This window comes from Urocampus carinirostris, chromosome 3 (genome assembly GCF_059441175.1).
Source record: "Urocampus carinirostris isolate Australia breed hairy pipefish chromosome 3, RoL_Ucar_1.0, whole genome shotgun sequence".
In the NCBI taxonomy this organism is placed as follows: domain Eukaryota; kingdom Metazoa; phylum Chordata; class Actinopteri; order Syngnathiformes; family Syngnathidae; genus Urocampus; species Urocampus carinirostris.
In genome coordinates, this window is record NC_142351.1 from 44,049,535 (window position 1) to 44,159,636 (window position 110,102).

Genomic DNA, 110,102 nt, shown 5'->3' on the forward strand with positions numbered 1-110,102 from the left:
ATTAACCTGACATGCATGTTTTGGAGAATGTGGGGGGAAACCGGAGTGCCCGGAGGAAACCCACGCAAGCACGGGGAGAACATGCAAACTCCACACAGGAAGGTTCAATCTCATGACCTCAGAACAGCTGGGCTGCCGTGCTGCCCCAGCAAAGTTCCCATATTCCTGAAAACATTTTCATTTAAAAAGAAACCATTTATAAGCAGAAAGACTTTTAAATCCTTATCAATCTTTTATATTACTTTTTGCATGCCATGCGTGTCGTTTTCTAGTCTGCATAAGTTTATCTGATTTAAAGAAGCTTTTATTGAAATGAATTGAAGTTTTGTATTTTTATTTTTACTTTTACACGTGCACAGTTGACGAGCACTACAAGAGAATAAATCATAGTGGAGGAAAACCCCCTCAATAATTGTTAAGAATCAAATCTTATATCTCCAAATCGTAATCTTATTCGGAGTCTCCAAAAAGACCCCCAGCCCAAATAAGACACACTTTTTATGTCATTATTTACTAGTCGAGAGTAGTTTTTTTCTACCATGGGGCCCCTAAGTTAAAATGAGTTTGTCACCCCTATTTTAAGTTTTTAAACAGCAAAACCGCTAGTCTAGGTCCTCAGAAAGCCAGTGATTTGATTCTTGAAGCTATAACTTAAACTTGATTAGAAAGTGTCTTTTCGGCGTCAACTAGTTTTGCTCCACGCCCGTTAAAGTGCGAGTTATGTTGCCTGCTGTCATCAACTCTGGCAGAGATGGAATAGGACAGGAGGAAGGAGGTGCAAGGGGATATTCCTAATCTGCCAATGACATGAAATTCAAGACGGTGCCACGTGATGCATGCACACTTCTTCATCTGTTGCTAGTAGTACTCAAGACACAGTTTAAGATCTACATAATATGTTAGTAGACATATTATAGACATCCATTTATGCTTAAAAATAATTTAAGGCCCACTGCACTACCTTGGAGCATCGTGTGGTTACATTTACAAGCTTGCGTCTAGGCCCAAAGATCACCCACTCGCAAACTCTGCAGACAAAGGTAAGAACAATCAATTTAACTACAATCTCGCTTTATTCCCACTCTGTATCACAGCATGGAAGTCAAACTCAGTTTGGCTCAAGGGCCAGATCAGTAAAAGAATGTCAACTCCAAGTTGTTAGCTTTGTTTTTCAGGATTATGCATTATAATTCAGCATATATTAGTAAAATACTATGCATATTGCAGTCACGGAAGACAAGGGATTTTTTTTTATTCACAAACAAAAAAGATTTTTATGTTTGACATTGAATATGTTTACTGGTTTATGTTAACAATAGAGTAATTGCAGTTTTACAACTGAACCAACTCAGCACACTACACAAAGCGGCCAGAGAACGAATTTGGTTTGCATTTATTTGAAAAAATAAAAGTCACAACTTTTGATGGAAATGACTCAGAGACTCGCTTCTTATTTGATATACTGTACTCAGAAATTTATGGCAGGCCGGTTAATATTAACCAACTGGCCAGATATGGTCCACGGGGCCACATGTTTGACATGCTTGTATATTGGCCTCTTAAATGCTGGAAGAAGAACAAGGTGTTAGTTTCTAGCCACAATTGACCTATAAGAACAGTGTGTAATATTTAGTGCCTGCTAGAGGTACAAAAAACGTTCTGCCAGTAAAAAAAAAAAAAACGTGGATTTGAATACTATGGGCAAAAATACATCAACTACTATACCATTGTTATTCTTAATTTAAAAAAATCATAGGTTTGAGAAATTTGTATTTTTTTTACACTGTGGAATCCCCACTTAAGTTTGTCCGGCATCTTGCTGCCATGCTGTTCCGTGTCTCACTGGCCGTTTTATGTACCTGACAACAGAGTGCAATCTAGTGGTCAAATATTACACATTGGGGAATTCCTAAGGCATAAAGACCATCGTTTTTTTATTGTTAAATTGGCTGTCCGTAATTTGAAAATGTATGACTCTCTACCTCCATCTCTTGGCTTAATGTCATGATTGAGGCCTCGGTCGGATCAATAAAGAGTATGTGCATATCTCAGGCGCACTCAAATAAACTCTAGTTTTTTTCATGTTTTCGCGGGGTTCGCCTTGGCGTTTTTGCTCTGTTTTGGAAACGGGCCTTTTCTTACTTTTTCAATTTTCTTGCTTCGCTGACAAAAAACTGCCAGGACTAGCATAAAATCACTCTCAACATCGGTTGCAGCCTGGTCATCCATTACCTCATGCTGAGGTTTTTGAGTTTTTCCTTGCCCTCAAGTAGATTTTAGTTCAGGGGATGGTGTGAGAAAAGTCTGTGGTCTGTGCAGCCCTTTGAGACTCCTTGTGATTAGGGCTAAACAAATAAACGTGACTTGACTTGACTACTTTCAAGGTTATAAGGATACGTCAAATGACGAACCTCACCTTTAAAAAGCATATAGGCACATTTTGTGTCCTTCACAATCCCCCTGGGCATACCGTAAACACACTTTTGTTCTGCATTTTGGCTAAATGTGTTGACCAAATAAGTAATGTATGTTTCTATTAGTTATGAAAATAAATGAGGATAGGACTATTCACATTTTCTGTATTTGCTATATTGTGCCAGACTGTTTAATAAATAAATAAATTAAAAACACTTCTAAGTACTCTAAACTTGTATTGTATTGCTACTAAGTTGTGTTACTTGTTGAATTAAAAATTTACGAATATTCGAGCATTATTTAAATTGTGTTTGAGTCGCTATTTGAGTGAGGTGAACGTTTTTTTTCCGTGTTATGAGTACTGTGTTGCTTTTGAAAGTACTGTTGCGTGCAGATCAAATGCAGTTACACAGCCTATCCGCATGGGGGAAAGCTTTCGGTTCATAACGCTTATGCTCTTGTTTTTAGCCAATCACAGGTCGACTAGTTTCGCAGTGGTCTCCATAGGAGCGAAATTATGGGCTGTATGCGTGACTGGTTCCGGTGTGCGATCGAAGGAAAATTTTTCTTAACACGTTTGTTAGTTATTCAATTCGGTTTTTTTGTGTATGCAGACGTAGTGGACACAGTTAAACTTAGACGTTCTTGCAGACGTTCGAGAATATATCGGACGTTTGATTCATTTGCTTATATTTGCCATATCGTTTGCTAATACTGTATGATTTTAGAGATGGAGCGAAATTGTGCGTGTTTTGTTGGTGGAGTTTGCATATTCTGTTTCTCCCATATTCTCCGGGCGTGTTCATTAGGTAAATACATAATTGGAATTTTCCATAAGTGTGTATTTTGTTTTGTTTGTTTGTTTGTTTTTTAGTTTGGAAGCTTGATTGTCTCGTCACCTGCGTTTGACACATGAACTTGCAGCATTCAGGTCCGCATATACCTAAAGTTTTTTTTCCACCATCATTCTCTGAAGGGTATTGACTTTATGCAGCAGTTATGTGCGGTGAGGTTTGTGCACTGTGAGGCTAAGTCAAATGTACAAATTAATAGACCTATATCTTATTTATTATTTGATTGGAAGCGCAATGAAGCAATATATTGGAATAACTGTTGCGTAAAAAACGTGTATTGTCTTACCTTAAAGGTGGGCTCCATCTTTTGAGGTGTTTTGAGAAAACTTGAAAGTTAAATAGATTCTCTTTTATGTATTTACAATACGCAATTGAGTTTAAAGAGCCCTTATGCTTTTTTTCCCACCACATGTATCTGCATCTATCCTACTTTGAGCAAAGCTGTAGGGGGGCCTAACACATTAGGGAGCAGGTTTTCCTTGTACTTTCTTTGTTAATATGTGTTAATGAAGCATGAATATGGTGAAAATAAGAAGAGGCCTGCTTCAAGTACAGTCCAAACGCCAACCCAAGCCCCACGAAAAATGAAGAAAGACGAGTCTATTTGACTGTGTCTAAGTCTTTAAGGGCTGTATGTACTACATATTACCATTACACTATCCCCTGATCAAAACCTACGAAATGCACGTACTTGCATGAGCATTATGGAGGAGCTCGGCAGAGGTTGAAATGTTAATACACGCAAGAGGTGGCAGCAAGCAGAAGTTACAAAAACAACATTTTGTCCAGCTCTTTTAACATAGAAATTAAGTCTATGTGTTGCTTCTTTTGAATAATAGCACTACTCCATTTTGGAAAAAAAAAATTCATTGCAATGAGAAAAAAATACTGGGTGGCTTGACTTGCTATTAGCTCGCGGATACCGTAGATAATTTTATTATTTGTGGCTAAGGAATGTGCCAAATCAGAATCCTTGGTCCTACTATTGCCCCCTGCTATGAGGCAAGAGAATTGCATGCCTCACTCTGCATCTCCAGACATTGCACGGAGCGTTACTTGATCGACATTCAGAATATTTATATTAATTTTCAAAGACCAACAAAACTTAATTTGGAACATTCATTCATGCAACAATTAAAAGAAAATACAATATTCACAAATAAATATCCATAATTAATATCCATAAAACCCAAGAACCATAAAAAAAAAACTAATGTCAACATTAAAATTATTAAGTGCGGACATGGTGCCATTAAAATACATAGATACCCTGCAGTTTAACATAGATAATCACTAGCTCTGAGCTGCCCTTTGTCCTCCTTATTTGTTTTAGTTATTTTCTTATTAATATAGATGTGTATTGTGTGTGTACGTGTATAAATGTATGTGTTAATGTATTTATGTGCATGAATTTATGTGTATATATATATATATATATATATATATATATATATATATATATATATATATATATATACATATAGTAGTTTGTGTGCGTATACATGTATTATTTTTTCTTTTCTTATTCTAGGTCCTTTTTTCACCCGGAATGGTGTGAATGTGTGGGAAAAGTTATACTTACAAAATGTTTATCAATGAACACTCCTATGTTTACCATCTCCCTCAATTTTCTGTACCACCAGTTTTGAGAATATGTAAATAAAAATATTTTTAAAAAAATTCAGCAGCCTTTTGAAAAGGTTAAGTAAATGAAATCAAATTAAACGTAGTTACAAAATGTAAAATAATATTTATTTAAAAATTCAGCAATTTTAAAAATGAAAATCCCCAAATTGTGTAGTTAGGTGAGAAAGAACTTTAAAATTAAATAAAAATAACATCCATCCATCCATTATCTGCACTACTCAGTAGGGTCGCGGGGGTGCTGGAGCCCATCCCAGCTTTCTTCGGGCAGTGAGCAGGGGACACCCTGAACTGGTTGCCAGCCAGTCGCAGGGCATACAGGGACAGACAATTCGCCCGCTCATTCACACCTAGGGACAGTTTGGACAGTCCAATTAACCTGACATGCATGTTTTTGGAAGGTGGGAGGCAACCGGAGTGCCCAGAGGAAACCTATGCAAGTACCAGGAGAACATGCAAACTTCACACAAGAGGTTTGATCTCATGACTACAGAACTGTGCAGAACGTGCTAACCACCGTGCTGCCCATAAACATAACAATTTAATATAATTTTAATTGTATGTAATATTTCCATGATGATATTTGAGGCCCTTACTCACTTGCCTCTTCTGACTGCATTTCACTGCTACATAGAGTGCTGAAGAAAATTCTGTTTTGTTTATTTTTTATCCTCAAAATATTGAAAAAAAAAGCATAGATGGTTGCTTGGATTTTTTCTTCTGCGTGATTGCGAATGTTTGTTTCCCCTATTTAAACATCTGCAATTGTTGCCATCACTTATTAGTAGTTGGCAGTCGCTTGGAAATAAGAAAAGATGCATTTTTATTTGTATAAAAGAGCCTGAACACACATCTTTTGTAATGCTTTATTAAAAATCTGTTATGTTCTTAGGCTAAACCAGTTCTTGGACAACCAGTAAAGACATCATGCCCGGCGAAGACAAGGCATCGCAACAAACTCGCCAGCGGAAAAAGAACAAAAAGTCTCGCACGAAAGGAAAGATCCCGGCCACAAGTCCAAAAGCGGGACAGACTGCTAACTTGGATGGACATCATGAGTTCACCTTACCGCCTATCATTCAGCCGCCTCTTAAAAAGCCGTCAGAAGTCAGGACCAAAGTAGAACCAGCCAAAGGCGAAGAGGAGACATTTCGAGCGATATGTCTGCAGGTACTTTTCCCTTACCTGTTGGCTGGAATGGGAATGGTGATGGCTGGGATGGTGCTGGATAACATACAGGTGAGTTCATTTCAAACATTGAATACCTTCTACTCCAGGCGGTTGCATGTGCTTGGTGTTTTCTTTATTCATAGTATGAAAATAGTGAAAGGAATAAAATGAATGTTACAAATATGACCCAAATGCCAACCCAAACCCCAGAAATTATGAAAAAGGAAGCGTTCATTCGAGTGTGTCTAAGAGAGAGACAGAGGCTGCAATGTTGATTTTAGACAGAAAGAGGCCTCGGCAATAGTAATATTTTGAACATCCGAACATCACCTTTAATGTTGTCCAGCTTTTCTCAAAAAGGCAGTCTTGTAATTGGTGATGACAGTAAATCTGCAAACAAATCCATTTCTCCTTCTTTGGCTTTTGTGGGTTGACAAAAACACAATATTTGTGCTTGAGCAGCTTGCTACAGATAGTCTGCTAGCTCCGGCTAGTCCACTCAATCACTAACCAATTCTTCTTTGTTCTCTTCAAGTCAACGGTTGTTGGCACCATCACTTTGGTGCATTACTCCCTATTAGCCAATCATACTTTGTGGAAAAAAGTAGAAGGCCCTGGTGTCGCCAACCCTTAACCTGATTGATTAAAACTTTTTTGACACTTATTTCATGATACAGGTCCTGCAGGCCTGATTCTGAAGATCTCCAGGTAGAATTCGGACCTTGGCAAAAAGGAAAGGCTGGAGTGTGTTGAGTTAAATGCCTAAATCCAAGAATGATTTTATAAGTATTCAATGACTAAATATAATTTAAATCCAGTTGCGGGGGAACAACGCCTTCAGCCCCATACTGAACAAGTGATGTGTCATTCACAAACGAACAGGCTCTTATGAGCCGTCTCTTGGGAGTGAAATTTATTTGTGAGAACTCGGGTGGGAGAGACGCTGTTTTCCCGTCTGGCCCCAGTCGCACGGCCATTATCAGGATCAGACGGAGGTCCGCGCACCACTGCCGCTGTCGTCCCATTGCGCCAGACAGCACCAATGCGCCAAGTTACAGACGTCAGCCGGGCAACCCCTTTCTCCCGTCGCGGTTGCTGCCTCTGCTCTCCTTGCATCACGGGAGCCCCTCTGAGCCCCCATCCCTCACCCCCGCACCTGACTCTTGCAACGAAATCTAAGTTAAAAATAACTATATGACACATCTGGTGGATAATTAAAAAAATAATAAAAACAAGCAAGCTTACCTCTAGGCTGACAGTCGCGAATGCATGCTTGCTTCAACAGTGTTATTTCCCTGTTTAACTCTTGGCGCGAACACTTTGGTAGATTACCCTAGCCACTAAGTTAGTCACAGATTGTGAAACCGGTGACGTTGCTCAAAACCCGCTGACTTCCGCCCAAATGCCAACTCGAAATCTGATTGTCTCCACAAACTGTTCTTTATGGAACAGAGCCTGCAACTCTAAAGGCCTCAGGATAGATATCTGAGCCTAGCAACAAGTACAGATGCTCCTTTACTTACGACCATTCGACTGAGTTAAAGCAGTAGATAGGAACCTTTTTTTTTTTTCGGGATGAGGAAAATAGCCGGACATTGCTATCAGTTAGATTTTGTATTCTGTGCACCTTTTTTGAATACAGAACATTACTGTAGGGCTACTTTCCACTGACGTGTGACGCTGTGAGAGGTCACCCAGCATCCGCTCTTACCTGCTTGTAATCCCATCGCTGCCACCAATGTAGCGTGTCAAAAAGCATGTAATAGATTGCTCCTTATTCATGATAAAATATTCAGAAGGTCTTGCGGTCTCTGTGGAGAGCGACAACCATCAGCACCCGTCCATTGTAAACACACCAAACTCTCTCCAAAACTAAACTCTCGCACCAACTCTCTCGACATTCGTCGCCCTACTGACATAATTCATGCGCACTTTAAATTGTACGCCTACACTATCTCTAGCGCAAACTCTGACATTTTTATTGTTTAATATCTCGTGCATCCATTCGATATGGTTGGTGTAAAGCTTAAAGAAGAGGCGAGTCGTTTCTTATGAACTGAAAGAGGAATAAGAAAGCTTGATGCGGTTGCAAAAATGGTCGGAAAGCTATTTTTCGGCCACTGTTTACCACGGAGGAGGACCTCTCGAAGCGCGTTTCCCATAAGTAAGTAAAACCAAACTTTATTTATCTTTCTAGAGCATATTATTTTAAGAAATGTTTATTTTTTAGTACAAAATAATTCAGGTTACTTATACAAGCCCACCACGGTTCTAATCTCATATACCAAGTATTTATGACTTTAAAAGATAATGTTCTGTTATTGATCAGGGCTCTTTTTTGACCAATCTGAATGAGAGTCGTCAAAGTACAGTTCTAGAAGACTAAGGCCCAATCCCATTCCTCTCACTTGGCCCTGAGAACCCTCCAGTGAGGTCCCTCCATAGGGAAGTCCCCTCAGTGAGAGGAGTGCAAGTGAACATTGTCGCCTAAGAAATTGGACGGCACTTGCAAGGTTCCACCCCAGTCCAGGAGATGGCGGTAATATTAATTGGCTGTAGACCTGACTGACGTATTGGCCTACGTCACATGTAAAAAACTCGAGTCTCAACCTGTGGTGTGGAAGTTGTAAAGTCCGTGCAAGGTTGAAAATGCCCGCTACAGCTGTGTTATTACCGATCGCCTGAAAGCTCATCACCTTTTCCGTCTCTCCAATCACCGGAGGAGAAATGCGCTAAACTGAAGATTCGTCTTTATAAGGTACGTACACTCAATTAAAAAAATGACCCGTTCGGTCAAATACAGTCAGGGTTAACGACAACCCACCTTCACATAATACCCTATGTTTGTGTAGACATAAATGACAACCTACTTATTAGTATCTTAATGCTATTTTATTACATATAATAGGGGTTTTTAACGTGTGACACGATGAAAAGTAAACAAGAACAGTCCACCTGACCCTTAAGCTGTCATAATATCGTCACCAAACCTTCCTTGCAGGACCCAAACACCTTTGTTCATAAGGAATTTAATCCAAAATAGTTGTCATTGGATATTAAAAAATGTCACAATCACATGTATTGGGAACACCTGTGCTCAGGTTTTGGCACCAACAGCCAGGACATCTGATTGGCGCACCCTGTACATTTAAATCCCCAGCTTCCGGTAACACTTTGTCCGATTGTACTCATGCTACCTGTTGCCTTCAGCTCAGTAAGCCCGTACCTCTGACTCTTTGCCTGCTCCCTGTTCTCTTCTGATTGATGTCCGTTGCCGACCCGTTTCTGTAAATCTGCCCTGCCCGTCTGACTCCTGAACTCTTTTCCGAACACTACCATTACGCCTGTCCGCGACCATTCCCGCCAAGCCTTCACCCGCCTGTCAAGTTCCGTCAATCCGCCAACCAAAAGATCGAAGAATCCCACCTTGTCATTTCCTTCCTTTCAATAAAACCAACAAACGAGCGCAAATGATCTCCGTCTTCCTTTCGTCCTGTCTGACAGAACAATCGGACCAAAAACATGAGATCAGCGCGCGTTCCTCCGAAGGAAGAATCCAGCAACGCGGAGTCTCCCACCGTCCTACAGCGGCTACAATGGGCCGAGAGCGCCGTACAGAAATCTGCAAGTGACGTCGCCACGCTGCTTCGACAAGCCCAACAGCAACAAGGTCTTCTGCAACAGCAACAACACCTCTTACTACAGAACCACCAGCAAGTAGCGAGCCTGTCTGAGCAGCTGTCAAAATTACTGACGTCACCATTTCCGCATTCCGTCAACCCGTCTCCGAGCCCACAAACAACCCCGCCGAGTCTTCCTTTGCCTACCTCACATGTCTCCGAAGCAGCAGAACACCATGTGGGCGCACCCGAAAAGTTTTGCGGCGACCCTACCCAAGTCCGTGCCTTCCTCGTAAACTGTCGACTCATTTTTTATCTCCAACCCCGAAATTTTCGATCCGAGGGAACCAAGGTAGCGTTCGTCATTAACCACATGACTGGGAGAGCTCGACTTTGGGGTACCGCTGAGTTTGAACGAGGATCGGTGGCATGTTCCTCGTTTGCACTATTCTCCCAGGAGATCCTGAAAGTATTCGATACTGGGTCTGCCTCGTCTGACTCATCCCGCTCCCTGCTTAACATTCGCCAAGAAAAACGTTCGTTCGCCGATTACTCCATTGAATTCAGAACACTCGCTAGCCAGAGTAATTGGAATGAGGAAGCGTTAGTGGACGCTTATCTCCACAGTTTGGCCGATTACTTGAAGGACGAATTGGTGTCCCATACCCACCCTCGACGAAGCCATTGCACTGACGGCGCGAATTGACCGTCAGGTCCAAGCACGGCGACAGGAGAGGGTAAGAACAATACGACTCCCGACAAATTCGCCCAAAGAGCCAAGTAGGTTCCAAACGCCCCGATCCCCGATGACAGTTACTCACGAAGCCATGGAGATTAATCGGGCAGCGCTATCGGCCGAAGAGGTAGTTGGGGGGGTGGGTTGTTGTGAGGGTCAAACAGAGTTCCCGAATGTTTGATCTTACATTACACAGTCCAGCGTTCCTCCGAATCGCTCAGTCCACAATTGAAGGGATTTGGGAGTACAGTCAATAAGCATGCCCGATTAAAGTCGCCGTCGACGATAAAGCTCCGTTGGGGCATTTAGCAGCGGGCAGGAGATATAGCGCTATGCTAACGTTAGCACCTGGCGAAACTGTTAGCGGTGGAAAGTATACAGCAAACACAAAGACCACAGTTAACTTTCCCAGTACATAGCTAGAACTCCATATCGAGTGAGCATTGTGTATCAATGGTTCCGCTATTATTGTAGCGCGTAGTCTCCAACCCCTGTTTTTACCGGAGTCTTCGTCTCGTTCGAGCCGGTGATGTAATGCGGCGTCGGGAAAGCCAAGACTCCGTGATGGCAAAAAAAAAAAGTCCTCCAATTCCGGACGTTGTTGGTGGCGATCCGCAGCTCAAATCACTCATTGTGGACGGATGGATCTGGCGTTGGTTGAACATGCTTGGGAGCGCTGGTCTGTGTGGTCGCCTTCTTAGCTTAGCTCAGCCTTTTCTCTGTCGTTGTCATTGTCGGCAGGCGGCAAATCTTCCAGGGAGATCCGGTGGTCTCTGTATATCCCTCGGGATGTAGTGCATATTATTGTAAGTACGAAGGGAGTCGAAGGGAAAATAAGAGGGATCAGGGGACACTGAAAAACAAAAGACGAACTGGAGCTCGAGCCGCAGCGTCTAGTAGACGCGCCGCCATCTTGAAATAGTGTAGAGAACTCCGTCTTCGTTAAGGCTGAGAAGTGTGAGTTCCACGCCAAAACCGTGTCATTCCTGGGGTATATCATCGCGGAGTGGAGATGGATCCTGCGAAAGTGTCTGCAGTCACCTCCTGGCCTGTCCCCACGGATCGCAAGAAGCTCCAGCAGTTCTTGGGTTTCGCCAATTTTTACCGACGATTTATTCGGAACTATAGCACGGTAGCGGGTCCCCTGACGGCTCTCACTAGCCCCAAGGAAACTTTCAGATAGTCTCCTGCGGCCGACAAAGCATTCTCTGCCCTCAAGGCTCGATTTTCGACGGAGCCCATCCTCCAAGTACCTGACCCGGGGCGTCAGCTAGTTGTTAAAGTGGATGCCTAGGACATTGGTGTTGGGGCTGTTCTCTCCCAAATGTCAGCCGAGGATCAAAAGATGCACCCCTGTGCATTCTTTTCACGTCGCTTAACCCCCGCCGAACGCAATTATGACGTGGGGGATCGTGAGCTGCTAGCTATAAAATTGGCCCTTGAGGAATGGCGCCACTGGCTGGAGGGGGTGCCAGTTCTGTTCCTAGTTTGGACTGACCACAAGAATCTTGAATACATCCGTTCTGCTAAACGTTTGAACCCGAGACAATCCCGCTGGTCACTCTTCTTCACCCGTTTCAACTTCACCCTTTCCTACCGCCCCGGGTCCCGCAATGTCAAGCCAGATGCCCTCTCTCGCCAGTTTCAAAAGGAGGACAATCATTCCCAGGGTCCAGCTGCCATCCTTCCTGTGTCCCGGTTACTGGCCACTCTCACCTGGGACATCGAGAACCGCGTCAGGGAGGCCCTCCAAGACCAAGCAGGCCCCAGTACTTGTCCAGAGGGGCGGCTATTCGTCCCGGAAGCCCTACGGTCGGAGGTCCTTCAATGGGGGCACGACTCTCGCCTTTCCTGTCACCCGGGTGGTACCCGCACCAGCAACTTCCTGGCCCGACGTTTCTGGTGGCCCTCATTGGCCAAGCACGTCCAGGGGTATGTCGGGGCTTGCCAAACCTGTGCCCGGCAGAAGACTTCGAATCGGCCCCCTGCCGGATTGCTTCAACCTTTACCAGTCCCCAGCCGTCCTTGGTCCCACATCTCCTTGGACTTCGTTACTGGGTTGACAACCATTTTGACGATTGTGGACCGTTTCAGCAAAATGGTCCACTTTGTGGCCTTGCCCAAACTTCCGTCCGCCAAGGAGACGGCGCAGGCGGTCCAGCTGCATGTCTTCCGCCTACATGGAATCCCAAAAGACATTGTTTCAGACCGAGGTCCTCAGTTTGCCTCAGGATTTTGGAAAGAGTTCTGCCGTCTCCTGGGGGCCTCGGTCAGTCTCTCGTCCGGGGGTTCCATCCGCAATCTAATGGACAGTCTGAACGCCTCAATCAGGAACTGGAGACTGCTCTCCGCTGTCTGGTTTCCCGTGAGCCTCTTTCCTGGGCGCAACAGCTGTTATGGGTGGGATACGCCCACAACTCCCTTGTCTGCTCCTCCACTGGCATTTCTCCCTTCCAGTGCGTCTATGGCTACCAGCCACCCTTGTTCCCCAACCAAGAGGAAGAGGTTTCTTGTCCGTCGGCTCTTGCAAATGCCCGTCGCTGGCGTCGCACTTGGGCTCAGGCACGGGCTGCTCGTCTTCGGGCCGTCCAAAGTTATTCAAAGGGGGCTAACCGAAGAAGAATTCCAGCCCCAACATACCAGGTGGGCCAACAAGTATGGTTGTCCACCAAGGACCTTCCACTCCGGGTGGAGTCCAAGAAGTTGGCCCCCCGATTCCTGGGACCGTTTCCGGTGGACAGAATTATTAGTCGTCGGCAGTCCGCCTGCTCCTGCCCAGCACCATGAGGGTTCACCGACGTTTCATGTTTCCCGCATTAAGCCTGTCCGCCAGAGTCCTCTGGTACCTGAAGTCACTCCCCCCCAGCCCCTCGCTTCCTGGATAGTGACCCTATTTACACTGTGCGACGTCTGCTCCGCTCTCGTCGTAGAGGACGTGGTCTCCAATATCTTGTGGACAGGGAGGGATACGGGCCGGAGGAACGATCCTGGATCCCCACCCGGCAGATCTCGGATCGCTCGCTCATCTCCGAGTTCCACCGCCAGTATCCAGATCAACCTGCTCCTCGCCGAGGTCGTCTTAGAGGTGTCCGGCCAACGACTACATCTCCGCTGGGTCCATCATCGACTACGCCTGAAGACGACGATGGAGCATCGGTCCGCTCAGAGGAGTTCTAACTGGCCAGCCTGTCGGATTATACTTTTGCCTGTCGGAATATACTTTTGCCTGTTGGATTACTCTTGCCTGTAGGATTAATTTTTTTTTTCTTTTCTTTTTCTGGGGACTTCGGGAGCCGTCCCTTGAGGGGGGGGGGTGTTCTGTCACAATCACATGTATTGGGAACACCTGTGCTCAGGTTTTGGCGCCAACATCCAGGACAGCTGATTGGCGCACCCTGTACTTTTAAATCCCCAGATTCCGGTAACACTTTGTCCGATTGTACTCATGCTAGCTGTTGCCTTCAGCTCAGTAAGCGTTTTAGGTTTGATATCACGCCAAATGTTTTACCACATAAAACCACATAAAACACTCTTTGCCTGCTCCCTGTTCTCTTCTGATTGATCTCCGTTGCCGACCCGTTTCTGTAAATCTGCCCTGCCCGTCTGACTCCTGAACTCTTTTCCGAACACTACGATTACGCCTGTCCGCGACCATTCCCGCCAAGCCTTCACCCGCCTGTCAAGTTCCGTCAATCCGCCAACCAAGGGATTGAAGAATCCCACCTTGTCATTTCCTTTCTTTCAATAAAACCAAGAAACGAGCGCAAGTGATCTCAGTCTTCCTTTCGTCCTGTCTGACAAAAAATAGATAATTTCTACATTTTTTTCATGATGCATACATCACAGTAAAAGCTGTCTTTTTCTTTTATATGCCAACATTTATGTCTAAATTGTTTATCTTTCCTATTGTGTTCCAGAGTGGCCGTCCCATAAGCGTGGACAGGCTGGATAGGAATGTTCCTATCATTTCCTTATGGTTTGATGTGGAGCAAGAAGGCCATGTGGGCCCTGCAAGAGCTGCTGAAGAGGGAACAGGACCACGGCAGGAGGTCCTGATCTATGTGTACTGGCTGGCCCTCGGTCTGTCCTACCGTGTGGTGTCATGAGTCTTTCGTGTTCCCAGGTTTACAGTACACAGAATTGTCCACCGGGTTGCACAGTTCATATGGAAGAAATTGCCCAAAGCCATGTTTCAGGCTGTTGAAGACAGACCCACATTTGCATCCTGTGCTTTTTTGCATTATGTTTGCATAGACGGGGACATCCTAGACCCAGATACGGATGTATCAGAGGACAATATGGACCTGCAGCTGCCAATTCCAGAACTTCCTGACCCCATTGAAACTGCTGGAAATGCCTGAAGAGATCGACTCGCCTCACTGATGTAACAAAGCGCAAGCCCCGCATTATATAGTTAGGTCAACTTGAAAAAAGTTTGTTCCTCTTTTATTTTCGATCTCTATTAGATATTACTGCAGCAGTCACTATTTGTCCTGAGTTTCACACAAGTTGATGTACATACTTTACCTGTGCGCCATGTGTATTTGGTATATTGTTTATCTAAGTAGAACTCCTATAGATTAAATGTCTTTATTTTGAAGGAACACCTTGTTGGTTTATTTCATAATGATGTAGAAGACAGTGGACTATGTGATAGTTATGTTTCATCTGTATTTCCACGTGAAATACGGAGACATTACTCGTGATATAACGAATGCACTTTGAGCTCACATGAAAGCATCATATTGTAAATAAAACAGGACACCCGAAATCGTGTACAGTAAACAAGCGCATATATCAAGAACGTTATTGTGACTCTGCTGCTTTAGCGACCATGTAGATGTAAAGGCAAGACTCGTTGAAGATAAAAACAGGGAGAGGCTGAACCGTGATTTTCTGCACATTTATCCTACTCTACGGTTTAGAGTGTGAAGAGTTTTTTGCGGCTCCCTTGTTAAATTTGTGCACTGTGTAAAGTAGCGATTTTGCAATGTTCATGTTTTAACGCGAAAATACGATTTTCTATTGCATTTATGTCTAACCAAGATATCTCAAGATATTTTGTTGCAAATACATGCGTAGTTGTGGAAAAAGACTTACCGTATTTTCCGCACTATAAGGCGCACCTCATCTCATCTCATTAGCTACACCGCTTATCCTCAGTAGGGTCGCGGAGTATAAGGCGCACCTAAAAGCCTTTATTTTTTTCAAAAGCTGACCATGCGCCTTATAATACAGTGCGCCTTACTTATGGATCAATTTTAAAATTGCAAAGTTTTCCAACTAACTTGCAGCCGCCGACTAGATTTTCCCCCGAACGCCAAGTAGTACGCGGTGTATACTGGGATTTATTTACCGGCGTTTCATTGGCTAACCAATGTGTCAATCATCATTTGAATCGATCACTATTGGCTAAAGTTATTCGGAGGTCAAGGGGCGGATCCTTTTTAATATTTACAGGCTGGCATTGGCTTAAACGGCAAAACAAAGCCTGCAATTGGCCGAAAAAGATGAATGTGTATAGCACGTGGCTGACGGCATAGAGAAAGCATTTTTTTCTATTCTGTATTTGTAAATATTTTATTCTCCTGGATTTACTACCCTCACGGATATAAGAGGACATTGGCTGCACATTATTATGAACACAACGACTTCGGTGAGCTACTCCGGGTTTTATATTGTCCCTGTATCTTGTTTCAGACTGAACTCGATGTTTCTGTGATAAGCTATGCAGATAATGGATGGAATGAAGTGTCTATTTTTAAATTAAACTCAATTCCAAGTGTTTATTGTCATATGCACAGTAAAGTTGCGAGCGAAAAAGAAAATAGATACTAAGGAATGGTTGGCATTTCTTGAATCCCAAGACTTTAACCTTCCGAATGATGGAATGATGCATTTGAGTGACATCGTACGGACACCGCATCCGCACGTGTTCTCGACGCGTATTTGCTTCTTTGCAAGCTTTGGGAATGTTAAGGGGGTAATCAGTTTGACTGAATCATCTGGCTGTTTTGTCGACGTTCCCATTGTAGGGCCTTATAATCCGGTGCATCTTATGTATGTCAAAAATAGGACCAAAAACAATTTTTTCGGGGTGCGCCCTATAACCCGGTGCGCCTTATAGTGCGGAAAATACGGTACATCTGTGCGGTTCCTTTTCACCCATGTTTGTTGATATTGAGAATTCGCAAAGTCTTCTGGGAAGTCATTTCGTTCCAAGTCAGGTCCCGACCTCCTTCCATCTGAAATGGTTATTTTGTGGGTTGAAGGGCACTTCTTCCTCGGTCTCAGAGTATTGGGACACATCCCATTTTCACGTGCCCGGGCAAATAGCGAGGGAAATTGAAAAGAATGGGACGCAGCCTAAATTTATTTTAGCAGAGGCTTCTGCTCTTTGAGTAGATGTTTATGACATACAGTACAATTCAGTTTTTGTATAATTTTTCAAGAGCCAGTTTTTCTCTTCTTTTAAATTGCTGAGATTGATGAGTTGATATTTTTCTCATTCCCTTCCCCCCTTAACTGATTAACACATTTTATCCACAATGGTTCACACTTTTTTTTCCACCATCATTGTCCTTCTGTGACTGATAATGAGTTTGGCTTAATCTACTTCCGGGAGATTTAAAAGTACACAGTGTCTGAACAAAAAAAACGCATAATTACTTTGGAGCTTTAGAATCGTTACAACCTACCAATATTTTTGTTCCTACAATTGCCTTAACATGATAACTATTCTAACTGTATTTAAATATAATAACGGTCTATATAAAGATATATAGGGCTGCACGGCAGCGCAGTGCTTAGCGCGTGTGCGGCACAGTTCTGAGGTCATGAGATCGAACCTCCTGTGTGGAGTTTGCATGTTCTCCCCATTGCTTGCGTGGGTTTTCCTCCAGACACTCCAATTTAAAAATATATGTAACTTGTTCACGACAACTTGTATTCAATCGCTTATAAATGATGTTGACTTCCGGACGCTATTACCTATTTTTCATGTTGATGTGTGTTCATTCTCCTTATGCTGCGGTTTTTGAGTTTTTCTTTTTCCTCATGTAGGCTTTAGATCAGGGAATAGTGTAATGGTAATATGTAGTCTGTACCGCCTTTCGAGACTTTTTGTGATTGAGGGCTATACAAACAAACACGACTTGAACTTGACTAACAATCACTGTCTTTTTCTGAGCTCGCCTCACATGTTGTGTTCATGAGATTCACCATTTTGTTGTGTTACCTCAATGACGACACAGCTCTAAAGCAAAAAAAGACAGATGGGTCAACTTTGAGAGTGAGACTTTAAGTCTCCAAGGCATGAAATATTATATAGCATATTTGCAAAATTGTCGGCAGGCACACTATACGTTATTTGCTTAATTGAAGAAAAATATATTCACATACTCAAAAGGAGTCGGGTTGTGTGGAAGACCCGCGTCAATAAAAGCAGCAATGTGAGTGTTTGCCAGTAAACTCGTCATTTCCTTCCTGGATGAGCATGATGTGAAATAGGGAGTACCCACCCCTCCTTGGTGCAACGTCATAGCAGAGTGGAGTGAAGAGCAATTCTTCGCGTGCCAAATAATGTGCATCGGGAGAAGGAATATGGGAGCCTCTCAGACACCAGCTGCTTCATTGTGTTACTGGATCTTTTGGATCGTTTATTAACAGCTCTGACTTGTTTGGGTTTTTGAAAGACATGCTGGATGGACAGCAGCAGGGACGCTGGTTTTTGACTCAAACGACGTATTGGAGTCATTCATCAAGCTGTCACAATTTATATATTTTGTCAGTGATTTGGCAGTGGATGTGCTAAAGCGGTCAATATTACATCTGATGGGATATGAATGAGGACTAAAGACTGCATTGAAATCAGTCCTTTTAGTCTTTTAAAGCAGTGTTGATTGAGATTGAGGAACTTTTCTTCGGGCAAGAATGGTTGATTACAACTGTTTAGAAGATATTTTGATCTGATTGTACATTTAGACAAGTGAAAGAAATAATAGGGAGATCAGGAGCAGCACCAGAGGCTATCGCTGATAAATGGCTTACTTTACTGCTGACTCACTACTTGATAAAGGAGGCAACACGTTATTGAATGATAGATAGAAAGTAACCTGAAGTGTGGATCTAAATTAAAAACCTTCAAATTACAATATTTTACTCACTTCAACACTTCAATCAAATGGTCAAGGGTTGAAAAAAACAACCTAAGACTTAAATATTTGTTAAAAATGAATGTAATTAAAATGAATACGTATTCTGTCCCCAAGAAGTAGCAGTGATTTTATTAAAACCAGAAATGATCCATTAAACATGCTTTTAATCATTTATTTATTGCATTGTTTTATCCAACAAAGGAAACAATTATCAATCAAATGCCCAATCCATTCTTTAGTAAAACTTGCTCTATTGTTTTTCTTTTTGACTGGAGTTAAGGTAAAGGATCCTTCCTTATGATTATTCATGTGATACTTTTTTGAGTGACAAGATCCTTGATGCTGATCACTTTTTACTTTGGAACTGAATCAATGGATTATGATTTCTTTCTATCCTTGTCTTAACTCACAACTTAACATTTTAAAAGATGGCACGACTATATTGAACTTAGATAACCCTTTTAGTCAACATGGCGGTGACTCATCTCGAGCTGGAGCTTTGCTACCAGGGGAATAAGTTACGTGGTGTGACATGGAAGCTCACACACTCGGAACATGGTTTTCTACCTGAGAGCTCGTGGCTCATCGCGCTGCAGGTCTTGGTGCCATTCATGGTCTCAGGACTGGGACTGGTCTTCGCTGGCTTCGTCATGGACCTTATACAAGTACGCAAATGTGTTTGATAAAATATAGGTTGGATTTGATTTTAAAAAGGACAAGTGTAGCATATACAGTGCACTATTTTTGAGAACAACTGACTTAAAACAAATCATAGATCATAGACTTTTTTTTTTTAATTTTTACAGTTTTTTTTACATTTTATACTCTGGGTCCGTACAAGTGCTTCAAATCCCTATATCCTAATGTGTATTCAAGAGTTGAAAAGTGCTGGAATTTTGAATTAAGTACTTAAAACTGTTGCCTTTTTTCTCAACAAGTCTGCTTAGAAATAAAGCCACGGCTCTTCAGTGGTTTTGCTTTGCCATTACATTTCTACCTCCATCTTGATTCACGGCAACTGGTATTAGTTTGCATGGCACTATCCTATGAAACGTCATTTAATTATGGGCCATGCAAAATAAATTAATAATAATAACAATAAATAAATAAAAAAGGTTCGACACTACTTGGCGAATTTTCACTTTTCGGGGGTGGTTCTGGTCCGAACCCATTAACCGCAAAAACTGAGGAATCTCTGTATTCTGTATTCTCTGTATGTATAATCCAGATTTGTTCTTTTCATGGTATTGAAGAAATTGGAAAATTGGCTTTTAAAGTTCTTAAAAATTGCTTGAATTTGGCTATGACAAATGTGTACGAGGCTATATTAAAAAAAATATCTTTGTGTATGAGGTGTAGGGTGGTCCTTAGATATCGGAAGAATTTCCAAAATTAATGTTTCATCGAGCAAAGGCCTGAATATGGTGTGCAACCATGAGAAAACATATGTTGTGAAGTGGTGATACTGTGTTTTTACCGTAAATTCCGGACTATGAGGCCGCACCTGATTATATGCCGCACCCAGTACATTTTCAAGGGGGGGGGGGGGGGGGGGGGGAGATGTGCGTACATTAGCCGCACCTTCCTATATGCCACATGTGTCCACTTTGAAGCATGAGATATTTACAAAGAAAGACGGTATGCAGAGTTTTAATAATATTCGGTTCCTAACCCCTTAACTTTCAAACGGCCCGTCGGTGGGCTGCTGGATTTTTGATAAACAAATACGTTTCTGTATGATGTCACCAGTCACTGAAATATGTCATGCCACACAACATTGGAAAGATATGATACGATTTAACAATATACTCATTAGAGAAACATCACGATCAGTCTGAAAGAAGATGGTTTGCAGGTACCTCCGCTGTCCTTAAGGGGCACCCTGGTGCCTGCACGTACCACATTGAATAGATACTCTGTTGGATCCCTCTGACAATGTTGACAAAAAACGTGCCCTTCAGATAATTGAGCTGTTAGCTTTGCTTGCATTCGTTTTGCAGTTTGAATATGCTTGCAAAAGTATTACTTACCTCCTCCCTAGTAAATAATGCACCTGTTTTGCAGATGTTTTCATTTTTAATTTCATAGTGCAGCTTTCATTACTCAATTCCCCTGTCCCACTTCACTTGGCACCTGTCCCGTTCTTCGTGTATCTATTTAAAGGAGAAAAACCCCATGAACCTGCCAAGACTAGTTTTCGGAAAGATATTTTAACATTGTGTGCACTCATTGAAGGAGTGGTGCCAAAATATGTTCACAGGGTGCATACATACAGTGCATCCCGAAAGTATTAACAGCGCTTCACTTTTTCCACATTTTTTTAATGTTACAGCCTTATTCCAAATTGTATTAATTTAATCTCTTATCTCAAAATTCTACACAAAATACTCCATTATGACAATGTGAAGTTTTTTTTTTTTTTACTTTCTTTGAATTTATTAAAAATAGAAAACTAAGAAATCACATTTACATAAGTATTCACAGCCTTTGCTTAATACTTTGTTGATCCACCTTTGGCAGCAAATACAGCCTCAAGTCTTTTTGAATATGATCCCACAAGTTTAGCACACCTATCTTTAGGCAGTTTTGCCCATTCTTCTTTGCAATAAGTCTCAAGCTCAATCAGGTTGGATGGGAGAAGTTTGTGCACAGCCATTTTCAGATCTCTCCAGAGATGTTTGATCGGATTCAAGTCTGGACTCTGGCTGGGCCACTCCAGGAAATTCACGGAGTGGTTCTGAAGCCAATCTTTTGAGATCTTGGCTGTGTGCTTTGGGTCGTTGTCCTGCTGAAAAATGAACCTTCGCCCCAGCCTGAGGTCAAGAGCGTTCTGGAGCAGGTTTTCATCCAGGATATCACTATATATTGCTGAATTCATTTCTCCTTCTATCCTGACTAGTCTGCCAGTTCCTGCTGCTGAAAAACATCCCCACAGCATGATGCTGCCACCACCATGCTTCACTGTAGGGATGGTATTGGCCTGGTGATGAGCGGTGCCTGGTTTCCTCCAAACATGGCGCCTGGCATTCACACCAAAGAGTTCAATCTTTGTCTCATCAGACCAGAGAATTTTGTTTCTCATGGTCTGAGAGTCATTCAGGTGCTTTTTGGCAAATTCCAGACGGGCTTCCATGTTCCTTTTACTAAGGAGTGGCTTTCGTCTGGCCACTCTACCATACAGGCCTGATTGGTGGATTGCTGCAGAGATGGTTGTCCTTCTGGAAGGCTCTCCTCTCTCCACAGAGGAACGCTGGAGCTCTGACAGAGTGACCATCGGGTTCTTGGTCACCTCCCTGACTAAGGCCCTTCTTCCCCGATCGCTCAGTTTAGAAGGCCAGCCAGCTCTAGGAAGAGTCCTGGTGGTTCTAAATGTCTTCCATTTACGAATAATGGAGGCCACTGTGCTCATTGGGACCTTCAAAGCAGCAGCAATTTTTCTGTATCCTTCCCCAGATTTGTGCCTCAAGACAATCCTGTCTCGCAGGTCTACAGACAGTTCTTTTGACTTCATGCTTGGTGTTTATGCTCTGACATGCACACTCAACCGTGGGACCTTATATAGATAGGTGTGGGCCTTTCCAAATCATGTCCAATCAACTGAATTTACTGCAGGTGGACTTCAATTAAGCTGTAGAAAGATCTCAAGGATGATCAGTGGAAAAAAGATGCACCTGAGCTCAATTTTGAGCTTCATGGCAAAGGCTGTGAATACTTATGTAAATGTGATTTCTTAGTTTTCTATTTTTAATAAATTCAAAAAAAGTAAAAGAAAAAAAACGTGTTCACATTGTCATAATGGAGTATTTTGTGTAGAATTTTGAGATAAGAGATTAAATTAATACAATTTGGAATGAGGCTGTAACATAACAAAATGTGGAAAAAGTGAAGCGCTGTGAATACTTTCCGGATGCACTGTATGTGTAGTTCACAAAAACGATTGTTGCTCATCCACCTATAATGACTAACAATGTACATTTTCTGGTATTTGTTTTAGCACTGGGATGTATTCAAGGTCATCACAGAAGTGTTTATCCTTGTACCTGCTCTGGTTGGGCTGAAGGGAAACTTGGAGATGACACTGGCGGCCCGCCTCTCCACAGCGGTGAGATATTTAGTCTTCCGTTAGTGTGTGGTCAGAATGCTCCCTTTTGCAGTGCAGACTTCCCATCTAGCAAAGTACTTATGAATCCTTCCTAAATGACACTTAATCACATAATTTTGTTGAAAAGCTTTAGCCTTTTCCTCACAAAAATATTTAATTCCTTTATTCTCTTAATAAAGTCAGTTTGTTGCAAATAAAACAATCTATTTACCCCTTTTATTTTATATTTAATATTTTTGGGGAAAACTAAACATTCCTGTTCCTATATGGGAGTGTTTGGTTCCTTGTATTGTCATTCTGTGTAACAATGTACACAGAACGAAATGTCGATTGCACCTGACCCGTTGTAGCGAGCCGATGCAGCCGCAGCCAACAGAGGGCGCCGCCGACCACTTTTTAAGTCTTAGGAATGACTCGGCCGGGGCGCGAACCACCGACCTCCTTGGTGGTGTTATGTCCATTTTTTATTTTGTTTTATTTTTTTAAATCTAATGTATTAGTTACTGATTGTATGTGTGTCCGTGTATTCCGTTATATTTAATGTTTTATACCGTACTTTGAGTTGCATTTTGGTGTCTGATAAGTTCTAAGCAAATTCATTTTTGTTTGACTGGGGGTTGGGGTTTTTAAGGGTTATTGTTCTATCTTCGTTATTCATTATCCATTATCCGTTATCGGTCAGTTCATATTACGCTACAAAGCCTAGGAGCCGGGACACTTACTCTCAGCCAAAAGGCCAAGCTAAGGTCCTAGCCCTAAAGCCTTGCTGCGATCATTGCGAATGCACCGTTCCCGGAGGTACTGCAATAATTCAGAACCATATAAACAATGTGAGGTTTGAACAACCACCTACACTAGGTTATAACAGTGTTTGAAACTTTGCTTTATCTCCGGGTCCCTATCTCGTAAAGTCAAGATTGCTTGCAAATATGAAACTAGTCCATGCAACAGCTTAATATTGCAATGATTGGTTATTAAAAGTCACACCTTCATAGAAGCAGATATTTGACTGCATTTTCCTAAAGATATAAAGTCTGATGCAATTATTATTTTTGTGCCTACAATTATTTTTCTGTAATGCACTGAAATTGCTAATTTTCCAGCTTAATGTTGGTTTGTTGTCTTGTCATACTTAAAGGCCAACACCGGACAGATGGACGACCCGAAAAAGCAATGGACCATGGTGTGTTGCAATCTTGCACTGATACAGGTAAAGTATTCTTTTATTGGTCCTTGACAATTAGCAAAATTAAATGAGCTGATTTTCTTGGGCAGAGTTGAAACTATGTGCCTCTAAGTAAATAGCCTAACTCTAGGGTCTACAACAAGCGGATCTTAAGCGCTTCATAGTGGCTCCCTGGCGCTTTTTCAATGAATGTTTAATAATGGAAAATTATATGGTTTCTGTAAAAAGACACAAATACACATGAATATAGATATATATAAATTTTATATATGTTTTATATATGTATATAAAGCGTTTATTTTTTTGCGACATTTAGTCCCATATGGCTCTTTCAACCAGTGGCATGCTGTGACTTTTACACTTGGGCCTTTACTGCAGTCTGAATTAGTGATGTGTCGTTCACGAGTGAACCCGCATGTTTTTTCCAGGGATTCTGGGTTTTTTGGATTTAAAATTGTTAAGCTTAAGAAAAAGCTTAAAATTGTTTTGTATTCAAGGTTTTTTTTTTTGCACGTCTTTAAATATTTCTTTCTTGCGTTTTTCATTCAATGTTTTTACATAACAAACATAAAGTTTATTTTTGTATGACATTGTTTATCTGTTGTTGCACTAAAAAAATTTTGATGGTTGTGTGTTTTTCAGGCATTCTGAGTTTACATAAAATTGCTTAGTAAAAAAAATTCAAAGTTTAAATGCGTTACACAACACAGCAACATCTTGTGGTAGAGTGAAAAAAAATGCGACTATAATTTTGTTGAATAACGGGGGTTTTTTTTTCTCAATTTTTAATTCACTTTTCACATAATGTTACATTGTTATTGGTAATATACAGATTAAAAGGACCGCCCAAAACCTGTGGTTTTTTTAATTCTTTCTTTTTTTCCTTTTATATTTGTCTTCTTTTGTTCATTTTTACTTTATTTCCTCCTTTTTCAAGTCATTTAGTGAATAATGTCACATAATAGATGGTATTTAATGGATTTAAGCAGTGGTTCCCAAAGTGGGCGGTACCGAAGTCGAAGTTTGAACGATTTGTACACAACACGTTAGGGCTGAACAAGTTAACAAAGTCGATTCGATTGTACGTAGTGCGTTTTTTTTCAAGGTTTTGTATTGAGTGATGGAGTTTTGGCCAACCACAATTGTTACTGTTCGAGTTTCAAAAGCGTCAACCAATCAGAGGCAAGTTATTATAATAGCACAAGCCAATGAACGCAAGCACCACACTAAGCACTTTGCTAGTGATTACCTGGGGAGCCAAGGGGGCGCCTGCCTGCAAAAGTTTGGGAACCATTGGATTAAAGCAACAAAAATGAGGTGTTTGAGAGCCAAAAAAGCTGGCTCTTTTTAGTGAACCAAGACGAAACAACAGCTCCAACAACAGTTTGAAAGATTAGTATTTATACCCTTACATTTTTGACTCGATTTTGTCCATTTCAAGTAGCCAAAATGTCTTTCTACTAAATTGGTAATGTTTTAACCATGCATGTCAAGTGATTGTACACTTTCTGCAGGTTCAAGCAACTGTGGTGGGCTTCCTTGCAGCTGTTGCTGCTGTATTTTTAGGAGCCATTTCCAGAGGAGGCATTGAACCTAATCAGGCAGCTGTTTTGTGCGCAAGTAGCATCGTCACCGCATTTGTGGCTGCTCTTTCCTTAGGTCAGTGACCAAGACTTGCCTTTTTTTCTGCATAATCAATTTTGCCAACCAATTCCCGGATACCAGCAATGTTGAGTGTCCTGAAAGGCGCTTCAAATCAAATCCATTATTGTTATCATTACGATTGTTGTTTTGATTCCGATTTAGAACTTTGTTCGGTGTACTAAACCTGTGGCCGCCAGCAATCACAGGGCTGTGAGTCGTTTGGTACTGTGCTGCACAGAATGAAATAAAAGTTGCCTTTTTTAGGAAGAAATAGGTGCTTCATTTTTTGCTTGCACCATATATAATGTGCAGTACTTCTACCCATAAAATAAGTCTAGGTGAACATGATGCATGAGGTTTTACGACAGTATATTACCGCATTAGAGCGATCGATTAGTCGAAATTTATCGCTGACCACATCTGCTCAACATTGGATACAACGGGACTCCGACCTGGATTGTATTGGTGAGCGTGCCAAGTCCTATCCACTAAACCACTAGGGATGCATATGACATAGGAAAAGGCATTTGATTTTGTTGTATACGTTGTATTCAACAACATGGTACTGTGAGTAAAAATAGCATGATTATGAGATGAAATCTTATTCCTTTTCTTTTGACATCTACATCCCAAGTGGTCTAGTGACTTCACAGGTGATTTAGGCGTATTTCTATCACGAATATTATAATTGGGCCAGGCTGTAAAAATATTGTCTGACATCGTGGTACAGAAAAGGTTGTGGCCGACCGTACAAAACGACAGATAATGTTCATCTTATCTATCTTAACTTTTTCTGAATGGATTAAGTGCATATAAATAAAGACTCACGGGTCTACTTTCATCCAAAGAGTGAATTATGTATGATTTTTAGTATGCCATAGCGTATTCATTTGCTCAATGTTTCTCTCATTTTTTCTTCCTCACAGGCTTGTTGATGGTTGGTGTGATCATCGGGTCCAGAAAGGTGGGAATCAACCCTGACAATGTGGCCACCCCTATAGCTGCTAGTTTAGGAGATTTGATCACCCTTTCCCTGCTGGCTAGCATTAGCAGCACTCTTTATGAACACATCGGTGAGTAAATCTAAACACTGAGGTTCTCGCATGTTGCAAACGCTAATGCAGTGAAAAAAAATGCCACGGTACAGACACATAAATTGGATAATTTCCAAAAGCGCTAACCTCCCAGCCGCCCTATGGTTAACAAATGATTTCTAAGTTGGCAAATTTTTGCCTACTCTTCTTTGCAAAATTGTTTCAAATTTGGAGGGTTTTCTTGTACAAGCTGCCAATTTGAGGTCACACCAAAGCATCTCAAATGGATTTAATTACAAACTTTGACTTAGCCCCTCCAGAACTTTTTTTTGGGCCAATATCCTCATGTCTTTCAGATTGAATTTCTTCCTATGTTCCTTCTCGGAGTCTTTGTTTGGAAAAGTTGGTACAGTATACTTGTGATCCCAAAATCAAAGAAGAAATCTGCATGGTTGATAGCATTCTCCATTCATGCCCCGATGCTGTGCAATGCGCTGCCCTCTCAGATTCGATCTGCAACCTCAGTGGAAGTGTTTGGAAATAGGTTTAAAATACACTTATATATAATAGCTTATAAATTATTTTGACCTTGCATCCTCCACATGACTTTATTTGACTTGACTTGACCAGTCAGCGGTGGACTTGCTGGTATGTTTCAGATCGCGCTTGTTTTTGAGGGCACGAACTGAGGGCCGGATGTTCTTTTTCAGGATCTTCTGCTGAACACCAGAATTATTTTTTCTGTCAACCTTATGAAGTTGTCCTGGTCCTAAGACAGCAAACACATCATACTGCCACCACAATGTTTTAATGTTGGCATCATGTTCTTTCTGTCAAATTCTGTGCCATTTTCACACCAGATGGAACAGGCTTCACACTTTCCAAAAAGTTCCAATTTTGACTCGCCAGTCCACAGAATGTTTGTCCAAAAGTCTTGAGGATAATCAAGATTCTTTTTGGCAAATGTTAGACAACTCTGTGTTCTTTTGTTACAGCAGTACTTTTTATCTGGGAACTCTCCCATGGATGGCCAGTGTATTTCTTTACAGTGGAGTCATAAACACTGGCCCTAACCAAGGCCAGTGAGGCCTGCAGTTCTCTGGATGTTTTCTGAGGTTATTTTGTAATCCCCTTGATGAATGTTGTTCCACTCTTGGCATAATTTTTGTTGGTCAACCACTCCCGGGAAGGGTTGCCACTGTTCCCAGTTTTCTCGAGTTTTCGATAATGGCTCTGACCGTTGTTCGTTGGAGCCCCACAGCCTTGGAATTGGCTTTGTGAACGTTTTTGGACTGATGGATTGGAATCACTTTGTTTTCTGATTTCTTCTAGAATATCTTGCATCGTGGCATGTCAATTGTGTTCTTAAGACTTGTAGCCTACCACACTTTGTCTAACAGATTCAAATTAAGTGATTTCTTGATTTAACACAGGTTGTGGCAAACAGTTTTGGGTGTGGCATTTGGAATTGAACCCGGCTTTCCCAAAACTGTGGTTAGTCTCAGGTACTTTGTGATTTAACAAGCGGAACAATTAATTTTTCACATAGGGCCATATAGGCCTAAATGTTTTGTCCCTTAATAAATTGAATCAACATTTCATAACTGAATTTTGTGTTTTCCTTGTGTTGTCTCTTTGTGATACAAAAATCGTCTTGATGATCTGAAAATTTGCTTAGTGATAAATATGCAAAAAACAAATAATTCAGGAAGGGGGAAAATGCTTTTTCATAGCACTATAAGCAGAAATGGTGCTTTGATGCCTATCAGAGTTGATGGCCCAGGTGAGAAGACTCTTATAATGTTGATGGCTTTGCTACGGTATCAAAAGCTAGTAATGTCCTTCAGATTGGGTGGAGAACGATCGTCTGGGCTGTGTTGATTACTTTTTGTTTGTTTTTCCTGTCCGCTGCCGTGCTCCCTGTATGTTATCATGTGAAAGAATCAAATATTTGATCACAGCTTTTCTTTGGTTCACAGATATATGGTACCTGTCCCCCCTGGTGTGTGTGGTTTTCCTGTCTTTAATCCCACTCTGGGTTGCGGTGGCCCGCCGGAACCCTCAGAGTAGGGAAGTTCTTAGCTCAGGGTGGCAGCCTGTTTTGGTTGCCATGTGTATTAGCAGGTATGCACAATGAATCCTACTCTCACTGTTCATTTTTAATAATTGACTTCATATTGTTTCTGTCAAATAAAATGTTCTCTCTTTTTTTTTTGCAGCCTTGGAGGGGTGATTCTGGACAAGACAGTCACTAATCCCAGTTTTGAGGGCATGGCTGTTTTTACTCCGGTTATAAACGGTAAGTGGCGAACTTAATTATAGGACCATTATTTTTATTATTTGTTACATTGGCATGTAATTTGTAATGAAATTGCACTATTGGGTTAACCATTTAGGAATAATTACAACTCGGACAAGGAAATAATAGTATACACTGACTTTCTGACATATCTTGGATGTGTTTTTAGTTTTCGCGAAGGCTCTACCTTTCTGCTGTGTTTTGGTGAATTATAATACTATATAACTTTGATGTGCTAATTATTTGTTAATTCTGACTGTTTTAGGAGTTGGTGGAAATTTAGTGGCCATTCAGGCCAGCAGGCTGTCAACTTACCTCCACCTCTGGAGCATCCCAGGCGTTTTACCCTACAAGATGAGGCAGCATTGGCCCAATCCTTTCGTGACATTCCTTTCCTCAGGTATCACCATCATGATGTTGTAGCATGCCTAAAGTATCTACCTGTAAACCAAAGTAGTTGACTTTGGAGTTAAACAAAATATATATGTTCAAAACTATGACCGATATTGTAGTGACATCTGGAAATGCAGTGTGATGTAATTGTCTGGTGAGGCACAGTCAGATTTGGAAATCAATGGACCAGAATCTTCATTTAATTATTAGGGGAAGAAAGCAATATATTCCGTGGTATTCCCCCCAAAACACAGAAAAGCATCTCTGCGTTAACATACCTTGCTTGTTGCTAGCTGTCTGTTTAGACCCATAATTTCTCTTTCCAAATATGCAGACCAGTACAATTTGTATCTCTAGGCTGTAGATCAACCTAACTTATCATTGACATCTTTTTCGGCCAGTTGCAGGCTTTGCTCCCCCTGCTTTAGCCTGCACAAGCCTGTAAATGCTAAAAAAGGACCCGCCTCCCTTACCTCTGAAAAACTTTAGCCAATAGTGACCGATTCAAATGAAGATTGACACATTGGTTAGGAAATGAAACACTGGTATGGATATTCCAGGAGGCACCGAGCACTACTTCTTCGGGGGAAAATCGAGTTGGCGGCTGCAATATTGTTCCATATTTAAGGTGCATTGTCATCTTTTGAAAAAATTGAAGGCTTTTAGGTGCGCCTTATCGGGCGGAAAATACGGTATTTGTAATTTTATAATTTCTTGGTGACAGGCGAGGTACTGCCTCCAATGAGTGCCCATCACTGCTACCAGGGCAGGGTTCTTTTTTTTTTTTACTATTTGTTTAAGCTGACTACTGTAGTTATTCAATTCACTTAGACCTTTTCTCCTGTTTACTTATTTTCCATAGAGTAAGGAGTAAGTAGTTGAAGGAAGAACTTTGAAAGTTTGAGTTAGTGGGAATAACCCGAAAGAGTGAATTGAGCATGAACAAAATGTATTTCTTAAGAAGAAACTTAATACTTAAAAATAATAAGATAAGTCTCAGTCAGACCAGTTCAAGAACGACAATATATACAGTGCTGTGAAAAAGTAATTACCCTCTACCAGAATTCTGTGTTTTTTGCATATTTATCACTCACAAAAGTTTCAGATCATCAAACCAGTTTTAATGTCACACAGAGACAGCCCAAGGAAAAACAATATGGAGTGTTGAAATGATGATTCCATTCATTAAGGCACCAAAAAATCCAGGCTTATATCTGTCCCAATGTGAAAAATGAATTGCCCCCCTTGTTAAATAACAAAGTAACTGTGACAACCACAGTTTTGGGAAAGCTGAGTTCAATTCCACAGGCCTCACCCAATATTGATTACCACCACTTGTTTTGAAACCCCCAAAAATCACTTAAATTGAATCTGGTAGTAAAAGTGAAGTAGGTGACAAAATCTCAAGAACACAATTGACATTCCACAATTCAAAGAAATTCTAGAAGAAGAAAAAAAAAAAAAAGTAAGTGAAGTCTATCAGTCCACAAAAGGTCACAAAGCCACTTCAAAGGTTGTAGGCCTCCAGCAAACCACTGTCGGAGCTATTTTCCATAGATGGGGGAAACTAGAAAAAATGGAAAACTCTCCCAGGAGTGGTCGACCAACTAAGATTACTCCAAGAATGCAATGTCGGTTGATCAAGGAGGTTACAAAAGAACTTCGGAAAACATCAAGACACTACAGGCCTCGCTGGCCTCAGTTGAGGTCAGTGTTTATGACTCCTATAAGAAAGTTACTGGCTAAAAATGGCTTCCATAGGAAAGTTCCCAGTCAAAAAAACACTTTTGTCACAAAAGAACACAAAATGGTCTCTCACATTTGCCAAAAACATCTTGTTTATCCTCAAGGCTTAGGAGAAACTCTCAGAGTCAAAAAATTTACTTTTTGGAAGGTGCGCAGCCCGTTACATCTGTTGTAAAAATGGCCCAGCATTTGAAAAAAAGCACATAATGCCAACGGTAAAGCATGATGATGGTCTGAGGCTGCTTTGTTACCTCAGCATCAGGACAACTTCATGTGGTTGTCGGAATACTGAATTCTAGTGTTTACTAGAAGATACTGAAGGAGAACGTCTGGCCATCAGATTCAGATTCAGATCTACTTTATTGTCATTCTACTACACGTGTATACAGAACGAAATGTCGATCAGTTTTTGCCCTTAAACTCAAGCGCTCTTGGATCATGCCGAAGGACATTGATCAGGAACACACCAGCAAGTCAACCTCAAAGACTCCAAAAAAGTAAAATGAAGGCAATTACTTTTTCACATAATTTTTTATAAGTTGTGCCTTGATTAATTGATTTAATAATTCAAAACTGCATATTGTATTTTATTAGGTTGTCTCTGTGCTACTAGTCAAGTCAAGTCATGTTTATTTGTATAGCCCTTAATCACAAAGAGTCCCAAAGGGCTGCACAGATCAAATACTATTGCAGACTACGGACTATTATGACACCATCCCCTCATATAAAACCTACATGAGGGCAAATAATACACATATTATCAACATAAAATATAGGTTATTCATAAACTATAGATTGGAAGTGTGTTTTAAGCTTAGATTTAAACATTTCCACTGAGGTTGCAGATCAATTCTCAGAGGGAAGAGCATTCCACAGCACTGGGGCCCGAATGGAGAACGCTCTCGAACCCGCGGATCTCTCCTTGGCTCTTGGGATCATTAATAGACCAGCATTTTCAGAGCGAAGGCTCCAGACCGGAACATAGGGCGAAATTAAATCTGAAAGAGATGAGGGAACAAGTCCATGCATGATTTTGTATAATACCAACAGAACCTTAAAATCACATCTTAAGCTAACAGGGAGCCAATGCAGGTTAGCTAAAATCGGGGTAATGTGATCAAACTTTCTTGTCTTAGTTTTAAGCCTCGCTGCAGCATTTTGTACGAGCTGAAGGCTCTTGATTTTGGACTTCGGGAGACCGGAGAGTAGTGCATTACAGTAATCGAGACGGCAGGTCACAACCGCATGAATTATAATCTCTGCATCCAACTGAGACAGTTTAGGGCGAATTTCAGCAATATTGCAAAGATGGACAAAAGCTGTTCTAGTAATATTCTTAACGTGTGTTTGAAAGGACAGATCGGAGTCAAAAATGACACCTAAATTTTTGACCGAGTCACTCTGGGTGATATTATATTTGTCAATATTCAGAGACGTTTTTGAGAACAAGTCACGGCATTTAGATGGGCCAATAAATAGCATTTCGGTCTTTTCAGAGTTAAGGCGCAAGAAGTTGAGTGACATCCATTCTTTTGTCTCAGTGAGGCAGGCCTCCAAATTTCCACAGTTTAGTGTGGCAGATTCCTCCATCGGAAGATATAGTTGAGTGTCATCTGCATATCAATGGAAACTGATATTACTTGCGAATAATATCACCTAATGGAAGCATGTAAACGCTGAAAAGAAGGGGGCCTAGTACTGAACCCTGCGGAACACCACAGGTAACACTAAAGGGCTCTGATGTAATTTCAGCATATTTAACACAGTGCGTCCTATCTGAGAGGTAGGATCTGAACCATAAGAGGACGGTTCCTGAAAGACCAATCCATTTTTTCCAACCGTTCTAGTAAGATATCATGGTCCACATTACATATACACTAAAATACAATTAATCCCTTGACACCTTCATCTTTCTTAAAAATAGCCTTGAATATGTTGGTCCGGGCAAGGTCCAACCGATTATTTCACATAACTGGACTCATCATGCTGCCTAACTTGTAGTGTGTGTTCTCTCAAATCTCACAGGTTTGAACTCCAAATCAGCCCGAGTGCTACTGATGCTGGTCGTGCCCGGTCATCTGGTCTTCCTCTACGCGGTCTTTCTATTACAGGGAGATGAGGTGGCAATCTCTTTCGCCTTTGCTACTTGCTACCTGTGTGCTGCTCTCCTGCAGGTACGTATACACAGCATCATTTTACAACACAGTCGCAGAGTTAATTCTTGCTCTAATTTTTTGTACCATATTTATTAGTGTCTTATGGTTTACTTAGCTGATTATCTTTTTATCTTCAGGTGGCTATCTTACTGTATGCAGCTGACTTGATTGTGCGTCTGATGTGGCGACGTTCCCTAGACCCGGACAACTTTTCCATCCCATACCTGACAGCACTGGGAGACTTACTGGGAACGGGCTTTCTGGCCTTGTGCTACCATGTGTCCTTGGTTCACAGTGAGGAGCTGTGATCTGAGCCAGCTTTATTTTTGGTTTCCCACTGTTAACTCCATACACACATAAAGACAGTATAGTAAGGAATGTGTATCGGACCTAAATGAATGACATGACCGTTCAACAAATATGTCATCTGTGCAGTATGTCCATCTTGGTCATTATAAATACCGTATTATCCACACTATACAGCGCACCGGATTATAAGGTGCGTTTAGGTGAGACTACAGTAAGAGCCTAGCGTGTTTACGGCATAACATAGTGCATACAATAGTGCAATTAGTAATCAGTAGATTAGTATCGCTGAAGAAAAACGCAAAATATTGTTTGCAACTGGAAACAAACCTGGATCTGATATTACCACTTGATCAACAGTGGTGCACATGACATGCGTAAAGGCTTTAGACTCACGCTGTAGGAAACACTAATTTGCATAGTGCATTCTGATTCGGGTTCAACAGTTTCTCCACCTCACACGTGTGTCAATATTCGGTTTAATACGTCTGTGAACGTATGTATATGTGTTTGTCTGTTTGTGTGCCTGTCAACCCAAGAAAAGGGGGGTAGGAGTTTAAATATGACCACCATCTTTCTCAGGCAGTGAGGTAGCTAACCCTAGCTGTGGAAAAATGCCCCAAAAAAGCTAATTCGGCACTTTTGGTTTTGTTGACTCAGCATTTTTTCACAGAAAGACATTCCAATCTCCTAGACCAGAACAACCTTGATCAACACCATCTTTTACTGGCAGTCAGGTATTTCCAAGGAAAGCTGACGTGGCATTCTACTCTCTCAGTCCAGAAAAGTAAAATGCTACCCAAAAATGGTTTCTCATCTTAACGGGGTGGCTCCAATGGCACACAGCCATTCTAGTTGAGTGTCTTTCACCATATTATTGACACACAGGTGAAGATCTAGAGAGACTGTATAAATTTTCTAAGTGCAGAATGCGAATCAGTGTTTCTAACACAATGAGTAAGTGTGATAATGCATTAAGCTCTAATGGCTTTTTGTATGTCATCTGTACCACTTGAGGTCTAGTATTGAAGTCTAGGTACCCCACTGACACAACCTGGATTCAATTCCCATTGCACACAACATTTGGCGATTAAAGGTACCGACAGATTAATCATTGCTTGTTAAAATACTGGATGTATTTCTAATCTTATCCACTGTATTCTTCAATAAATATATAAAGTAGACTGGGTTATGAGGAGCTCTTCCAGTTTTCTAGTAAATTTGGGATTTTTAGGTGCGCCTTATAGTCCGGAAAAGTCGATCTTTTTTTTTTTCAGCACATCTTTCTATCATAGACACGGTCCCTGACTGTATTTTGACGCATAGTTTTGTTATGAAATAACAAATATTCATCAAGCCATCCACCTCTGCTTTGACAAATGAGTCAGGGGTACTGCTGGGGGTTTTTCTGCTCTACACGTCTGCTGAATCATGTATGTGTGAATGCATGACACCACGTAGATTTTGTACTTTCTGTATTTTCTGGTTTATTTTTTCTTTTCAGTCATGTTGCAAAAAACATCACATCACCGAAAGAACAAATCTGAAAAGAAAAAAAGGACGACAGGTTAAAGCCAAAGTCCCCAAAATAACTTTGGACGCTTCTTCAATCAATCATTTGAACAAATTAATATTTGTTAATCTATTAAAAACGGATCACATTATTTAATCACGATATATACAGTATTTAACATTTTCTGGAAAGTTTTTATTTTTACATCATTCTCCTCCTAACACTCAAACAAATTCCCAAAGGGATAAAAGAGAGTGAAGAGGAAAAAAGAAATCCGGAACAGTGTGAGACTCCACAAGAATAATGATTGTAGTAAGCCAACCAGGTACATGTGAATATTTGTTAGGAACTCATTTGAGAATGTAGCTATTTTTTTTATAAATTTAAAATAGTTTAAAAGAAAGGATGAATGATGTTCTTTTTGTAAACTCTGCTTTTAACATGTGTTCCTTTGTGTGTTCACCGCATTGCGCTTTGACTTGCGTGTTGACACTGGATTGAAAATAACAGTCGAGAAAGGTGTTAATTAAAATGTGTTTTGTTGAGTCTGCAATACCTTGTCATGCAAAAACAGCAAGTAGACAAGTTTAAAGTGTTTCTCAAAAAAGGATGAGGTTTAAACATGTATAGATCCCTCAAAATCATTCTAGTCTCTAGATTATACATACACTTAATTTATATTTCAGAAAAGAACTATGAAGTCATATCTTTCTCAGGGTTTCTACCAGATATCCATCGTAAAAATTCCGTAATTGAGGTAAAAGTAGACATACATTTTGACATAATGTTGTTTATGCTTAAAAAGTGGTTTAGCTAAATTCTAATCAACTTCCCAAAAAGCAAGCGCTTATTTTCCCACTTAAAATCGCTTCTGACATATGTTTCCAAATGCTTTGTCCTTTATATCAAACAAATAGCAAAGAAGCAAATGTGCATTATTGTGGTTATAGATGATTTGACAACCATGATTACTGTCTTTTTTATTTCTTTGTGATATTTATTACAAAATATGTTATTGAACAAAGTATTTATTCGCCAATAGCCTTTTGTGAAAAACGGGAAATGTATAGTAAAGGCCCTGTAGTACAAACTGATAAATTGTATGAACATCATGTTCTCTAGTGTAAAAAAATACTGTTTGCAGCTATAAGACAAAACCCTCTACTGTCATTCCTTTGGGAAATGTTATGCCACTGTACTCTTATTGTAACTACGTAAACACATGACCACATGTATGGCACACATTTATCATTAAAGCGATAATGTGTAGCATTTAAGGCCTCGTAGTGGTACAAAATAACTCCCGTAAGTACAAAAGGCTGAAATGATCATACCAATTTTAATTTTTATAAATATGCATAGGGTCAAGAAAATTGTATTTCTTTTACATAGTGGAATCCATACAAAGTAGTCGCCGCCATATTGGTCAACGATCTTGCTGATATGCATTTGACAATACAGTGTCATCTAGTGGTCGAATATTACACCATGTACACCTTAAAAGGCCTTTCATTACAATTTGTATGGTACATTGTCAACTTGTGATGCATGCATGAGAAATTGAGAGAAACAACAACACATGAACTGTCCAGTTTACATTTGCAATGGTATTGCAATAATTTGATTTTTTTTTCTCTGTCACGCTCACTTCCAGGCTTAAATTGTTTTCACTTTTACTACAGTTATGTGTCGCTAGTTTTTTTTACATAAGAAAAAACATTTGGTACGGATTGGCATTTCTTTTGCACTTACCCTGAAAAGACAGGTGGACTTTATTGGATGACCGTAGCACAGGGAAACAACGGTTTGACAAATAAAGTCCAGTTAAATTATTTGATTGGCTTTCCCTTTCTTTATCGTAGCTGTTTACCAGTACTTCAATAATCCTTATCTATCCAGTATGTAACCGCGGTGCACCTGTCCCACCAAAGATTCACATTCACGCTGGACTGGATGATGAGGTTTTTATTACAGTTTCTGCAGATGAAATGAGTCACAACATTAGCTTCTGCTGGCTTTGATCTCGTTGGCAGCTCGCTCTGTAGACTGCCCAAAGCATATCAAAGAGCTTTCTTTTCAATTTACATAAAATACATTTTAGAATATCACAATACATTTTTACATCAATTTTAACAAGATACTTTTAATAAGAGATCGTATAGTGGTTTTTTAACGTTTGCAATGAATTCAACATATTTTTCTTTAGTCTGAATTTTAACCAACATCATCCTTCTTATATATTTGAGAAAATAGAAATAATAACAATAATGAGTATAAAAACGGATACAATTTACCTGCAGATGAAATGAGTCACAACATTAGCTTCTCTGCTGGCTTTGATCTCTACAAGGGGAATTCACATTTTAGCACAACAGAAACAAAACGAAAATAAATCCAAACCGCTTGACAACATCAATCACATTACTGTGCATGTTGAGAGATTTGTCAGCTGTGGTTATAATGTTTAAAATTAACTTCTATTGTGGAGCACAGGTGGCACTGTTGGACTCATCATTGCAGGACACTTACCAAAAACTATACACATATTTCAGCAGGAATTTCAATAAGACAAAAGTTATTATTACACCTGTTACATATGGTTGGATTCTATCTATCTACCTTGATCATATCCCTCAAGAGGGTTGACCGACAGCAAGATAAACACATACAATAACAACAAAAATAAAAAAATAATAATAAAAAAGGGGAAAAAAATTGCAAAAACACATACAAACATTTTTGGACAACTCTTATTATAAACAACCGCTCTTGCCCCACTCTTATCCCTATGCGGCCCAAGAAACTTTTTCTGGCCATTGAAACAAAGCAATAGATAATAGAAAGGTATGTAAACACACACCGCTGTGCAGGAGTTCAAATACAAAAAGAGGAAGATGCAGCCATTGTTCCATCAGCACGAAAGAAAGACATTTTGGCAAAATTTCATGAAGTCTCAGAATTTGTAGGAAGAAATCACCTGGAAAAAATTGGTTGGGCTGTTCCACATTATAATGACGTATAATGACGTCTGCCTCGCGCATTTCCAAAAAGCCGGCGAAAGAAGACGTCATTGGATCCTTTTTTCAAGAAACGCCAGGAAAAAAACATTACTTAGGTGCAGTAAATAAAGAGGCCAGTTAAAAGGCAAATTGCCGTATTTTCCGCACTATAAGGCGCACCTAAAAGCCTTTTTTTTTTTTTTTTTTTTCAAAAGCTGACCATGCGCCTTATAATACAGTGCGCCTTATTTATGGATCAATATTAAGTCGCAAAGTCTTGCAACTAATGCAGCAGCCGCCGACTAGATTTTCCCCCGAACGCCAAGTAGTCCGCGGTGTATGCTGGGATTTATTTACCGGCATTTCATTGGCTAACCAATGTGTCAATCATCATTTGAATCGATCACTATTGGCTAAAGTTATTCGGAGGTAAAGGGGGCGGATCCTTTTTATCATTTACAGGCTGGCATAGGCTAAAGCGGCAAAACAAAGCCTGCAATTGGCCAAAAAAGATGAATGTGAATAGCACGTTGGGTTGACGGCATAGAGAAAGCATTTTTTACTATTCTGTATTTGTAAATATTTTATTCTACTGGATTTACTACACTCACGGATATGAGAGGACCATGGTTGCACATTATTATTGAACACAACGACTTCGGTGAGCTACTCCGGCTATATATTTTCCCTGTATCTTGTTTCAGACTGAACTCGATGTTTCTGTGATAAGCGGTGCAGAAAATGGATGGAATGGAGTGTCTATTTTTAAATTAAACTCAATTCCAAGTGTTTATTGTCATATGCAGAGTAAAGTTGCGAGCGAAAAAGAAAATAGAAACTAAGGAATGGTTGGCATTTCTTGAATCCCAAGACTTTAACCTTCCGAATGATATTTGGAACGATGCATTTGAGTGACATCGTACGGACACCGCATCCGCACGTGTTTTTGACACGTATTCGCTTCTTTGCAAGCTTTCGGAAGGTTAAGGGGGTAATAACTTTGACTAAACTATCTGACTGTTTTGTCGACGTTCCTATTGTAGCACCTTATAATCCGGTGCGCCTTATGTATGTCAAATATAGGACCAAAAACAATTTTTTGGGGGGTTCGCCCTATAACCCGGTGCGCCTTATAGTGCGGAAAATACGGTAATATTTTTACTATTGCCGATTCTTTGTTTGCCTTTTTTAATTATGTGCCTCTCATTTTATGTCTAATGCGTGGTAATCTAATTTTACAATTTATTTGTTTCATGTTCGGATCCTCTTTTATGATTTGTTAAAAAATATCATACCTTTGTAGGGCTTGGTATAGATAAAGTGTTTTACAATCAAAAGGCATCTTTACTTACAAATGTTTCAGGTTACAAAGCTACACCCAGAACGAAGTCAATTCGTAATTAGAGTTACCACCGTATTTATTTATTTACTTTCATTTTCCTTTTTTTTTTTTTTTTTTTGCCCTCAACTTTTGTACGACGGTCCCTTGTCTGCGGGCACCTGCGAGCTAAACGCGGGGACGCTCCATCCGCAATTGCGCATGCGCCTGTGCCACAGCCCAGCGTGGCGGTTTTCACGCGAGTACCCACAGACACTCTTGTACTTGGCATGAACCCTACGCAATGGATTGAGCCTCAAACCTTGTGTGATTCTTGTCCTCAATTTAAATCTTCAATGGCTGCAGAGCGACATTCATATTTTTGTGTCAGTCCCACGAAGACGTAGATGGCCGGCGTTTAAGGCTCTCACGATAACAGGTAAAGTGTTTTCCACTCGTTACACGCCAATCTGGGCATATACTGTCGTAGGCACACAATCCCGCTAAAGTCCTTTCCTCGCGAAATATACTTATTTTCTATTGCCCTTCTAAACGTAATGTGTGCATTCGTTTTGCCTTATACGGCTCTAAGTGTCCCCTTGCCAAAATCAATGGTGTAAAATTACTTTTTGGCTGCACTGAAACTGTCATTGATTGTCTGGAAGCGCATCGTCCCTTTTTAAAAATACTCTCATTTTATTATCATGAATATAGCCTTGGTGTGTTTTTTTTCCTATTATTATTATTATAATACTCTGTTGTTGATTTGAAAGAACGACTCTTAGTTGACCCATTTTGATAAATAGAATATCCTTACCAAAACAGAAATACCTAGAAAAGTATTTTGCTTAAAACTGCCTATAGATACATTTCTACCAATAGCAGGGCTAGCACAGAAACCAATATCTGGATATGAGGTGTCGGTTCTGATCTCAATTCTGCGTATTGGTATGCTCTTTCCCATCTAAAATATTGTTATATGAATTCATGGAGGTACACAAACAATATATCTGACCCCATCAATCCATTATCTGCACCGCTTATCCTCAGTAGGGTCCCGGGGGTGCTGGAGCCCATCTCAGCTATCTTCGGGCACTGGGCAGGGGACACCCTAAACTGGTTGCCAGCCAGTCGCAGGGCACACAGAGACTGATAACTCACTCACTCATTCACACCGAGGGGCAATTTGGACCGGCCAGTTAACCTGACATGCATGTTTTTGGAATGTGGGAGGAAATCGAAGTGCCTGGAGGAAACCCATGTAAGGACTGGGAGAATATGCAAACCCCACACAGGAAGGCTGGTGGCTGGATTTGATCCTATGACCTCAGAACTGTGCCACGGACGCACTAACCACACAGCAAATTAAAACCAGCAAATTTAAAATGAACCAATGGAAGTGAATCAATTTTAAACTATGGGGAATTAAGTGGTAAGCGTTACATCGTCTTTTATCAACATTATATCATCAAAAGCAGTGATTTTCAATGAGACTGTCTCTGCACTCTATAGTGCCGCGACACTTTTGGTTAGCGGGCCGCAAGAAATTGCCCAATTCATCCCTGCAAAAGTTAAGATCATTTAAGTTATCTTTGCCCTCATCCAATGATCACCTGAGTAACTGAGTACTGTAATTAATCCCTATCAATAGATGGCAGACGACTACTTTTTTTTTCTTTTTTATTACAAATCATCTCCTCATGAGATAATTCAGTAAATTTAATAACTTTTTGTTTGATGAAGCTGTTAAAGATATCACTGCAAAAGTAAGAAAATACATCAAATAAAGTAAAGATCTTGTACATATTTTGCTGATGTTAATGATCATTTTTACTTTAAAAAAAATTGAACTTCATAAAGAAAATGTTCATTTGTGAATAATTTGTGCTCATTTTGAGTATATATTTTTTATTTTTCTGGAAAATATAAGAAATATGTAGTAAAAAAAGCAGGTTAGAATATAGTCAAATCCAAATTCAAAGCAGTGACAGTGACCAATAAAAAACCTATATAAAAGAAACTTTTATCAATCTAGTAACAGGATCATAGAAGTTTAAAAAAAAAAAGAAAAGAAAATTGACAGATTAATTTTTAAACATATTCAAGGGAGGGTGTGCCTCGAGATTTTTTTAATGAAAGAAAGTGCTTGGACTCCAAAAAGGTTGCGGAACACTGTTCTAAGGAATTTCCCCAATAACAGGACTCGCACAGTAACCAATGTCTGGGAATTAGGGCCAAGTTTTGTCTTAGGTCTGCATATTCATTGATGTGTACATGACAAACAAAAATATTGTTTATGTATTCATGGAGGCTCACAAACAACACATCTGAATGAGCAAAAAAAAAAAACAATGTGAGTGAATCAATTCAATTTTTTTCCATTTTAAACTATTTTTAATCATCTTCTTAGGAAAAATTCAAATACATAGTTGAATGTGCTGGACATATGAATGGAGGTATTTTAGTGAGAGTATTTTATTCACATTTATTTAACAATAATTATCATTGTTATTATTGCTGTCAATGCTGGCAAATAGATATACTGGTTGTTGCTAAACTCAAAAACAGGGGTCTCTAACGTGGAGCCCGAGGGCATTAAATAAACCCCTAGGAGCACAGAGTAGCCTGCGGACAGGTTTGTAAAGTATGTCACCAGTGATGGGTTTTTGCAATTTTCTCGTACCGTATTTTCCGCACTATAAGGCGCACCTAAAAGCCTTTATTTTTTTTAAAAGCTGACCATGTGCCTTGTAATACAGTGCGCCTTATTTATGGATCAATATTAAGTCGCAAAGTCTTGCAACTAATGCAGCAGCCGCCGACTAGATTTTCCCCCGAACGCCAAGTAGTCCGCGGTGTATGCTGGGATTTATTTACCGGCGTTTCATTGGCTAACCAATGTGTCAATCATCATTTGAATCGATCACTATTTGCTAAAGTTATTCGAAAGTAAAGGGGGCGGATCCTTTTTATCATTTACTGGCTGGCATAGGCTAAAGCGGCAAAACAAAGCCTGCAATTGGCCGAAAAAGATGTGTCAATCATCAGTTGAATCAATCACTATTGGCTAAAGTTATTCGGAGGTAAAGGGACGGATCCTTTTTATCATTTACAGGCTGGCATCGGCTAAAGCGGCAAAACAAAGCCTGCAATTGGCCGAAAAAGATGAATGTGAATAGCATGTCTGGTTGTCTACGGCATAGAGGAAACATAACTAACAACGTTTTACCATTCTGTATTTGTAAATATTTGACCCTCCTGGATTTACTACACTCACGGATATAAGAGGATCATGGTTGCACATTATTATTGAACACAACGACTTCGGTGAGCTACTCCGGCTATATATTTTCCCTGTATCTTGTTTCAGACTGAACTTGATGTTTCTGTGATAAGCGGTGCAGATAATGGATGGAATGGAGTGTCCATTTTTAAATTAAACTCAATTCCAAGTGTTTATTGTCATATGCACAGTAAAGTTGCGAGCTAAAAAGAAAATAGAAACTAAGGAATGGTTGGCATTTCTTGAATCCCAAGACTTTAACCTTCCGAATGATATTTGGAACGATGCGTTTGAGTGACATCGTACGGCCACCGCATCCGCAGATGTCTACGACACGTATTTGCTTCTTTGCAAGCTTTGGGAATGTTAAGGGGGTAATAAGTTTGACTGTTTTGTCGACGTTCCCATTGTAGCGCCTTATAATCCGGTGCGTCTTGTGTATGTCAAATATAGGACCAAAAACTATTTTTTCGGGGTGTGCCCTATAGCCCGGTGCGCCTTGTAGTGCGGAAAATACGGTACATTTGATTTCTAACTGACATGCTGTTTTAGTGGTTCACTTACAATAATTACAACCTGGTAATAACATAGTGACAACATAGTAAAAACAGGTTGTTATTTTAGAAATGTATATCAAAATTTGCTCCAATTTAAACAAAAGTAGCTCGCAGGTTCAAAAAGGTTAGTGACTTCTGTTTTACAGATTGTTAACAAATCTGTTTGACTCATAATTTAGAATAAAATGCTTCTTTTAAGAGAAATCTTAACTTAGTAGAGTGGTCATTGGAGGTGGGCAGATTGATTCAAATATGGATATTATCGATACTAAGCAAGCACTTGAATCGGATTGATACTCGTGTCCAGGGATCAATACTTCACCCCGCTACCAATTTCCTCAAAGCGCCACTTTTCTTTGTAGATAGCGCAGCCCTTCTCTCTCTCGGCCACTCTCTAAATTTATTGCTGATTGTGTGGCTGACAGTTACACTTTGAGCAACTCTCCCTACCTTGCCTGCTTCTGCATATTGTCTCCCAAGCAAAAGAGAGGGCCAAATTGAAACTCCCACCCTGACCAGAAACTGAAAATGAAAGAGGCAAACAGGAAGCGCAGCATGGTGTGGATTTTTTTTTTTTCCAACGACAAAAAAGGACAGTGCCAGGTGTTATTTGTGTGGTATGCTACTGTAGCAGATTTCCAGAAACCTGAAAAGAGTTGACCCTTCAGACAGAAACGAGGTGCGACCAAAAATGCAATCATCTAATGTATGTCACTGTTCCTAAACAAAAACCTGTAAATCCTTTGTCACTATGGCAACAGAGCCAAATGGGCTTGTGTGTTACATTGCTGATTTTTTGGGATTGATTTTCTTGACTTTTGCACGAAAACAGTTATTGCATTAGAAGTATTTTATTTTTCAGACTATTGAATGTTGTTACACTATTTGCACTTTCTGACTTTATTTTCTGATGGTACTCTCTCGGCTATCGTTCTAAAACAATTGTGATATAAGTAATTCTATTTTTATTATACTATTAAAGTTTGAATTCTAGTTATTTCATGAAAAATAAAACATTGTTAGTGCTGAAAACCTTTCTGCTTTTTAACATTTTTAGTGCCTAAAATATTCTGCTTTTTATCTTAAATATAATTCAACTCATGAGCGGAGGGTTATTCAATTTCCATTACATTTCCTAGCAAAAAGTATCCGTATCAGATCGGATTGAATCAATACTAAATTCTCAGTATCGCGCACCCCTAGTTGTCGCGCATTTTGAAGCTATTTGTACTAAATCGAACTTTATTTTATTTTAGCCTCATGATATCAAATGCATGTTATGACGCTGAAATGTCAGTCATGCATCATGCACGTTTGTGTTGTTCTGAGCAGAGCGAGGGGCTGGCGGTAAATGAGAGGCCGTCATCATTTTCATCATCATGCCCCTGGGGAAGTATGGGATGCGGGAGGAGTGGAAGCAGGAGGGCGAGCAAAGCATCAGGATGGACTTCCTGTTGCCCACTGGAATCTACATCACATTCCCAGTGTCTCGCAACGAAACCATCCGAAACATCAAGAAGGTAGGGGATTTATAAACGGTAAAGTATACAGCGGTACCACTACATACAAACTTAATTTGTTAAAGAATCGTCTGAACTCGAATTGCCCGCGTAACAAGCAACTTTTTTCCTAATAAAATTAATTGGCCTGTTCCCGACCTCCCACAAGGATCAAAAGAACCCAAAACACATGTTCTTGGTCACTAAAAAACATCAAATTAGTCATTAAACATTAAATAAATACAGTAATAAGATGAATAAGATGATATTAACAAAATAAATTGCGAGTTTATTATGAGTCGCCGTAGTGCTTGGTGTGGAGTTGCGGGAAAAGTACCGGCGCATGACTTATAATGCACTTACTGTACGCTTAAAATTAAAGTGACTGTAACTTCAAATGAACGTGAACACAAAATAATTTTACTGGACTATTCTATTTTGTCTGTTTTCGCTTTCATTCATCACTGTATTTTGCTGTTTTAGCGGGATTCAGATTTTTTTAAACTTATCTAGGGAGATTTGTCTACTCAAAATGTTATAGAAGTGTCATTAAAGAGAGCTGTCAGACGACTAGTTACCAATTTTTTCTGGATGTTTTTTATTTTTTCGAAACGAAAGTCTCAACTTCCTCCCATTCCTTTGGAGACGCAAGCTTCTCTGTTTCGTCCTCCTATTTGTTGCTTTTTTGAATCAGGAATAGAACCTCCCACGGAAATTATTGCAGCAAAGCGCAGCTTAATTTCTTCTGCGTCTTTGTGATTGCACTCGCTGCTTCACAATTGTACTCCTTTGGCTTGGTTACTCATTCTTGCTTTGTTCTATTCTCATTATTCTCCTTTTTTCTCAGACACCTTGCCGTTTCCTTTTCCGGAACTCGTGGCTAAGGTCACAAGTATTCATATACAGTGGAACCTCGGGTTTTGAACGCCTCTCAGTTCGAACAAATCTGTTCTCGACCAAAAATTTCGAGAAATTCTTGCTTCGCTTTTTGTTCAAAAAATCGGAGTTCGAAGGCCGGTACGCTAGGGGCGACGCTGAGCGGCGTACGAGTGTAGATTGCCCCCACCCCTCGTGAAGAACTGTTGTCACTGCAACGCGCACTCCTTTTCTGTTTTCGTTTTTCAAAAGCGGTGAAGGGAGTGTTTTAACCCCTAATTATGCCTCGGAAGAAGGTTGGTGCAAGCAGCAAAGTTGCTACAGGTGAAAAAAGAGGAGTAGTGCGTACAGCTATTGCATTTAAGAAAGAAATTATAGCAAAATATGAAGAAGGTGTGCGAGTTTCCCTTCTTTCAGGAATACAGCATGGCTTCTGCCGACCGGTAAGAAATCCTATTCATAATTCTTTTCTTTATCCTTTAACCGCTCACCACTTGTTGTGGAGACCCGGGTGCTAAATGACGTGTAAGCGACCTGTTTTTTTTTTTTTTTTACACGTTCATGTTAGCGTAATATTTCGTACGGAAGATTACGCGAACGTATGATTAGCCTGGGTTAGCTTTACGTTAAATATTCAAGATAAACATTCAAGGTGTTGGAACGGATTAAAACAATTTTACATTACTTTTAATGGGAAAAAACGGCTTCGGTGATCGTACAAATCAGTTTTCGTACAAAGAAATGGAACGGATTATGGTCGAGAACCGAGGTTCCTCTGTATAGGATATGCTAAAAATGCGATTGAATAGACGTGATCAAAACAAACTTCCTCTGGAATACAGGTACTCTACAGGTATAACCAAGGGTGCAGAATCAGGTGCCTCATGCTAGGAGGCGCTATCGCAAATTGGACCGAGGTAATGCTGACATTAAGCTTTCACAAAAGGTGAGCAGTCTCTATTGGTAGCCTGTGGGACTGCTCACGAACGGAATTTTCCTTTGTGAAGCGAGCTTATTTTTGTTTAAAAAAAAAAAAAGCAATTGATATATCAAAATTTTTGTGTGTAGAGATGCTTATATAAAAATGTACAACTGTATGGCACAATGTCCGAAAAGTCTAGGAAAAAAATCGAAGTCACCTACTCATCTCAAGAATAAACATCAAATTTGGACATTCGAGAAGACAGATTTCTCCTTGGCTGCTTAACTGCCAATCTTCTTATGAATGCGAAAGTGTTGTTTCCATGCCAACCACTCCTCCTCCTCAACCAATATGATTTAGCTGTGTTTTGTTGTGATATTCTTGGAAGCTTTTTAAATAATTAGGAAACGACATTCTAGAGTTCTTTTAAGTTTCAGGGGTTTCAGGGTCGAAAAGGTACTTATTGAAAGTTTTCTTTTCGCTCTGTGTTTGAGTTAGTATTTGTCAAACATGGAAGTCAACCTGATTGTTTATTTTCATCTGCATTTTTTAACATTGCCTCAGCGTTGTTATTGTTTTAAATTAATTTAATTGATCAGTCCAAGAAATCATTGTCTATTACACTAAATATGAAATTAAAGTTATACAATTGGTTTCAGAAAATCTTAACACTCAATGGTTTGTTTCCTCTTATACAGTATTTTAATCACAATGCCTCCCTGTCCATCTTCCAACTCGGACTTAAAACTCACCTTTTCAAACTTGCCTATGCATCGTTAACTGCTTCACATATACCCCCCCCCCCCCTTTTTTTTTTTTTTATTCTGGATTAGTTTTTATTTTTGTATTAATTGTTAGTTTTTATTTTTGTTTTTATTGATATCACTGGTTTATATTCTGTGTACAGCGACCTTGGGTGGCTTTGAAATGAAATGTATTTTTATTATTTATTATTATTATTGTTGTTATTTTATGTTTTTCATTATAGTAATGTTACAGAGTTTAAAGTAAATTTATGTTACAAGGGAGTATCAGTCATCTGTCCCAGGCTTTTAACTTCTAATAGTTAACGTGATTTGAACCCATATGGCAGCAGTGAGAGCGCTGAGTTATTACCCTTGGACTACCAGGGATATTGATGACATTTGAAAAGGCATAAGGTTTTATTTCATTATCACAGAGTCTTTAGTAATGAGACAAGTGTTAATGTTGCCAATTTCACATTTTACAGTGACAATACAATACTCACAATTCTTAGATTATAAGAGAAGAATAACATAGAATGTATTATCTTTGTTACATGAAATGCACGAAATTAATATCTGTCTTTGGTACAGTGACTATAAGTAATGTGATAATTAGATAATATCTACTGCCTTTTCACAAATCATCTATACCACTCGTGGTGCAGTGCTCTGATAACTGAGCTGTACACAGTCCTTGTACCTTTTTTCTGGGAATAGCCCAAAGAGTGTTATTTGGTTATTATTTATTTTATAAATAGTGTTATTATGATATATGTTTTTTTACTTTTGTTCTTTGAAGAATCCAGAGAGGGTTATTTGATTGTCGCTTTCACAGTCTTTTTCACATTTCGGCACTCCTGCAATCGTCACACTTCAGTTTCTGTTACAAACTGACCCCATCCCCTCATCAGAAAGGGAAAAAGTATGGGGAAAGCGCTTGAGGACTCCTGCTCTAATTGATAATTTAGTTTTCAATGAACCTAACACTAGATTGTCCATAATTAGGGATTATGAAATGAGAATGTATGAAGTTTTATGTAAAAATTGTCATATGAATTTATGTGGTTGTTGTTTTTTTACACACTCCCCAGATGGTTTGGGAACATGCCAAAGGAGAGGCACTGTCCATGGCCCTGGGACATCCAGATGCCTACGTCTTCACTTGCGTCAAGCAGACGGGCGAAAGAGAAGAACTGGAGGAGGAGTCCAGGCGTATAAGTGACGTGCAGCCCTTTATGGGCATTTTGAGACTGGTGGCCAGGGAGGGGGATCGTGTTGAGAAACTCACCAACAGCCAAATCAGCTTTTTGATCGGCAAAGGTCAGAAAAATTCCCATACAGTTCTGAACCTGATTTTCTTCAAAGGATCTATATCAGACATGTCAAACTGGGGGGGGCTGGATCGAGACAATGTTCCCAAATGGGCTGGATCAGCAAAAAAAATGTCAATGCCAAATATTTAGCTTTGTAAGTCTATGCTTCATCATTCAGCTTAAATTTGGAGCATACTGAAATGGGGTATTTGATGAGCACAACACATTTACTTATAAATAATTGGGGAGAAAAAGGATTTTGTTCAAATTGAATGTTGATAAATTGTTTATTTTAACAATTGAATAAATGCATCTTTACATCGGAACCAACTCACCACACAAAACAAACTCGTTGGGTGGTATTAATAAAAATACACTCACATCGATTGTTAAACTGCTTTCAGATTTTGCAGTAAACGGGCAATAAGGTCAAACACAACTACCAGGCTGGGACTACTGAAGCTGATAAAATACTGCACAATATTATCTTTAATGTTAAACCATCTATCCATCCATCCATTATCCGCATCGCTTATCCTCAGTAGAGTCGCGAGGGTGCTGGAGCACATCCCTGCTGTCTTCGGGCAGTGGGCAGGGGACCGCCTGTACTGGTTGCCAGACAGTCGCAGGGCACACAGAGACAGACAACTCACTCGCCCTTTCACGCTTGGGGAATGTTTTTGGAATGTGGGAGGAAACCGGAGTGCCCCCAGTAAACCCACCCAAGCACGGGGAGAACATGCAAACTCCACACAGGAAGGTTCCATCTCATGACCTCAGAACTGTGCCGCGGACGCGCTAACCACTGCGCTGCCGTGCTGCCCAACCTTAAACCAGATAAATCTTATTTTTAATGATCCGTGCAAACAAATGTCGTGCCATCACACCCTTTTCCCTCTCATTGCACTCCTGCATCTTTTTGCCTTTACAAGTGCAACAATATTAGGTGACAAATCCTGAGTAGAAGCACATTTAACTACCGTAAATTCCGGACTAAAGAGTGCACCTGATTATAAGCCGCACCCATCACATTTTAGGGGGTTTACCGATTTTGTCGATACACAAGCCGCACCTGTATATAAGCCGCATGCACCCACATAAAAAAAACACGAAATTAATCCAAGCCAAGTCCCGCGATTGAAACTAAAATGTCCTTCTTTGAAGCACACGGTCCAAAAATCACAGCGGCCAAAATGAACGTAAAATGATATAGGTACTTACAATTTGTTGCAGACCTGCAGATTCTGGGTGCCCGTTGATAGTAATCCAAGGAAAAAAAGTGTATATTTCCAAAGGTAAGGGTGGGAAAAATATATATCCATTATTGTCCGCCATGTCCACAAAAATACATTACAAAAATATACAGTTGCAAATACATATTATACATATTTACAAAGAAAGACGGTACATCGAGAGAGTTTTCAAAGCTTTAATAATAATAATATAACTTTCATCCTAAACCGTGCCTTTGGGAGGTAGCCTCACGCTACTAACAACACGCTCACATACCTGCATATTAGTCTGTAAAGGAAATAAATGCCGCATTTGTTAGAATCACGCATCGGCCCGGTATTGCAGTACCTCCGGGAACGATGCATTCGCAATGATCGCAGCAAGGCTTTAAGGCTAGGACCTTAGCTTGGCCTTTTGACTGAGAGTAAGAGTCCTAGGCTTTGTAGCGTATTATGAACTGACCTATAACGGATAATGGATAATTAATAAAGAAAATAGAACAATAACCCTTAAAAATGTTTTATTATTGTTCATCAAAGAGAACACCTGTTCATAAAGATAAGTAGTCCCAAACATGGATAGAACCTTTCGCTGGACGTTAGCTCTATTACAACTCTACTGCCCTCTAGCAGTGAGAAGGAGCATTAGTTATGCATTTACTAAAGAAAACATAACCTTTGATAGAAATGAGATACAGACTTGCTTCTTTTTTGACTTGCTCAAAAATTTATGGCAGAATGGATTAAATCAGGGGTGCCACACGATAGAACAAACATTCTGTCGGGGGCCGGACTAGTAGATTAAAGAGAAAGAAAAAGAGATAAAGAAATAAGAGAAAGAGGGAGGGAAAAGGAGAGAGGCGGGACAAAGAAAGAAAACGAGTGTGAGAGCGTGAGAAACAAAAGATAAAAGGTTGTGAGAGAGGGGGGAAAGAAAGGTAGAGGAAGAAACCAATCCAAAGAGAAATAGAAAGACAGAAGGAGAGAAAAGAGAAAAGAAAGCGCAAAGAGTATGAAGCGAGACAGAGAAAAGAGAGAAAAGGAAAAAAGGAAGTTACAGCAAAAGAGGTTAAAAGATACAGATAGAAAGAGACAGAGAGCAACAAAGGAAGAGAAAAAGAGAGACACTGAGAGTGAAAGAGTTAGAGACAGAGTGGGAGAAAAGGGGTGGAAAAGAAAGAGAGAGAGAGAGAAATAAATAAATACAAGTAGTGTCTTTGTGAGAGGCACCTGGCTTTGGCAACATCAAGTTGACATATTTCAATCTGCAGCTTGTTTTTCTCTTGCGCTTCTCCGAGTGTTGTCTCGCGGGCCGGATTTAATCCCTTAGCGGGTCTGATCTGCCCCTCGGGTCGCCTGTTTGACACATGTGGATTACATCATCCCGCTGTATGTTTGTCACGCCTTATACGTATGCTTAAGACTTGTGGTTCTCTTTGGAGAAAAGTAAAGTAAAGCTCACAATGGCGATGCTCAAGGAGAATATGCTCTCACCAATTATGCCCACACACTACAAATAGCCCTGCATTATGACATCACTTGCTATCCTAACAAGCTGCCTCTTAAAGGCCCACATTTGACCCACATTTTCTAATTAGACTTGATTGGGATTCAAGATTTGACATTGGTATTTCTATTAGACTTGTTCCAGACCGGGGTGGCCAAATTACGGCCCGAGGCCACTTGCAGTCAAACTTTTAGAATCACAAATCAAGTCCTCAATGTATGCGTCCAAATCGAACAGCAGAAGAAGTTATCCATCAAAAAAGCAACACTTGTCTCTCCGTATCAGATTTGTCAATGTCAGGTCGCTGGAGTTTCCTTTAATCCACAAGGAACGATTAAAAGCAAATACAGTTTGGTACATTACTGCAGAAACCTCCATGAACAAAAAGACAGACACTCTCCACCACAAAAATCCTGCTTTTTTCTTGAAATAATTAAATAATGGGAAACATTTAAAAAAGTAATTATAAGCACATTAGATTTGAGAACAGAATGTGAGATATAAATAACACTGTGAGCAGAAGTAACAACAGCATATGTATCATCGTATATGCATCAGAGGATAATAAAATTTATATTTTCGAGTTAGTTCTGTCAAAGAATGAACTGCTGAGTGTGTTGATGGTGCCCCCCATTGGCTGGCATTCGTCTCAGAGCTGACCTTCCTTATCAGGCTGTATAGTTTGCCACTGTCAGCAAATGAGGCATTGCTGCCCCAGAAGACAACTCAAAAGAACATACTGTATAACTGCTTGTTTTTTTTTTGTTTTTAATTGTAATTGTTATTCAGCAACACTGGGGTAGTCGATGCCCTTCCTGTTTTCCATATCTTCCTCCCCCAAAACTGCAGATTTAAAGGGAATCCCAAATTCATAAACATGGTATATTTCAAGATAATGCAAATTGACATCGGCATGTCCAGTCTTTGTTATCCTGATCTGTGACGTCATCTGGGGAACACCAGCACCCTAGTGAGCCAGTCGCCATATTGTTTTATGTGTGAATTAGTCGAAGTAGATAGGGGAGGCTTCACTTTAATACTATTTACAAAATAATTAGTTGCCAGCTCCCGTCTTCCAAATAACGCACATTATTCATTAGAGTTTGAAAATCAAGGCCAAGTGCTTTGCATTTTTCTGAAATGTGCAAAATGGATTAAATATGTGATACAAAAATCGATTATAATGTCACTCGGGTAAGGAGCAAAAAAATTCTTGAGCCCCCCGGCGCATGAAATATTTGGCCACATATTTGCATAATAGAGGGAGTTAATACTGTACCAATCCAAAAATTCAGTTTGGGAATACCTCTAATGAACCGGGGTCCCTGCAGCAAATTTGCTGAGGCCAAAAGATAGGACTCGTCAGGCGGCGTCTCTTCCTACATTCGACTTAATAGTATTTGCGGTGTTCTTTCAGGCCTTCATGAGTTTGAGGCCCAGAAGAACCTCGAAGTGAGCGAGTTTCGGACCAATATCCGAAAGTTCTGCGAGGAATGGGCTCAGCAGCGACATGCGTCACCATGGCAACTGTGGATGGCGTACATGTTCCCCTGTGACCTGGAACCGTGCTGCTCTCTGTCCTTATGCGGTAAATCGCATAACGCCAAAATAATTATCAACGTCAAGTTTGAGGCATGTGATGTGAGTTCATATTGAAAACTGTCTCTGTATAAATGTGAGAAAGGGTGAGCAGTCGCCAGTGTTTGGTGTAACGCGTTACAAAGGAACGCTTGCCTAGAACGCAATTACGTGTTATTGATAACATTTTGTAAATCAATTGTCGTTAAAACATGGTGCATTATTACACTACTTTTTAAAAGCAGAACATGAATTACAATGCATTCTGTTTATTGATGGTTCCTTCTTCGCTAATGAAGCAATACAGGGCTCTTATTCTACCAACAATACAAAGCTGGTAAGGCTGTGATGTTACCTACAAAATACAACAGAATATAGTTACGGTGGTGTTGTTTCAAGCATCAAAGCCGTATTTACAATTACATAATAAAATACTGAAATCACGGGGTCAGTTTATATGCAAATATTTGATAGTGTGTCACCAGTAGCAGATGATAGGCAGTAGGCAGAAAGGTGACACGGCTTATACAGGAACAAATAAAGCATTTGGGAAAATGTATGTTTATGGTTAAAAGAGTGCTGAGTTTTGGCCTTTTTTATTGTAAAATTGTTTTGCAATACACCATGTCTGGAGAAAAAAAGGAAACATTACAAGAAATCAGAAAGGAAATATTCAAATGGTTTGAAGACAAAAGGATAAATGGATATGGAGTGTCTTAACCATTGGTTTGCAAGTTCTCACTTTTTTCACAAGCCAAGGAATACATAGGTTGGTGTTCAAGATTTCATCTATTTTTTTCTGTCAGTAATCTTTGGGATAACACAATTACTTTTAAATTAACAAACTATTAACTGTAACTCTTTTCAGTAACGCACCCAACACTGGAAGTTGCCCATCCTTCACCACAAAGTCCGCTTTACTAAATCTCTGTTAGGAATGAGATTTAAACGTGATTTTTTGCTAGGAAAGCTTTATGGTGCAGCAAGAACCACAGGATCTGCCGCTATCTCTGATGAGTAGCGCCCTGAAGAAGAGGGCCACCGTTTTTCGCTCGCTGAGGCAAAAGCCCGAAGATTACACTTTACAAGTCAATGGCCGATGGGAATTCATCTATGGCAGGAACCCGCTGTGCCAGTTTAAAGTAAGTTGAGCATAATATATTAAAACAAAAGTCCGCTTTTTTGTGGCATTTTCCACATCTAGGGCAACCGACCAGACTGTCTGTAAATAGAGGATGGTGATATCTAAACTCCTTCCCCCTTTTCTTGGATGGACACACGCACCGGAAAACAGATTAACAAATACACAAACATACAACCAGATATACATACTTTCATCCCAAACAAAAACATTATCACTTTGCTTGCGGGTGATAATCACAGCCCAGGAGTTTGAAATTGAATATGATGTTGCCGGTGAAACGTTCCAGGTTTTGGTTGGCAGCACAATCCAGATGTGCTACCTGCAGGCCTGATTCATTTCAGTCCTGCTAGCAGCAATGTAGGAAACGACTGCATCTATTCAAACCCTAACAAGATTTGGACTGCATTAATCCAAACAGCAAACATCCTGTCAAACATTATCTAACCTGCACTTAAGTTGAAATCATTTAACAAAAAAAGAATAGTTAAGAAAAAAAACAGGTCATCATTTTTCTGTTTCTGTCTTCACAAACACTGCCTTAACTCTTAAAATTATTAATCAAAAACATTTTTTTATCTTCGATTGTCATCCAACAGTTGGTTTGGTCCACGTGTGTTTTTAAGGGTAGATTTGACAGTTAGTTCCTTGTTATGTGCTTTCATGAAATATGTGGTGTGACCTGTCACACGTGATCCAATTCATTTCCTCTTTGTTTTTTACTGCTCTACAGCAATCTTGGTTGCCTACACTACAAAATGTCCAGTGAGATGATAAAAGAAAAAAAAGGAATGGTCTTCTTCCACCTGCTGAATATTTAGCTTTTTGTAGATGTACGTTTTCCTCATTTGACAATTTCTATGAAAATTAATATGTGAATAACATGTAATAAAATTGTATTTTTTCATATAAGCTTTCTTATTTTATAACTCATTGAAAGAACACTTTTGGATGATTCTAAAATGTTTCTGTAAAAAATATATTTCATTTTTTTCACGGTTACTGGGGACCAGAACCACGCGCGAAAAGTGAAAATCTGAAAAGTAGTCAGTTTTTTTAGAGAGAGTGAGAAGAGAGAGGGAGTAAGAAAGAGAGGCACAGAACACATTGAACCCAGTACGTATTTTGTATTACTTGATGTCTTTTTTCTGGGTGGTCAAAGCGGCATGAGCGAAACACACACTCTTCTCAACAAGATGTAGGGGAACGCAGGGAAGGTGTCCGGTCAAAATAAATTATGAAAGACAATATGATATGAATTGGCCAATCGGCTTTGGAGATCTCAAGATGAGAGGTGCTGGCGGATCGGTTTCTCTGGTGTTGTCAAAACTTCTCGTATAGGGTGTACAGATAAAACATGTTCTATTGTGTTCCCTCCCGACCTAAAACCTGCCTGTTCTTCGCCTAGGATGTTTTCAGCCTTTGGTTTAATTCTGTTCGGTCGGATCTCTAGCATAACTTTACTTGAATGACTAACTTTCCTTTCTTCTGTAGCATAATTACTAGCGATTTTGTCCATGCAGATGGCCACTGTTTGCCAGATTGTTCTGCAAATCTTTGTCAAGATGTTTATAGTTTGCTCACCACCATTTAGTATGAGTTTAGATGGGATGTTGTCGATTCCTGGAGACTTTCCATTCTTCAGTGAGTTAATTGCCGCCTTTACTTCTTCTCTAAGGATAGGGAAGTCGTCAGTTTCTGCTGTGCCGGAATTATTAAGGACCTCAGGGTTTCCCTGTGTCTGGTGGTTGTAGAGTTCGGAGCAGTATTTCGTCCTTCTATTCATGATCTCTTTTTTCTTCAGTTAGCTTATTTCCTGTCTCATCTGAATACTGCTAACTTTTGCCTGTTTTGTTAGTGTGAGGCACTTCTGCGTTGTGTTTTTATTTGTAGATTTATCGTATCTACTGTATTTTGTTTAATGTCGTTTACTCTCAGTCTGAGGTCGTCATCTCGAAGGTAGGTTTGACCCTTGGAGTTTTTTATGAAGGTGGATTTTCACTCTTTCCAGCTAGTTCTGGTCCAAATTAACTGTGATAATTTAAGGGGTTACTGTATTTATTTAGTCTGTGCAGACAGGAAAAGTTTTAATGTAAGAAAAATTTGTTTTGCCCCCTTCTCAAGGTTTCTTATTCTCCTCAGGCTGAGGTTTTGAGATGGTGTAATAAGTCTGTAGTCCATGCAGCCCTTTGGGACCTCCAGTGACTAAGGGCTATACAATAAATAGGACTTGACTTTTCGTGAATTAACACTCCACTTCATGTAAAAATAACAGATTATATTGTCTGTTCTTTTGCATTAGTATATTTTCTCCTGTCTGAGGAGTGGGCAAAATCCTCATCTCACTATGGTGCACTACTCCACCATCAGCAAGTATCAAGAGGAGAACGAGCAGATGTGCAATCGGGTGTGCAAGAGTCGCTCCATGTCCAGACCGCCGCCTCTCCCTGTCAAGAAGGTAAGAGGTCAACGGATATTTGCTTTCCCTTAAAAACGTTTCTCAGAGTCTTCCGGTCATCAAATTTTTTACCCTGGGACATTGCAGACTTTGGCACACTTGAAACGAGCAGAGCCGTCTTTTAACGAAGTAAGGGGTGGGAAAAGTATTATCCAGATATAATCAAATGTAATATGAGTTTCATTAATGCATTGCAATTTTCCAAAATAGGATTATTTAGTTTTTGTGGTTTTTAAATCAATCAATCTTTGATATATTTGTGCTCTAAAATCATATCCTCCCTGGTTTTGGCCACAATGGCTTAGTTACTTTATCATTATTATTATCTATGGAAATCTCTGTCCCAAAAGTATGGAATGAAAATAATTTTTAAAAAGTTCCATCATCCGTTTTTCGAGATGCATTTTATTGGCTAAAAGGCGCTGAAAAAATTGGGAAAGAAATTCTTATGACATGGGAGCATTTCTATAGAATTGTGGCGCACTGTTTTTGGCGCGAGTGGTTGAAAAGCGTCAATGCATTTCATTTTCAGCTGTCATACGATCAACGATAGCTGCCCAGTCTGCCAATTAAATACATTTGTATGTTTTGATTTTTTGATTGGCGAATGAGGAGTTATCAATTACAGGAAGCTCAGACACACGAAAAACTCTTCTCTGACAACTGATTGGCTGTGTCATAAGGATTCTAAGGAATTGATATCTGATAAAAACAATTCCAATGCAGTTCAATCCACAGCCACAGCGGTAAAATCAGTCAACCAAATTACACTAAAGTGCATAACAATATCAACCAAATATTAATTTATTGCTTCTAATAAACATTCTTTTTGTTTGTGGATTATTACTGCTCATTCCCAAAATCGCATGGAAGCTTTTAATGAGTATACAGTACATGTACAAAGTGGCATACAGTTATTTTCTTGCTCATGCAGCAGAACTCTTCCCCTTTGTGGTCCATCCATGAACCTTTCTTCATCCACTTGCTGCAAGGCAGTCGAGTCAATGCAGATGAAAGAATGAAGGTAGGTGTACAAATGAATGAAGTTCCAAACAGTTTCACTTCTCTCATTAGTCACTTTGGTATACACAGGTTTTTCACAAAAATAGGATTCTGGCCGGCTGCCAAGGTTTAATTGGTCCCGCCAGAGTCACATAAACTTGTGATATTCATTTTTTAAATAATATTTCCAAATATATAAATACAAAGTTAATCAAAATTACTATTGGATTTCTAAATATATAAAAAATTGGAAATGCCATGGTGTGTATTTGTGCTACGTATCTCTGAGTCAGAGGGAATCTTGGTCAGTTAGCCACTGCACCATGCTAAAGTGACTCTTTCATTTGGTTGTTGCGGTGTTTGTCTCGTGCCACCTGAACTGTGGTTAGAAGACTGGGTAAAATGTGACGTTGAAGAGCGTAGCGTTGTTCCCGAAGGTAAACGTTTTCAACCTGCCCAGCACCTCGTTGCTCTGCCATCAATTTCAATCAAGCGTAAAAATGCGGCGCTGCTGTGGCAAAAAATCTGAAAAATTCGCTTTGAGCAGGAAAACATTTTGGTGGACACGGGCTCTACCTGTAGCTCATAAGTTGCACATTACAATAAACTCTAAACCATCAAAGAAGAACCGGTAACCTGTCATAGCAGCAATTACAAAAGCAGTGGTACTTATATTCAATACCGTAATTTACCTAATCACCGTAATGAATAATACATTTAATTACATTTAAAACACATATGATTTGGTGTTTCCTCCGCGATTAAAATAGTACAGCATTGGCATCGGAACAACACTATTTTTAGTTTAATAAGATGATGATATGTCTACCCACCAGATTCTCACAAAAAATGAACAATGTATACGGCAATGTTATGGGAGCGTGTTTTGGGGGATACATTGTTTTAGACCACACGCTTCCCATACTTCATTGTCGCGGTTGGTTAAAGTTTCAAAACAGGAAGTGGGAAGGGCCTACTCTCGACCTGTTATGTTGATGCTTCATTCAGGGTTGTTGATTCTGAAAACACTGCCCGCCTCTTCTTTGTGTCTGCTGTTGACACATTTAGGGAGTGCTTGTATTTTTTTTTTTATGACATCTATTACTCTTCAACAATACTGCATGTCCTGTCTTTCCCAGCCATGAAACAAATAGGGAATCCTGTTAATGAGTGACTGTGTGCCATCATATTTTGTGTTAACTATGTTACTATTTAAGTTTCTCTGTCTCTCATAAGTGCACTCCCAGCTGCTGCTTTATGACTCACGGTAAATGTTTCCTGTCCCATAATGATCAGTCATGTCACTTGTTGGCAGGCAGATGCTACAAATCATAGCTCCAGGGTAGAATATGCACTCGTATATTTAGTCAATGCAGACATGAACTATCTGCAGACATGAACTATCTAGATTTAGTAAAGGGCAAGACATGAATGGTCACACAATATTGGATTTGGACTCAGTGGCCATTTTTTGAAAGGAAATGCAAAGTGTACAACCTTTGACTCATAGTCTGAGTGACACCGGATATACTTAATCATCTCGTCTTATGCTGTCACACAAGCTGTATTTCATGCTTTCGTTCCCTAACGGTGGTGGGTAAGGTGCTTCATAAAAGTAGTTTCTTGTTTTTGAAAGTGTTCAGGCTTCCAAGATTCCCCTCAATTAAATTGAATTGTCTTTATTTTCATTGAAATCAACGTTGTGAAAAATTGTATGCAACAGAATTTGATATGGCACTCCAGGGTAAACATATAATAAAGATTTTAAAGAGATAGAAAAATAAAAGTATTTCATTAAAAAAAGGCAGAAAAATATATTTATAATGTAGTGCTTACAGACTGGCCAAAGTTATAATAATAGCAATAAAGAGGTGCAATCACATTTAGCAGCAACAAACAAAAAACAAAAGAAGTCTCAAGATATGTATATTCACAGTTTCGTGCGACAACATTTAGCAGTAACAAAAAAAAGAAAAGAAAAAAAACTACCGTAAATTCCGGACTATAATCCGCTACTTTTTTCCCAAATGTTCAGCCCTGCGGCTTATTCAGTGAAGCGGCTTATTTAAGTAATTTTTCTAACGATCACCAGCGGCACTCGAGTACAGAAGGTAAAATCTAGACCGGTGCACGGTGGAATTGTGCGCCGAGGTAAACTGCATCCTCTTGGTTTGTGATCGAATTGTCCGTATGACAGAGGATAGTGGTGCGTGTCAAATGACAGAGGATAGAGGTTTGTTTCAGATATCATGAAGACGCCCTTGGAGACGTCAATGATGACGCGAAAGACAAGGACAGTTTGCCGTGAATTTCATAATTGCGGCACAGCTTTCTTTAAACATCTACGCTTCGAGCCCTGCGAGCGTGTTATGGGTAGCGTGGTGGTACCTTTCACAGGCACGGTTCGGGATGAAAGTTATATTATTATTATTAAAGCTTTGAAAACTCTCTCGGTGTACCGTCTTTCTTCGTAAATATGTGTAACCATGTATAATATGTATTTGCAACTGTATATTTTTGTCATGTATTTATTTGTATTTATTTTGGACACTTGTTCTGATAAGTCTTGCACTGACCAATTAAAAAGAAGGGGCGTAACAGACGCGGGGAGTAATGGGAAGTAGGGACCAGTAAGGTGAGTGTTTGTGGACACCGCAGACAAAGGTGCATATATATTTTTCCCACCCTTACCTTTGGAAATATACACTTTTTTTTCCTTGGATTACATTCAACGGGTACCTGGACTTTGCAGGTCTGCATTAAATGATAACAACCGGTATCATTTTCCGTTCCATCAGCTGATTATGAGAAACTAAATATGTTGGCATGTGATGGGAAGTTGTGTGTCGCTCCTTAGCTTGGCCTAGATGGAATATGAGCTTGCTCTGTCCACTCCACGCATCGGCCCGGTATTGCAGTACCTCCGGGAACGGTGCATTCGCAATGATCGCAGCAAGGCTTTAGGGCTAGGACCTTAGCTTGGCCTTTTGGCTGAGAGTAAGTGTCCCGGCTCCTAGGCTTTGTAGCGTATTATGAACTGACCGATAACGGATAATGGATAATGAATAACGAAGATAGATCAATAACCCTTAAAAACCCCAAAAACCCCCTTGTAGCGTATTATGAACTGATCGATATCGGATAATGGATAATGAATAACGAAGATAGAACAATAACCCTTAAAAACCCCAAAACCCCCCGTCAGGTCAGGACCTGGGATCGGCCCCTCCGCCGAATATAAGCGTTGCAACAGAGAAACATCAAATCTGTACAAGTTCTCACCTTTTAAACTGCTCAGTTAATAAGGACTTCTGTTCTCAATGTGGATACATGCGGCTAATATACCGGTGCGGCTTGTGAATGTAATAAATCCGTTTTCCTCCCTAAATGTGGGGGGTGCGGCTTATAATCAGGTGCGCCTTATAGTCCGGAATTTACTGTAAATATTTCGCAAGATATGTTTTCACGGTTTTTGTGCATTACGTTGAAGGTGGTGGTGGCCTTAGGGAAGAAGCTGCCTCTCAGCCTGTTTGTCCTTGTTTTGCGGGACCTGTAGCGCCTACCAGAGGGAAGCAGTATAAAGAGGTGGTGGCCGAGGTGGGAAGTGTCTTATAATGATGTTGATAGCTCTGCAACGATATTGCAAACCGGGTTTAGACTGGACAGGGAGCAGCCAATGATCTCTTGGGTGTGGATTACTCTTTGTATATTTTTCTGTCCGGTGCCGTGCTCCCAGCATACCACACTTTAATGCCATATGCCAGAATGCTCTAAATGGCTTCCTACAGAATCTGAAGACAAAAAATCCACACATTTTTTTTTTCCATTTGTTTTGTTATTTGCTTATTTTATTTGTTTGTTTATGTCTTATATAAACCCAAATGACTTTCTATAGTTAGTTTACAAAGTCACAAAACTATCAATGAATGTTTTTGGTCTTTTTAAAAATATATATTTTCTTCATGTAAAACTGTCATTCGAAGTTCTTTATATTTTCAAAAAAGAAAGTGTGGAGAGTTTTGTCTTTTGCAAATATATTTTGTACTATAAAAACACACAAGAAATAAAGGCTCTGAGACACAGTAACACAGTAAAAAACACAGCAGTACAACGAGTGAAACCACACTAACAGGACAGGTTAAAACACACTAGTAAGTTACTGAGACTACACAGTGAAAAATATGCAGCAACACAAGTAACACGGCGCTCATATGAAAAGAAGAAATGCACACTTTGGTCGCATCTGTGTATTAGCTGCAGAGTTGAAATTGTGTGACAAAAGTTGTGACTTATTGTCCGGAAATTACGGTAGTTCGGTTGAAAGGGCCAACTTGTCTCTCATCCAATATTGCACCTTAAATGGCTGTAATAAGAACAGGTCTCAAATAGGAAAACAAAGCAAAAAGAGTGAATTGGTGTAAAAGTTTGGTTTTTAAAATATCGGTGCTAATGCTTTTTATATATCACCGAAAGTGGGGGTCTCAACATTTTTCAAGCCGAGAGATATTTTTGTTACTAATTAGCGCAAGGGGCACCCAGATTGATGTATGGTTTTTAAATAACAACTTATCATGTCTTTTACAATAATGTTACTATGTAATTATCAGGTTAATTATTGAAAGTAGGGTTACTGTAAATGGACTCAGTCAACCACAAGAAAATTATTTTACTAGAAAATCACAATGATCCAGCACTAGTGTGCTATTTTCAGAATAGGTCTGCGGGCACCTCAGCTGTCCTTGTGGGGCACCCGTAGGCACCAGGATGGAGACCTCAGACCTAGAAAGGACACGGCATGGAAAAAAGAATGTTTGATATACAAAATAATAACCCAGCAAAAACATCATAAAAGTAACAATCCAAATTGCAACAAAATGCTTTCACAGCATTGTTTTATTTTTCCCCACCAGCTTGTGGTTGAGGCTGGCCTCTTCCATGGCAATGAGCTTCTCTGTAAGTTGGTGACCAGCTCAGAAGTGGCAGCCGGCTCTGAGCCGTCATGGGACCAAAAGATTGAATTTGATATCAACGTGGCCGACCTGCCCCGCATGAGTCGCCTTTGCTTTGCCCTCTATGCTATCTTCGACAAAGCAAAAAAGCCCAGAGGAGCAAAAAAGAAGAATAAGAAAGCGGTGAGTATATTTGATTTAGAGGTATTATCTTAGGGCTGAAAGTTGAGTGGGGTCAGGCATTAAATGTCAGTCATTAAATCGGGCTCGGGCTGGGCTTCTCTCTTACTGCCTTTTTTATTTTCTAATCCACTTGTCATGTCTTCTGTGTTTCCTTTTCTTTTTGGAGGATTCATGCAGCAACATGCATGTTAGTCTGCCCCCCGGTACTCTGTGTCCGACTCTCTCGTCGGAGCTTGCGTGCCTTGGCCAAAATCACACTATATTCCTGCTCTTGTGTCTTCACAGATAAAATATAAAAATTCGAGTTTGCTTCAGGCTAAGTCCCTCAAATCCGGTTAATTTGTCTGGCCTGCCTGGGCCAGGGCTTAAAGACCTGCAGGCTGGGTCGGCTGGAATTTTTATGGCTGATTTTACCTCTAATTTGAATGATATTGAATACAATTTCTATTGTAATTGTCCATATTGTGCCTAGTCATTGTTAGACCTATGAGTGTGTGTATCAAGTTATGCTAGTGTGTCCAAATGGCTGTCAGCATTTCACGCTCCATCCACTTAAGCCTTTTTGTCTTGGCAACACTCTAAGGAAGTTGGCAATTTCTTTCAATGATTACTATAAATTTATCTTAGCACTATTTTGCTTATGTGGCACCTCTGCCTTCTGCCTTGTTTAAAAGGTAGTTCATTTATTTTTCTGGTAGTTGGTAAAACATTTCAGAGATTGTCTTTGTCCAGCTATATGCAGGGCCTTCGGAAAGTATTGGCCCCTAGAACTTTTTGACATATTGCCATATTTTAGGCTTCAAACTTATATATTAAAAAAACTCAAAATATTTTCGGATAAACAACACCATGTGAGCTACGATCATGAAAAAACATATTCATACAACATTTTATATTGTGCTAAAAAATAAAAAAGCCAATGCAAAAATATTGACCAGCTTTAAATTAATACTTTGCACAACCTTCTTTTGCTGCAATCACGGCCGCAATTCTTTTTGCATAAGTCTTCATAAGTTTTGCACATCTTTAAACAGAAATACTTGCCTATGCCTCCTCACAAAACAGTTCAAGTTCCTTGAGGTTTGATGGGTGATCATTTGTGCACAACATTTTTCAGATCTTTCCAAAAGTGCTCTACATGGCTTCGCGTTGGCCATTCAAAAACTTTTTATGTTGGTAGTTTTAAACCATTTTACTGTAGATTCTTCTTTCTATCAAGGGTCGTTGTACTGTTGAATGGAGAACCTGTGCCCTTATATAGGGTCTCCTGCATACTCCAATAGATTTCACCCTTGATTTAGCCCCATCCGTCTTCCCAACCCCAAAGCATGACACTTATACCACAATCTTTGACAGTGGGGATGGCGTTTTCAGGGTGATGTGCAGTGTTACTCCTACGCCAAACGTAACGCTTTGCATTCAGACCAAAAAGGTCAATTTTTGTCTGATCTGATCAGAGCATCTTCTTCCTCACATTTTCTGTGTCTCCAATATGTCTTGTAAACCCCAACCGGGCCTTTTTATGGTTTACTTTCAGAAATGGCTTTCGTCTTGCCACCCTTCCATAAAGTGCAGATTTATGCAAAGTATGACCAATAGTTGTCTTATGCAAACATTATCTGACCTAAGCTGTGTATGCCTGTAGGTCTCCCAAATAATGCACCTCTTGGTTGCTTCTCTGATTAGATTTCTCCTTGTTTGCGTCAAAAGGTTTGAGGAGCAGCCAGGTCTTGTTAGGTTTGCAGTGGTTTTCTGCCCTCCTGATTTTGATAGTATTGCTTGTCAAGTCAAGTAACATTTATTAGTACAGTATAGCCCTTAATCACAAAATGTCTCGAAGGTTAAAATTACACCATGACCTGATCTTAAACCAACATGCAATGCTCTTGCTAAGCTGTAAAACTGTCCAATCAAATCGTATTGTTTTTCGTACTTGTGAGTCACACAAGTATTTAAAAAAAATGTCTGCAATATTTTTTTTTAATTAAGCAATGGTAAATATGAAACATTGCTATCTGAAACATAACGTATACAAGGGATCCGCAACCTTTTCTGAACCACGGACCGGTTTTATGTCTTACTATATTCTTACGGCTCGGCTCACTAATATTGGTAAGAAAGACAATAAATAATAGTAATAATAAGCCCAAATCAACCGTATAATCTATCCATTAGATAACTAGATGACATAGGTAAAAGACATTTGATTTTTTTATCATCGGTACACTATTTTTTTTCTAATAGTACCATGTTGTACAATGTTATCTTGGCTGAACTCATTCGCATATACTCTATTACAAAAACTTACAACGTGGCACCAAGAGTAAAAATAGTGAGATAATGAGATCAAATCTTTTATCTCTTTTGTAGTCATATACATTCCTAGTAACCTAGTGGTTAGGATTCGCCACTCTCACCATGTTGCATCCAATACGACCCAATGAGATCAGCAATATTTGTTGACTGATCAATCATTGCTCAGTTACAGTTATATTTCTCCGTATAATGCTTTTTTGGGGGGTAAAAAACGCCTGTATACACAAATGAATACATTGTATGCAAAAAATAATGTATTTTAGATAAATATACTAATAAAGATAATGTATAATATTTATTTAAGTATTGTATGTTATAGTAGTGGCTAGTGGCAATATTATGTATATTTTTGTTTTCTAATTTTCATTTGTGGGAAATAGTGCTGTTTTCCTTGTTTGATTTTGAATACTTCTTCACTGGAAGGAAAAAATGAAATAGGGTTAGGAATTTTGAAGCTTTGGTTTCAGCGTACTCCTTTTGAAGACATGTTTACGTATTTTAAAATTGTATTGTGTAGCTGATCTTTTTGCAAATAGTTATTAGTTAATGTTACTTTTTGTTAATTAATCATTGATATTTCTGTTTTTGAGTTGTGCCTAAATAAAAAGCCTCAAACACATTAAGGCCCGGTACTGCTTCGCAGCCCGGTGGTTGCTGAACACTGACTCATACTACAAGGTCCTATTACAAAGTAATGTTTTCCGCTGGTCTCATTAAAATCATACAGCACAAAATACTTTTTAAATTCAGAACAATCCGACAATTACCTGAGTTTTTTCCTCGTGCAAACTGAGGTCGTAGTATTGGGTACAAACCTCGTTAATTTGGTACAGAAAGTAGATGTGTGGCCTCACTTTTGCCTTCTAAAACACTTCTCTTCTGTTGCTTGGAAGAGAAGTCTGAGACACATAAACCAGAAAAAGCAGCGGAAATGAAGCTAATTCAGGACTTTGTTCATGGTGAATTAAAGTAATATATTTTAAAAATGTCTTTTTCTAGGATTGTCCAATTGCCTGGGTGAATACGATGGTGTTTGACTACAAGGACCAACTAAAGACTGACGAGGTTCTTTTGTCAATGTGGCCATCTGTTCCTGGTATTTACAGCAATTGATTGAATGAATGAATGAATTGAACAAATGAATTGAATTAATGAAACTTTTATTTCGAACATGACAAAACAAAAACAAAACAACAAATCGAGAAAAAAAAACACAAACAATGAACTGCAATATCATGCCATCCAATCATGCTAAAAATAGTGCCTCACATTTCAGAAGCAACTAAGACTAATGAATGATCAACGGCGTTGGTACGGGTGTTTGAAATCCTTGGATGATTGTATTTTAATGTTGTGTTTTCAAGGATTGGAAAATGCTTGAATTTTGGGTAAATTGCTTGAAACTGTTGCTCTGTTTCAAAACAGTTCTGCTTAAAAATGACACAGACACTGCTCTCTGGTGGCTTCACTTGAGCATTGGATTTCTTTCCTTTTCAAGAAGTCTCAAAGGGCTGTACAGACTATTATCACACATTCCCCTGATCTAAAACCTACATGAGGGCAAGGAAAAACTCAAAACCTCAACTTTGCACATGAGCTAATCCTTCTTCCAGGAGGGCCAGACTACAATGGATGTTGCAAGAAACATAGTTTTCGATAAATTGAATAATATAGTTGATTTCCGGCAGCTGTCATTAGTTTGCATGGCATTTTCCCAAAAGAACAGGTGCATGCTTCACCTAAACAGGCCACTATGAAATATGTGCAAGGATTTCGTATAAATTATAGACATTTACTATGGGCCATGCAAAAGATGAAGGTAGTGTTTCCCAGTGGTAAATTGTATTAAGAGGAACTTCCTGCAACTGAAAATGTAAGCTACATTTTACCGTCATTTTACCCAGAATTGATATCATCTCAAAAAAAATTTCAGACGTATTGATCAAATCCACAAATATATTTGCGATTTACTCAAGATCTCAAAACATATGGCTTGAAAAATGCACACACAAGATTAAACATCACATGTGTAAATTGAAGATATATGTGTGGTTTTGCAGAATACATGATTCCCCCCCTAGATTTCTTCTTTTGGTAGTACTTGAGGAATTGAAAAGTTGTCTTTGAAAATCCTTGAAAAGTTCCTTGATTTGGCCATAAAACGGTTGTACAGACCCGGGATCAATATTGTATGGATAGCTGGTCAGCTGGAATAGGGTACACCTACGCATTGACATCACTTAGGCCAATCTGTTACACTCTGTTTTTTCAAACTGTTGCCAATTCAGTCAATAATTCAAGCACTAAAAAACATGAAAGTAATGGGAATTGTGTTTTTTTTTTAATCTTTTTATCAAGTCGATTTGTATGGAACACAAAAAGATGTGAATTTGAATAAGTATCTGAATGAAAATACACTAATAATACAATGAACATAAGAAAATGCAACTTAAATTAGATATAAAGCCTAAGAGGAAAAATATTTGGAAGGTACCACACAAGCTTAAAGGGTTAAGAGGAAGATGTTTACATAGCAATACAGACACATGCTATTGATTTAAAGGGACATTGTGTATTATTTAGCGCCTCCTTTTAGTCAAATAATATTGATTTGAATAATGGGCAAAAAAGAAACTATCATATAAAAATGCATTTTTTTAACACTAGTAGATAAAAAAATTTGTATTTATTTTACATTAGTAGAGGCTTGCCTTGAGGGAGCTGACATACCCGTCCACCATCTTGCTGCTAAAAGTACCCCCCCAAACCTTGTGAAAGGCTGGACGGGAAATGAAAACAAATATATTGCATTTTGGTCACCTTTAGTCTCTGTAGTTTGTACTCATCCTTGTGATCTGTAGCACTCGTTTCCGGTTGCACTACACAATACAGCGACATCTCATGGTCAAATATTTCATAGAGTCCCTTTTAAAATCGAGGTATTGCCATCATCAGCATTGCTGGCATCACTCTGCAATTTATGTACCTGGAGGTGTAACATGCAAGGGAGCACTTGAGTAGTCTAAATTTAGTTTCATAGCTGGATATTCACCGTCTACAGTTCCGCCGGGTAATTGCAACTTTCCTGGGAAAACAAAACAATTTACACCTTCACAATGCATGATAAAGTCTGGGCAACGCCGACACCCAAATTAGGAAAACATGCAGACCCCTATAAAAACCCAAATATCTTATTGTGAACAGTCAAGCAGTCAGATTTATTACAAAGGAAATCATACTGAATAGAGTGCATTCAATTATTAATTAATTATAATTTCTTAGATAGATAGATACTTTATTCATCCCCGCAGGGAAATTCACATTTCAAGCAGCATCCCTACAATAATAAAGCAAAAGGAATACAATATACAAATACCAATGTGACGTGCTAATACCCACTGTAGCGTGTTGTATAAAGTATTTAAATAGTGCTACATAAAATACACACTGCAATAAAAGTATGGTAATATGCAATCTAGGGGGTGTGGTTTAATGTGGGCCTTTACTCTGCCGAGTGGAGTTAAAGAGCTTCATGGGATGAGGAAGAAAAGATCTCTTCAGTCTGTCCGTGGTACAAGACTGTTACAGCAGTCTGTCGCTGAAGCTGCTCTTCTGTCTGGAGATAATGCTGTGTAGTGGATGTGATGGATTGACCGCAGCTTTTTCAGTGCCCGTCTCTCAGCTACTGTTGTCAGGCTGTCGAGCTCTGTGCCCACAACAGAGCTCGCTTAACTAAACTCTGGAATTGCAACTTTTTTGCTAATTCATTTTATGGCTTTTTTGCACTTGTCTAATCTTTTGTTCCTTTCGGTTGGAAATAATTCACAAAGCAAACACACTAAAAAAATCCCTTTTGGCATTTGTTTTACAGATGACAAAAGTGGTTTGTTGAACCCGATGGGAACAGTTGAGAAGAACCCCAATGTTGACAGTGCTGCTGGGCTTCTCATTCGCTTTCCAAACATCAGGCCCCACGCTCTTTACTATCCTCCGCTGAACAAGGTGCACATTCAAAATGACAAAGAATACACATTCAATTAAAATGATCACAAGTTTAAACAAGTCTACCCTGCAGATCATTTCCTCTGGGACAAATGGTGAGGCAGCTGTCACAACAAACGAAGAGGTTAACATTACCGTTTTTTTCATACTTGGTCACATCCGTAGTGTAAAAAAATGGTTACATCTTTGGTTTTTATCCCCCCTTTTTTTAACTCTCTGCAGAACATGAAGCTGAAAGAAATTATGGAGAACAAAAACACAGAATTCTTTGAGGACGAAAAGGAATTGATGTGGAAACTGCGCACAGAAGTCAGAGACCGTTATCCCGAAAGTCTTTCCAAGCTTCTCCTTATTACCAAGTGGAATAAGCGGGAGGATGTCATCCAGGTACCAGGAATTTTTTATTTATTTTTTGCTGTCCTTCATGAGAGCGGACTTGCCGACTTACTGCCTGAGAGTGAGTGAGTGAGAGAGATTGAATAAACCCAGCACTATTGTAAATTAGGTTTTGAGAAAGAAACCCAGTACAAATTTTAAATTGGTCTGTTATTGTGGGGGATCTTTTAATTAAATATTTTAATTCCTCACCTTATTTTAAAATTATTATTATTATTCTTGAAAAGGAATGAACCAGTGAAAACTGAAGCGCGAAGTAGCAAGGAGTCCATGCATTTAACTTTTTTGGATACACTCTCTGACAAACTATTGTAATGATAAAACATATATATGAATGTAAGAATTGCCTTTAGAAAGGAAATCACAAATATATTCACTATTCTGATTGTACAACAGTATTGGATATAGGGTAAGATCTTAAACCCGAGCCTGGCCTAAAATGTCAATCATAATGTTTGGGTCGGGCTGGGCTCATCTCTCGCTGACTTTTCAGAAATATAAATATACATTTATAAAAATTAATACCAAAATAACGTGTACATACTAACTTAAAAAAACGCATAATAAACTTTTGCGGTGTCAATTCGTAGAACTGCTTTTCTGTCTCTATTATCCACCCGCCATTGTTCTTCTTTGTCTCTCTGCCGCTCTCACTCTCTCAAAGTGCCGCGCTTGATTCTTAAAGACATACACTTACTGTATTTTCTGGACTTTTAAGGTGTAAATTTTAATTTTAATCTGCAGAATATGATTTTCATTTCTGTGCCATTTTTGTCTAGGCTATTCTCAGTTAAATTACCGGCATTGTTGAATTTATTATCACAGGCCTAGAGCGCCTTCTGGCGGTTTAATGTGAAAATAACATGTGAAATGATATAATAATGTGTTAACAATTCCACACATAGATTTAGTGTGGAAATAACATGTAATGTGATATAATAATGTGAATAATTTCACACATAAGTTGCACCTGAGTACAAGTAGCAACCCTGTCCAAAATCTGGGGGGGAAAAATCGGACTTACAGTCCGGAAAATACGGTACATATAATGTGAGACAGATGTATCGGATTATTTTTTGTGATAGATGGTGAGTCTTCTGAAGACCTGGCCGGAGCTTCCCGCCATCTCTGCCTTGGAGCTTTTAGACTACAGTTTTCCAGAACCGGCAGTTCGATCTTTTACCATCAGGTGCCTACGGAAGCTCAGGTAGTCACACTGGTGCTTTCATAAATGCAGCAAACGACCATTTGTACAAAGCATTTTCTTGATCACAGTGACGACGAGCTACATCAGTATTTAATCCAGTTGGTCCAGGTCCTTAAATACGAGTCGTATTTAGACTGTGACCTTACGACGTTCCTGCTCGAGAGAGCCTCATTCAACCGGAGGATAGGGCACTTTCTGTTTTGGCATCTCAGGTGAGGCATGGAATTGCATCTGATGGGAACATAATCCTCTCGAATTTCGTGTTTTGATGAATGAACAGTGTGTCTTAAATTTAGGTCTGAGATCCACGTGCCATCTGTCAGCTTAAGGTTTGGCCTGATTCTTGAGGCCTATTGTAGGGGTAACATCCACCACATCAAACTCTTAAGCAAACAGGTACAACACTTATTGTATACTGTACAAAAACAGTAAAGACATTTATTAATCAATGACTACGATGAACCAATAACCTTACTGTACTTTTGTCACAAAATATGAAGCAGCATCTATGATAAAAAGTTTAGCCTGTATTCCATTTGTTGAATTCTTGCACGACGCAGATGCCCATTTCAGCACGCTTGGGAGAGGTGGGCGAAAGCACTGCGCGATTGCCTGGACGTGCGCACATGGAATCAGTTGTCATGCAAAGCGTAACCCTGACGTCACATACAATGTATAAGAGAGTGATCAGAACCAAGGGGAGAAAAAAAATCAAGTCTGCTCTTCATTGCGCATTTAAGCCGACAAAAAATAATTGTCCACCTATTATAATCTTGCATGAATCATCGTAATATTTACTCACAGCAACACAGACTATGTGGAATGAAAACAAAGATAAACAAATTTATTTCCCATTGAACCAACACTATCATTTTTGCATCTTTCTTAGTTATTTAATATTAGTGTTTATTATTATACGGAGCAGTTCAGGATTTTGCAGACATCATGTGTTCTACACATGGTTTTACTCTGTAATAGAAACTGTCACAATATAGTTTTATTAGCAAAAAAAGATGCCAGAGTATCAGTTCCTATTGTCTTTCTACACTCTGTATGTACTTTACTCACATGGCGGTAAACTCTCACTATCAGCATTTGAGTGAGAAGGGCAGAGCAGAACTTTGTAAATCTCGGTAATCAATAGAAAGTGATCTTCCCTGATGAACTTTTTTTTTTGTTTAAATGTGTGTTTATTATCAATCTAAAATAACATGTGCTCTCAGTGACCAAGACTATTCGATTAGAACCGAAATGGGCAAGACGATATCGGTCGAACAACAAAATAAGTAAAAAATGAATAAATCACTGGATAAAAATTCTTCTATGGCGTACAATGAACAGAAAATGTATATAACACAAGAAAAACAGCTGAAGGGAAGTGGTGGGAGTACAGTTTGAGCACAGTACAGATGAACTGGTCCCAGTGTGAGTCCGCCTTTAGTTTGCCTCTGGTGATTTTCCAATTTTTTTCAATGTCTCCTTCAAAATGCATAACTTTCTACCTTTTCAGCTAAATGATGTAATTCCAGATACTTTGCACCACTAGACCAGTAGAACATGTCATGATTGTTAAGAAAATAATTTTTATGATATCGTATCAATAACTTCAAAAGACTGAGAAAGCAGATATCCTCATTGTAAGCATTCAAATGTTGTTTTTAACACAGAAAGAGGCCCAAGACAAAATGAAGGTCCTCAGTGACTTTGTCAAATCAGGTTCGCAGAAGATGAATGTGGAGGACCTGAAGCTCTTCATCACACAGGAATCGGACACTTTGTCCAACCTATTATCACCACTCAACCCCAGCATCATTCTTGCTGAAATCTGGTGAGATGCACACACACACAAACGTGTTTTGACAAAGGGCCTGTAACTGCTGTTGTCACTTGCACAACTTTCCACTAATATTCATGTTAAATAAATGTGATAACGCTCTTTCAATATTTTTGATAAGACTATGAGACACACTTAATGACTATAGTGTGTCCATTGAGTGTTATGACACATGAATCTCATATGTCCAGTGGCCATATTGTTTTACATGTTAATTAGTGGAAGAGCTTATGAATGTTTTAGTAGTTTTTGTGGAGATTGCCTAGGCGTTGTGTCGCAGGTGAATGCAGTAATTGTAAAACAAGGGACAAGCAGTCAATTGCCTACACTGTAATGGCGGCGGGTAAATTTACCCCTACACAGCTTTTGGAGGTCAAAGCACGCAACTCTGACAAAACCATCACAAGTTCCAATTCCTCCAATGAGAAATGAGCAGTCTGTTTTGAAGCTGGCCTCACTTGTTGTTGGTATTGTGTTCCTTCAATGACGTCAGAGCTCTACAGCAAACAAGCCAGATGGGTCAAATTTGAGACTAAATTTCTCGAGTCCCCCATGCATGGAATATTTTGCTGCATATAACTAACATGTTCTGTGCAATAATTGATACTGAAAACAAATTAATCTCTGTCTCAGGATTTTAAAAGTTTTGTACTCAAAGTACGCTTTTTGCGTTGTAGTGCAGACAAGTGCAGGTTTATGAACTCAAAGATGAAACCACTCTGGTTCATGTACAAAAGTCCCTGGATTCAAGAAGACATGGTAGGCATCATCTTTAAAAACGGGGATGGTGAGTTGCACACATGCTGAGAATATTGGGTTTTAAAACCTTAAGAAAAATGGCGTGTATTTTTCTTCTCCATCGTGGAGATCTTCGACAGGATATGTTGACCCTGCAGATGATCCAGCTAATGGAGAATTTGTGGAAGAAAGAAGGACTGGATCTCAGGTAGTGCCAAAGTCTTTTTATTCGTAGTCCTGCAAAGCATCCCCATGGTATATGTGTGACTTTGCTGATCTTGTTTCGTGAGAACAGGATGATCCCGTATGGTTGCTTATCTACTGGGAACAAGATGGGCTTTATTGAGGTGGTTAAGAACTCTGATACAATCGCCAATATCCAACGGAACAACAGCAACAGTGCTGCAACTGCTGCTTTCAACAAGGATGCCCTGCTCAACTGGCTCAAATCCAAGAATCCAGAGTGAGTATTTGCCCCCCAAAAATATTTTTGCTCTTTAGTATTTTAAGCTTGAAGCTTTTGGAAACTTTTGAGGGGTAACTGTGGATTTTCAAAAATTAACTGCATGTTTTGGTCATTCCAAACTATTGTTTATCATGGCAAACACATTTGCTTTATCTGAATGTAGTGCTTTGTGGAAAAATGATGGCATTATCCCCATCTATAGAAAAAGCTCTATGAGGAATAAGTTATGACATGTTTGGGAAACATAGGAATCAGTTAATATGTAAAGAAACAATTATCTCTTCTGTTTTCCCTCACCAGAGACAAACTGGAACATGCAATTGAGGAGTTTACGCTGTCTTGTGCTGGCTACTGTGTAGCTACTTATATCTTGGGCATTGGAGACCGTCACAATGACAATATTATGATCAGGGAAACTGGACAGGTGCGCTTTTAATAATGTTTTGGTTTGTTCACTTATTCATTTCATTCATCTTGACTTTTGCTAGGCATTAAACCTAGCACAAAAAAGTGTGTTAGTCATTTTAATCACAAACTAGAAAAGGTATGCATTTGTGAATTATTTAAGCAGCATCCAGAGGTCACATTGACATTGTTTAAAAAATTAAGAATGAATTTCTAGTGATGGTTAATTACTGTATATTATTTTGGGCCCGCCTTAAAAGTGACAATATGCTAGGGAAACCTAAAAGAGAAGTACTTGCAGCTTGTGTCATATGCATAAGTCGGCAGTATTTACTGTATTTTCCACTCCATAAGACGTACCGGAATATAAGGCGTACCCCACAAAAATAGTTTTTTGTCTTATTTTTTCATACATTTGCCGTTCTGACTTATTAGGCGCATGAAATTGAGACTACAGTAAGAGCTACCGTGTTAAATTGTGTATAACCGTTGGGCAACACTTATATAATAGTGCAATCAGTATTTAGTCGATTAGTATCACTAATTAAAATCGCAAATCATTGTTTGCATCAGGATTTGAACCCAGATCGCAGTGGTGAGAGCGCTGAAGCTTTGACATTAGACTAGGGCTGCAACTAACGATTATTTGAATAATCTTGAATCTTACGATTATTTTTTAGAATAATCAATGAATCGGATTTAAAAAAAAATAATTTCCTCTTCTGTTTTCAAATATTGAAATCATGTGGACAAATAGGAAAATAATGCACGAAACAGAATCCATCCATCCATTATCTGAACAGCTTATCCTCAGTAGGCTCGCGGGGGTGCTGGAGCCCATCCCAGCTATCTTCGGGGAGTGGGCAGGGGACACCCTGAACTGGTTGCAGGGCACACAGAGATAGACAACTCACTCGCTCATTCACACCTAGGGAATACTTGGACCAAATAACCTGACATGCATGTTTTCGGAATGTGGGTGGGAACCCACGCAAGCACGGGGAGAATATACAAACTCCACACAGGGAGGTTTGATCCCATGACTTCAGAACTGTGCCGCACACGCGCTAACTACTGCGCTGCCGTGCTGCCACAAAACACAATATTCTACAATATGTAACACTAAAAATAAATCAGTGTTTGTCAAATAACAAACATACATACAAACCGCCTTTACCCTGGTTTGGATCCCCATTTAATACAATGTATTGTGATTTGGGTCCTGCGATGATAACCGATTAATTTATCATTGCTCAAATACAGAAGTGTATTATAAAAACTTGTGTAGTAATGCTCAATTACAAATGCTATATGCATATCCACTCCTATCCACCATATTTTTCTGTATATAAAGCGCACCGGATTATAAGGCACCGTTTCAAATTTCTGGCCAGTTTGAGATTTTTAGGTACACTTTACATCTTGGAAAAAATGGTACTTAAGACAACAGGTACCTGCAAGCGATCATCTTTAAGTCTAGCTTCTGCCTTTCATCCTTTGCCTTGCACTGGCTAATTTTTCCACAAGCCACTTTTTGTACTGACTGGCAGGGTTGCAAATTATTCTGTCTGAGGTAATCCAGTACTCTACATGCTTTAAAATTATTTTGTCCAATCACTGGACACTATTTTTAAAACATGCCCCGGGCACTTGGAGCTTCTTGGTGCCTGTAAGTAACAACTTTGGGTATGCTTGCATTGATTGTATTGATGCAATGATGTAATAGAATAGATCTTGTCGGTAAAATGTAATTTGTTGAATCTGTGAGTGTCACTAAAGTACTGCTCTGCTGTTCTTCAGCTGTTTCACATAGACTTTGGACATTTTCTTGGCAACTTCAAGCGCAAACTAGGCATCAACAGGGAGCGTGTGCCTTTTATTTTAACGTACGACTTTGTCCATGTCATTCAGCAAGGAAGAACGAACAACAGTGAGAAATTTGAGAGGTAAATATTTTGTAAACTGTTTATAAAAAAAAAAAATTGACAGAAAATTGCTTGTTGTCAGGTTCAGGGAATACTGCGAGCGGGCGTATAAAATCCTGTGTCGTAACGGGACTTTATTCGTCAACCTTTTCGCAATGATGAAGCCAGCTGGACTTCCCGAACTTTCATCCTTCAAGGATATTCAGTACCTTAAGGTACGCACCAACAATGCCAATCACACGGACTTGCAGAATCTTGTCAATAATGGTGCGTTTGAATGTTTTCCTAATAGGACTCATTAGCGTTGGGTAAATCAGAAGAAGAGGCGCTGAAGAGTTTCAAAGTGAAGTTCAATGAGGCTCTACGAGAAAGCTGGAAGACCAAGGTCAACTGGATGATGCACTCTATTGCCAAAGATAACAGACCATAAAGGCTAAACAAGCAGAATGTAATGGGCAGAAAAGCAATAGAACATCATCGGAAGTCTAATTCTTCAAATGGTACATTTGAGGAATGTTTGTGAGTGACTCCCTATTTCATCAAAACTAATTGGCCGCTAAAGACTGTGGAATAAACTTGGAGCCATATTTGTGTGTTAATAATGGGATGTCAAACTGAGTGTGGCTCTGACCTTAGGTTGGCCAGTTTTGTTTTTCAGTATTATGCTTTAACATTCAGCCTACATTAGTTGCCTACCCCTACGTATTATAACCACCGATGACCAGGGATCTTTTCCATCACAACACATTCATTCACAAATAATGGGGGAAAAAAAGATTTTCATGTTTAACATTCAATATGTTAACCTGCTCATTTAAACAATTGAGTGGATGCCGTTTTACACCTGGACCAACTCACCACGCTATACAAACTCAACACTGTCCTCTAGCGGCTGGAGAAAGCATTTGGTTTGCATTCATTTAAAAAAAAAAATCATAAATGTTGACAGAAATGACCTAGATTTTTTTTCGAGCCGGTTCCGGCCTCTTGGCCGTATGTTTGACATATCTGGTGTAGCGCAACACTGTTTTCTAGTGGCTGGAGAGGGCATAGGGTTTTCTTTCTTTTTTTAATCATTCATTTTGATAGAAGTGACCTAGAGGCTTGCTACTTTTTTTGACATACCTAGAAATACATGGCGGGCCGGATTAAATCATCCAAAGGGCTGGATCCAGCCTAAGAGGTGTATGCTTGACATGGCTGTGTTATGAGTTAAATGTTAACAAAAATATTGCTGTATACATCATACACTCCGTTTTAAACTATAGAAATGGGTCAGACCTGACTTCTTAATCATTTATTTAAATTGATGCACTTGTAGACTCCTGTTTTTTGTTGCTATGTGAGTTGACATGCAGTGAATGACAGTGTGGTGAAACAGTATTTCCCCCTTTTTAATTTCTGTAGTTATTGTATATTTGTAACTCACAAAGGTTTCACATCATCAAACCAATTACAATATCACACAGAGACAACCTAAGGGAATACAAATTGTTGATTCAATTTATTAAGGCACAAAAAAAAATCAACCTATTGGGTCCTATGTGAAAAGGTAATTGCCCCCTGAACCTAATAGCGAGTTGGGCCATCTTTGACAGTGATAACGGAAATAAAACATTCATGATAATTGTTTATTAGTCTTTCACAACACTATGGAGGAGTTTTTGCCCACTCTATTATTTCAAATCACATTTACTGCCCATTTTAGGTCACATCACAGCATCCCAATTGGATTGAAATCCAGACTTTGACTTGGTCACCCCAGAACCTTTATTCTGTCTATTTTTGAGCCACGTGTAGGTGGACTTGCTTGTGTGTTTCAGGCTGTTGTCCTGCTGCATTAGACTTGCGTTCTGGGGCACAAACTGATGGCCAGACGTTCTCTTTGAGGGTCTTCTGGTGAACACGAGTATTCATTTTTCTGTCAACCACGGCAAGTTGTGCTGAGGCAGTAAAGCAGCCCCAGCTAAGGTCAGTATTAATGACTCTACTATAAGAAAGACACTGGCCCCAAAATGGCATGTATGGGACAGTTCTTAAGCAAAGACGACTGCTGTCACAAATGAACACAGTCGTTTCACATTTGCAAAAAAGCATCTCGATTATCCTCAGGACAACAAGGTGGGCTGATTAGTCAATTATTTAATTTTTTGAAGGTGTTCAGCCCGTTACATCTTGCTTAAAAATGGCACTGCATTTAAAAAAATCATGATGCCAACATTGAATAATGGCCATGGCAGTGTGTTGGTTTGGGACTGCTTTGTTTTCTCAGGACAAGGACCTTGCTGTGGTTGACATAATAATGAATTCTGGCGTTTACCAGAATATCCTGATGAAGAACGGCCAGCCGTTGGTTTGTACTCCAAAACTCATGTGCTCTTGGATCATGCTGCAGGATAACAATACAAAACACACCAACAACTCCACCTCTGAAAATCTCAACAACAAAATAATAAAAAATAAAGGTTTTGGGTTGGCCAAGTCAAAGTCCAGATTTCAATCGAATTGAGATGCCATGGTGTGATCTTAAACGGGCAGTTCACGCTAGAATACACTTCAATGTGGCAGATTTCGAATAGTTTTACAAAGAAAAGTCCAAAATACCTGCACAGCGTTGTGAAAGACTCATTACCAATCATCGTAAACATTTGACTTCTGTTATCGCTGCCAAAAGTGGCCCAACTCTCTGTTAGTTTCAGGGGTCAATTACTTTTTCACATAGGACCAAATAGTTTTTTTTTTTTTTTTTTTTTTTTCTCGTTTCTCAACAAATGGAATCAACATTTAAAAACTCCATTTTGTATTCCTTTGGGTTGTCTGTGTGATTTTGATATTGGTTTGAAGATCTGAAACCTTTGTGGTTTATCATTAAGCAAAAAAAAAAAAACAGATCAGGAAGGGGACAAATCATTTTTCACTGTACTGTTGCTGTGCCAAGTACTGGGAGCATTTGATGAGTTTTTCATAGATTTATCCAAGACTGAGGCCTATATTAATGTGAATTCAATTGTGTTGCAGTTTATACATTTTAGTTTAAAATGTTAGAAAATATATAATATATTAACATACAGTAATTGAATGTATTTTGTATTCTTAGGTGCTAAAGACAGATGTTTGAGTGCTCTCATGTAATTTCAATAATAGAATAAAACCAATGTATGTATTTTTGGTGGCTTTGGTATTTAGGACGCTGTCTTATTGTTAAATTCTGCTGAAGAAGTCTCAATTTGAATGTATTTCGTGTAAATTGATGTGCCAGAGATTGAGATGTCAAACATTTTACTGTTACTTTGTTTTTGTAACCCTCTGCTGGGTCCTTTTTGTACAACACTATTCCATATAAATGTGTGTTTCTTGGGTATATTATTACTTTTTATGCTTTCTATTTTCCTTTGGTTTTCACTGTTTGCGTGGTCTCTCAAAGAGAAACCCCCACACAAGCATGAGGAGAATACAGAGATCTAGATATGTCCTCTCATTTACTTATTTATTTTTTTACAGTTCTTTCACTAGGACAAATAATCTGCAATGGATGTCTGGGAGTTATAGTATTTATTTGATATTTGGGCTTTGTGCTCAAGAGATATTTCTTTTAGTGTCTGATCAAAAAGCCTGGGGTCCTTCCTCTTCTTTGAGATTAACGGCAGTTGGCCTCCATCACTTTGGTGCATTACCGCCTCCTTATAATCACAGATTCTCGTCAAAGTTTCCGCTCTCAAAATCTGTTAATAAATCCCGTGCTCCTCAAAATCCAAAATAATCTTTTGTTGAGGCCCATTATCTCAATCCAGTAATCCTTTCAGTGACAATTTCTTTCCCCGTTTTTTATTTCCGCCATCTGATTGTTGTACTTCCTGCAGTCCATTATTACATGCTCCACTAACTCTTCCTTTTGACGCTTCTCACACAATCCAGTGTCATACTATCCCATCAGTTTTAACGTTTTGTTCAAGGCACAGTGTCCAATCCTTAATCATATCCATACAGTTGCCATTTTTTTGCATTCGCCATCAACCTTTGTTGTCCTAACATTGCGATAGATTTTATTCAGGTGATTTTCTCTGCTCTCTCAATCCCACATGTTCTGCCATTTCCCTCGGATCCCCTCTTACTTATACATTTAGATCTGCTCTACTAATGCTTAAATGCATTTCTAATGCTATGTGCTCCTTTTGCCATCTTGTCTGCACCCATCTGTGACTTGCAACTGCCCCTTCTTATGTATTTTTGTGAGTGGGTTCATAGCCTGATACGGAATGCCCTGCCTACTTATGTGCCATATTCTCTACTCCACCATCTCTACAGTATACACCCCCAGACATCACTCCTTTCTTTCCCTAAACCCGCACACTTTTTGGCACTGCCACCCTAAAATCTGTTTAACCTGTGTCTGGATTTTTCACCACGTCTGTAAACACGGTTAATGACAGGAGCAAGCTCTTTGAAATGTGCTTTCTCATTCTCTTATTTTCTATCACTCTTTTCCATTATTTTACCCACTCACTCTCTTTCTACCATCTCCTACTCTCCCTCTTTCTCTTTTTTCGCTCTCTTTATTTTATTCTCCCTCACTTAGTCAATTTTCTCTTATTTCTTTTATATTTGTCTCTCTCCCCCTCTTTCACTATCTACCTTTGCCTCTATTTTTCTTCTTTTTATCTTTCCCTATCTCATTTTCTCTCTTGTGTGTTATCTCCATCTTTCTCTATTTATTTCTCTTTCTTTGTCTCCCTGTCTTTCTTTTTTTATCTCTTTGTCTCTATCTCACTTTCTCTATCCTTTTTATCTTTATCACCTTATTCTTGATCTATTTCTCTTTCTTATTTCCTCCCTTTCTCTATATTTTTCTCCTTTCTTTCTTTTTCTTCTTATTTTTGTTGATCTCTTTCTTTGTCTATTTCTCACTTATCTCTTTTTATCTTTCTTCCTCATTCGGTCATACCCTCGCTTTCTCTATTTGTTTCTTTCTTTATCTCTGTCCTCCTCTTTTTCTGTGTCTCTCCCTTTCTCTGCCTCTATCCAAGGCGATTTGACTCATCAATAGAAGTAGCGACATCTCAGTGTTGTATGCTTAGCATATTTAATTTTGAAGTGTACTGTATATTATAACAATAAATGCTATTAATACATAGTAGCCTACTACCTTAAAACTAACTCATTTGATGCATAATGCTTCCCTACGGCAGCACGGCGGCGCAGTGATTAGCGTGTGTGTGGCACAGTTCTGAGGTCATGAGATCGAACCTCCTGTGTGGAGTTTGCATGTTCTCCCCGTGCTTGCGTGGGTTTTCTCTGGGCACTCCGGTTTCCTCCCACATTCCAAAAACATGCATGTCAGATTGATTGGCCTCACCAAATTGTCCCTAGGTGTGAATGAGCGGGCCAATTGTCTGTCTCCGTGTGCCCTGCGACTGGCTGGCAACCAGTTCGGGGTGTCCCCTGCCCACTGCCTGAAGATAGCTGGGATGGGCTAACTCACCCCTGCGACCCTACTGAGGATTAGTGGTGCAGTTAATGGATGGATGTTTCTTTATTATGGGTATTATATCATTAAAAGCTGAAAGGGTCGTCTCTTTTCGGTGAGCCGAGCCGAAAAAGCCGATATTCCCATCACTAGTTCATACATGTGTGGGTACGACACAGCCCCCCCTTGCGGCGCTACGAAGCAGCAGGACCGCTGCGCGGAGCCGCTGTGCACCCACAGGAGGGATGTGACCCCGGAACAGGACGCAACACTCCACTCAAACGCAGCGATAAAGAAAAAGGAAAGCTGGACCAGGAGGGGTAAGCACATTTTTTTTGCCTTCTAATAATATTGCAGGTCAGCTTTGGAATGTTATCAACAATTCCGGCTTGTCAGCCTTGTGCAGTGCAAAGGCACCGGGTTGGCGCTCGCACCCAAAGGAACTTCATTCCAGGCTTTTGTCTCCGGCATGCTAGCGGGTTAGCATGTTAGCTTGGGCTCGTTTACGCTGCGGGACTGTTCGCCTCAAGTCTTAGAAAAAAAACGGTTGAACCTAACCACAAATCAGATATTTCACTTGATCACTGCCATATCTTACTGTGAAAATAAACGCTAAGAAATCGTGACTAGACTGTACGCTAGCGATAGCGTTGCCCCTGTTTAAACGTCTCGCAACCTGAACTCTAAAAGTGTGCCTTTTATTTGGATAGAAAAATAGATCATCCACATCAATTATTTTGGGTAGAGCGTGTATTTCTTCCCATGCAGGCGTATAAGTAAAATGAGAGTCAAAATCTATGATTAGTTGTCAGTTACACAGTACACGTAAATAATGGAGTTGGATTCATTCATTCGTACACATGTCAGTTTCCATAATTCGGGTGTCAAACTCGTATCTACAGACGGCCACATTATAATATGACTCTTGTAGAAGTAAAAAGTAGTCATCCTAACAATTACTTTAGTAAAACAAACAAAAGTACTTGGGTACTAAGTAACTGTTACAAGGTCTTATTTGTTGATTTTTGAAACGACCATTCAATCAGATCATCAAATTCCATCCATTCAAAACTAAATCACATTTAATTTAAACATAGATTTAAATAATCAAGGTAAATTCAATACTTCAATAGACAATGGAATAAGAATAGTATAAATCAGAGACACAAATTAAGCACAAGTAGCACATTTAATGCCCCAGTACTGTTTTTTTAACAGACTGCAGGCAGAACGATAAGCTAGGCCAGGGATCGGCAACCTAAAGTGCTGAAAGAGGCATATTGTATCAAAAAAGAGTCAAGTCATGTTTATTTGTTTAGCCCTTAATCACAAAGAGTCTCAAAGAGCTGCACAGACCACAGATCATTGCCAACCACATACTATTATGACACCATCCCATGATCTAAAACCTACACGAGGGCAAGGAAAAACTCAAAAACCTCAACATGAGGAAAATGAAGAAAGCTTGAGAAGTGACTGCACATGAGGTAATCGTCCTTCCATACATACTTAGGTAACGGGTTTGATGTAGTCTGATGCAGAAGAGTAAGAGTACTGTTTCTTCTTCACAAATCTACTCAAGTAAAAGTAAAAGGTATTGTGATTTAAAAATACTTTCAGAAGTACAAAATGTCCCAAAACTTACTTAAAGTAAATGTAATGGAATAAATTTAACCCATTACTACCCACTTCTGATAGGGCCTGATGTAACTTGTAAATGTTACTAAATGTCATTAGTGTGTAAATTAAATGTAACCAGTTTAATGTAAAGTACTTCCTATCTTAGTAAATATTCAAATTACAAACATTACAGTTGCATGAAAATATGTCTCAATAATATGTTATAAACTAAATACAGTGATACTTCTACATACAAGCTACAACAAAATTTGAGATATGAAATTTCTTTCAAGCAAAAAAGAAAATCCCGGGACGCTAGAGAAAATCCATGTTGCGAGAATTTTTAGATGTTACCTCTACAGACGGGGCCTTCACGTCATTCGTTCCTCATCTTATTTATTTAACTGCATTTTTATGTTCAATGTGTGAATCTGTTTTTAGTGATCAGTAAGATAGTTGTTTTATAGCTATTAAGGGTTAACTTGGATACTTTTGGGAGGCCGGGAATGCATTAATTGGTTTTTAATTATATCTTATCGTGAATATGTGCACGCATACGAGCAATTTTAGATACAAACATAATCTGGGAAGGGATTCATGTTGTATGTAGTAGGATCACTACTTCGACATTTTTGGAATCATTTATTTCACAATTCCACTCATCGATACATATACTGGCGTGTAGTGGCACTGAGCTGTCACTTCGTGGCGATCGTCGTCGATGATCATTGTTGGAAATGTAGTTTTTGTGTTAGCGCACTCTTTTCACCTGTTTATTTTCAGACCTGCGGCATTTGAAGCTCTCTCAGGCTGTGTAAAATGAATGTTTGACACTTGTGCCCTAACTTCTTAAACAAATAACCCAACCACTTGTTTTTCTAATTGATTCAGTTTAACCTGACACAATATCAATTGGTATACATGTTCTTATAAAAAAAAAAGTTTTGAAACCAGACCATGTAAATAATGTGGTCGCTGTGATTGGTCAAATGCCTTTTAGGATAGTTTATTTTAGTTTTCGGACATATTTGGAGAGGGATGGGCACCACCAGACTGTGCTTGCCCAAGACACGCCGCAGCAAACGGTGCCCCTACGGCCCAAGTGGTTAAGGGGAAATGTGTTATTACCAGACAAAACATTGTATCGTGTGTAATACAATCATTTTGAAAATAATTACACAATTCTTAGTTTCCCAATAGTGAGTCTTCAGCATTTCAGTGTGCCAGTTTATAGCAAATTACAAAATACACATTGTATATAAAAATCAAAAAGAAAATCAAGAAATGTTCGCTTTTGTAACAAATAGGTTGATTGTTGCAATTATTAAACAGTTCTATTCAAATTTGCACAGTAAAGTTATTAATGATGCCACTTTTGTTATTTGCGGTGATTTTTTTTCTCTGAAGTCATAACATTGTAAGAACAACTTTCAATCTAAAATTGGCGCACTCAAATGGTACAAGGAGAAAAAATCAAAATCTGCAAATTCTCACCAAACTGAAAATCATATTCCAGATTTTGGCAGCTCTGTATTCTAAATTGTTCAAATGTTAAAAAAGTCATTCCCTTTTGTAGATTTTAAATATCCAAAATATTCCAGGGGGTAGACATTTCCCCGAAAATACCGGATACAAGATAAAAAGACTTTTGATACAATTGTATATAATTAATTTTGTAGTACAAATTCTGCAAGGGAAAATAAATGTATTTGTGTTTTAAAACCTAGACATACTTCTCACATTTTCCCACTGTAAAATTAAGACCCTTCCCAAAGAATGTGCCACCCCTAAACTGTTGTCCATTGGCTATTAACTAATTCATGAAATTTTAGAACCTTGAAAAGGCGCGCTCATTTGAAATTATCTTCAATATTGATGTTTTCCTTACCGTGGATTCACCTCAATTCGAGGTTTCTACGTGAATCCACTAATGGCTCAACTCCTCTCAGACGTTTCTATTTTTGGAGCATGCCTGCATGGATGCACTGTGCCAAACTGTCTCACTGTGTTCACTTTTTGCATGCCGGCTTCCTGACAGCCCAATGGGGTCAAATGCAGCAACCTTTCCTGGCAGCCAGCAGCTTTTTGATGTGCCAGGATATGTAAACCGCACCCTTTTTTTCACATCACTCATAAATAATGGCTTGTATGATGTAACGATTCTGTTATTATGCCAGGTAATTTATTTGTATCTTTATTCTTATACCACAATCAGCTTCAAGTTGTTAATCAGTTGTCTGTGAGCTGTAGATCAGTTAAAAGTTCCCCTACTCGATTTGGCGAAGGCTTTTGACACCCTGTCAGCATTAATCAGCTGTAATACCCTCTTGTGAATGGTTACATCTGCTCGAAAGCTGCATCTGTCCTTCTGTTAGGTGGCAGATCAACACAAACTGTCCAAACAGAAAGATGGAAGAGGACATGGTCCTCTGAGTGTGAAAAGGCTGCTATATTTGGATTGTTGACAGTGGTCTGGATGCAACATAGCAAATACAGGGTGCTCCAAAAGTCTTTGGGCACATTTTGACATTGAGTATCTTGCAAACTGTTAAGGATACCGAAACACATTTTTTTCAATTCAGAAATTTTGTAATCTGAATTTTGACTTGGAATCCAAACAGTTGTTCAATGTGACTACCATTGGTCGCACTGCAATCATCAAGCGGCTAGTCAAATTGTTGCCAAACTAGTCTCGGCATTGCATTGTCATTTTTTGTTATTGGTATCTTCAGTTTATCCATGTTTCTTGGAATAGGGGGCACATAAACCAATCTTTTTACAAATTCCCCAAAAAAGAAATGAGATCCGGAGATCTGGGTGGCCAGGACATTAGATCTTGACCATCCTGCCCAGACTGTCAAATCCAGTGTGGTGGCGCTCGATCCGTTCGAAAAATGAAGTCACCAGACTCTTTCTCACAAAATGTATCCATTAAACAGCTTTCTAACATGTCATGGTAATTCTCACTTTTGACGGTTTTCTTTCGAAGGAGAATCGTCCATAGACAGCTTTCTTCAACATAGCACAAAACACAGTCACCTTTGTGGAATCTCAATCACAACTAAGCATGCCCAAATTTTAGATTGTGTTTTAAGAGATTCTGTTGTATAGTTAGCGTATCTTTGCACGTCTTTCACGGTTTGCACCGTATCTTCCTTTACGAAGATATGATCTAATTTGGTCGTTAGAATGTAATGATGTGCCTTGGCGTGTACACGTTTGAAATCTTGCAACTTCAGCCCCCAGGGAGCAACTTAAAGACTGCAGCTTCTGTTGCAAGCTTCTTTGAGATCCCTATTCAAGGAATTTGGGAGAACCTCAAACAGATTTAATCATGACTGATGCTCCAACGGTGGGCACTCTCCATCATGATATCTATGAGATTAAAAACATTGGCTTTATTCGTTAAAATTTTTCTATAGTTTCATCTTTTCTCCTCAACTCTAACAAATTGTTTTGGTTTCAGTTACTAGGCCCCACCCGGATCTATCAACATTATTCATTTTTCTGAATCAAATATTGTTATTCATTCATTTTTGTGTGTGCTTTTTGATACTTTTTCCCTTTTTTATTTTCTTTGTTTTTGTGTTTGTCTTGCTGTCGGTCACCCCTCTCAAGCGATATGACCAGGGTAGATGGATAGATGGATAGATAGTTTCATTCAACAAAATGAAACTCCCCTTTATGGGACTCAAACCTTCTAGTAGAAGCTTTTTATTTTTTTGATCATTATTATAACTTGTTTTTAAAGACAGATATTCAAACTTTAGATGAGCCAGCCTTGAAGAAAACCTGTTAGTGTGAGCTCAAAAGTCCGTGTTTCTGCTTCGAGTGTTGACAACAAGACATGACCTACTTATAAATCATGTTTTCACAATCTAGTATGCCATTGTTTTCTAATACTGTAGTCATTGTTGCCGGCACGGTCCATGTAAGGAGGTGGTGTCAAGCTTTTGACATTCGGTAAGTCCATGTAAGCAGTTTTTGTTGGTCTCCTGTTTTTGCCATTTGACTTAGTTAGCAATTAGTAAATAAATAAATAGTTATGTGAATTAATTTAATAAATGTTTTTACATTTTAGTGTAGCGAAAAGGTGTATGCAGACAATTGAAGCTTTGGTGATTTACTTTTCAGATAGTAACTAGATACTCTAATCAGCCCTTTGAGACTCCTTGTGATTAAGGGCTATACAAATAAACATGACTTGACATTGGGTACCTATAAAATTATATCACTGTTTGTGAACGTGAAACATGTCTGTTAGCTCATATTTTCCGCACGTCGCCGTCCTGCTTCAGCAAAAAGCCCAGATGATGTCAACTTACAAAGTTCAAGGCATACCTCTCCTTCCCGTATATATTTTTTTTAAATGAGTGTTTGAATTTTGCTCATCTCTAAATATTTATCCGTGAACACTTACAAAATTAATACATTTGTGTTTTTATAAGTAATTAAGGAGAAATAACTCAAAGTGGCAAGCAAAAAAGCAGCTCCCTAAATTTACTCAGAGTACTTGCATCACTATTTCAGCCTGATCCTCAATTCACTAAATTATGCATTAAACGGCCTATGAACACCTATTAGTTTTTATGTAAGTGGTTGAGCAAAATGATAAGAATTTTCAGTCAATGCAGCATATTGATGGAATGATTACATTATTAAAGTACGTTATTGAACTCACGTGGGCATTGGTAAAACATACTTAATAGAGAAAATATTTAACCTTCAACTTTTTAAGGGCACCTAAAACGATGCACTTCACCTTTAAACTTTTATTTAGATTCATAACTGTTTTGTGTTGAGCAGATATAGCAATTATTGAATTGGAAAAATCCGGTTGATTTTGAAAATGCACCCCATGCTTGGTGCATTATATCTGCGATGTAAAGTGACAGAAGCTTACTTCGATGTGCGTGACCGTGTGCTTTGACAGTTTCGTTCATCACCTTCTGACATCCTTTGCCCTTCTTCCCCTGTGCTTGTATTTTGCATTTCCTCATAATGCACAGAAAAAAAGTCATTATTTTGAGAAGATTAAATGGACTGTGCAAGCAAGGATAAGATTTGCGAGAACTTGTATTGAATAATCATGAGTTCTCGCCAACTGTGCAGCTGAGACTCCTGAAAAGTGGTTAACAATGCATTCCTGCCAAAAGTGGGTGGTAAATAGGGTAGCCTGTCCGTTGGGTCATTATTTTACAAGAATAAAGCACCTCACCTGCCTTTTTCCTCCTATCCATGGCTCATAAGCTTCTCTCCCTGTGGCCAGCAAATCTTTAGATGGGGTGTTGTGTTAACTCACCGCAAATGTATTGTCATTGACCATCTTCCTCATCGCAAGGCACTCCTGTCAGACAATAACTGGTAATTTGGACATACCCTGTCTTTCCAGAATTGCATTTGACCTGCTGACTGTAAATGTCTATGATCTAAAACATGGGTATCAAACTTGCAGCCTAAGGGGCAAATTTATGCCCAGGATGTTAGTTTGAGGCCCCCACGAGTTTTGTGTAAGTGCAGCCCATGCACATTTGACTTGGGTTATGACTGATTATTTATTTTCACACAAATATAATTTGTCATTGAAACATGTATAATGCACAATTAAAATTAGCTTTCAATAGGATAAAATGCCATAATAGATAATTGAGAGCAATGGACTGTTTTTCTTGTGGAAACCCCAATTTGGCCCACTTCACCGTAGCTCCAGTGGCCCCCAAGTAATTTTAGTCTGAGACCCCTGATGTAAAATAAATTACACTAGATGTCAAGGTGCATGTGAGGTGCTGGTATTATTGCTGTCTACGTGTCTTCATTTTTTTCACATTAATCCAGTATTTGGGACTTAGTGTGTCTTTGTGTATTGTTGAAAGGTGGACCAAGGCGTGGTAACGTATGAAATTGTAAATAAGTGCACACGTTGTACATAATGTAAGTGTAAGGTTGTATTGATCACAATTTTGGCCTGATCCCTAATATATTACATAACAATATTCGAAATACCTGCCAATCTCTTTTCATAAACTTACACCTTCATCTCTTTAATTTGTTATATGGTAAAAAAAAAAAATGCAAATTATATTTGAAGCGATCAAACATTTACCGTATTTTTTGCACTAAAAGGTGCACCGGATTATAAGGCGTCCATCCCTGTTAAATATTTACATACTCCAAAACACGCAATGATGCCAAAAGATTTTTAAAAATCAGCCGAAAAGCATCTCTGCTGGATGTTGCTTGTTGCTAGGTGTCTGTTTAGTCCCCATAATTCCCATTTACAAACAGACTCTTAAAAATCATTTCTCTCGGCTGTAGACCAACCTAACTTGTGATTTACATCTTTTTCGGCCAATTGCAGGCTTTGTTGTACCCCGCTTTAGCCTATACAAGCCTGTGAATGCTAAAAAGGACTTGCCTCCTTTATCCCTTACTAATTTAAGCCAATAGTGACCGATTCAAATGATTACTGGTTAGGAAATGAAACATAGGTATGTATGCGTATATATATATATATATATATATATATATATATAAATTAGTATTTTATTTTTTTTCCTCCAGCATGCACTGCGCACTACTTCGTCAACGGGGAAAAATCGAGTCGGCGGCTGCTTACCGTAGTCGCGAGACCTGTCGCGACTCAATATCCATATTTGAGGCGCACCGTATTCTAAGGCGCATGGTCAGCTTTTGAAAAAAATTGAGCGCTTGTAGGTGCGCCTTATAGTGCATAAAATACGGTACATTAATGCACGTGAAGCAGGTATTTGAAATGAAAATGAAACGTTAATAACAGCTCTCAGCAGAGAAGGACGGTGACTGACGTTGATGAGATAGGTGAAAAAGCAATGCTTGAGTTTAAGTAAATTATGGCCTCAGGTTGAGTGTGGTTAGGTAGCTGTCATTGATTAGTCCGTCTGGCATGCCTTGTGTATTTATATTAATTTTGGCCATAGTAATTTGAGACTGAATTCATTTCTCAATTTATTTATTTACTTAGTGTTTAAGTAAGGTGATTGAAAATTAACCTAAAACGGTTGGTGCATCTTTCCTTCACCAGTTGAACCACTTGAACACAAAATGATTTGTAGTTTAAGGATAATGAATATTATGTCTGTCTGTCTGTAGTGCCACGGGAGCAGGGGGGATGAACCGCGAGGAGGCCCCGGGAAAGTCTCCTGAAGACATGTACATCCAGCAGAAAGTTCGCGTCCTTCTAATGCTTAAAAAAATGGGATCAAACGTACGTCAAACACACAATCATTTTTCTTATTTGTGATATCTGTAAAGTTAGACCATACAGTCTCTGTCTGATGGTTAAAAAAAATGTCAGATAAATTTTAATGATATATTTTGATACCCTTTTTTTTTAGCTCACACCAAGTGAAGAGGCTTTTCTTCGAAATTATGCAGGTGTTGTCCACAGTCAGATGAGTCAGCTGCCACAACACAGCATTGATCAGGGTAAGGTTCAAAGACACACACTGTTCAGGTTCTTTGTGATACTCATTGTACTTTTGTAAGACAAGCAACTAAAAATAATCACTCCATACAATTTTTTCAGGTTTATTAACCCCAGCAAACCACAGATTTCCAAGCTTAAACCCACTATATGTCCCACGGCACTGTAGCAATACTCACACAAGCAAAGTCTGCAAATGAATTTGTCCTTTTTCTTGCGTATCTGTTTTTTACACGGCTACAAATTAAATGGGCACAAGTCTGACGTAAACACTGGACCATTTTATTTACAAACAAAAGATGTTGTGGTGATGGAGTTGTACCATCAGGTGGCGCTCGAGCTTCATTTATACTTTCTTCATGAGACTGCCACAAGATGGCATTGTCATGGCGTTATATGAGACGGCATGACTATTCAAATCGCTGTTATTCTGGATCATATTGACCGTCACATTACACATATGACAAAGAACTATGCATTCTCTGAATTTAAGCAGTTATTAACGATTTGATGTATTTAAGTTCAGTTTATGAGCCACGTCAGCTTATTACTGGTGATTTATCATTGCACACAGGGAGATGAACCAACGGAGCTGGAAAAAGGTGTGCCGAGTATGCATTATGCATCACAGAAAGAGACGCATTTAGTGTTTGTTGGCAAACTGCCCACCCCCTCCTTCTGTGGGCTAATAAATAATTAGTAGTGTTAATCTCATCCACAGTATTCTGATTAGGCTTTTTGGAACTGACTTTGGTGCCATTTATCATTTTGAAATATGTGTAAACCAACATTAAAGGACATCATTTTTATCGTCAACAAAGTTATCATTGGTACGAACAAACAATTGAATTTTATCTACGAGTCACAATCCGGCATCTCACACGCTGTTGTTTTGAATCAGACAGCCAAGGCAAGGTATACTCTGTACTAAATGTTAGGCAATATCCAGGAAAGACCCATCCAAAATTGTTAAAAATACGTCAGAAATGGAAGGAGCTTCAGAACGTTCGGAAATCATATTTCGATGCAACTTTTGGGCCAAAAATAAATCCAAGGTTTTTTTATCCTAATTTCAGAGCTGTTGCTGGACATAAGGCTGTGCACATTTGTTGTTGGTGGGGTTTTATCTTACAATGCCAAAAATTGATTATTGTACGGGTTCAATTATTTGTTGTAGACACTAATGTAGTTTTGTTGTTACATTGCAAAACTCAATCATATTTGTCGCAATGGAATCGAAAATAACTGATTAATAAGTTCATATTTTCTTTTGTGGTTGTCATTTTGAAAGTATCTGGGGTGAATGCTTTCAAACTTTGGATTTTCTGACCGATAAGGCCTAAATATGGTGTAAAACGATGCGAAAACGATTCTTGTGAAGTTTCATATTGATCAGACATCATTAAAAGGTGCCCCACAAGCCATTTTGGTAGTCTAGGCCAGCCATACCCCCAGCCATTGGTGGGAAAGCAGCTGCCCTCCATGAGGCAAGTGCTGAGTCAGTACTGTCCAATCCACAATAAAACTGCCAAGTAGGTCCCTAGCCTTGGTGTTTTGGGAGAGGGCCAAGATCCCCGTGAACGCCGTCGCTTTCCTTGTTGCATTAAAAGTTGCAATACTCTTCACTGGAATACTTGGTTTTGCCCAAATAATGTCTGAAACTGAGTTGGAATAAAATAAGCGATAAATAAAATATGATACTAAAATACAGTTTACCACAAATAAGCCCCGTTGCCAGTCTTACTGAATGTCAAGTGTCCATGTCTGTTCTTGACTATAGCATCATTTCAACATTACAAATTAATATATTGATGAGTTGGAATTGCATAGAAGCCATCAGAAAACAGAAGTATGGCCACTTATTTGGCAGTAGCAGGGCCTTAGTAACCATTCCAAGATATTAATAAGTAGTGCTGAACTCTTACAAAATAGGATGGGAGGTGAGGGGAAAGCTTTGCAATTGAACCTATTTACCACTGTCTTGATGCTCTGATAAAAGTTGTGGTTTCTTCCTCCTGAGAAACTTTTTTTTTAGGTCACTATTAACATTCACAGAAACATGGAATACATTTTTAACCTCGTCGAGCACAATTTTTTTGTTGTAGACTTTAAAATTAGGAACCTTTATTTTGAAAAATATTTCAGATGGGAACCAGTCTCTTTTCATAGACTCTTTCATTAATGTAATTCAAGAATAGCATTTGTAAAAGAAACCTTCCAGTTAAGTGCGGGTCATGTTAGAAACCCAAACCAAAGGGCTCGTTATCTCCTTTTGTTAACTAAAGAAACTTCCTCCCAGAAGCAGAAGGACAGCTCAAAACAGGCAGAGCGATACGTAAAGCAGTTTCCATAGCGACCTCACTTGTCTTGGGAAATCTAAGCTCCCCTGTGGGCTTTCAGTGTTGTTGCGACACGCTGCAGCGGTAAATTGGAAAGAGAGGAGCGCTGGCGTGTTAATCACATTGCCTGGGTGTGATATTTTAATTGATCTGCCAGGTGCTTCTTCCCATGCACAAATGTGGTGTAATTTTTGACTTGATAACCTTAAGTCTCTAGAATGTTTAAATGGGTTGATTGTGATCCCCCAAACTGTGCAGGCTGAGGTGCAAGGCTGGCCCAGCGGTGTGCAGGAGGAACAGGGCCCCAGTCATGGCATGGGTGTGGGAAAACACCACATTTACCAATTTTGTTGGTATTTATTGTGAGTGCCGTGACACAACATAGCTAAAAAAAAACTCCCAGAGCCCTAAAGAACAACTGCGTCAATTTTCATGAAAATCCGTTCAGCCGTTTTGGAGCCTACATGCCACATACGAACACACAGACAAATAGGAATTAGATTGGATTTGCGGAATATGAACTAAAGTCCACCCTGCGAAATCTAATCCCATCAAATGGATAAAAGGTAGATTTAGCTGCTTTGTTCATATTCCACACATGCAATAATAATCATAATACTGAATTTTGACTCTGTGCATTGACCACTTCGATTTAACACCTTTCAATCTTTACGGAGCGCACAAGATTCTGAACTGAATGAGGAGAATTCGGTCGTCCTGACAGATACACATTATTTATCAAAAGATTGTGGTCACCCAATAGTGTGTTTTCCATGAAAAGTTACACATTTTTATGAGTCAAATGAGTAACAAACTAAATTGAAAGCATATTCGAGATAGAGATGCCTCGTTTTTTGTGGTTAATGGTGACGAGAACCACCCGCGAATAGTGAAAGGCTGCAAAGTAGCGTCTCATCTTCATTTAAAAAAAAAAAACAAGGGGGTAATCCTCGAGATGGCGTTATTACCGACTGAGAGTATACGACTGTGACAAAATAACAATTATAGATCCACACATTATCACACACAACACAGAATTACACTCAAATGGTTTTATTGTCATTATACAAAGGTAAAACGACATTGGAGGGCTACTCCTTTCAGTGTAAAAAAGCAATTTAGAGAGTGGCCAGCTAGCTGCATGCTAGCTACAGGTGTCCTTGAATGAGCCACAAAAGGCGCACGGGATTATAAGAATAAAACAGAACAGAATAGAATAGAATATACCTTTATTGTCATTGTTACAAAATGGGTTAACACATTGTGACAACGGAATTGGGCATGACACTCCAGTTTCACACATTCACAGTGAGGTAAAAAAACCAAGAAGATAAAGGAACAGAGAAGATAAGGATATAAAACAAGGACGATAAAGTTACTGTTATAATTTACACAATATTTACACAAGAAATGTCGGCATGAAGGATGGAGGCGCCTTGTAGTCAGGAAAATGCGGTACTCTGTTCCTTTCCGCCTAATCACTTTGTTAGAAATGTTCATTTTCCAAGTTTTGATTCTATCATCACTGATTACAACCACAAATTAAAGAAACACGATCACATTTTTTTTAAATCCACAACTCGGAGCCTTCTCATGACTTAAGAAACTGCACTGCTCATGTCTACTATTGGACTTTAGGCTGTGTTGAATCGAGCTAAAGCATTTTTCCTGTTATCAGTCGCCAAGCAACGGCATAGGAGGCCCAGCCGGCCTTCCCAGTCTGCAAGCGGCCTAAACTACTTTGTGTAATGCTTCACTGTTGTGCATTCAAGAGTGTGTTTGTTTGTGACTGAGCAATCTCAAGACTTGACTCCTAGTGAAACAGATGCAGCTTTGCCTGTCCTCCGAATTTTTCCCGTCCCTTATGTGATCCTCTCCAAGCTCAACAGATCAATTCCGTCGTGTAATTGTTCTTTCTCCCGAATCGAACCTTCCTTCTTTAACTGCTAATGTCATCGCATTCTGTGCTGTTTACTGCTTATTTGCCATCTTCATTACCATAACCTCATTTGGCAGGCCGGTTTTCTTACATGAGGAAAAAAGCTTAGAGTTCAATTTAGAACCACCCAACCCCCTTCCAGAAACGCAAAATCCCCTTGCCAAGCCGACCTGATTTCTGTATGGAAACATCATCATTATGTCAGTCTGTTGAACAGTCTAATGTTTGTGCCCAATATGATACATACGCAAGGTCTCTGGCCTACTTTTATATCTACACTGTAATTAGATTTTACAGGCACTTGAGGGCTGTGGAGATAACAGCTTTTTTTCCATCAGCGGATGTTTCTTTTGTGTCATATTTCAATTACACTCTGGCAACAGAACAGCTTTCAAACCAGCAAAATATTTCCAATTGGAGTTTGATTAGGAATCCAGCTAATTTATTTTGTGCAGATATGCTCTCGTACTTTCTTTGTCTCAGATGATCAAAAAATGGATAGTTTTCATATTGTTTATACTTTTTATTTAAAATGTTATCGGGTAAAGCCCAAACAATTTTTTTGACATTACAAATAAATCACCATGTTTGAACCAAGTGAAGAGATTTTTAAAGGCAAAACTGAACTGCAATGCTTAACACACTTAAAACTACGATAGAACTGAAAACCTTTTAGCACTTAACACTATACAATTCATTGCCAATGACAGAGCTACTACTCCTTCCATACTTACTTTTATCAATAGCCTTACAAAGCTTCAATGCTCCTTTAATCTTAATTACGAAAAAAAGAACAATTTTGCAAAGTTATATTGAACATACTTGTCCGATCACCTTCGCAGCAGAGGCTCCACTGAACCCCTGAGACTGACTTACCGAACCCCTGAGACTGACTCACCGAACCCCTAGGGTTCAACCGAACCCAGGATAAGAACCACTGATATAGAGAATAACAGCAGCAGTAAAACAGACTGCTCGGATCGGTCAGAGGTGACCTGACCGGGCAGGATACAGATGGGCTGAGCTTCGGAAACAGCCTCTGCAAAATGTTTCTTTTCTGGCTTTTTCTGACAGGTGCAGAGGACGTCGTGATGGCGTTTTCGCGGTCAGAGACGGAGGATCGACGACAGTGACCATGAGCTTTTGCCTCCCCCCAAACGCCCAACCCAAACCTGGCAAAATCCTCATTCGATCTGGAAGGAACACACACACCTGTTCTGTTTGCTTCCCTTCCAATTTCGAGGAGCTTCACTCCGAGCGGATCACGGCGGATCGACCCAATGGCCAACTCGAAAACGGCATAAAGGCTCAAATCGTGTGGATGAACGTCAAATGTATCTTTTTTGTTATTTTGGCGTTTTGGAACAAGCAAGAAGCGGTAAGGTGTGACAGTGACATGATTGGTCTTTTATAAAAAAAAATAAAAATAAACACCTGCTCCTTTAAAGGTAATCCTAAATTCTTAAACATGCGAAATGTGAGGAAAAAGTACATGTTGTTTGCATACAATCTATAGATATTTCATCAGTATATTCCAATTAATTTCTGATATGCTTTTTAAGACGGTGGGTCTCTTCTTTGTCATCCTCATCTGTGACGTCATCGAAAGAATACCAGCACCCAGAAGTCGCCATATTGTTTTACGCATTATTTATCGAAGAGGTTACAAGTGTTTTAAGTGAAATTTTGGCAGTTTGCCTAGGTGCTGTGTGGCAGTTGGATGCAGGAATGGACAACAAAGGGCCAGCAGCCAAAAAGGGGCTAACTGGCAAAAAACACACTGAGAGGAAGCAGTAGGGGGCTAACAGGACCGATCAACAAAGGGCGGGCGCACTCTTGGCATAAAAATGCCAGGAACCAATAACAAAAAGCGGCAACAACTAGGGCTACAAACGCGAAGGAACGCAAACCAAGGAACACAGCAAAACCGGTGCTAGTGCAAGGCTAGTCAATCAAAAAAACGTGGTGAGTAGCCAGGCTAACGGTGAACCAACAATAAAAAGCGGCAATAGCAATAAACGAGGGGACACGGCAAAACCGGCGCGAAGGCCAGGCAAGTTGGCCCAACAGCACACGATAGGCTGCCAACGAGCACCCACCGGGAGTAAACAAATCAAAGTCCTCAGCAGCCCCAACGCTAACTTTCCAGAGTAAATTCTATAGACAGTGACACTTGGGGCAAACAACACAAACAAAAAGCCACAATGGACTACCTCCAAGCAGAAATGAGCGGTATTTAATCGCTGTTCACTACAGTCGGTGTCTGATTTGGAGCTGGCCTCGCATGTTCTGTTAACGGGATTCACCATTTTGAAAGTGTTTAGTTCCTTCAATGACGTCACAGCTCTACAGCAAACAAGCCAGAAGGGTCAACTTTGAGTCAAAATTTTTCGAGTACGGCTTCCCTTGATATTTGCATCATTGGGGGAGGAATACTACATGTTCTGCGCCTAATTGAGAGTTCTGTTCGGTAACACATTTAGGACTGTTGCGGCACAAAGTCACCCACATGTCCATTCGTTAAACATCATCTCGTCGACTGTTTGCTTCATTTTATTGCTCTTTGTGTCACTGATCTCCGTTCATGTCAAGTCAAGTCACATTTATTTATATAGCCCTTAATCACAAAAATGTCTCAAAGGACTGCACGGGATTACAATTACAAAATTACACAATTACCTTATCTTAAACCAGCATGCGGGCAAGGAACAACTCAAAAACCTCAGTGTGAGGAGAAAAGAGAAACCTTGAGAAAGGACCTCACATGTGGTAATCCCCCTTCCAGGATTGACCAGGGTGAATTACAATTAGAAGGCAGAACTTGTCAATAGAGAAAAGGTCAAGGTGTTTTTCTCATAGGGCCGTGATCATTCCTACCTCTAAAGTCACACACTAAGAAGTTTTTTTCAAATGTTTAAATCCCGAAACAGAAGCATTCTTGTGGCTTCAGTGCAATTTTTATGCGACAGACTTACAAAACATTTCAAACAAATTTAAAGTGAGTAGTTACGGCCTTTATTGTAATGGTTCTAATGCACGCATGCTAGCAGCTATGTGTAAATGAGAACGCATTCCTGATCACAGAAAGACAATTATAGGGCGGGTGACAGGATTAATGTGATACTCTTTTCTTCTGTCTTACATTTTCAGTGAAGCCCCACTTAGCGCTCGTTGCTGCTTTATTTTGAACAAGTGTGAAGAAGAAAACATAATGACACTAGAAAAATCAGGTGCACATTCTCCATATCATGAAACATGAAAAAAATGTTTACATTGCCTTGCAAAAATATGCCCCCCCTAGAACTTTTTGACATGTTGCTATATTTCAGGCTTCAAATTCATAGATTTAAAAAAAAATAGTTTATTTTCTAAGAGCCACATTTGATACACAATTGTGAAAAGAAACCAAATGTGTTTTTATTGTGCTAACAAATTAAAATTGAAAAACCAGTGTTACAAAAATATATTTAAAAAATAATAATAATCGGCCCTCCTTTGAGTAATACATTGGTCAACCTCTTTTTAGGGGTATGTTTCTATACATCTTGCAACAGAAATATTTGCCCATTCTTCCATACAAAGCAGCTCAAGTTCCTTAAAGTTAGATGGTGATGGTTTGTGCACAGTATTTTTCATATATTTCCACAAATGCTGTATGGGATTGTTGTCCGGACTTTTGTTTGACCATTCTAACACTTATCATATTAGTTTTAAACCATTCCATGCTAGATTCTGCTTTATGTTTAGGGTCGTTGTCCTGTTAAAAGGTGAACCTGCGCCCCATTCTCAGGTGTCTTGCTGACTTTTACAGATTTTATGCCAGAATATGACATGACGCTGCCACCCCTATGTTTGACAGTGGGGATGGTGTTTTCAGGGAGATGTGTTGTGTTACTCTTAATCAAACTGTAACACTTTGCATTCAGCACCCTAAAGTTCAATTCTGGTCTCATCTGATTACAGCACCTTGTTCCAGATGTTATATGTGTCCCCCTCCGGTTTTCTTCAAACGCCTAACGGGCATTTTTATGGTATTCTTTCACCATGGGCTTTCTTCTTTCTAACCTTACATAAAGGGCAGGTTAATGCAGAGTTCGACGAGCAGTTGTCTTATGCATAGATTGTCCCACCTTAGTTGTGTATGCCTGCTGGTCCTCCAATGTAAACATGGGACTCTTGGTTGCTTCTCTGATTAGATTCAAAATATTACAATAATATTCAAATAGTTTGGTTCCACTTCACGGTTGTGTCTCTCATGTTGTTGATTCTTGGAAAATGTTTTCCATTTTTTTAGCTTTAAGTTTGAAGTCTGAGATGTGGCAATATGACAAAACTTGCGGGGTAAACACTTTTGCCAGGCACTGTAGATATTTGGGAAAACTGACTATGTACTATTTGCTTTTTGATTAGTGCATTGAGACCTGTTTATCTTAGTTGTTTTACTTTGTATAAAGGACACACAGAAATTTGTTCTTTACTGAAACGATTTCTGTTCCACGTCGCACAGATCGAAAAAACATTGTTCATTTCAACAGCAAGAAACTAAAATAGCAGAACTGCATGTGCTCATTTTCATCATGAAATCTCTCGCACAATTATCAAACGGGATATTGGCAAATAATTATCATAGGTTTTAATTGAGATTTTTTTTTTCAGACTGGTTATAAAAGAAAGTCTTAATGGGCTCGGCCTATTGATCTTAACCAAGCAGGGTGCTTTTCTATTCACATGCTCAGTATTTAAATGTGTTTTGAGTATATTTTGTAACTTAATGATGTCATTGTAACGTTTGAATGTCGAGCACGCCTGCCTCGTCGCACCTTGTTTTTTTCTCTCCTTAAAGGTACATTGTGTAATATTTGACCACTAGATGGGACTGCATTGTCCAATGCGAACGAAAACCAGTGCCAAGCAAGCACAGCAAGATGGCCGACTAACATGGTGGCGACTACTAGGTTAGGATTCCGCTGTATAAAAGACCTATGGATATTCATAAAAATGAGCATTGGTAACGAATCAATGTTTTTTTGTACCACTAAGAGGCACTAAATATTACACACTGTCCCTTTTCGTCATCAGCAATCAATGTAAACAGCCAACTGATTGGAAACAGGGTTCGTACGGGCGCTTGAAAAATTCTTGAATTTCACTGTCGCGTTTTCAAGGATTGAAAAGTGCTCGAATTTCGTATGAAGTCCTTGTAAATGTTTGAAATTGTTGCCAAGTTTCCCAACAAGTCTGCTTAACTAATTCAATGCCAGATGTTTGGGGTCCAGTGTCTTACACTTGTACATTTAACTCGGAGGAGCCGGGAATCGGACCCAAGAAGCGCGCTCTACCTCCTTAGCCACTGCCGACCTACCGTTGTTCAGTAAACAGTCGAACATTGTTACGTTTCTTGAAAATACCTGTGTTCAATGACATTTCTGGGAAAAACGGCCTTTTTTGAATTTGATGCATTTCAAGCAAAACTTGAAGCATTGAGAGTCCTTAAAAAGTGCTTGAATTTGGCTATGGAAAAGTTGTACGAACCCTGTTGCAAACAGCTTTCTTCGTTTACTTTTCTATGTTTTGTCTATGCATCTTATTCTGAATTATTTTTATTGTACATTTTGCTTTTCAATGTTCAGCAACCCTCTGGTAGCTGTGTTTGTGAGCATGGCTGAACGTAAGCGAATGAGGTATCCTGTTGAATTTTTACTGTGATTTCTTTTTTTTTCTTTTTTTTTAAAGGTGGGTTTATGTATATTATTTTATTCTTGGTCAACATTGAATTTGTATTTGTATTTGTCTTTTGTTTGAGCTGCTGACAATGTCTTGACCTGAAGGTTTCAAACCTATACCAACTAAACTATTAAAGACATTTCAAGCAGCGACAATTCTCCCTCGTTCCTTAGCCGATGGATGTCTGAAAATGCAGTACAGACACTGCCCTACTTACAAACGAGATATTCCGGACGACCGTTCGCAAGTTGAATTTGTTCGTAAGTTGCTTCAGTGCTATATTTTTTATGTTTAAGGTTTGTATAAGTATGTTTAAGGCTTGTAAAAGTAACCTGTATTGTTTTGTACTGAAAAATAAACATTTTATAAAATAGAATAGAATCATGTAAATAATGTGCTCTATAAAGATAAAGTTGCGTTTGACTTACTTTTGGAAGATGAGCTTCAAGGGTTAGGCGTGTTACGCCTCCGTGGTAGAAAGTGGCCGAAAAAAAACGATCCAACCATTTTCTCAACCGCATCAAGCTTTCTTATTAGACTTTCATTTCAAAAGAACTGGCTCGCCTCTTCTTTACACTTTACACCAACCATATTGAATTGATGCATGAGATATTAAGTAATACACATTCCCAAGTTCTTAGTGGGCTGGTGATACAGTAAAGAATGTTCACACACTAACTAGGAAGAGAAAGCCACATTTCTTTTTCGGGGGGGATGCTGGGTGACCTCACAGCGGTGGAAAGAAGCACTACAGCAATATCCTGTACTTGGAAAAAGGTGCACACAATACAAAATCTAACTTAAAGCAATGTCTGGATATTTTTTGACACCCCAAAATAATGTTCGTATGTACCGTTTTTGTAACTCGAATGTTGGTAAGTAGAGGAGAGTCTGTACTTATTTTTGTAAGAGTTCCTTTTTTCAAACCAAATTTCTTGGAGAATAAACTCAACCTCAGCCAAAAGCTCCAATTATTATTGATTGCAATTCCCCTTATTAAGCAATAATAAACCTTATAAACACAACACGGCAACTATTTACTCACAGCAAGAAAGCCTATGAAGAATACTGCAACACTGCTAGCTATCTACGATGACGTCCTTGGCTACCTATGCGTTCACCGATAACTACAATCGCCTGTGTTTTCCAATGGGACCCGCCATTGTTTTGATTCCTTGTTGTCTTCCTTTGACATCACAGCTCTAGGGAATATGAAGTCAAACTGATTACTCTGAGAATTAATTGCTCAAAAGCAGACATGGGACCAAGTCACACATGTGCAAGTCTCAAGTAAGTCTCAAGTCTTCACCTTCAAGTCCCAAGTAAGTCCCAAGTATTTTTTTCTTGGGCAAGTCAAGTCACAAGTCAAGTCCCGAGTCTTAGATTGCCAAGTCCAAGTCAAGTCACAAGTCATAAAAACAGCGACTCGAGTCGACTCGAGTCCAAGTCACTAAGTCTCAAGTCCCCATGTCTGCTCAAAAGCTATAACATATCAGCATGATTGTGGGGAGGAACAGTACACGTTCTGAGCCTAATTGAAAAAATATATATACAGATGTTTTGTAATCCTTTAAACATGATGCTGACACTGCTCACATGGTGGCTCAATTTGCCATGGTATTTCTTCTTCCCTCATCACTAAGGGCAGCTACCCTTTTTTTGTATGGCATTGTCTTGATGAAGCATCATCAACCGCTACGGGTCACGACCTAGAGGGCACGTTGATGCTACACCTAAACAAGTCACAATGAAATGTGTATTAAGTCAGGTTACGTTGAACGTCTTTATCACGATACTCAAATTGATAATCTGACTCCAAATTATTAAATATAAATTTACCATTCGTTCAGAACGTGCTCGTTCTGTAAGAGAGAACACCAGGAAAGCAGTCAGCCGAATCACACAAGATTTTATTCCTAACCTCAAAAAACTAATACAGAATTGGGGGCCAATACAATATGTGCTTCCCTGCGGCCATCAGGGACAGACACTTTTTCCTGAGGAGCCCCGAAGAGTTATCTATAAAATATTCAAATCAAGACAGCACTACATGTCTGCACAAAATAATGAAATCCTTCAATTTATATATCCCTTAATTACAAGGAGTCTCAAAGGGCTGCACAGATTACTGCAAACTACAGACTATTATTACACCATCCACTGATCTGAGGCAACAATTTATTCAAGCACAACTGCAATTCAGTCTAAATTATTTAAGCAGGGTTCCTACAGCATGTTAGATTCAAAACTTTTAAAGCCTTTTATAATGCCTCTTGAAATCAAATCGACCAAAAAATAAACAATTGAAACAAACAAAACAAAAACAATCACTAAAAAGGATGTGTTTGGAAAACCAACTCATACTAAACACCACAAAAACAAAAGTACTGATACTGGACTTCAGAAGGAATGGCAGGAATCCAGCACCACTCATCATAAAAGGAGACTGTGTAGAAAGAATCCACTCCTTCAAATTTCTGGGTGATCACATCTCCGACGACCTCTCCTGGTCTGCAAACACCAGAGCGGTGGTAGGGAAAGCCCAGCAGCGACTGCATTTCCTGAGAGTGCTCAGGAAAAAACAGCTAAAACAGCAGCTGCAGGTGTCCTTTTACAAAACCACAGTGGAGAGCATTCTGAAGTACTGCATTACGGTGTGGTATGCTGGGTGCACAGCAGCAGACAGGAAAACGCTCCAGAGGGTCATCAAAACAGCCCAGAAAATCATCGGTTGCTCTCTGCCCAGTCTGGAGGACATTGCCTGCTCTCGCTACCTCAGCAGAGCAGAAAACATCATCAAAGACTTTTCTCACCCCGGCCACCACCTCTTCGACCTGCTGCCTTCCGGCAAGCGCTACAGGTCACACAAAACAAAAACAAACAGACTCAGAGACAGTTTCTTCCCCAGAGCCATTACCACCCTAAACACACACACACCGCACAAAAAACTGAAAAACTCTTGCAAAAAACACTATCTCATACAAACATAAATGGTACTCATGTCTATGTTTCTTGCACAATGTTGACTGCACTATGTTTACTGCTCACCTTGCACAATGTTGACTATTTTTTTTGCACTATGATGACTATTTTTGCACCAAATGCATATTGCACAAACCCTATGATACCAAACTGTATGTAACATCCTATATGCCGACATTTCTTGGGTACATTTTGTGTAAATTATAACTATAACCTTATCCTCCTTGTTTTATAACCTTATCTTCTCTGTTCCTTTATCTTCTTGGGTTTTTACCTCACTGTGAATGTGTGAAACTGGAGTGTCATGCCCAATTTCATTGTCACAATATGTTAACCCATTTTGTAACAATGACAATAAAGGTATATTCTATTATATTCTATTCTATTCTTACAGTACTTCAGGGATCCTCAGTCAAAACTAACAGATAACTACGAATTCCAAAGAACTCATTAGTACAAAGTAGAGGTAAGATCTTTGGCCCGGGCCCAAAATCTAGGCCGGGTTCGGGTCGGGTTGGGTTTAAAATGTCAATCATTAAGTCAGGCTGGCCGGGCTTCGCTCTCGCCGTCTTATTTTTTTTTTTTAATTTTATATGTATTTTTCCCTTCATGGAGGCTCTGCACTGCATGCACTTACCTTTACTCAAGTAACTATTTAGCTAAAGATCAAGCTTATCAAACTATTATTTTAACTCAAAATCAATTAATACAAATACATTTTTATCCTCTGTGTTCGGGTAAGGATGCGCGGCTTCCTCCATTCACTTCCCTCACGTCAAACGTCATTTCCACTTCTCGACAATAGCTCCCAAGCTTTACAAACGTTCTGCTTTTCGACCAAATATTTTGGTATTTGCATCTTGTCATCTTCAGATTATGATCTTAATTTCAGTGCCATTTCGTTTAGTTTCACTTTTCCTTTTGTTCACTTCACGTCTCCGAAATGCTCACTTTTGTGCCGAAACGTTCTTTCGCTGTGACAAGACCACCAGGAATCCTAAAAAGATGGCCTAGTGTGTATAGTTAGTGTTCAATGAGCCTTACAAATAATTCTGTTTGCATAAAGGTTTTCCAATAAAAAACACTAGTTTAAAAATTTTGAAAATATAATATTTGTAGAAATTAATTTATAAACATTGCATGTTATATTACGAGAGTTCCTGCTTTTACCCCCACAGTTTCCTTGATAGTTTACATCTCTAACTGTTTTTAGACTAGAAATAGGCATGCACAATTTGTGTACTTTAGGGTTTTGGGATGGCACTGAATATGGCCTCATAAACTGGTGTTAAAGCCGGTTATACAGTATATGGGTCAATGAATGTACAGTGGAAACGACTTTGAATATGTCATGAATGAGGTCTCCTCTCTTCCACTTAAACCTAGCACATGTTCATGTTTAAAGTTTGTTTCAACCTGTCATCCCTTTTTTCTTTTCAGGTGATTTGTTTTATTCTGTGATATTTTGTTTGTTGCAACATGACCTCAAAGAAAAAAAAAAGAAATACAACAAAGTACAGTAAATTGAAGCATTTAGAAAATCAGACTGGGATTTTAAGTAGTAATGAAAAGTCAAGTCATGTTTATTTGTATAGCCCTTAATCACAAAGAGTCTGAAAGGGCTGCACAGATCAAAGACTATTGCAAACTACACTCAGACAGAAAAGTAAATCTGCAAAGAACACTACGCAGATTTCAGAGGGTATTAAAAAAAGACCCCAAAATAAACGTGGGTAATGCCAATCGTGATTCATTTTTACGCACCATTATTACACGCAAGTGTGCACACTCATTGATTGACTTCTGGAATAAGTCAAATATTTACAACTCTTACAAAAAATTTTAAAGTCATACACAGTTACTGAGATTTCATAGCTGTAAACTGGTCGTCTCTAAATGGCCACTTTTGGAAACGCCTGAACCTACCCTAAGAATAATGTGCAAAATACAATGTTTAGTTTTACAGATTGTGATCAAATTTGATAAGGTACAAGGTAAGGCTTCAAGCTATTGTCTCACCTACGACCTGAGAGTGCCGGTCTTCTGGTGATCCCAAGAGCAAAGAAGTGTTCTGCTGATTCAAGAGCGTTCTCCATCCGGGCACCGGTGCTGTGGAATGCTCTTCCCCCTGAGATCCGATCTGCAACCTCAGTGTTGTGTTCAACACAATGTTCAAATCTAAGCTTAAAACTCACTTCTACTCCATATCATATGAATAACCTACTCTTCTCGTCGGCTGAAAAATAGTCTGTGTAATAATCTGTGAAGCCCTTTGAGACTCTTCGTGATTTAGGGCTATACAAATAAAAATGACTTGACTTGACCTGTTTTCCAGCTATGAAAACCATGGTACACTCATTTGCAGGCGTTTAATTGAAAATAGATCAAATAAAATTCAGGCGTGAATTAAAACTTTCTATTTCTGTGTATTCCAACTCAGATGATTCAATGTTAGTAGTTCTTGCAGTCATTATTTAAGTTTGGGACAAAACTTCACAGTCCTACCTTTCAAAAACACACCAAAACCGTATTCCATATTCTCCAAATGATTCCATTTTTCGGCTGATTTTACAGGAACGTCACGGGGTCAATTGAATGGCCAATCGGCTTGAATCTTGGATGTCTGAAACATTCCACATTGGTGTGGGAAGCATCCATTGAATTTAAAAAATATATCGGATCTTTGTCTTTTGATTATTATTTATATCCCGCAAAGGAGTTAACCAGAGGTAACCTAAGCGTTCAGTAGAGAGGGGTCTCTTAAGTTGTTTCTTTTTAGGACTGTTTGCAATCCCACCTACCTGCTAGTAACCTTTAGGTAGGCCCGGCATACGTACCCCAATTCGAAAAACTTCTACTCTACAGCGAAGCTACTAAATGAGGTCTCCTCTCTTCCACTTAAACCTAGCACAAAAAACGTCACCTTATTATTGATTTAAAACGCTGAAATTTTGATCCAGACCTTCACACGGGCACATACGATAGGTATCACACCTTCGTATGCACTGTCACGCAACCGTAGACGCAGTTGCTATAGCAACCGATTCAGACTCAGCCCCAGCGATTCGCGGTGCCACGCCAAGTTGAGTCCGTGCGCCAAAAGTTGACCCTGAACTCACCGTGGCCCTCCTGAGCCGAGCGTGAAGTTGAATTTGATTTAGTTTCGTTTTCCTCACTCGCGACCCCCACCCCTCCTGCTTGAAATGATAGAGCATCCAGCTGTCCCAGGGTCTCTTTTTCTGAAACGGATTCTTCAAATACCTGCGATAAAATTATCCTGAGGGCGACGTACGGCCAGGGAGGCAATTTTGGGGGCGGCTGGACCTTAATTCTTATTATGAAGCGTGACATTCTCTGTGCATGGGCTTTATGGCGGGCTTTGGTGCTTTCTGTTTCTGTGTTACTGTTTATACGGCAGAACTCCTCATAAAGCATTATTTCTCAATCTTTTGAGCCCTGGCACACTTTTTTTCATTAAAAATTGTTGAGGCACACTGATAAGTTGATTCTGTTTTTAACATTGCCTGCATAGAAGATTTCATAGGATTCCAGTTTCTTATCTTGACTACTATTGCGCATTGTTGTTCATTTTTTGACCATTAAAATATTGTCGCTTCCGGCCAATCATGTTAATGTTCTTTGATTTCCACAACACTTTGGGCAGATCTGCTTTCGTGACCCAGGACCGAGGAGGGCCTTAGAACAGGATGGAATTTCTTATCTGAAGGCTTCCCTCCCTGTCTTCCTCGTAAGTTAAATATCCACTGAGGGCTTCTTCTCCTTATTTTGGGTGTCTACTGAAAATTGAGCTTATCATTCACCGTCCGCCGAAAATGTTAAAAAAAAAAAAAAATTGAATGTGTTTTTAAGCTTAATCTATCATGTTACCTACATAGATAATATAACGTTTTTTCTTATCATTTGTGGCGCCTTGGTTTAAGAGGTAATACAGGTTATTCAATATAGTTTACGGTTTTGCTGTATTAACGGATTTTTCTCTATCTTTAACCTGTTTTTGAAATTTGACTACATTTTTATACAGTTTTTCTGGGAAAAAATAATAATGCAACAATTGTATCCCTCAATATGTAGTGTAAGTATATCTTTCTGCAAAGCCATATTCAAAAGTACTACTTAAAATTCGCAAAAACAATCTGCCAGTGAGTGGAAGCATTTTACCTTGTTCTAAGTTTTTGTTAATACCTGAAATAAACAAAATGACATGCAAGATTTTAATCGATAGGTTCACCAAATGTACTATTTCGCAAGCAAATAATTACGAAAACACAAAACAAAGTAAAAAAAATCGTAATCTGCTGCCACCTACGGATATGGATGTCATTAATGTACACAGTTAACCAAATTTTTTAGCTTTACACCTTGGGCTGAGTCTCAACCGCAAGGATTATGTTAATCTTGGCAATCACTTATTAAAAGTTTAGAATAATTTCCAAAAAGAAAGAGGGAAATGGTACCTCCTGGGTTTATTTTGTTGAATGTCAGTTATGTATTGAGCTAACAGTTTTAAGGAAACTTTGGAATGTGCTTTGCCCAAAAATATATGGAAGATTATTAGACTATTTTTAAACGATGTTTTACTTCTTTTACTTTTATTTTACTCATTTTACTGTATATGTTTTAGGTCAAATTTTTAGTGTAGGGTTGCAGACATTAAAGGTAAAGTCTCTAACGTCAAAATATTCTAACTTGCTGATGCCATCTTCTAGTAGAAATAATCATTGCGGCTCCTTTTGTAGCGCGTCCAACTAAGTAAAATTCTTAGATGGGCTCGAATAAACTCTTCATTTTTTATCTTTTTTAGGTTTTGGGTTTGCATTTGGACTGTATTTAAAATGGTCCTTTTCTTACTTTCACCAGTTTCAAAAATTCTGTCTCATCTGTCCAAAGCACCTTGTTCCAAATGTTATTTGTGTCTCCCTTCTGGCTTCTTGCAAATGTCAAACGGGCATTTCAAAGTATTCTTTCAGAAAGGGCTTTCTTCTTGCCACTCTTTCATAAAAGGCAGATTTATGCAGAGTAAGACTAATTGTTCTCTTATGCACACATTATCCGACCTCAGTTGTGTTTGCCTACAGGTCATCAATGTGATAACGTACTCTCTGTTGCTTCTTTGATTAGTTTTCTCATTGTTCGGGCCCTAAGTTCAGAGAGACGGCCAGTTCTTGATAGGTTTGCAATGGTTTTTTGCTCTCTTCATCTTGATATTATTGCTCGCAAACTGCGACTCAATGACACACAGGTGCTCTCTGTCATTGTTCATCATTTAGGACGACATTTGATCATACAAAAGCCATCGGGGTACTTCTGGAGTCAGTTGGCTGAGCTGAGAAAACAGGGGGATACTATTTTTGCAACACCTACTTTTCAGTTTTTTTTCCCCGTTGTAAATATAATACAAAATGTCCATATAATTTGGTTCCACTTCACAATGGTATCTCACATGTTGTAGATTCTTAGAAAATACTCTCAGTTTCCTTGCTTTAAATTTCAAGACTAAAATGTTGTAATATGAAAAAATGTTTTTGGGGGGCCAATATTTTTATGTTAATATTTATATATATTTATATATATATTCAATATGTTTTATTACATTATATGTCTCTTTATATTTTGTACTTATTTTGATTCAACTATTTTACAGTTTGCCCCTGTTATAGTTTGTGACTCAACTTGATTCCTAATCTTCTCACTTATGTGGATTACTGTATATTTTTGTGCGCTTTTATCACTTGGATTGTAAAGATTGTTTTCTTTCAAGTGCTTTATGAGCTGTTCACAAAAAAAAACACTGCACAGGGCAAGGATACTGCTCTATGGAATTTAAGCAAACGCAGAGTGTACCTGAGTCATTAAAACCAACCAGAACAAAAGAAAACATCCTCAATAAGACTTGTGTGATGATTTTCATTCACACCTGCAAGACTCCTTTCATCAAAAAATATCCTTCCAGCCATTATATCAAAAGTGTTTTTCTTTTTGCAGCATAATTTTGTTTCCTCTGTTAGGAGATGTGCTCACAAAACTTCCTGTATTAATTAGCATCTTCATCCAACCCCCTGCTGATACTGCAGCAGTATCTTTATATAGAAGCAATTTTTGCGTAGGCACTGTTCATGCTGGATTTTGAAATGCATCAAAATGAACAAGGAACTTATTATGCTCTTTTTATTTAGTACAGTGGTTTCTGTGAGTGGGGGAAAGCGACAAACAAGTGAAAAGAAGAAGCTGAGAGAAAACTCTGAAATCAATAATTCAAAAGATGTGAAGAGACAGAGAGAAAAGAAGAGGAGTGGAGTCCATAATAATGTTTCATAATCCTTTATTAACTTGCATCTCCATGCCTACTGCTTTCTCATACTGCAAGGTCACCTAATTTTACTCTTTAGCAAGGGTTGGGAGCATATGGCTTGCGAGCCAGATATGGACCACAGCAATCTTTGGTTCGATCCAATATATATTGGACAAACTTTTATCTACAGTTCAGACTCACGGTGTTAGCAACAGACCCCGTTTTGGCTGTACATCTCGAAGTAATCTTTTTTACCAGGGATGTCAAACATCCGGCCCATTGGATGATTTAATTCTGCCCACCATAAATCACGTAAGTATGTCAATAAAAGAATCAAGTCTCTGGGTCATTATATTAAAAGTTGTGACTTTTTTGAAAAAATAAATGCAAACCAAATGCTGTTTTCGGCCACTTGAGGGCAATGTTGAGTTGTATA

The 110,102-nt window shown here is 39.3% G+C and overlaps 4 protein-coding genes across 8 annotated transcripts; all 4 read left to right on the forward strand.

Annotated features, from left to right (window-relative positions):
* Positions 1–2,940: 2,940 nt before the first annotated feature.
* On the forward strand, positions 2,941–36,809 carry slc41a3 (solute carrier family 41 member 3). 4 transcript variants are annotated; one of them, XM_088332002.1, is made up of 12 exons: positions 2,941–3,224; positions 5,315–5,386; positions 5,806–6,152; positions 22,590–22,697; positions 23,836–23,907; positions 25,398–25,542; positions 26,454–26,600; positions 28,541–28,685; positions 28,781–28,860; positions 29,126–29,260; positions 33,025–33,173; positions 33,293–36,809. In XM_088332002.1, the coding sequence occupies exons 3-12, from the start codon at positions 5,841–5,843 to the stop codon at positions 33,461–33,463; spliced, it is 1,464 nt and encodes a 487-aa protein (XP_088188128.1). In that variant the 5' UTR covers positions 2,941–3,224; positions 5,315–5,386; positions 5,806–5,840; the 3' UTR covers positions 33,464–36,809. The 4 variants fall into 4 exon arrangements, with proteins under 4 accessions (XP_088188128.1, XP_088188127.1, XP_088188130.1 ...); XM_088332001.1 differs by lacking the exon at positions 5,315–5,386; XM_088332004.1 differs by lacking the exon at positions 5,315–5,386 and having other exon boundaries at positions 5,806–6,083.
* LOC148369799 (uncharacterized) lies at positions 12,865–15,563 on the forward strand. Its single transcript, XM_088332008.1, has 2 exons — positions 12,865–14,488; positions 14,563–15,563. The coding sequence occupies exon 1, from the start codon at positions 12,904–12,906 to the stop codon at positions 13,687–13,689; it is 786 nt and encodes a 261-aa protein (XP_088188134.1). The 5' UTR covers positions 12,865–12,903; the 3' UTR covers positions 13,690–14,488; positions 14,563–15,563.
* Positions 36,810–39,523: 2,714 nt separating the features above from the next.
* Positions 39,524–79,586, forward strand: pik3cd (phosphatidylinositol-4,5-bisphosphate 3-kinase, catalytic subunit delta). Of its 2 annotated transcripts, none has more exons than XM_088331994.1 (23): positions 39,524–39,730; positions 44,464–44,651; positions 48,266–48,494; positions 52,644–52,867; positions 53,770–53,946; positions 56,248–56,403; positions 57,338–57,427; positions 62,316–62,537; positions 65,853–65,949; positions 68,725–68,855; positions 68,929–68,979; positions 69,078–69,242; positions 70,337–70,458; positions 70,527–70,670; positions 70,755–70,854; positions 72,126–72,286; positions 72,970–73,079; positions 73,160–73,238; positions 73,326–73,493; positions 73,797–73,920; positions 75,702–75,847; positions 75,909–76,041; positions 76,119–79,586. In XM_088331994.1, exons 2-23 carry the CDS (start codon positions 44,511–44,513, stop codon positions 76,254–76,256), a joined length of 3,108 nt encoding a protein of 1,035 aa, XP_088188120.1. In that variant the 5' UTR covers positions 39,524–39,730; positions 44,464–44,510; the 3' UTR covers positions 76,257–79,586. The 2 variants fall into 2 exon arrangements, with proteins under 2 accessions (XP_088188120.1, XP_088188121.1); XM_088331995.1 differs by having other exon boundaries at positions 57,341–57,427.
* A 1,903-nt stretch (positions 79,587–81,489) lies between these two features.
* On the forward strand, positions 81,490–100,529 carry ctnnbip1 (catenin, beta interacting protein 1). The gene is made up of 4 exons (XM_088332010.1): positions 81,490–81,610; positions 90,039–90,153; positions 90,284–90,374; positions 95,725–100,529. The coding sequence occupies exons 2-4, from the start codon at positions 90,058–90,060 to the stop codon at positions 95,781–95,783; spliced, it is 246 nt and encodes an 81-aa protein (XP_088188136.1). The 5' UTR covers positions 81,490–81,610; positions 90,039–90,057; the 3' UTR covers positions 95,784–100,529.
* The last annotated feature ends 9,573 nt before the right edge of the window (positions 100,530–110,102 follow it).

What these genes read in the sequence shown, in the direction of transcription:
- slc41a3 (XM_088332002.1), top strand. Translation starts at nt 5,841, where the DNA reads ATGCCCGGCGAAGACAAGGCATCGCAACAAACTCGCCAGCGGAAAAAG. An exon ending in TGGTGCTGGATAACATACAG is followed by an intron (nt 6,153 to 22,589) that starts GTGAGTTCATTT and finishes TATTTGTTTTAG; the next exon opens with CACTGGGATGTATTCAAGGT. An exon ending in CACTCTTTATGAACACATCG is followed by an intron (nt 26,601 to 28,540) that starts GTGAGTAAATCT and finishes TTTGGTTCACAG; the next exon opens with ATATATGGTACCTGTCCCCC.
- LOC148369799 (XM_088332008.1), top strand. Translation starts at nt 12,904, where the DNA reads ATGGCTACCAGCCACCCTTGTTCCCCAACCAAGAGGAAGAGGTTTCTT.
- pik3cd (XM_088331994.1), top strand. Translation starts at nt 44,511, where the DNA reads ATGCCCCTGGGGAAGTATGGGATGCGGGAGGAGTGGAAGCAGGAGGGC. An exon ending in CCATCCGAAACATCAAGAAG is followed by an intron (nt 44,652 to 48,265) that starts GTAGGGGATTTA and finishes CACACTCCCCAG; the next exon opens with ATGGTTTGGGAACATGCCAA. An exon ending in AAAAGAAGAATAAGAAAGCG is followed by an intron (nt 62,538 to 65,852) that starts GTGAGTATATTT and finishes GTCTTTTTCTAG; the next exon opens with GATTGTCCAATTGCCTGGGT.
- ctnnbip1 (XM_088332010.1), top strand. Translation starts at nt 90,058, where the DNA reads ATGAACCGCGAGGAGGCCCCGGGAAAGTCTCCTGAAGACATGTACATC. An exon ending in TTAAAAAAATGGGATCAAAC is followed by an intron (nt 90,154 to 90,283) that starts GTACGTCAAACA and finishes CTTTTTTTTTAG; the next exon opens with CTCACACCAAGTGAAGAGGC. An exon ending in ACAACACAGCATTGATCAGG is followed by an intron (nt 90,375 to 95,724) that starts GTAAGGTTCAAA and finishes TTTTTCTGACAG; the next exon opens with GTGCAGAGGACGTCGTGATG.